At 44.0% G+C, this 142807-nt stretch overlaps 10 protein-coding genes across 10 annotated transcripts; 7 read left to right on the forward strand and 3 right to left on the reverse strand.

Moving 5' to 3' along the window:
* Window positions 1-1362: 1362 nt before the first annotated feature.
* LOC131284662 (uncharacterized) lies at window positions 1363-6372 on the forward strand. Its single transcript, XM_058313525.1, has 5 exons — window positions 1363-1665; window positions 2087-2347; window positions 2432-2629; window positions 2693-2860; window positions 4675-6372. Exons 2-5 carry the CDS (start codon window positions 2087-2089, stop codon window positions 6370-6372), a joined length of 2325 nt encoding a protein of 774 aa, XP_058169508.1. The 5' UTR covers window positions 1363-1665.
* Window positions 6373-8652: 2280 nt separating this feature from the next.
* Window positions 8653-23843, reverse strand: LOC131289688 (myosin light chain kinase, smooth muscle-like). The gene is made up of 9 exons (XM_058318986.1): window positions 23743-23843; window positions 14269-15157; window positions 13871-14198; window positions 13470-13796; window positions 10583-10857; window positions 9709-10504; window positions 9187-9627; window positions 8992-9085; window positions 8653-8907 (listed from the first exon to the last, which is right to left on the reverse strand). Coding segments are annotated over exons 2-9 (3141 nt in total). The 5' UTR covers window positions 15147-15157; window positions 23743-23843; the 3' UTR covers window positions 8653-8905.
* A 6317-nt stretch (window positions 23844-30160) lies between these two features.
* Window positions 30161-33451, forward strand: LOC131288908 (hepatocyte nuclear factor 4-gamma). The gene is made up of 7 exons (XM_058318089.1): window positions 30161-30278; window positions 30577-30790; window positions 30872-30966; window positions 31050-31592; window positions 31755-31854; window positions 31928-32064; window positions 32148-33451. Exons 1-7 carry the CDS (start codon window positions 30161-30163, stop codon window positions 32717-32719), a joined length of 1779 nt encoding a protein of 592 aa, XP_058174072.1. The 3' UTR covers window positions 32720-33451.
* A 1539-nt stretch (window positions 33452-34990) lies between these two features.
* Window positions 34991-37202, forward strand: LOC131288844 (adipokinetic hormone/corazonin-related peptide receptor variant I-like). The gene is made up of 7 exons (XM_058318022.1): window positions 34991-35142; window positions 35224-35347; window positions 35422-35570; window positions 35636-35735; window positions 35811-36018; window positions 36823-36946; window positions 37010-37202. The coding sequence occupies exons 1-7, from the start codon at window positions 34991-34993 to the stop codon at window positions 37200-37202; spliced, it is 1050 nt and encodes a 349-aa protein (XP_058174005.1).
* Window positions 37203-37788: 586 nt separating this feature from the next.
* Window positions 37789-45533, reverse strand: LOC131284663 (cartilage oligomeric matrix protein). The gene is made up of 17 exons (XM_058313526.1): window positions 45446-45533; window positions 44889-44952; window positions 44007-44110; window positions 43685-43896; window positions 43413-43569; window positions 43206-43343; window positions 42962-43138; window positions 42786-42903; window positions 42584-42705; window positions 41122-41222; window positions 40623-40984; window positions 40336-40555; window positions 39978-40265; window positions 38823-39057; window positions 38515-38743; window positions 37938-38446; window positions 37789-37865 (listed from the first exon to the last, which is right to left on the reverse strand). Exons 1-17 carry the CDS (start codon window positions 45531-45533, stop codon window positions 37789-37791), a joined length of 3201 nt encoding a protein of 1066 aa, XP_058169509.1.
* A 20116-nt stretch (window positions 45534-65649) lies between these two features.
* LOC131284665 (uncharacterized) lies at window positions 65650-76164 on the forward strand. The gene is made up of 7 exons (XM_058313527.1): window positions 65650-65888; window positions 69465-69676; window positions 69776-70071; window positions 70148-70281; window positions 70347-70487; window positions 70566-72261; window positions 76111-76164. Exons 1-7 carry the CDS (start codon window positions 65650-65652, stop codon window positions 76162-76164), a joined length of 2772 nt encoding a protein of 923 aa, XP_058169510.1.
* A 1636-nt stretch (window positions 76165-77800) lies between these two features.
* On the forward strand, window positions 77801-78562 carry LOC131287248 (uncharacterized). Its single transcript, XM_058316280.1, has 3 exons — window positions 77801-77902; window positions 78076-78276; window positions 78476-78562. The coding sequence occupies exons 1-3, from the start codon at window positions 77801-77803 to the stop codon at window positions 78560-78562; spliced, it is 390 nt and encodes a 129-aa protein (XP_058172263.1).
* A 20631-nt stretch (window positions 78563-99193) lies between these two features.
* LOC131288555 (RAC serine/threonine-protein kinase) lies at window positions 99194-105299 on the forward strand. Its single transcript, XM_058317698.1, has 5 exons — window positions 99194-99774; window positions 99855-100052; window positions 100151-100302; window positions 103549-104167; window positions 104977-105299. Exons 1-5 carry the CDS (start codon window positions 99220-99222, stop codon window positions 105121-105123), a joined length of 1671 nt encoding a protein of 556 aa, XP_058173681.1. The 5' UTR covers window positions 99194-99219; the 3' UTR covers window positions 105124-105299.
* Window positions 105300-110036: 4737 nt separating this feature from the next.
* LOC131284666 (zinc finger protein 771-like) lies at window positions 110037-110670 on the reverse strand. Its single transcript, XM_058313528.1, has 2 exons — window positions 110405-110670; window positions 110037-110325 (listed from the first exon to the last, which is right to left on the reverse strand). The coding sequence occupies exons 1-2, from the start codon at window positions 110668-110670 to the stop codon at window positions 110133-110135; spliced, it is 459 nt and encodes a 152-aa protein (XP_058169511.1). The 3' UTR covers window positions 110037-110132.
* A 1740-nt stretch (window positions 110671-112410) lies between these two features.
* Window positions 112411-114349, forward strand: LOC131287707 (dynein regulatory complex protein 9-like). Its single transcript, XM_058316784.1, has 5 exons — window positions 112411-112626; window positions 112685-113064; window positions 113136-113406; window positions 113478-113902; window positions 113982-114349. Exons 2-5 carry the CDS (start codon window positions 112986-112988, stop codon window positions 114347-114349), a joined length of 1143 nt encoding a protein of 380 aa, XP_058172767.1. The 5' UTR covers window positions 112411-112626; window positions 112685-112985.
* The last annotated feature ends 28458 nt before the right edge of the window (window positions 114350-142807 follow it).

Here is a 142807-nt window from a genome sequence, read left to right on the forward strand (position 1 = left end):
ATGTAAGCGCGCGAGTTGCTTCCTTAGAATCGTTTGGTTCGCTACCGATTTTCGAGCGTATACCTTGCTTAGGTTGCACCACATTTCTTTGGCCGTGGTCGCTTCCCTAACGATTTCCAGGCATTCGTCGGCAAGGAAATTTACAATAAGGCTTCTTGCCTTTTTGTCTGCCTTCGCGAATGCTGGTTCTTCGATTTTTATGTCTTCGGCCGACACTATACTCCACACACCTTCCGCGTCCAAAACCGTTTGCACGCGGAAACACCAATTCTCGAAATTGGTATTACCGTTGAATAGCGGTATATTATACTTCGCCTTCTCCATAGTTGGATCTGGGCCCATAACCTGTTCGGAAAAACTACACTTGTGTGGAAGAATATAAACACGACTTGCTCGATCGGTGGTTAAACTGCAACTCACTTTATTCCAGTTCTTTGCTTACTTATATACACGAGAACTAGTTCTTTCGATGAACGTTGCTATTCGTTACTTCTTAATAGATTGCGTAGCCGAATTTTCATAAACTCATGCAAGTAATGCATGAGGGAGTTCATGTTGTACATCCTTTTCAGTATAACCAAAATCTTGAATTTAACTAGACATTCAATTCAAACGGTTCACACAACGGCATTTGTTTCACCCATTGCATACCTTTTAGGTACATCCGCTCACAAATGGTGTAGCCACGACAGCGATTTCGGCAGGGGGGGCTTCATTTGGGATTTTACCGAGAAGTCTAATACCGTCACTGCACATTGCGCAAAAACTTCAAGGCACCTCGACGCGAAACTCCATACGAAAAAACTAGAGTTGTGTAAATCAGATTCAGATTCATGTTGATGATTATCTGTGTTTTAGGGATTCATGAATCTTTGGTCGAAAGATTTCCAGAGGAAATTCGTCATCATATGCGCGACATCGCGCTAGGTTTTTTTTGTATCTCGCCCGGGGTCCACACTACAGCGCGACGTCGCCTGACAGGAGCTGAACTCCATATTAAAAAAAACCTTGCGCGATGTCGCGCGAATCGCGCAAGGTTTTTTTATATGGAGTTCAGCTCCTGTCAGGCGACGTCGCGCTGTAGTGTGGACCCCGAGTATGGAGTTCAGCGCCTGTCAGGCGACGTCGCGCTGTTGTGAGGACCCCGAGTCAGAGTCCGTCAAATGGAAGCCGAATCTTTGGAATCCATCTAGGGATCGAGTCTTCGGGTCTTCCGAACCCCGATTGTGCCAACACTAATCGTCAGCTTGACATTTTGTTTTGCGCTCTTTGATTTTAATATTTTCTTTCTGCTCTCCAGCTGTCAGCTCTCAGCAGAACCATAAATACATGTAGGTAACGCCATTTTGGACTACACGAGAAGGATAGCAGGACGTACATAGGGATATTCGGATGCAGTGTAGAATAGGTGAAAAAATTGCGTTGTCCTTCGTGCTGCTGTGTCAAGCTCGGTGTTCAGAGAGAGGAAAGATGCTGCGATGATACGTACACTCCCCTCACTGCCCAGAAAACTAGATCGAAAATACTGAAAGAGAGAAGGAATTTACCCATTATCGTTTCCTGACTTTGCGAGATGCTGCTGTGCTGCTGATAATCCGTGCGAGATTGGTAAAAACAGCATCGACTGGCGAGTTCCCCAATTGAAATCGACGTAAAGTAGCCGAGGTAAGCTTAAATCATGAACACAGTAGCCATAAAATAGTTGACGCCCCGTTCAACAGTGCTAATGAAGGTTTTTGGCTTTGCAAGCTACGCAAAGAACCAAAGAAATGAGATGAGAATACTGATCGATCAAGGATTGCTACTTTTCCTTACCATTGCTGAAAATTCGTTTCATCTAGTTAACTTTGCTGTTTCAAATTGCCTTTATTTCTGCAACGTTCCTCGGAAATAACTCATTTTCCGTTCCGAAATAAAGGTCATTTTGCATGTTGATACATGCAACATAAAAGTATATCAATGCATTATTTCTTCTCCAGTGGTAGTATAAGAAGCATATTAGTTCTGTTGACATTTCTTCTCCAGCCAAGCCAAACTTCAACGTTCTTTCCGATCATTGCTTAAACTTATGTTTTTTTCCTCATAGATGCCACAACCGGACGAAACAGTGGCAAACGATGGCAGTAACAACAGGGTATCTAATATGCCGCTCCTCTTTGCGGACGGCTATCCGACAGCGCTTAATAAGATCACGGAACAGCAACTGGAAAAGTTTATTCCATTCATGGTGCAGTGTTCACTAGGTTACATCCAGATCCACTCGTTGGACGAGTTTACGGAACCGGAATGGTGGCCAAAGGATGTAGAGTTTACCAAGCCGTTCAGGAGGCCCAAATCATTCACAGGGGTGCGTTCGCTTTGTTATGAGTCGAGTCGGCAGTAAGGCTAATCTCCGAAATGTCTTCTCTTCTTTTCACTTCCTCTTACATAGAATTGGATGCACATAATGAGGAGAATTGTGGTATCCTGCTACTCGTTTCACGAATGTATTTACTTGCTACGGTACTGCAACGATCTCGCGTCCTATCAGCCAACATCTTTGCGGTTTATCAACAACTACAATTCGACCACATCCCTGTACGAGCGGAAGACAAACAAGTTACTGGTTACATTCCGCAACGAAAACATGGTACCAAAAGGGCAACGATCAAGCTGCGGCAGCGTTGACAATTTTTTTTTTCGTTATTTTTAGCTCTACGACCAGGAGCAGAAAATCAACAGTCGCAAGTGCCTTCTACCGAAGCAATCCAGTTCTCAGTATAACCAAATGGCTCAAGAGGAAATGGTAATATCGGAAGGATTTGATATTTACCTATGCGATAATTGTGACGCAGAATTGTATTCATACGGGGCACTTGTGGTAAGTGTTAAATATTTTGAAATTTGAAGATTTAGCAGTATTTTGAAACAGAACAGAAAAGTTAGAAGCATGTAAGAAAATTTTTTTGCAACTCGGAGGAAATTTAAACGAACCTTCAAGGGCCAAGTTCGTAAGATTTATAATTAAACAAAAATTCTATACAATTAATCGATTTACATTAATACGTAACTGAAAATTCAAACCACGAAATAAAGCATCCACCTCTATAATCAACTCTTTGAACAAAAGCGCTCACAAAAGGCTCGGAAAAATGACTGCCGCTAAAAGGTGCGGCGAACGGTCTAATAGGTGCGGCCAACGCTCTAAGCGTGTTTCCAACATTTTAGAAGGGTGTGGCATCTTCTCAATGGTTTGGACGGAGTTGCTAAACGACACTCGCGCTATCTTAATAGCTCCAGCGATCGTATGAGTAAGTTGGACGGAGTCACTAATTGCCTTGGCTATCGCGCTAAACTGTGGTAAAAAGTGTAATATTAACTGCTACGATTCCTATTTCAACTGACACAGTTATAATAAACATGATCGCGTATCGATAGCATGTGCTGCAGTTGGAATACATGCTGCTACTGTTATGATATCATCTGAAAATCACTGTATTACGAACTCCTACAACCTAACGAAACCATCACTGGAGAACGTTATCGGACCCAACAGCGATTGAGCCGAATGTTACAAGAAAAACGATCTCAATACGCGGAGAGGCACGACAATGCTCGGCCCCACGTTGTCAGACCAGTGAAAACTTTTTCAGTCTATTAGAATTTACGTACGAACTTCTTCTTCTTTTTCGGCGAGAAATTACTCTAGTACGGCTATTGAATCCAGCTTCCTAGGCCTTCGCAAGCTAACCTGGAGACATAGACCTCTATTGGTTAAGAACCGGCTACTAAGACCATATGTCCTGATTTTCTGTGGTTATTCTGATTTTCTGTGGGCGTCACATTTTGACTGCCACCATGCGGCTAGGAGCACTGCAAACCAACCAGATAGTTGAGAGTCAAATTGTGCCTGTTCACCCGCTGTCACGAAAGGAATATTTCCTTCCGTTTGTCAGATCGCACGAATCTCGTGATCCGCTTGGTTACTCAAACAGTACGAGATGTGCCGCGGCTAGGATTTATCTGACTTGAGCTCCAGCTCGGCGTCACCATGCGGCCGTGCCGCAAGATAATCTTACTTTCCGCTAACTATTTCAGGAACCCCGTGCACTGCTAACAATCCGCTTAAATGCGCTGCCGAACTGGAACTTTTTACGTACGAACAGCAACGCGCCTTGTGAAATTTGTTTACTTTCTATTTGATATTTGTTTACATCCAGTAGTCTGTGGTGCGTGTCAGGAGACAGCATTGGCAGCACACCAAAATGATGTGATCGGATGCAAACTGATACGTAGCCAATACATCTATGCGTGTATCCGGACGTAAGAGTGTTAACAGTCCACATTAATTTAATCGTATCTAAATGAAAAGTTGTGAAAAAGCTCAAATTTTACGGAAATTACAAATATATTTCAAAAAAAGAGTGGTACTATTCTTGCTCCTCGTAAGGATTAACAAGATTTTGTCCAACTTTCATCTTCCGAATAGTATTCAGGCCTATGGGGCACTACAAAGAATAGAAACGGATATATCTTCGTGAACATAGATAAAATTGTAATGTAATCAATAGGAATTGCACGAAAGATCACTACGAGAAAAGGCAACTGTCGTTAAAAGATCGCATTTTACACTACAGGAAAATAATGAACAATATTGGGAAAACTTAGCGACATTATATGATTGTATAATTTTAGGAGCATGAGCGAGTTTGTGTGACCGAACAAAGTAACCAGGTGACGGGGAACTTAAGCGACGACGATGATGTCATTTTCTGTGGAGAAGTTTTCGATCAACAGCTTCCCTTGAGTTCATCAGGTCGCGCACGCATCGAGCAGCAGAAAAAACATTTCCTAGCCCAGAACTTCACATTAGCCTGCGTTAACTCCTCAGAACCGGCTGATAGTATTGAGTCATCTCCAACGAAGACGAAAGGCAACAGTGCAGAACAGGAAAGTGCTGCAGCACATGAACATCCTCCCGGTAAACATAGGCGCATAGCAAGGAGCACCCGTTACGCGATGACACTAGGAAGATGCCCGCTGATTCCACTTTCCTCGCCACTGGGACAATCGCTGATAAAAAGTACAAAATCCTCCTGCACACCAGAGTACGCGACTGAGCGGCTCGAACGGATGGATCGATTTTGTCACGCACCGGCTCTTCCGCCCGGTATCGGTCAGCTTCTTCGTCAATACCGAACGGGACAAGACACCACACTGTCAGCGCAAGATCGTCGGCTTCCAAAGTGGATGTTCATCAAGCCGCGATCGGGTGGCGCGACTGTTCCTAGCACCTACAAACGTCCGGCTGACGAGCCGCTCGAACATTACCACGACTACAAATTCCCCCGGCGGCAGTATTCCACCAAGCACCGAATGGAGAATTTTCTTTTCTACAACAAACCTCTCATCGAAAGCTGCCGACCGTGTGCGGTACGTTTGAAAAGACTGACGCCGTCCGAAATGAACCTGCTCATCGAGTGGCCAGGAGTTGAAAGGCGTAAGCAGGAAGCCGAACTGGCAGAGGAACAGGAGCGACAGCGACGGGACGCGGCTGCAGCGCGGCCAATGATAATCGACAGTATCGATCTGTGTTCTTCGGATGAGGAGGATGAAGAGGAGAGGAAGGAAGAGAGAGTTCAAGATTCGCTCGTTGACGTACGAACTGATGCCAGTACAACGCATGAAATTGGTCCGGAAATACTCACAGTGCAGGAAGATACGGCAGATATCGCCGAAAGCATGGAAGTTGATTTGGAAACGGTCGTGCTCGAAGGGGATGATGCCGATTTGGTTCCGAGAAGCGACATGCTGGTAAAGAGTCGGAGGAATACGCCACTTAACGAACTTCGACGTTCCACCGGCGCACCAATAGCTACGGTTCCGCCGAGCCCGTTTCACTCCACACTGCTAAGCGAGAGAGCACTGCGACTGAATCAATCGCTGCCAACGGCGGCCACCGGGACCGGCACGTCTCTAGGAGGGCGTCCCATGTACCTGTACGCGAACTGTGCTCACACGACGGTCGGTGTTGGTGGAACACCGGGAGCAGCCACCATTGCCGATTCTAATCGACTTCTCAAGGAAAACCGCATTGCCGGGTGGATGCAGAATGGCATCGCTCACGTCGGTGGCGATGGGGCCCGACCGACACCGCTGCCAGTGATGGCCCAGTCCCACACTACTATGCTGCTGGGCACCCCGAATGGCGCTCGCTCGTTGTACCCGATTGGTGCAGTGCAGTCGCACGTCAGTGGTGCATCCGTCGTTCAAACGCTTCAAACCACCTTTGCCAATCAGACTGTACACAAGCGACAGGTGACCGTTGCAAGAACCAGTGGGCCCACGGCAACGGCCGTCAATGGCCCTGCTGCTGCTGCCAATCTCCAGTAGTGTTAACTGTAGTTTAAGTAAAACATCCTTAAGCAAACGGCGCGAGGCTGATACAAAATGTATAAATTATTAGATATTTGTATTTCGCGTCCGATCGAGTTTTGGGCTGGAAACGGGGGAAATTTCCAGTTGGTTTCCTGTATTCTTCGTTTGAATGATTTCAACGTAATTGATTGACCGGCTGGTACGTTATTGTATTCCGTTAACCTTTTCGATGAAGGTTGATTTTTGTATGCAATGATTGTATAGTCTACATTAAATCATTTTATTTGTCACAGTGCCAATAATAACGATTTACAGTGTAGACAGCGGTGACACAAAACCACACACACGTAGCTTATCTTACCACCCAACTCTTATCCTGCAGATCCCGCACAGAAGATCACGCTCTCTTCCCATGTCCCCTGATTCTCGATAGCTCTTCTAACTTGTTATTTCTTTAAGCACTTTTCCCAAGCTTTTCTTTCTTATTGGTTCGATACGCACAATGTTCCACTGAAGGCAAGAATGTTATTTGAAATAGTTCCCCCTCAAAAGAGGCAGCATGTTATTCGCATCGGGGCTTTTGACGAACGAAGGGGCATGAACGTAGGCGACATAAATAGCAAAAATCGAGCAGCGATGCTATAAATCATGCGGGTGTCAGAATTAGGTTCACTTCTCATCGTTTCTCCCCACGGCGTTCCATTCGAACAACTTTTGGTGTAAAATTACCTGTTCCAAAAAAATACAACGGCGTACAAGCGTGTACTATTATTGATTTACCGAACTGATATTTAACGAATATCCATGTCACCCCTAGTTATCGAAATGCTGCAAACGCTCGCTCTATCATTATGAGATCTAAGTAATTTCCTTCGGCTAACCTGCCCACCCCTCGCCAATCAATCCAGCGAGTGAATTTCCCAGGGAATGCCGTAGTCGTGAAATAAACATACTTTTACCTTGTACATATCTGAAATTGTAAAATGGAAAATAAATGCTCCGTCACAGGTTAGAACTAAACGAACGGTGTACGCTTATTTAAGGATACCTCCGAAAAGGATTTCAAATACGGTTGGAAAAGTATTACAGAGATAGTTGTTACGGACGGACGATAGGTCTCGTTCGATTACGCCCGCATTCGAATAAGAATAAGAAAGAATCGAAAAAACTACCATAACAGCCATACGAATGAGGGCAAAACAACCCAAAACATGCGCTCTGGAAGGATTTTAGGTCAAGTACGAGCAATGATCGTACGTAGGATGTTTGTTAGTTTAGGACAACGCGAAGGTTACGAGAATAGCAAGAACGGGTGCGCTTGTAGATCGCAGCAGGCGAGAATATATATATAAACATGAAAAAGAAAAGGATACGACGCTTCGGTACCAAGAGGTTTAGGCAATGCGAGGGAGCGATAAGCAAACTGTAGCGTAACGCCTATATGTACGCAGTTAGCTAAACAAGTTTAACGCGTTAGAAAGGGAAGTAGCAAACGCTAGAAAGGACCCACGTATCGATGCGTACGAACGACAGCGAGATCGGTTAAGATCACAAAATCAACACCATCGGGATTCCTGCAAGGATGCTAGGAAAGCTCAGGAAAATGCTACACTAAAACGAATTGTCCTAGGTGATATCCAGACGCCCATGTAGGGTCGCATTTCTCACAAGGAGAGAGTGAAACGAATAGAAAGAAGAATCGTGTAACAAAGAACAAACATTGCGTAACTCTCCCACGATGCGTATGGAAAATTCTGGATTGGAGATCCTCTATCTCGCTCGCATTCGTTAGAAGATAACATTGAAATTAGTATATAAGCAATAGAAATTTTGAATAAAGCAGACATTCTCGCCAGGACACCTAGAGAATAAGGAATACCCAGCCTTATTATTTAAGCAACGTCCATCCGAAAGTAGGATCGTTTGCTTCAGCCAACGCCTTATTATCGAGATTCCTCCATTCTCGGCCTGGGCCGAAACGGAACTGAACCGTTCTCAAGGTTTTCTTAAGAAAGACTTGTAGTTTCTCAACAAGATTTCCTCCGCCTCCGGCTTAGACCGGGTCGGAACTGAATTTCTCGAGAAAACTCATAACTCTTGGCAAACGTTCCACTTGTGTTTCCTCCGTTGTTGTTTAGTCCTTCGCGGAACTGAACACGGTGGAATCAAGCCTTAGGAAGGTTGAGTCCGAAAGACTTAGAATTCCGTCTCCGGCTTAGACCGGCACGGAACTGAATTCTTCGCGCGATTTCTCAAGCTTAGGAATTGGGAAAGCCTCGCGTGACGGACGACGACGCATGCGCTCGGTCGGATAGCCGGCTCGTTACAATGGGCGATGCGTTTTAACACTAAAATGATCGTTTTATTCGCATAATAATTTCTGTGAGGCGATAGTAGTCGATAGTTTTAACAATTAACATTTGAAATGGGGACGATTACGTATAACATTTGAAGTTTGAATTTGGTATTTAAAACAATTAACAAACTGCAGCGTTCAACGTAACTATCGCAGTGCATCTGCAAAGGTACATCATGATCGTGGGGTCAGCTCTGGAGGGAAGGAGAGAAGAAAGGCACGTGTTAATAGACCTCGGATACGCGGTGCTTGGTGCACCGGGTTTGGCGGACACTTACACTCGGGGTTGCCTTCTCGTGGCACAACCGAGACTCGCCGGGATGCGGATAAGTTTGCCATCCTACCGAGGGCCCGTATGGCATTACCTGTTTTCTGTGGGAGGAAATGTATTATAAATAGTATTAGTTAGACCATGTGTTGAGTTCGGATGGCGATGGCGTGAATTAGGCATCCACCACCGTGGCATTAATTACCTGCCACTTTCTACGGATGATAAACTTCTTCAGCTTATCCGTCCGGATCTGGTTGACGCCGACATTGTCGCCACCCTTCAGCGACAGCCACTCGGACTGCAGGCACTGCTGGGCACTGAGCCGTTCCTCCTGGCGCCCCCGTAGCAGTCCCGCGATGAACTCCTTCGCCTCGTCCGACACCAGATCGAAGGCTTCGTCATCGAAGTCGTACTCGGCCCGCGTAATGTTGCTGAACGTGTCCACGTCGTTGTCGCCCATGAACGGCGACAGCCCGGACAGCAGTACGTAGCAGATCACGCCGATGCTCCACATGTCCGACTGCACGCTGATCGGCTCGTAGTTGATGATTTCCGGTGCGATGAACTCCGGCGTGCCGAAAAGGACACGCGTCGGCGTGGAAGCGCACAGTCGCTGGGCCAAACCGAAATCGATTATTTTGATCTAGGAACGAAGGTGAGAAATGAGGTTATTATCGATGGCGTGACGTTTTGTTCTTGGCTTCCGTCCGCCCCGTATCCCCACCTCATGGCTTGTCTTGGTGGCGCACATGATGTTCTCCGGTTTCAGATCCAGATGGACGATCTGTCGGCTGTGCATATGCTCGACGCCCTGGCAGATCTGCCGCACAAAGATCACGCAGTCCTTCTCGGTGAGCGTAAAATCGTCCGCTACGACGCGCTCGAACAGCTCCCCGCCGGAGATGTACTCCACCACCATGATGATCTCCTTCGGCAGCTCGAACGTCGCGTACAATCGCAGCAGCTTCGGATGCTCCAGCCCCTCCATGATGGCCGTCTCCTGCCAGACGCGTTCCTTATCCTTCTTGCGGATGCACTTCACCTTCTTGGCCGCCATCACCGTTTCGCCCTGGCGAGCGATCACCTTGTACACGACACCGAACCGACCCTTGCCGACCTCCTTCACCACCTCGAACTGCTCGTCGAAATTGCTCCCCGAGGGGAAGTGCATCATCGTGGGCGAAGGTGACGTCAGTGATTCGTCGTACTGTTCCGCGGTCAGCTCCGGCGAACCATACTCGCCGATGCCCTCGCTACTGATGCTGCCCCCGCTCGATGTTCTGCTCGTCGACGGAAGCTCTACCCGACTACCGGAGGTGTTGCCGTTCGCTCGCCTTATCTCGATCAGTGCGATCCGATCGCTCGCCGGCGTTGGTGGACTCGAACCGTGCACATTTTCGGCCCGTATTCGAAACCGATAGTGGTCGCCCTCCTGCAGACCGTCGATAACGCACGAGAAGGAATTCGGCACACGCTTGACGCACACCCAACGCTCATCCTCTCGTTGTTCCATCTCGATCCTTAAAACGAAACAAACGAGACAACATTTATGAGCATGTCAATTGTCAACACTTTCTTCCCGACCGCGTCTTGCTTACACAAATCCAGTTATGGCACTTCCTCCGTCGTACGGTGCAGGATTCCAGGATACGGCTATGGCGGTCGGGTTTGCGACGGCAACGGTGGGCCGCCCGGCCGGTGCTTCCGGTGGAGATTCGACGCGCAAACACATTGACAGTTCCGTCTCCGGGCACGCGTTGTCGAGCTGGACGGTGTACTTGCCACCCTGGGCCGGCTCGACACTCGTCAGCAGTAGACGCGTCCGGCCGGGCAGGTTGGTTGCGGTTGCATTGCTATCGGTGATGGATCGACCCTGACGAAAGTTAGCGAACGAATTCAACGGGGTCGTTAAACAACGGTTTTGGGTTATGGTAATTAAGATAATACAGTTTTTTATCGCATCGACGATACCGACTGTTGCGATCGCCAACGATGGCAATCGAATTGATGAGGTTCATAGATAACGAGAAACGATAGTGAACCCCATTCAGTTTACACTACACACACTGAGGTCGATGAAACAATATCGCATACATAAGAGCGATTATTTCTTATGCTAAAGGCACCGAGCTACAGAGTTCTACTTAACCCACCAAAAAAGTTTTATTAACAACGATTTAAATCAATCTTTTCAAAGGGTATCAATTGTAATTACTGATCAAAAAGTAGCGAAATGGATGGAACTTTTGCGGCACAACCCCGTAGGAGATATTTTAAAAATTAATGGTTAAATGAACAAAATATCTTGTGTAACTAAATAAAGAGTTATGCATTGAATTTGAAGTTATAATCTGATAAAAGTACTCAAAGTTGGAGAACAAATCCTGTATGTGATCAAACCACACAAATTTCGATAAACAAGGTCACCATGATTTTTCGACGATACCTGTCAGTTTTAACGACGCTGTCCCATACAAAAAGTAAACAACACGTTGAAAAAAACGAAAAATGGCTGGCCGTGTCGATATCGATCCAAAACGACGTCACTTAAGCGAGCCGTAGACGTTACATATTAATCTGTACAGATGTTTGACGTCTACAGCTTTTCCTTAGCTCTTTCCAACATCCCTCGAGATATTCGGGATATCTGGAGGGATGTTTGACAGACGATGGGTACGAGAGAACAAAGGAAATCTGTAGACGTCAAAAATCTGCACAGAATAATATGTGACGTCTACGGGCTGCTTTACGCGTCGAGAATCTACGCGGAAACGAAAAGATGCAGCTAGCCATGCTTTCACTTTTTTCAATGTGCTGTTTACCCTTTTGTATGGGACCGTACCGAAAAAACTGACAGATCCTGACGGAAAATCATGATGCCTAAAAAATTAAACACTTTCTAAATTCTTATGGTCTAAAAAAAGGTGATAAATAAATAATGGATCGCAATTTAAAGTGAATTATGTGGATAACAAATCTGAATATATGAATACAATCATAGGTAAAAGAGTAAATGAGGCCCCGGGCTAGATTCTCCTCTTCCTACTGGTTCACATTTAGCGCCTGAAGCTATGCAAAGCGCGACACATGCATTCGTTTCGAATTTTTGAACGCTAACGGTTCGCTTTAAAGACCATAACGGTTTAAACTAATCACGCAGTGGAGGTTGAATGCGGGTTAATATACTTTTACATGTTAAGTTACTAGTAAAAAACTATACCACACATGATGGACAGCATGAAACAATGAGTTTAGCCGAAGAAATGATTTGGAAACGGCGGCGCGCCCGCAGCGAGCGAAGCGAGCGGACTGCGCTAGGTCTACCGAAAAAGAGAGTTTGTTATAGTTTTGAGAAATAAGGGGGGCCCGTGGGCCCCCCTCATACCGCACCCATAGGTTGATTGCGTAGCCGAAATTAACGGTACACACTACGGTTCAAATACTCGTAGGTTGAATTTAACGAATTAATGTATCACCAATTGCATACATTCAGTTTAAACGTCCACAAGAGGTGTAGCCACGATCGAAAACATGGCGGGCGGGGCCTCATTTACTCTTTTACCCAATCATATTACCACATACCAAACTACTGAACAACGAAAGCAGGGGTCGGCATACATTTCCTAAAAAGGGCCAGATGATTAAAAGGAATCCGAAAGCGCCGGTCGGATACCTTAAACCAGGGGTTTCCAAACTTCGGCCCGCAAGACCCTCTCCTCCTTGGGTAAATGTGGCCCAACGCTACGGTTATTCCACCCAATGCGGCCCGCGTTAAAAAAAGTTTGGAGATCCCTGCCTTAAACGATTGTTTCATGTTTTCAAAGTACCCTTTTCAATTGAGTATAGACTTTCTAAACTACATTAAAAAGGGGTAAAAGATAACATATTTGAAATTGTATCGTTAAACTTTTTTAAACATTGTAATACTTTTGTTCATTGAATTTTAAATTTTTTTTCAACAGAAACACGTAGTTCAACAATTTTAATCTTCAATTTTGGGAAGAAAATAAACCTGACATCCTAAACAAATCCGATAAAAATTAAGTTGGATTTTGTTAACGGAGCACTAAAATTATCTTACGGGCCGTATAAAATCAGTTCGCGGGCCGTACTTTGCCGACCCCTGAACTAAATCAATAACCACTACAGTTATGCTCAATTTCATTCATCCCAAAACTAATCAAAAATCCAATGCCGGTAAAAATTATCCAATGTGTTTTAAAATTTAAAAAATCATAATAAAAACTGCACATACACAGGATATAAGCGCAAATTTTTTAATCTAGTCAGTCAGTTGCTAAACACCTCAGTGTCGATAATCGTGTCTGTAAGTAACGCCATTTTGCCCCACTTTACGCTCCCTGTGGTACTGCGTCTTCGCTAACTCGACGGCTGGAATTACATTCCACTTTCCGATATGCAAATTATGCTTTTACCTTACGCAACTACGGAAAAAGTAAAAGTATCCGAAGTGGTGCAACTTACCGACCGCTTCCACCGTGGCTCCAGCGGTGGCTGACCCTGGTAGCAGGCCTCGATAATCACGTCGTCCCCTTGCAGAACCACCTCGTCCTGGAGGCCGTGCAGAAAGCGCAGCTTCCTCTGTCCCAGCCCGTACCGTTCGATTTCCTTCCGCTCCGTCCCACCTTGTGTGGCGTACGCTTTCGGCAGGACGCACAGGTCCGCATAAGCACCGACCTGCCGGATGGATTCGCTGGACGCACAAGGAATGCAACACTTAATCTCGCCGCTCTGCTTGTAGCCGGTGTTGAATATTCGCAGAATGTTGCCACCGTCGTCGCGGGACTCGAGCTAGGGAAATAGTTGGGGGAGGGTCGTGTGGTGAGTGAGAATACACAGGCGATTAACAATGGTCCTAAACTCACCGAGAAACCTTTGGTACCGCTGGTGATTTCCGTTCCGCGTACAAACCATCGAATGCGCGCGTCAGGTGGCTGCACGCAGGCGTAAAACTCCACGTTGTCCCCTTCGAGGGCGATCTGTGGTAGTGGAAAGCGTACGAAGCGTGCGGATATCCGGGAAGAAGCTTCCCCCGGTGGATGCTTCTGATCTTCCAGTTCCAGGACGTCCACATAGCAGCTGGAGGTAAGCTGCTGTTTCGCGGTTTCGATGACACACTCGTACAGGCCGGCATCGTCCATGAATAGATCCTTTAACCGCAGACCAAGCTTACCGTTGCCATGGTCGACGTATCTGTAAGATATAGGGACTAGCGTTAGGGAACAGACTAAAAACGGATGTCTAAAGGCTCGCAAAGGCTTACGCAAAGTCCGCCGAATCCTTCACCGGGCGTCCGTTTCGCTTCCACAGACACTTGAACAGCTCGGAACAGTACACCTCCAGGGCCAGCTCGACCTCCGTACCCTCGGTGACGGTGATCACCTTCGGTAGCTCGCGCACGATCTGCGGCATTTTCTCGATCGGAACGGACCACTTGGGATCCTGCACGTCGATCTCGGCCGACATCACCTTCATGCAGCCGTCGATCGTCTCCAGCACGCACGTGTACGTGCCCGAGTCGCTCGGCTTCGCCTTCTCCAGTATCAGCGACAGGTTGCGCTGGCTGACGCTCCGGTGGAACACCCGTCCATCATCCAGCTCTCGGCCATTGTGGAAACACCGCACGGACGGGATGGACGGTGCGTAGTACTCCGCGTTCAGGATGATGTACTCGCCGACCTGGGGCGCGTAGTCGTTGATGTGCCGGTAGATGCGTATACTACCGACCGCGGGCACACTGTTCCGCTTGATCCGGTTGATCGTACGTATCTTCTCCAGCACTAGCAGCTCGATCGTGCGCTCCACCCGCCCACTGTCGTTCTCGATCACCAGCTGGTACTGGCCCGAGTCCTTCGGCGTGACGTTGTGGATCTTCATCGTGCACAGCGAACCCTTGCTCTGGACGGAGACGGTGCGGGATGGCGTGAGGGGGGCACCGTTGCGCTGCCAGCACATGGCCGGCGCCGGGTAGCCCTCGATGATGCACTGGAAGATGGCCGTCTCGCACTCGTACACCTCGATCTTTTGCGGCACGTAGACGAACTTTAACGACGCCGCCGCCGTCGCCGCCGCACTGCTCTGATCATTACCACTTTTGGCCGGTGGCTTTGTCGCCTGACCGAGCGTCCTGCCCTGGATCATGTTTCTGGATTCTGCAGGGCAAAAGAAAAGTCATGAGAATGGTTGTTGTTTCTACTTCAAGCTGCCCAAACATGGTGTTTGCCTGTAAAGCGCCACTCTGTGTCGTGAAGACCGTACCATTTTTGGAAGGAAAGTACTACAGATACAACTTTCATGATTGTAACCGCTTTTGTACTTTAATGGTTGTAATTTAACAAGTGAGATAAATTATGTTACTTTTGATATTCCAATTGAACCGCTTTATGATTAAATTTAATAGAAGATGTATAACACCAGCGCGTTTCTTTACCCAAAGTCATAAGATAGGCATAAAAAATATCCTTCTTTGTCAACCATTTTATGGTTAGCTTAATAAACAAATCGTTCCATTCAAATTTCGATTAAAATCTTTCATAACAAAATTACGCAACTTAGAAAACGTTTAAGTATAGCCGTTGAAATAAAAATATGAGCAAATGGGTAAGAGTAAAAGGCAAAACGTATAACACTAAAAAAGAGTTTTGGATTTTACACACAGCACAAAATACATACATGCATTTTTGAATTTTGATTTCATTTCCTTAAGCAATGCCGTCATATTATAAGTTATATTATGTTACATGAAATAGAATAAGTTTTAATCAAAAACATAAAAATAGTGTTGTTGAAAATCTCATTCTAAAAAATTACATTGGAATAATTTGTCAAACTCGATTTCATCTTCAATCAAAATTGTGCTTTGAAATTCATCAAATTCTAATCACAATTTCACGGTCGAATATTTCGAATTAACCAATAATATTTTCCAATTTTGTTCCAAGAGTATTTTTTTAAATATATGTTGCTCATGTCAACAAGAAAATTATGTTCAAAATAATACTAGAATAAATAGAATCATCCCAATAGCGCATCAATACTATTGAACTTTTTGCCCTTCTTTTCGATACCGTAATTTGACTTACATTTCTACTCTACATACAAAAGTTTGATTTTTCTGGTTTAACAAGAACGGACGAATGAAAACTGGTTATTTTGCAAACATTATAAGACTAATAAGAGATTATTTAGTAAATTCCATGAAAGTAGATCACGGAGAGACGTTTCGTTTCTACGACGTTCCTACGTTCGTCTTGCATGTTTGAAAACACATTTTAACATTTCTATAAACTGTTAGCTATTACGTGGAATCTTTACACATATCTCACACCGTTAAATCTATAGATATTGCTTCAGGTAATACTTTCTTTTACGGGGACTGTGTCAGATGATAAAACATACAAACAGACTTGTGTGTTCTGCTGGTGCCTCCTCAGTAAATAGAATAATATTGATCGTGAATGCTTTTGAGCAATAGACAAACAACAACAGCGCTGATGATGAGCCGAACCTATCGTTGGATGAGTCACGTTGTTTTAATCATAAAGTGATTCATGTTCGCTAAAGAAAAATAAATGTTTTTATAGTGTTTTCCCCCGGCGGTCAAACGGAAACAGAATAAAACATGCTTCCCAGACCTGACCGCAACCCATTTACATTGTTCATGTTCATGGCGCGGTGCAAAAGAAACGTGTACGCTGTACAGCATCCCCATCGCTCGCCCGTCCGCCCCGAAGTGCCGCGTACCGGGTGCTCTCTGTCCCTGAACGGATATGGGAATGGTGCGCGTCTTGAGCCCCCCATAGACAGTTCACAACACTTTCGCGACATTCGTCGGGCCGCAGAAGAAGGCCGTACTTTATGGTTTGGCTGTCGATGTTGAAGGCGCTAGGCGGGAGAGCATGTCGCCAGGGTCAACGGAACAACAATCCGGCCGTTAATGGGGAAGCGGTACTCTGCGCGGCTTGTCGATCTTATGCCGAGGGGTTAAGACATCTTTGCGTTGTGCGTGTCACGAATGTACATTGGCATTCACTGTTTTTGGAAATAGAATTCTCCGATGTCAATGCCAACGGTGCCATAATTTATTCCGTGGAAACCGATCGGGGTTTTTGATAAAATACGAACGAATTATCTTTTGAATGAAGCTGGGGCCACCATTAAAAGGGGGCTTATCTTGTATCGTTGCCGCTGCGTATAACTTCAAAATTAAGCTCATGTTAAAATATTTTTTTTTGTTCTTTTTTTTATTACTAAACAACCAACATTTTTTTGAACTGAAGTGGCCACACGCCATAAATTCAATGAAATTTGAATAAGCAAAGGGTTTTCATCAACAAAGAAAGTAAAGCAGCAACGTTTCAATTTCTACTCATTTTGAAGAAACACGCTTGGGAACATTTTGTTAGTTGCTTCCTTATGGTGAGGGCATTGGAGTTCACACAGTACTTTGCACCAACCGAAGGTCTGTGCTCCATGACAAAAAGGTAAAGCGAATACGTTACCAATAACGATCACCAACCGTGTCATCATCACGTTGTGACGAAGAAGTTCCGACAGTGACAACGAAGCGAAAACATGACTCAGATGGGTCCAGGGCAAAGTTACCTTCCTTTGTATTGCAGGAGAAAAATTTCAACTATTTCATCACACATAGAAACCCCTACGCAAATGGAACTTCCCGTGCGAATAGAAATTAACATGGGATACAGTTCGAATGTTGTTGTCATGATAAATTGTTTACTTAACCCCTAATGGCAAGTAATGTTGAAACAACATAAACATGATAGCCATTTGATACAAATACAAAGCATTAAACATTGGTAGCTTGTATAATCAATTAGTAATTTCAAACAGTTTTAGTTTTTGTAACATCGATGTTTTTTGTTTGAATGATTTGTTTCTAAAATTGGTTTTTAATTTGCGCGACAGTGCAACATAGTTGTAGGAAAAACAAACATCAAAAACCATCTTTCTGGTTCAACGATTTGTTATACAGTAATACCGCAAGGAAATACAAATTTATATCAGACATAAATTAAAAATGTACTAATCTAAGTCTTAAGTAGTTGGGATGGGATTTCATCGACAACATCGAATCATTTTGACAAATACCAAGCATGAAGGTCTTAAGCTGCGTTTGTGTACATTTAATCGAACTATTTTATAGGAAGAAGAAAGTGAACTAAAATTTCAATGCAAAATTAACTGCTTATTACTTTTGTAATAAAATGAAGAAAAGAAATTCAGAAACGGTTAGGATTGATTATGACAAAGCAAAACATTATAGATAAAATGCCTTTATCATAAACCTTTGTTTTGCACATCATTACAAATAATATTACTAATAGATTAATTCTTTTCAACCATGTACCCAGGACATCCCCATTTTGCATTTTTTTTAACGTTTATGTGCACAAATAATAATTTATCCTAATTACTTTTCATGAATTCTTCTTTTGTGAATTTTATTTTTCAAGAAAATATACATATTTAAAATTGATTTTTCCTAAAATAATATAATCTGGTACTTACAGTGACCGGCAGGGAAAAGTGCCCACTTCGAATTTTGTTGATTTTCGCTCAATATTTTTTTCTCAACCCAACTAAATATACTGCAAGTATTTTTAATAAATTGTTTAACATATTTCATATAAGATCCACTAATGAGTAAGCGAAAACAAACATATTTTGATTTCGAGAAAAAAATAATAAAAAAAAGTATCTAAAAAAACAGTGACATGGAAAAGTGCCCACTTTGAAATTTCGAGTTTTGCATAAACTTTTCCATTGAGGGCCAACCAATTTATTGTGTTTTAATATTTTTTAGGTTTGTTAGCACCATTTCTGATGTTTATACATGAATGATCACGTGTTTAATTCATGTTTGGTTGTTGATATACAATTTGTTAATATCAGGTTTTGGTATCTAATTAATTTAAGTGTTTCAAGAAATTATATTGCATAAAATATGTTTTATGACTCTCATTTACATTAAAGTAATTCACTCAAAGCACGAAATCCACAAGGCAGCGGTAGGAAAAATCACAATGAAATTTTAAACGTAGGCGGATCGCCCTGGTAGGGGAGACATGTGCAAAACAGATGCACGCATGGTCACTAAGATCATTCGTGAGATCAAAAAAATCCAAAAGTAACTGTCAGAGAGGTCATGGAAACACTTCACTCATCAGTTTTCGAAAGAACTATCCGTCGTCGGCTTGTTGCATACGGGTTACAGAGCAGACTTGCTAGGAGGCTTCTTTATACCAATAAGGCCAAGCGTCTTAAGCTCGCTGAGGAACATGCTGCTATGCCTCTAGAGTACTGGAAAACGGTTCTGTGATGTAACCAATCAAAATTTGAACTTTTTAATCGAAGATGGCATGAACGTATACAGCGCAGATCGAAGGAGGCAATGCTGCAGGTTCGCCACATCCAGGGCACAGTATGCCATGAAGGAGGCAATATGGTGTTCTGGGGTTGTTTTTCGTCCGGTGGGGGGGGGGGGGGGGGGGAGCCTTGGGAACATTAACGGTGTTAAAACTGCAGATTACAACATAAACATAAACATCCTGCAACAAAATCTGGAGATTTCACTGATCCTGACGGGCCTTGAAGAGAAGTACGTTTTTCAGCAGGACAACGACCCAAAACATACTGCCAAGAAGACGAAGGCTTTCTTCCGGTCTTGCCGTATAAAACTTTTGGAATGGCCTCAGAGCCCGGATCTTAACCCGATTGAGAATTTGTGGGCAATTCTTGATTCCAGGGTGAACAAGACTGGTGTTTCAAACAAAAATCAATATTTTGAGGCTCTTTTGCGCGCTTGGGATGAATTAAATCCCGTACACCTTAAAAACCTAGTGCAGAGCATGCCAAAGCGCCTTGCACAAGTGCTAAAAGCTAAAGGAGCGCACATTAAATATTAAGATGTATTTATTATTATTTGTTTTTATGTATATTAATAAATAGCCTTAGTGGGCACTTTTCCATGTCACTGTTTTTTTAGATACTTTTTTTTATTATTTTTTTCTCGAAATCAAAATATGTTTGTTTTCGCTTACTCATTAGTGGATCTTATATGAAATATGTTTAACAATTTACGAAAAATACTTGCAGTATATTTAGTTGGGTTGAGAAAAAAATATTGAGCGAAAATCAACAAAATTCGAAGTGGGCACTTTTCCCTGCCGGTCACTGTAAAATCAAATAATTTTGCCTTACACCTTCAAGGGTTAGGGTCTAGATTTTGCAAGGTCATTATTCAGCTGTGACTCACGAGAAGTCAAAGAGTATTTCAACAAAATTAAAGCATTTACGCTCTTCCAAGGGCCGATGCGTTCCTCCCCGGTGTGAAACAGTTTGCGGAAATACACAAATTTCGCTCATTAGCATACAGCTGTTGGCGCGATCTCATTGGAAAAGGAGCAAGGGGTGGGAAAAGAGGGAGGGCGAAACGCGGGAAGCAGCACTCACCACTGACGAAAACGTGCACCGTCGCCGCGGCCATCCCGTGCCCGTTCTCCGCCAGGCAGCGATACGAACCCGTCTGCTCGCGACTGGCGGCCGCGACCTTCAGCGTGGCGACGGTGCCCGTGAAGAGCGCCCGGTAGCAGCCGGCCCCGCCATCGTTGGCCGCCGCTTCGCCGGGGCCCGTTACGCGCGCACCATCTTTCTCCCAGCTGACGCGGGGCGTGGGCGTCCCGCGCACGTCGCATTCCAGCCGGAATTCCTCGCCCACGGCACAGCGCACCGTTCGGTGCAGTTTCGTGACTTGTGGCGGCACTGCAGTCACCGCCGCCCCGGACACATCTCCGGCGACGCTCATGGCGACGGCGGATGACGCGTGTTGCCCCTTTCCGTGTCGTTTCGTTCCGTTCGCTCGCTCGAGCTTCCCGTCGTCGGTTCGGCCCTGGGCGGATCGTGTTTATGCCCTGGAAAGGGAATGATTGAAGGCAACAGTGAAAGCGCTACGATTCGCGATTCCAACTGCGGGCTGGGCCGTCAACTGGTGGCGGAATTTTGCGTTGTGTAAAGTACGCAGAGGGAGAAAAAAAGAACTACAGTAAAGCGGGTGTTGTCTCCCCCCGCTTCGTCTTTAACTCTATAACAACTCTGGTTACTGCGGGAAGGTTGGCGTTTGTTTTGCATGAGTTTATTGCTGCTTACACACACACACACTCTACACTGAGGCTCTTCTTAGACTGGTGGAGCCACCATTTTCCCCCCCTAGAGTATGCGTGTCACAATAACCGCGCAACACAATATACCCCGCGAGCCGAGGAGAATCGGTGAGCCAGCGAAAATTGCTTGCAAACCAACCGCACAAACCACACACCGACCGAAACCAACCAAAGGTCACACGGAGGATCGCCACTCGGATCGATCGGAGCCTTCCGGAGCGAGCCACGGCGCTTGCCACCGTCGGCACCGGAAGCCCCCTACCGGGAGGTCAACTCGATCGTGGCCAGCCGCCCGTTTACACTCTCCCCGATCGGTCGTCCTGACCCGGCCACACACTATGGCCCCGGAAATGGCCACAAACGGGACGGTTTGTAACAGATTGTACTTGTTGCCCTCCCCGAAAACGCGCCACGATGGTGGAGCCACGGCGAGCCTTACTTTTTTCTGTTTGCTTTTCTTCGCCTTACTGCCTCGTAGCCACAGCGGAATCACTAACACACAGCACAACACAGCGAGACACCCGCATCGCAGCGACGCGCAACACAAACTGGAAATCGGTGGCCACCGTCGTCGTTGGAGCCCATTTCACGGATGCTGCGTTCCAGTGCGGGTTGCGATTTTACGCTCTTTCGCCTGGAGTGCACACACACACAAACAAACACACATACACAGCTACGTACGGTGGGGGGAGGCTCTTTTCTCCTGTTGATTCACACTCGAAGATCGCAACGGACGAACGCCTTCCTTTACATATGCTCTTTCCGGTAGCAGCAACACTTTGTACTCTATGCCGTCGGACACTGGTGCTAATTGTTCAATTAATGGTGATCTTCACGTTCTCGTCCGCTTTTGGGCACACACAAGCGCACGCAAACCCCTCGACACCGTTCGCGGTTTGATGGCCCTTTCCCCGCGCGAAAAGATGTGTGGTGAAGCACACAGTCGCCTTACCTAGCACGTTTGCGCGGCAATGGCGCACATCTGGTGTGCAGTGGCGCACTGACGTTCGAGAGCCTGCCTGCTTGCTGCACCGATCGCCGACTGATCGCGATCTCGATCGCCCGTGCTGTCGGTATCTAATCGATCGAAATTGACGTAATGAGCTCAACGGGTTTCGTTCCCCAAACGTTGGCGAGGTGGAGGGGATATGTACAGGGTGAGAGACAGAGGGGAGGGAAAGGTAATGGAAAGCAGGAGAAGGGAACCAGCCCTACCAGCTCCAAAAACGCTTGCCTCATGGAGTACAAGTGCACCGAAGATCTACAGCAGAGGTCGGCACAAAGTTCAACCCGAGAAAAATAAATCTTTTCTGGACAATAGCTAATTGTTTCGCAGTAAATGGAATCGAATTAATGAAGAAATTGGGTAAAGGTTTACTTTTTTTATATATTTTTAAATTTCGTTTTACTTTTTCATCTTTTATTATCTAGTTTCTAACGTCGAGCCTTATTTTGCAGCTGATGCCATTAAAAAAACAAGTTACGTGAGTTTTCCTTCACCTATTAAAAATCGTCCGAAAAATTTCGCTTGGTCCGTATTGAAGTATGATGATGATGATGAGTCCCACCTCTTACCCCAACATAGGTTTGAGAATGACGGAGTTATCTTAAGATATTTGTAAGCAATAACCAAAGCAAATCACGAAGTGGTGGTATGGACATCTGAATTTAGCTGAATTTAACTATCTTCAATCCAGATTAACTTGTCAATTTACTTTTATGGCCTAACTGGGACTCGGTGTTCCTCATTTTCCTCAGCCTTTTGATTGCCGATCGGTGGACAGCTGTTCGCTATACCGGAGGGATGCCAGACTCAAGCTTCGAACGCAAGTAGTCCAGGTGTGTTCTTGTGCTAGCGCTGCGGCCGGGCAATTATTAAATAAAGTTTAAAATAAACAAAACAAATTTAATGAAAGCGCAGGATCAAGAACGGGAAAGCACCATAACATTTTCAGATGAAAATCCAAGTGTCTCTCTCTTTGGCTTGAAGTTTGAAAAAAATGATCCTCCCAATCGGTTATTATCAAATGCACTGTGCCGACCCCTGCATGGCGGCCGTTCAGCACTCTTCTTCGATATAATGATCGAAAACGCGATCGTACCCCCACTAACGGCTGTGAGATGCTGCGACACGATCGAGTGCTCGTTCAGTGTGTCACTTGATATCCCCAAGATTCAATTGGAGCTATCGCGGTTGCCACAATTCGCTACATCCGCTTTCGAGGGCTGGTCAGGACTGGACCACACGCGCACACACGTTCACAAAGTAGCGCACCACAATTAACAGCATCGTTTCGGCCATCGATTTTAATCATGAACTAGCCATCAGTTACCAACAGTCTGTTTGCGGTTTTCCACGCAAAAAAAAGCATACAGTAGACCCCTAAGGTCTCTCCTTTTTGCCTAAAGTTGGTAAATGACACGGACAACCGGATGGAGAATGTGTGGAGTTCGTGTGTGACGAGTGCGTTTCGCAACACTGCGTACCGCCCCGTGTGCATAGAGAATCATAAGCATTTTGTGTGACATACTCTATCATTCCAGTGAACACCTACCAATATCAGGTGGCAAATAATTTACACGCACTCGCCAGCCAGTCTAATCAGCAGTTGCACCTATAACTAACCAAGACCAGCCAAGAGTCGGACAACCCCGCGGGGGGCCAGGCGTTTGGGGTGCTCTAGAGGGACCCGCCACAGAAAACTGGTCTACAGTTTTCGACACTTTAACACTTCCACTAGAGCGCGGCTGGCCGGCTGTAGAAAAACGATAAATAGCGTACCGCAAATGGTAAACACCAGTCCCGCGATCGTCACCGCGACCTTCAATGTCGGCAGTAGGCGAAGTGCATGTTGCTCGGCGTGTTTAACTTCTCCGTTCCACGGCGCCTTAGGTTCACTTGCCCTCTTTAACGCCGCTGCTTCACGAATTTCTTTGTGTTCTTTTTCTATCACTCACTTCAGGTAAATTATATTACTGTTTAACGATGCTTAATGTTACGACAAGTAAAAAAAACGATGCAAGGCGCGTGTCGTGGCGCCTGGCCCTTAATGGTTACTACCTACAAACCAACGCGAGCCACAGACGAACAACGAATGCCACCCGATGGAGGCGCCACCTCCGCAGGGAGCACAGCATTAATGCACACACTCAACCTCACAGCTACACGAGCATTGTATGTCTCTATCCCACCGGTTCCTTCATTCTTTGTCGGTGCGCTTTTCTCTCGCTTTTTCTTGAGCAAGCAGATCGATGTTTGGGAAGGATCTCCGCGGGGGCCGACATTATAGGCTGGTGTGGGTGCACGAAGATCATCCGACGTTCAGTCATCGCTTTCATTGGGGAGTAGGTGGAAATGTGGTGTAATCCGTAACGAAGGGAGGGTAGAAAGCACTGGAAATGAACATGGAAAAACAATTTAAAAATGGCTCAGTTGTTAAACTAGTATATGGTATACAAATTTTGTGCCAGTAGAAATATTAATGCACACGTATTCAACCATCTGCTAGGATGTAAGATTTCCAACCATGATCACCTTTTCAAAACCAGTTCGCATGTTCCGTATCATGCTGCGAAACATCCGTTTTTGTTCGCGTTTGCTTGCTTATGTTAATTTCTTGCACAAACCCATTAACATGACTAAAATGATCGAATGAATTCAACCAGTTATTACACAACTCGGTTTCCGTTTTTGAATTCGTTTCTTTTGATAATCCTTGTTTTTAAACATTTATCTTACTTTACACCGGATATCAGAACGATGTGAAGGTTTTTAAATTTCATTAATCGATTCATTTCCCTTCTGAAGGATTTTCGGTTGACCGTCATGCATATCCCGGAAAGACAAAAAAAGTGAAACAAATGTGTGGGAATGGGCAAATTCAGCGTTTTTTAATGTTTCTTTTGTTTCTTGAAAATGCGAAATTTTAATCCAAAATGAATGCGTACAATCCGTTTCATCCAAAATAAATGGGTTACAAAAAAATTTTAAAACCAATTTTATTTTAAACTTTCCCATGGTCGATAAGCAAACTAAATGAAACTAAATGAAGGAACAAACAAATGAAATCAGATACACTAAACCCTAACCTATGTAAAACTAAAAAACAAGAAGGACAAATTGAATGAAATAAGTAACATTGAAGAACAAAGTTATATTATTTGAAACATTTAATTTATTTATTTATCTTTGCAATCAATGTGTCAATTGTTTGGACGTACTTTAAAAAACCTACGATATTTTTAGTTTTTCACGTTATTGTGATAGATACTGTTACCTATTTTCAATGATGTAATGAAAAATAGCATTTTGGTTCAAAAATGGACCGATTCCGATATTCACCTCATAAAGCATGTTTGAATTCACCACAAATGGAACAGCATGTTTTAACCAAGGTGGGTACTACGAGAGGTAAGCTCAAAGGCTTGATGGTGGCAGCCATATTGAAATTGATTTCTGACAATCGTTTCTAGTTTTGTTTAACAATTACAACTCACAACAACAATGCGTAAGCAAGTTACCTGAAATAGTTTAAACGATTATTCTCACTGTTAAGTTATCTTAAATGTGGTCGTGGTATCACTTACGATAATCTGATGATGCGAGGCAATCGTATGCCTCGCACGTCCAAACGACCAACGGCCTCAATTGATCTTCTGGAAATTGATATAAAGTAACATTGATCACACGTTTTTTCCATATTCTACGCACTACTAGGGGAAAAAATAGCTAAACATGGTATAAACAGCAGTATCATTATTATTAAAAATAACAACAAATTTAGAAAATAAAAACTGACGAATTAAATACTCAAAAAACACAGGGAACGATTGTCAAAAATTTCCCTTATTTCTCTTATAAAATCAAGGCGATTTGTTCGGGATGAACCTACCTGGATAGTAATGAATTTAACAACCGTGAAATTTGAACCGGTTGAATAAATTTTGCACTAGGATTGGTGAGTCTTCATATTCGCCGATCGGTGTTTCGACTTTTCACACACACTGTGGCATCACTGATAGTGTATACACCACATGAAACCTACGATGACGTCACATGAACCGGTTTAAACGGTTATAGAGCATCTGATGGGGAGCCTCGTTGGCAATTAAACGGTTTTTGACAACCTTACTTTTGACAATAGTTTTGCGCAGCTGTACGACACGCAGTTGTGTAGAATGTCAAGTTAAGCCAGTGCATCGGAGAGACGTTTGTGATGTCGGTTGTTTTATGTAATTGCTTGTAAATATTCCTAGTGCAATCCTAGTGCAGTGTTGAGTGATTGCGTTAAACTGGAAGGTAAATGTCCCCCCACGTCAGTCGCCATGGAATTAGCTGCAGCAGCAGTTCCTAGATTTGCCTCGGGTGCCGTAGGGTCCGTGGAGCAGAGATCGTCGTCGTTGTGTACTGTCGCGTTGCGTCACTGATGAGCCCAATCTTCCACTCGATCCCTTTCCGTTTGTCCGATTCCGGAACGAACCACTTGTCGTGCCCAGCAGCGCGGTGTGGTATCTTTCCGTCGTAGCAAAAGAGGTTGAGACGTAGGAGAGAGGGAGCACTGATAAGGCAAATTGTTTAAACCCCAAGAACGAAACGGTGCAGAGCAGCGTTCGGAACCGGAACGCAGTGTCCCAGTTGGTGTGTCCGTGTGTGAGGTGTCGTGCGGTCAATCCGCCTGTCGATAGTTCGAAGCACCCTTGAGAGCAGGGAATACGTTCCGGGATCAACACTCGGGGCATTAAGCGTTGTTGACGGAGGGCTCACGGCATGGGTAAAGCCTTGCGTCGCGATCTCGGGATGTTCGCGCATAGAAAGCTGTTTCTTTCGTTAGTGTTGTGGCTGTTCGTGTGTGTTTGTGTAGTGTGTTGTGCTATTTTTCTGCAGGAATCAATCGAGTACAGTTGTTGTGTGACTATTTTCGCACTGTGTTGCTTCCGGTGGCTGTTGCTTGTAAACAATTAGCTGTGATCGATGGTGGATCTGTGGTGTATAAATTGATCCCATCACCCATACGATTTAATTCTTTAATAATTCCTACCCCAGTCTTAACTTCTTACTAAACTGTTTGAAAGACCCTTGCTCTGCAAATTAATAAGAAAAATATGAAACTCGGATCACGTAGATAATCACCGCAACGAGTGGGAGTCTTATTATGATTAGTTTGTTAATCAAAACAATGATTAAATCTCGCAGATTTCTGTGCCATCCAGTCCTCCAGCGGAATGGGAACGTAATTATCCTCGAAGCGGCGGGTGCTGTCGACAAGCAAAAATCAGCAAGAAGAAGCATGACGAGCCACTCCACCAACCTCCCGGCAGCGGGAAGTATGGCGAGGAAATGATCATGAACAGAACTACGGCTCCAACTTGATGTGCTTGTTTGCACAACCTTTTTTGTATTTTCTTTTAAAGAATAAATTGCCACTAGATGGAGAGGCCTTATGTGCACATGTACGTGCGGTTTGGTACCAATGCTAGTGTTTCATACGGTCGAAGCAACAGGAGGACCACTGCGTGACTCGCGTTGTTTTCCGAGCAAATACAATTACGCCAACTCAGCAGGCGCAAAATATGTAAAGAGCAAATGCAAACGACCGGCAACGATGGTCCGATCCGCGTCGTACGAGCTCAAATTTATGCTTTTTTGGACGGTCGATCCTCAAAAACGCGGATCCGATGATCGTGTCGTTTTACACCGGGTGGATTATGGCCGTACAGATAAAACGTAGCCACACGCGGCAATTTGAGCAGGGCGGCGAAGCTGACGACGAATGTGCGCTCGTCGATAATTACCGATAGCACCGGTAACGGCACCGCACCCCACGGTCATTGCTACCCCCGGCCTGAGGGTGGGCTTAGGTTTGCTTGATTCCTCTATCTGGAGGTCGACTTGTGCGAATCCTGTGTGCTTATTATATTATTTCCCGCTTGCACACGCCTCGAGTTTCCATGTGAGACGCCGGTCTGAAACCCTGGAAACACAACAAAAAAAAAACTTCCCAATCTTCCTAGGCTTTTTATTTGCACCATATCGCAATTGCTCATCATCGGCAAAATTTGCAAACGCTGAATGAACAGTCACAGCCATACAATGGGGTGGCTTCGTGCACCAGTCGACCAGCTCATTCGCACATACTATGCGCTTCACGCCCATCAACGCCGAAGATGGACAATTTTTCAATGAAACAAATGATCCAAGTTGGCCCACGCTTGCTCCAGGCTTTGTCTACGATTCTCGCGTTGTTCGCGAATGCTAGGAAATCATCGGCGCAAAGGGCCCGGGGATGAGGAATGGCGCTGATGACAACAATCCCCACCACGATCACGTTCCTTATTGCCGTTCTCAATTGGACAGAGATAAAGGAACGGATGGGCGGGTGGAGTGAAGCACTGGGGCAATGAGTATGTAATGGAAAATTTAAAGAATTTCCAACGGATGCGCAGAGCCTGAATACATATAGGCTTAGTGTATCAAGCATTGACATTGATGTAAAGGAAATGGCGTATGCTAAATTACGATTATTGTACTAATCATTGCCGAATCAACTATTTACTAAAATGATGATTAAATTATTATCCTTATTTCAAATATTTTCCAAAAAATATGATTGAAACATAGTTACAAAAACACGTAGCTTTTGAGTCCATTTTCCTTGAATAATAAAAATAGCTTTACTAATAGTGTCGTCTTGTCGTATCATGTCTCAAGGAAACTTGTTGAAAACGCACTTGCTTATTGATCCACAAGGATTTTTTGAATTTGTGATCCAGTCGTTTGAATTACCTCTCACCATAAGTAGATGATGGGTAGCGTGTAGTTTGAGTAATGTTCCGATAAGGAACTCATTTGTCTAAACCTGGGGAAATTATTGTAAACTTCCATTTATTTTTCCAGCATTTTCCGATTTTCGCAAAATAATCCTCGGAACTAAACAGGTTGGATGGAAATTATTCTATACAAAAAATATTAAGTTTTGCTAGCTTTGGGGATTAAAATAACCTGAAGCAAGTTTCACTATTCTAACGCTATTTTTTACTAGTCTGTGAGCCGTTTATTATTAGCGATCGTTGTTATTACCATTTTCTAATATTACCATAACCGAATTGTCGAGGCGGCTTAACACATAATGCATAGGAAAGTATGGCCGGCTTATCTCTGCATCCTGGTTGATGTGATTAAGGATTGGTAGGAAAAGCAAAATGTACTCAATTCCAAAAACTAAAAAAAACAGAACGTTACATAAACGATGCAAGCACACCTACTGGTCAGGCAGCACACGACCGCCACATATGGAATGCGTGAGAAATTGACCAATGAAGAGACGGGAGGGAGCAAAAAACAAAAAAATAATCCACTTCCATCTCGCTCCCGAAAAGATAAGAGATAAGCCAGAAGAAGTATGGCGCTATGATTCTCGAAACGGCGTCGAGATGAAGCGAAAGAGTTTCACAACCAGCCAGTAGGTGGGGGCCTAGTAGGTAGCTGTGGGGAAGGGGGGTCGGGCAAATCAGTTGTCGCACTCGCCCATTAACCGTGCGACGTACTAGTTCGGGCCCGCGGCCACACTGATTAACATCCACGAGCCGGACGGACGGACAGTATTGATCCGCGCAGGCTGCGAGCCGTTCGTTTGGTTGGGTGGCTTCTCGGTTGTTTGATTGTTTGGTCGGCTGCCAATATATAGTAATCTCGAAGCCGCGCGGGCAGGTCGGGCCCCATAATAATCACCCTGGGTGTGTGACCCGTCGTCTTACCACGCTTACAAGCACAGCAGGGAGCGATCGGTCGTGTGTGCAAACACACACACACACACACATACGAAGACACACAACAACAGCAACAACGACGACGACAAGGAACCTGTTGCCTGTGCTACACCCGGCCGAAAGGGTCCGCGGGAAGTGCCGACCCGAGCTCGGCAGACGATAGATTACTCTCAATCGCGGAAGGTTGCTTGTGTTCCGTTTGTGGTGATGATGATGCAGTTTTTGCCTCTTACAGAATGTGTACCACTCCTCGCGAGCCAATATGCTACTACCAAAATGTCTAACACCGGAATAGAATACAACGAGCTGAACGACGGGACGCGAGGTAAGCGGCAACGTCTCAATGGCAAGTATCGCCGAATAAGGAGGTGTCTAGAAGTGGGGGAAAAAGTGCACAAAATGAATCGAAAACACCGTGGCCACCGATAGGAACCCGTTCCTTTCAAGGAACCACGACACACCGTGGCTGCATTGTGGCTTCGACTCATTTTGGCGGCAAGCTATTTTTCGATTTCCTCCGAGATCGAAGCAACCCGGCTTGGCAACAAACTTCCCACGCCAAGCATTATCCTTTATCTTACTGTGTCTTTTTCTCCCTCTTTCTTTCTCCCTGCTCTACACAGAAAGCCACGACAGTCCGAGCCATACGTCCGATACGGCGTATGAGTCATGCCTTAGCCCCTTGCACCCCGGTGATAGCGGGAGCTTCAGTGCAACCAACTCGTGCGCAATCTGCTGCGATCGGGCCACAGGCAAACACTATGGGGCCGCGTCTTGCGATGGATGTAAGGGTTTTTTTCGGCGTAGTGTTAGGAAAAATCATACATATTCCTGTAGGTAAGTCGTCCCGCGCCCATCGGTTGTGAGGTCACTGTGGAGCTAATGGCCAATTAAATGTCCGTTTACGTGTTCCTGTAGATTCTCACGAAATTGCGTGGTGGACAAAGACAAACGCAACCAGTGTCGGTACTGTAGACTGAAAAAATGTTTCAAGGCTGGTATGAAAAAAGAAGGTATGCATCGTCTCGTACAAGAGTCGTTGTTGCAAGGGTCAGCAATGTGTCATAATAACGACCGGTAATGTTGTGCTTTATAGCTGTCCAGAATGAGCGAGATCGGATCAGCTGCCGCAAACCGAGCACGGATGATAAGAACACCATCAACGGACTGTCGGTGAAGTTTCTGCTGCGGGCGGAAAACTTTAGCCGCCACTTCGGGGCCGCCCTGGACGATACGAATGATGCCGACGAGGGCGACCTGTCGTCAAAGCGATTCGCCAGCATCAACGACGTGTGCGATTCGATGAAGCAGCAGCTGCTGATATTAGTAGAGTGGGCCAAATCCATTCCGGTCTTCGCCGAGCTGCAGCTGGACGATCAGGTAGCGTTGCTGCGGGCGCACGCCGGTGAGCACTTGCTGCTGGGCCTATCGCGCCGCTCGATGCACCTGCAGGACATGTTGCTGCTCGGGAACAACTGCATCATCACGAAGCAGTGCCCGGACGCAAACCTGTCGCCGAATCTGGACATATCCCGCATCGGGGCGCGTATCATCGACGAGCTAGTGAGTGCCATGAAGGAAATACACATCGACGACTCGGAGCTGGCCTGCGTTAAGGCGCTAGTTTTCTTCGATCCAAGTAAGTTTTAAATCATACACAGATCAGGAGGGCTGCTTGGATGGATTAGATTGCATGAACAAACTTGAATGCTTTGTTCTGTTGAGATTGTGCAAAAGAAAGAACGCACACCACGCACCGAAACGAAAAACATTACCCATACCTGATTTATCTAACCACCAGGTGCTAAAGGACTGAACGAACCCGCCAAAATTAAATCGCTAAGGCACCAGGTACTGAACAACCTCGAGGATTACATATCGGATAAGTTATACGAGTCAAGGTAAGGAGGGGAATAATGTGCGAACCATTGTGTCCCGCGTACAAACGACATTCCCCATTCTTTTCTCTCTCAGGGGTCGCTTCGGAGAGATTTTGCTACTACTCCCAGTGTTGCAGTCGATCACGTGGCAGATGATCCAGCAAATTGAACTTGCCAAAATGTTCGGTGTGGCACACATCGATAGCTTGCTACAGGAGATGCTGTTGGGAGGTAGGCCAGCGCTACTCATTCGCGCGAATAAAGTGATCACTCAAGTTGTCCACGATGTTTCAACCCGATTCAATTGTCTTTAGGTGACGCAATAGACACCTCGTCGACGATAACGTCGCCCGTCAACATCATGAACACCAACAACAGTCCGTCGGACTCGTGCGACACAACGCAGCTGGCGTCGATGGGCACGACGGTGGCCGAGCACGAACCACAAGACCCTCTGGTAGAATTGTACAAAGATGACAACGACATCTTGCTCATGTCCTCGATGGACGCCGTATCCGGCACGGTATCAGCCAATGGCTACTGCCATCGCAAAGGTCCCGACCCGGCGACCGATTCGCTAGGTACGCAAATGCATCCCTCAACGGTCGAGACTGGAGGATCGGGAGAATACATGCAGCAGCAGCAGCAGCAGCAGCCGCAGCACCATCCGGTTCAGCGACACTTCAATGTTAGTGCGAGCGATTCCACCGTGAACGATATCTACTTCCACGCGCCGACCAGCGTCGGTGCGTCATCACTGCAGCTCGACTCGGACGTCACCATGTACAACAACAATAACCTAAGCTGCTGCCCGAGCGAGTTAACCACCGGAAAGGGCTGCGAGACGGTGAAGATTGAGGCGAAACGTGAACCAGAGAACGCATGATTCCAAATCTCTACACCATTCACACTAAGCTAGCGGACCGTGCTGTGCAACATGCATGCGCAGCCGTTGTCATAGTAACGCAAAGGGAAACACTACTGATATTTACGGTGCAAGAGGTACTATACAGGCTACTACTAGGATAGTTTTTTTCCCCCCGATTTGAGTTTGCGTTAGGTTTTCCTTTTCTTTATTTTTTTGTTGTTATGGTATTTTTTGTTTTCGTTACTTTCGGTCTCTTTGGTTATGGGGCAAATTATCGCAATATTTGACAAGATAAGTCCACGATAAGAACGCGAGAAGCGAAATGATAATTGAAGATAATACAACGGCCGTATATTTTTCTCGGCCGTTTTTGCGAGTTTGGCGGGTTTGTGGCCAAAATGTTGCTGTTGTTTTAGGGTGCGGAGTAGTAGGGAGGAGTAAAAAACCGTTAGGTAGTAATTAAACATTAGGCGTAAAACGTAAAGTCAAACTCATTCTGTGAGGCAGGATTTTTTTTATGTACATACAGGTGCATCGGGAGGTGATTGTTATACTCTTTTCTTAGGTAAGGTTTTCCCCTTCACGCTAACGTAAAGGAAGGTACCATAGACTTGTTTTTCTTCTGTGTTTTTTTTCCTGGGACGAAAAGTGCAAATAAAACGACTGTTATTTCTGTTTCTGTTTCGGCCTATGATAAATGCCAAAAAAGACAACTATGTGTGTTTTTATTGCTTTCAATAAAATGGACTGGTATAAGATGAACAGGTTGTTTTTGTAATTATAATCATTGGAATAACCAATTTTGAATGAAACATGTCTAATACATTTGCATAAATGAAAAAAAAAAATGAAACATAACAAGAAATTCAACAAAATAATCATAAATTCAACAAATACTATATGTATATGCTTTACTATAGGAACATTTAAAGCAAATTACAGTAACCACCACCACCACTGTGGTAACTTTGAACGGTGAAAATGCTTCTTCGGATGTATGTACAGTTCGGAACCGTAGTGTACATTTCATCCCGACTGCCCTTACTTATACGGATGGCTCTGTTTAGCTCTTGCTGTGCTCTCGTAGCCGTGTAAGCAACGCGGAGGAGAACGTTGATAACCGTCGATCGCGACCCGGCTGCGACAGAGACCGATCGCCTGCAGTCGGTAGATGCTAGCCTTAGGAGGTAGCCTATCTTGCTTCCATCTACTCGTCAGTGTGGACAGGCTCGTTGTAGTCACCGATTCACTAAGGCACGATAGGGATTGTTTTCCCATTTTTTATTCACAGCGGAAAGAAATATAGTTTGTCAGATTGTAATAACAATATTCCTAGTTCCAACTGTTCGGTAGTGGAGCCGTAAGTGTAGCAATTACCCCTGAACATATGGACTAGGAGCGAGCTTCTTGCCAACGGTGCTATAGCTTGTTAAGCTCAATTGCTCGAGTGATTTAACGGTTGATCAACCAAAGGACTCGGAAAGCCAAAAGTGGAAACCTGTATCAGTGATATCCTTTTGCCGAGCATACCGAATGATTCGACTTGCTTCAAAATCCCTCGGGTGAGCCTTGCCTTCCTCAGACCTTGCCGACGACCATCACGGTAAGTTTTGTCTGACACTGGACTCTGACTTCTTCGGCACGCGTTGAGTGAGTGTTCGTCCTCTATCGCACAACAACAAACTGCTTAGCGGAACGATCGTCGTGATCAGAACCGTGTCCGGGTTTTTGCTGATCACCATTCCGCCCCCTCCCTTCTGCCAGTGGTCCTTCAGTTCTATCTCTATACTTTACGCTCCACACATACGTGTGCCTGGTTTTCTGGTGTGAAACAAGCGTGTGTTCGTGCATTGTAGTGATTGAGGTTGTTTATGATCTACGGGTATACCGAGCTGGTATCAATAAGATAATCAATTATTTTGCCTTAGGATCAATGTTACTTCTTTAAAAAATACTATCATTCTGTAAAGTAACCATATTTTACTGAACTCATCATAATATAAAGAATGGAAATCGTGTGGAGTATCTGCAATCTTTTCCGTGAAGAACACGTTGTCTTCCCTCGCTGAGGTGCGTGTTGTATAAAGCAGTGGGGATAGAAATCGTACAACAAATTGGTAGTAATACTTCGGTTTAAAGACATGCGTGAGAGAACCGTAATCGTAGTCGAAGCTTCAACGAACCTAGTAAAAGAATTCTTTTACAAGTGCAGTGTAGTGGATCGTTACGAGTAAGGTATGAAATGAAACTCTGGCACCGCTCAACGCCTCAACAAAGTGCACGAAAATAATGGCCGACGCTCAAGTGAACCAGCAAATTGAGGACCATCGGAACCTTCCCGACTGGTCGGTTTATGTCGGTAACTCGTCGGACGAGTACTTCCCGCTGACAATCGATATGCGTTTCAACTCGGGCCACTTCCTATCGATTATGGTCTACAGGTGAGTGGAAAGAAATGGATCAACATCCGGCGGAGGAGTCCAGTGAAAATCGGTAAAGTGGCGCATGTTTTTCAATTCCAGCACATTGATGGTATTCTCGGCTACCGGAAACTTCACGGTACTCAGCATCCTGGCGCAACGGAAGGTTCGCGCCTCGTCCAGGATCAACATAATGCTAGCCCATCTGGCAATAGCGGATCTACTGGTATGATACTTGTGGGGCAGCCAGAACTAGTCCGAACTGACTCCTTGCCAATCCCTGTCATTCCTGCCAAACAGGTTACATTTCTTATGATGCCACTGGAGATCGGTTGGGCGTACACTGTGCGGTGGAATGCCGGGGACCTGCTGTGCCGCGTGATGGCGTTCTTTCGCACGTTCGGGCTGTACCTATCTAGCTTCATCCTGATCTGCATTTCGGTTGATAGGTGAGTGCCTTGTTTGTGACCATTGTTTCAGTGGATCATGTAACGACTGGCTCCTTCTTCGGTAGATACTTCGCCGTGCTGAAGCCACTGAAAGTGCACGACAATCGGGCCCATTTAATGATTATAGCCGCTTGGGTTGCGTCCGGCCTGTGCAGTTTACCACAGGTAAAGATACTACATAGCACGATCATGATGTCGAACCGCTGTAAACCGTTGCGTACTATTTCGCTTTGCTTAAAGGCCTACATCTTCCACTTGGAACAACATCCCAACATCACCAACTACAAGCAGTGCGTAACGTATCATGCATTCGAAACGGAAGTGTACGAAATAATCTACAACGTACTGGGTATGTGCCTCATGTACACGTTCCCGCTGATAGTGATCCTTTTCTGCTACGGGTCGATATACTATGAAATCTTTAGCCGTACCAATCCAAAGAATTTAGGTCAGTAACTTGGAATGCTTCATTGGTGGTTGGCAAATTACTCTAAGCGTATCTCCATTTGCTTATTTATTGTGATAATTGTTTGAATGTTCGATCAATGCTATGTATCAATGTTTGCTTAACTTTGTTCGGTTGAACTATTTTTGATGATAAAGGGGTTGCATATAAGATCGTCAAATTTAACGCCGGTTAGAAAATCGGCCCATGAGCGCCGAGGCTCACCCCCGCGACGCCGCGGGTTCGAATCCCAACCGAGACCGGACCCTCCCCTGTACGAGAGGACTGACTATCCATGTACAACAGGGAAACAAGTCTCGTAAGCCCTTAACGGGCAGGCATGACTGAGAGGTCGTTACGCCAAGAAGAAGAAGAAGAAGAAGGAAGACCAGCCGCAGCAATTGACGCAATTTTTAGGTCCTTTGTAACTTATTTATCTTTTTTATTTTTCAAACAGCATTTGAAAGGTAATTTTGGGCTCTTTCAAATGATGTTTTAGTTTAGCTTCTACGACGAAAGGACACATAATCAGCTTGTTAATTTAAATAGTTTTGAAACTCCCGAAGAAAAAATATTCGATCAGAAAGTAACTGAGAGCTGCAAAGCTGGTATTAAACCGGTTGTTTTAAATGATATTTATACATGTTTGAAAATACCTTGGATATATTTTAAATTTTGCACTAGCGGATAGTGCTTTAAAAAGCAAAGTAGGATGGCGCTTATGAGTATTGTTAACCTTTGTATTTTTGAGCAACCGAGTATAGCGTAATTATTCATACCAAGCAATTAAAATTCCACCCTTTGCAGAAAGTTTTCGCCGGTCAAGCATAGACGTTCTCGGCAGGGCGAAGAGAAAAACTCTACGCATGACTATCACGATCGTGATCGTATTTGTCGTTTGCTGGACACCGTACTACGTTATGTCGCTTTGGTGAATAATTTATTGTTTGAAGCATATATTTCCTAAGAAAGACTAATCGACGCTTCTTGCCAGGTACTGGTTGGACAAGGAATCGGCCAAGAACGTGGACCAGCGGATACAGAAAGGATTGTTTCTGTTCGCCTGCACGAACAGCTGCATGAACCCGGTCGTGTACGGTATCTACAACGTACGGAAGAAACGCACCGCAAGCCCCTTGAAGCAACAGGAGAAATCTTGCGGAAGTCACACAAACGTAAAAGCGTGATTTTGCAAAATAGCGTTTAGGTTATAGGAGTATCGAAAACAGGAAAACGATTACGATTACATAGTGGGGCCTGAAGAGCCAATAATTTGGGTCGCATCTTTCCTACTGCCAGAAGTTCATCAAAATTTCATGAATTACATTTCATTTCAAAATATTACATCCCTCCACAACCACATGGAATTGTACACAAGACAAACGTTTACAATGCAAATAAAAACTTATTAAGATCCTCTAAAACAAATTCTCCACATACAGTCGAATCTTTCTTCTATTTTGATGATGAAAACGACAATTTAACGTTTGCACTTCTATATCGTTTATTTTAATTTTTTTCTGTAACATAAGTTCACACTAAAAAGTATTGTGAAACGGGACAAAGAAAATCGTCACTCTACCGGATGTCAACGAGTGCGTTCCGAGAGCTTCTGGAAAGCGGAAAACGCTGAGGTAGCAGCAGATGCGGAGTGATACGATAGCCCGAAGTAGGTAGCTGTGGAAGCGGTTGTGTAAATACGCGTACTTTAGAGGCTACTTTTAGTTGTACGTTGTTTGATTAGATTGGCTGAGGTTGAACCAGGCGGGCGCTTCAGGTTCGGTGATCCACCTGGACTTCCCGCTGTAGGCGTGGTGGCAGTTCTCGATAAATCGCCTCCGGTACGTTATCTGGAAGAAGATTAAACGGTTCGAGTATGGTTAAAAGTGGCTTTCAAAGACGGGTTCATCAGCGGGTCTTACCATTGCATCGATAAACCAGATCGGACCAAATGATCATCTCCTGCGAGAAACAGAACACACCCAATCGACCGCCCTTGAGCGTGGTGTCGAAAATGTTGCCCGAATCGGCCACCATCTGATCACCGTCGAAAATTCGCAACCGGATCAGTCCGATCTTGGGACGGTGGAGCAGCAACCACCGGTAGGCGGTACGCTCCGTCCAGCCAACGTTGCGCGGATCCTTCCAGAGCAGCTTCACCTGGTCCTTGGTGTCACCGGTGTGCCAGAGGCTGTTGCGCAGCATCTCACCCGGGCCAGTGTTGCTGTTGATCAGCTTCAGTTGGATGCCGGGCTCGGCCGAAGCACGGAACGGTGTCGCCTGCCAGTACGTTTGGATGTTTTTCTTCCACATCACCGCGTAGAACTTGTGGTTGTCCTGGTAGCTGAAGATGAACCCGACGTAGTCGTCGTCTATTTCCGTGTCGACGAAGAAGGTACCCTCGAAGTCCACCCCACCGAAGGCATCGTAACTGAAATCGGTACCGGTTCCAAGTTAGGCTTAAGGGCCCGCATGCTTTCTCACGCCAATCACCCTTACCCGACGGCAAGTCCCGGATCACTGTTTTGCGTTTGTACAATTTCCGCGCCCTTGTTGTAGATCACCCAGTTGGGATCGATCTGAGAATCACCCTCCGGATCGAGCACCACCGTCTGGTACGTGCGGAAGTCAGTCGAAAAGATCTTCGAATTGTTCGGACAGTTGTCCAGGTAGTTAGGAATGAGATCCAGATCGAAGTCCTCCTCGCAGATATCACCAATACCGTCGTCTGCAACAGACCGTTAGTAAGCATTAGAATCCCCGGTTTTGGAGAAAGATACTAATGAGTATGGCTCCCATTCGCTTACTATTTGCGTCCGTCTGGTCCGGGTTGAAGACGATCGGGCAGTTGTCCTCGTGGTTTAGGATGCCGTCGTTGTCCGCATCCGTGTCACACAGATCGCCCCGACCGTCACCATCCGAGTCGAGCTGGTCCGAGTTGGCTAGCTTCGGGCAGTTGTCCCGGCTATCCTGTATGCCATCCCGGTCGCGATCGACATCACTATCGCATGCGTCGCCGATAAGATCATTATCGGAGTCCAGCTGTTGAAGGTTAAGCATGTTTGTTTATTTCGATAACTGTGGTATTTCTTGCAGCTTATCGAATATGACGGGCGAGATAATAAATCATAAATCATTAAATATATTTAAGCGAGTGCTACCATATGTGTGCACATCGAATATTTTCACTTACTATTGCAGGTTAATTGTATGAAAGGTTTTTAGGATAGTATCAGATGAAACAAATACTACTGTATCAACAATACGTTAGAAAGTGTTGCAGTAAGATTTCGGGTCCAGTGCATGAAAGCCAGATGCGGATCATAGGGTAAGCAGACTAAGCAACTGCTTGGGACTCCGAGCTATCCAGGACTCCGTGGTTTTCACATTTTTTTTAAGGAAATCCTATTCATTATTTTGCAAAAGGGGTTTTTACTTGTCTTATCAAACACTTGATTTGATTTTTGATTGACTTTCGAAATAATTTTAAAAGGTAGAGAATGCAGCAACAGATCTATGTAGAATTTGATGGATTTTTATGATGAAAATTGTCATTAATTATACCACAAGCGAAAGTTCTAAAATGAAATGAAATAATTTTACAAGAAAAATTTCAGTGTTCACCTAAAACAAAGTGCGCAAAACTAGAGATCAATTCTAGAATCTTGTTATTTGTTTTAGGAGAAGCTCAATACACTAACGTAAATTGGAGATAACACTTTTGAGAAGTCATGAAAGAAGAGGAAATTTCACAGAATGGATCAAGGATTAGCAAAATTCCTTGTACATTTTGAAACTTGGACATAAATCTCAACGATTAATTTTAAACGCTTCAGAGAAATTGTAGCACTGGCTATTCACGTACACAAAGAGAAAAAGTATTCACCAATGACGGTCGTAGGGGGTGTCCAAGAAGAAGAAGCTCTTGATAATCCGCCTCGCGGGATCATCTCATATCTTACCTGATTGGGATTCGGGATCATTGGGCAGTTATCGCACACGTCGCCAACACGATCGCCGTCCGTATCGAGCTGATTATGGTTGCTCACTTTCGGACAGTTATCGTCCTCGTTCCGAATACCATCGTTATCGATGTCTGGATCGCAGGCATCACCCAGGCCATCCTTGTCCACGTCGTTCTGATCTACGTTCGAGACGGTCGGGCAGTTGTCACAAGCATCACCCTGCTTATCTCCACCGTCGACGTCGCTATCCATCTGATCCGGATTGTGCACCAGAGGGCAGTTATCCTGTGGAGAACAGACAGTCAAAGTTCACGTTTATAACCACTGACGACAATCACTCGCGATTGAGTTGTACCGGATTGTTCAGGATTCCGTCGTTGTCCGCGTCGGGATCGCAAGCATCACCGATGCCGTCGCGATCGGCGTCCTCCTGGCCGGAGTTGGGAATGTTGACGCAGTTGTCCGCACGACACTTTTCATCGCTGCAGAGCAGGTTGGTGTCCGGCCAGCCGTCGAGATCCTTGTCCGAACCGCAAAGGAATCCATCTCCAGCCCATCCTACCTTACACTTGCACCTGAAGAAGACGCATGGTATTTGACAAGATCCCAATCGCGCGAATAGATGTGGGAGATATACCATACCTGTACTTGTTGTTACCGGCGTGCTTGCAAACCGCATTCGTGTCGCAGATCGTACCATCCAAACACATGCGGTCTGATGGTAGACACTCGTGCGACGAATTCCGGATGAATCCCGCCTTACACTGACACTCGTACGAGCCCTCCGTGTTGTGACAGATCGTGCTCACGCCACAGCGAGCCGTCCCATCGGCACACTCGTTCCGATCCGTGCACCTTTGCCGCTGCATCGAACCATCGAACCCTGCCGCCGAGAGGCCTTCATAGTGGATGCCCACGTATCCAGCCGGGCACGGATCGCAGCGGAACCCAGGCGATGTGTTGGTACAGCGGACGCGCACATCACACGGCTCCATCAGATCACACTTGTAGAGGGTACCGGAGAGCGAAAAAAGAGCCATCAGAACCATGGAACATGTGCGTCGAATCTCTGGCTCAACTGGCAACCAAGGCTTCCGATCTGTTGCGATCCCGGAGCACATACAGTCGCACCACTACCTACCTCGTCCACGTCGTGACAGGCAGTACCGTTGCCAGTGAAACCGGCCGGACAGGCACCGCAGCGGAAGAACGGATGCTGATCTAACCTACTGCAATGTACACCTTCATGGGGAACGTTCGGAAGAGTGGGCGAGGGGTGTAAACGATGGGGTCAGACATATAATTTTGCAAAATGGTTAAGGTTTTGGTTTTGTGATTCACTCTTCGAAGTAGTTGACGGTGCGATCTTTTGTGATCCAAGATCGGATATGATCTTTTTTATTCACTAGGATTTCTTATTGCATGAATTATAGAGATTTGAAAAACACTGGTTTTGGAACCAGAAGAAATTATATTTCTGATCAAAGTTAAACATCATACGCAGGAAGGATACAAATTGCAACAGATAAAAGCAGCAAATATGCATTGATGTTAACTCCTTTCAAGATTTAAGCAAAACCATAGATTATTTGTAAATGGTTTATATCGTATTTGATCATCAAATCTTGTTCGACATAATCGAGTCTGAATGTCTGAATCGTCTCTTTTATGATATGCAACTCGCGAGGCGCTTCGCTTTGAGAAATACTATTTCAACAGTCTGTTAACATATCCAGTAATGTCGACAGATCTTAACTCGTTAAGCGCTATGCGCAAATTGCACTGCTTTCCGTTCTGCCAACGATTCGTAGAAACGCTGGCCTACCTAACGGGCTCTGTCGGTCCAAGCAGAACGACGCCGGCTTACGAGAAAGAACACTGTCGGCCCCACGGGACCGACGTAGCGCTTTACGTGTTAACCAAGTATTGACTGTTTACCGTATGCTAAAGAATCCGTGAATACTGATCCATTGAGCGGCTTTATAGAAACTGCTTCAAATATCATTTGTCACAGAGGAACGATGCATGCAAGGAGTTGGATGATTAAGCAGGTTTCGGAACAAAGCTGTTAAAAGTGACTACAAAACTACGAGAAACAAAAAAAAAACAAGTATAATAGACCAACCCATTAACCAAAGTTGATGAACGACGATCGGTTTATTCTCGGGATTTCGTAAATATTGTGGGTAGTAAAGCTTAAGGTTAAGTACATTTAGCGTCGCCGGCTAAAATTAAGGTAAACAAAATAGTATTATGCGTATAAAAAGTTCATGACAATATTTGTAGTATTTGTAAGTCGCCTGCATGTTCAGGGGGAGGGAATATAAATCGACGCAACGTTTCGGACACTGTTGTCCGCCGAAGTATTGGGAAAGAACACAACACCTTTTCCACATTCACAACAGCGCAACTTGCGCAACGGATGAGTTTGCATGGGATGAATTGGGATGTACGTGAAACTGTTTCGTGAGAAGCCCACAGCTCGTGTCGCTTGCTTAGGGATCTCCTCGACGGCAGTCTCCGTACGGTTTGTTCAGGTTGGTCAACGTTGGTTAGGAGGTTCAATCAATGGCAATGACTGGGATTTGACTATTACTTCCTACCTGGCGCGCACGGCTTGTCTTCGCAGGCGTCCCGAAACCGGCAGTGCTTACCGTCACCCTCGTACCCGGCCGGGCAGGGTCCACACTGTGCACCCTCGACCGTGTCATAGCACTGGACACCACTAGAGGAAAGGAACGAGCAACCAGAATTTATAGGTCCAATACCGAGAGTCTGCTAGAGTTGATCGATCGAACCACTTACTTGAAGCATGGCTGGTCCGCACAGGTTTGACCGGGGCGACAGCTGCGACCATCACCGACGTACCCCCGTGGACAGTGGCCACAGCGCATGCCGGTGGACGTATCGTAGCACTGCACGCCTGCAAGACGATCACCACGTGAGTACTCATGGCTTAGTAGGTCCTCGTAACTGCTTACCTGGGAAGCACGGATTGCTGTACTGACAGTTTTCGCGCAGCGGCTGAGCCTGCTGACAGCCGGCACAATTCTCAATCAGGCCGCGCAGGTAGGTGATCTCATGCCGTTGACCCTTTACTTCCTCCTTCAGTTCTTTTACCAGCTTCAGAAGCTCGCCCAAAAGCTTCAGGATGTTCTCTGTCAATCACAATATTATCAATCATACCATCGCGACTTCGAGCAGCTCACGCCAAGCCAAACCTACCGTCACAGTCTCCATGAATGATGGGAATGTCCCCACGGTTCGACGAGAAGTCGGTGTGGATCTCTTGCTTGTACTTTTCCGACGTGTGATGCCAATTGCGGATGTCACGTTTCTTGTTGCGCTCCGGAGCAACTTCCCCTAGATTTACGTCCGGTATTATTAAATCATGTGCAATCTGAACGTTTGAACTGATGTTCCATTTCTTACCTTGCGCCTTATTCTTCAGCATCTTCTCCACCGTTTGCTTCTGGCGCGGGTGGATACTGTTGTTGCCATTGCGACGCAAAATCTTCTGACAGCTGGCCCGGCTCAGCGCCTTTTCCAGCTCCGAGTCCAAAAACAGGGGATACTTACGCTCGCGGAACTACGCGACGGAGCGGGAAATGCGTGAAAAGTAAAACAATCGATCAGTGGTGCCATTAGGAAGCATCGCCCGATTTGAGCCGCGATTATGATGAATTCGCGTAGCAATTAGTTACCAGCTTCACGGTCGGCTCGTCAGCGCTGGTGAACAGCTTGGACAGATTGACGTCCAACTCTTCCGTGGACGATTGTTTACAGTTCATGTAAACGGTGATCGAGCTCTGGTGGAACGCGAACGCAAGCGATTTGATCGTTGTTGACTCGTTCAGGTCGTTCAGGATGAGATTTTTTGAGTACACCTTCGCGTGGGTGTTGATGTCGATGGTCACTACGGATACGGGGCAAAAGGCGATGAAGAATGGCTGACGCGGGGTGATAAATCAATCCCGGTGGAGTTCGAGGGATCGGAGGTGGGAAATAGAGCGTGCGCCCACTTACCTCGCTTATTTTTGCGATCCAAATAGAAGGAGAATTTGTTCTTCGACTCGGGGAAATCGATCATGAAAAGTGCCTCGATCGTTATCCTAAACTTTCGGCGCGGTCTGCAAACACATTAACGTTGATGAGTTTTTGAGGTGAAATTCTATGTAAACAGTTTATGGTTCTCTTCATTATAACGACATGGCGTTATTTAAATTTTGAGTATAAAACACTGGCTTATGTGATACAAATTGTGAAGATTTCTTCCAAACGAATCTTATGGTATGTTATGTTTTATTTAACAAAATCTTAAATTATCTTAAAAACATGAAAATCATTATAGATGAATGGCTTACGGAAGAGTGTTTTGTTTATTTTTATGATAATTTATGTTATGTTAGGGTTTATTTGTAATTCAGATCCGTCGAATAATCCTCGATCATATCTTTGTGAATTGTGTGTGACAACATTTGTTAAAAGAATATGGGGTCTATTCTGATAGTCGAGTCGATCACCACTTTGCCGACTGAGTCGATTTCAAATTCAAAGGATCACCGAGGCCGAAGGCATCTGAGATAAATTTGTCAAATCTATAGAGAGTGGGTTTTTTGCGGTTTCGTGGTAATCGAAATCGAGACGTCGTCTACCGCAATAAGATTTTCGATTTTACTCGATACACCACTCAGTGTTGCCCACTGCTCGACTTAATTATCAGAATAGGTTCCTATGTATCCAAATCGGTTTAAGGATATTAACTAATTTCAAGATATGTTTCCAATAAATCTCCAGATTATTGAAGAAACTTGCGAATAAGTGATCAAAATATAAAAAGTGTTATAAATTAACGTACTATCTTAGCGTATTTTTAGACATAAATTTTCCAATGTAACAGAAACTTACCTAATATGTCTCAGAGATATAAGAAAATCATCCTTAATATACTCTTCCAATTCGGTTGAAGCGACTAATGACACGGGGACCGAGTTGAGAGAAACAGAGACATAAATGGGCGGTTAGTTGGATGTACAGTACAGATCGTATGAATGCACACGCTTTTCTGTGGTCATTAACAAATATGGAAATATGGAAATTTCATATATGGTTTTGCAGTATGAGTATTAAGATTCCGTTTCAATTCCCCAGCAAAACCCCCAGTGGCGCTCCAAATAAGAATTGAATTTTCATAAATCAATCAATACCACTTTGTGATCTCACTGGCGAACCGTACGGGTGGGAAGTATTGTTTCAAATGTGGGCGCACACGTAGGTTTGAAGTGCGTGGATTTTTGAAACATTATTCAATCGCCATTACGCGGAATGGCTGGACTGGTGACGCCGTGAGGCGCCATGGATCGGTAAATCGATCTTCCGGGTCGATCAGCACTGGAGTTCGGTTTGGACTGCGCCCCCATTGTGTTTTGTCACTTAAATTGTGTGCAGCTGAGTTGTACACTTACCGGGGTCAAGAGATAGTGGTTGCACTTGCTGGACGATTGCGCAGAGCGCCAGCAGCAGCAACAGCCCCGCTGCCAGGGATGATTTCATTTTGCTCGTTTATACTGGAAAATGGGAAAGATGGAAACCGATAGGAAAACAAATTCTCACTTTAGGTCACTCGGGGCGATTTTTAAATCGTGCTGGTATATATGTTTTATCCACACTTGTAGAAGTATCTTGTTTTACTGGCTAATAGTTTCAAAAGCAATCTCACTTAATCGCCTTGGCATCATTTTCACTGTCGAGTTATTGTAAACCCATGAAGGGCACGTTTTGAAAGCAACCGTTACATTACGAACTAATTGACACATGTTCTCGAATCGGCACACATGTTCGGCGGTGCGCCACACCACCGTCATTACCGCCACGGCATCCGAAGGTGTTCCCGTTTCATGATAAATGAATGCTGAACGTCGTTTTTATATCTCCAGGTTTTTGCTTTTTTTTTTCTTTCCTGGTGCCACAGAAAGGATCACTTTTTCGGGTTTTCGTTCGTTCTCCTTTGCGCTGTTCGATGCGTTTCGTTTTTCTGAGCCTTTTATTTCCTCCGATATCTTCGGCGTCGAGCAGCTCTTCCTTGCCGCCGTATCATTTGCATGGCCGTTCGGGCACTGTCTGGTTTTATTTTATTAATTGTTTGATGTTGTGATTCCATTTTAATTTCCAACCACGGGTAGCTTCGGCACTTGGGCCGTCGCCGTCCCACATGTCCGCGCACATGGTGGGCTGCGAACCTGAACCGATCGGGCGCCCTGTCACCGATGTCGTCGTCGTCGTCGTCGTCGGGCCGTCGGCGGGATTCCGGGGCGACAAAATAGGTGACTCTTGAGTGACATCGTAAATGGCGTCTCCCGATAGCGAGGCGGGTCGTCGTCGTCGGCTGCGCAGGTAGACACAAGCGACAGGCCTTTGGCGTGCAGGGATACACCTATAAGAAGGTGTGGAACGCCACGGCCGAGCGCGGCGAAAAAACAGGAATTTCCGACCGAACAGAAATGTGAAATAAATAAAGTGGAAGGAAAAAAGCGGGTCCGTACGCACGTCCGCCAGGCAAGGCGGGTGTTCGGGCCGGGGACGCGATCAGAAGCAATCAAAACCGAACGGCGACGATCCGAACGGAAAGGAGCGTAACCTGGACTGGAGCAGCCGGCCAGCAGCGGTTGGCGGCGGTGTGTTGTTAGCCCGGAGCTTCGGAATTGTGGCGCGTAGGCGTTTTGAAAGAGAAGAGTGGAGTAGTAGGAAAAAAAAAAAAAAAATGTGTGGGCAGCCCTCGCCGTGGAGGCTGCCTCGCGGCGCAGCACATACGGACACACACAGACACACACACAAACACACACACACATAGAGACCGCGTGGAGGAGCGGTGGAAATCGTCTCGGTTCTTCCAGCTTCGCGAGCCCCATGGAGTCTCGACATCCGCTGCAACACCGCGTTGCAGAGCTTGCATTCCGCTGTTGCCTCTCCCCGGTACCCACCCGGTCTATTTCCATTCCCGACCTGCCCACACCACCCTGTGCTGTGCCGTGCGTGTGTGTGCGGCAGCGCGCGCGCCAAACCCCCAACCACGACGGGGAGAGCCCGCGAAACAGATGGGATTTCGAGCGTCAATTTGCCAATTTCGGAAGCGGTCTGGGCGAAAATGGACATGCGGTCCGGTCGCGATGGGCCCGAAATTACCGGACGGCGTGAAAACCCGGTCCCGAACCGTTACCGCGAACGATCGAACTGGTGCACTTCGGTGCACTTTCGGCGATCGATCTGGTTCATCGCACTTCCACACATCACTCTCGACTTTGTTCTGGTCTGGGTACTGGAGCTTTTTGGAGGATCAGACTATTGTTCACCAGTTGTTGCTGAACGGGGAATTGCGATTTATCCTAAAATCCTGCCGAACGATTCTCAAGCGTGTTTTGTACAAGTGTCACTCTATGGTTCAATTTTTCCGTTACACAATTTCCACCGAGGGTAGCACAAAACAGGTCACTAACATTCGACACACCAATAAACCCCGATTCGTCCTTCGGTTCTTCGCACGAACCGGAACTTCCACGCGCAGAACCTCTGGCACGTACTCCGAAAAGGTCCTTTCGGCTACAGACGATTGCGACCACGACTCACCAACTTCTTATGCGCGCCAGCAGCAGCTCCTCAGCTCCGGATACAAACGACAATCCAGCGACGACGAAGCCCACGAAGCGGCGGGTGAACAAATATCGACCAAACGCTGTGGGATCTCACAGCAGACTAAGCCGCTGCACGTACCACCGACGTCTAGACGCGAGATCGCGAGAGATCCAAGTCGCGGTCCACGGACTGCCTTGTGCCCGCCGTTTGCCTGCTTTACGAGCTTCCTAGGTGGGCGGTGTTGCGATGAGGGCTGTGTGCGTGTTTCGTATGTGCGCATCCGTTTTGTGGGTGGGGTGGAGAAGGGCCCAGGGAGGCGGTCTCGCGCATCTCGCGAGGCGAAGGTGACGATCACGGATGCTGGCCCGCTTGTGAAACAGATTATGATTGCCGAAGAAGGGGCTTTCCCGTCCCGCCCCGGGTGTTTGGAAGTGGTTGCGAGGGGAGAAGAGGGGAAGCACGGATACCCGCAGACGGGAGTGGCCAGTGGACGTTCCGGTGGACATCTGAAAATCTCTCTAAACGCCTCTCCAAGCGTCCGGCTGCCAGGTCGGAAATAAAAATGTCACAAAACGCTGGTATGGCAAAATCAGCTGGCCTCCAAAGCCGGGAGGTTACGACGGTGCGGTTCCACAATGGTCATTACCATCTAATGGGTTGACTAATAAAATCAAAAAACGTCCACTGACGTCCGGGACGGCGGGGGAAGCAGGGGAAATCAAGTGGTGCGAGCAAAGGGACATAAGCATAACACCAGCGGACCGAATAAAAAAAACCTGTCCAACCCCCGCGCATTGAAATGGTTGAGAAGCTAAGAGGGCTGCCCTGACTTTGGCTTGAAAAAAAATAAAGAAAAGATATACACACACACAGATTACCACCTAGCCCGCCGGTAATGACGATGACTTGCTGCGTTGATCGTTGGTATGGCGATCGGGCCGTGAAAACATGCTGATCGCGTTGCGTATCATCGTTGGGATTGGTACTTTATGAACCACATTATCAAAGCATCACGCGGCGATGGGGTGAAGAGGAGGGTGGATGTGCCATCCAATGCGTGGTAGAGCATCGGCGGGACGATCTTAGTCGATCACAATGTTTTTCTCATTAATGTGAGGAGCGTTGCAGGATGCCGACAGCGACGGCGGAACGAGTGAGTTGGTATTCTCTTTTTGCAAGAAAATTAAATGGAAAAACGTGGGCCGAGTGACGGGGATACGGGTTTTGCATGCCGTTGGTCGAGGCAGACAGCAGCAGCCGAGGCAGGATTTGCATATGTCGCAGATGTCATTCAAATCCTCCGCTACGCCCAGCTCGTGGCAGATGATCTCAAAACCAAAAGTCCACCGAAAGCTGCAAGGGAAAAAGGACGAGCTGGGCTGGAAACGGGCGCCATAAGTTCGTGGTAACGTCTTTATTTGGTGCCTAAACGTTGGCTTAATTGATGTGCCGTTCCGAGTCTACGGGATACCCGATCCGGTCGGCTGCATGTTTACGATCTCTGGCCCATAGATTCGCAGCGGCCATCGAAGCTTATGGCAAAAGCGCATGAGAAAAACGGTTTTCTTTTTGAACTCTGAAAATTCCTTTGACGTATTAAAATTCATAAAATGAAGCTTTCTATCGTTTGCGATATGAGTTCATATCTTACTTGTTCGAACTATGCAGGTTCTTAATCCTTCTTTAAAAAAACAATAATTTTGTCAATCAAAGCATACAACCCATTATTCAATGAACGAATAAGCAAAATATCCAAAAAGGTGGAAATAGCCCGCACTTGCAGTAAATTGTGTTCATTAATATGTCTGAAATATGAGTCATATTTGATGATTCTTTGAACGATTCTTAGTTAAAGTATAACTGAGAAAACGAAATAAAGAAGAATTGTGTTTACAATCATATTCGATTTTATTGCCGTTTGTTTTGTTTTATTTAAGTAAATACACAGTATGTTGAAACACTGATAGAGGAGGTAATCCTGCTGCCGGTTTTTATTAAGAACATTAGTATGTTACTTAACACATACTACAAACAATTAAATCCATAATTCTTAAATTATTTTTGTGGAATCTATAGCTCGAATAACATGCTAATGAATTTTCGATATATTATATCGAAAGCGCATATTGAAATTTATGATGAAAAATTCATTACATCCAAACGAGTGTTTGTTTGGCATTGTTAATACATTTGATTAAATTATTTGTGTTATTAAATACCATTTAACACACAAAGATACTTCAAACATGCCGACACTTTTAAAATAGTTAGTTTTATGATCATCATTCTTTACCTCTCCCGCAAACCTACACAATACATTATTTCTAAGCGATCTAGCAAAAGAAATCAAAGAAACATCAAATCGTGCTTAAAAACATAATACATAAACTCTTCAACTCTCATAGTTACTTCATGAATTGGTTTATCATTGTTTACAGCTGGACCTCGATTATCTGTTGTTCTGGTCCAACTGTGCACAGTTTTTCTCTACTTTCAATTTATTAATTTTAAGTAGTTACACTAAGGTGTAAACATAGTTAGAAACGCCAAAATTATATTAACATAGTTTCGTCGACTAAAGGTCAAACTAAAAAATAGCATTTTTAGCAAATAGAAAAATTTAAGATTGTAAAACTCAATATTCCGAATGAAAACACTCTTTCGTTTGAAAATTCTTTCTACCCAGATGAAATCAGCGTAATCAGCTAGTGCACCATAAAATTGAGGCATAATGCTCCATTACATTGAGGCAATGCCACAAAATGGAAGAACAATCCACAAATAGCCAATTTTGCATGAACCAAAAAGTTAAAGAATTTCCTGTTTCTGGAAATAAATGAAATTCAAGAAATCAATGCTTTCATTCATCATATTTATAACTAGGGTAAGTGCACCCATAGTGGCGCTAGTACCAATAGTGGTTGTAGTGGAATAAAATCCTAGCTCTACGCCGATATATGTACAATGGAGTTATTTGTTCTTCTATGAAATGTTCTTTGATCTTCTGCGGAGTGTTAAAACGATGAACCATCTCATTCCGTAATATATAAGCTCCAAAATTCATATTTTCTAAACAGGTTGTCCCAACATGCTGCATTCCTTAAAAATCTATAACGGATATCATGATTTCCTTAAGGCCATAAATCACTGCAAAATCATTAAAACTATATGATTTCGCTACTGACATACCCCAATATAATTGGTTTATACGAATTTAGTGCATTTTAGCATAATTTTATTATATTTTCATAGCTTTAACTATAGTGCCACTATAGGCACAAAAACCCAAGTTGTTCCTATAGTAGCCATAGATTTTTTCACAAGTATATTTTAGTTTTATTCCGGTTTTGGCCAATATAATCAGGTAAATTTAGTGATTTTATTCTGTTTCTACAAAATAAACAAAGCGGAACTGGAGAGAAGGCTCAGCAGAAGAAGCAGAGGAAAGAAAAAAGAAAGCGGACGAAGGATACGCTATAAAGCATATACTATAGTTTTATCTGTAATATTCAGAGCATTTTTTATTAATTGAAATTGGACATATTTCGGTAAAACAATACAGTTTTTTCAATGACAACGCATTGGTCAAGGAGTATTTTACCGTTTTGTTTGAAATATGCTTCAAAAATAAGTCATAGTCTAAATATATTCAAGTTTTTCGTACTACCACCACTATAGGAACACAATACCACAACTATAGGAACCATACCACCATAATAGGAGCAACCGACTAGGAAGAAAAATACGCTTTTTTTCGTGTATTTTGTATGGTTTACGGTGAAAATAGATGTTTGTCAGAAGAAAAGCCATGTTTCGATCATAATTGATTCAAATATGTAGAATATTGTGTTCTTAACACTCCTAAATTACACCTATTTGGTATTTACAGTACTAAGTGCACCACTATTGGTACAGTTACCCTATATATTCTTATCAATCATATTGATAAGAGTTCTTTTCAGTTTGTTTACAAACTGATGCATTTTGCCCCGACCTTCAAGAGAAGGTGCATTAAACCCCAACTATAAGTTGAACACATTTTTAATTAAAATACGAGTAAATCTGCATACTTACAAAAATTTTCATAAAAAGTTTGAAGCTCTTATTATTAAGAATATATAAAAATAGTCTCATATATAAAAACAACAATTTTTGTACTATTTATTCCTTAGCGGAGTGTTCAGCAAAATTACATCAGAACCTGTCCGAAGCAGTGATGTGTTTGTTTTATATCGCGTTTCCGTTGATTTAGAGCTACCAAACTCGCAGGGTGACCTTATTCACTCTTGCAGGGCGACTACAGTTTTCGCGACCAAACAAGCGTTTTCCATAAGAAATTGGAAAGGGTACGTTTTGCCTCAGGAATGTATATCGCTCAAGTCACCCCTATCTATTGCGATTTACAAAGTTGTTTAGATAATTTTTAGTACCTAAAAAAAGATAAAAAGATAAACAATGTTGCACTGACTGTGAGAAATCAATTTTTTTCACTTAAGTGACGCGTATTGCCCCACCTTACTTTAATGGCAACTAAATTGAATTACTATAATGTCAACTAAATTAAACTAAAAAATCACAATCCAGTTTCCCAAAGTCATGTGACAGAGAAAAACCACTGATGGAAAGAGATGTAAAGTTCTGGCCCCAGATGGTCACCGATAGCAAAATAACCACCACCAGCACAGCCTCGATGCTGCGGGCGAAAATGGAAATCGCTTTACGACAACCTCCAAAAACCTGTACCGATAGCCCTTGCTCCCCACAGACTCTCGATCCGGCCTTCAGATGGCGGACCGTCGCAGGGGTTAAGTCGCGGTCTTTGTCTTCTTCATTTCGCTCGAAGGCTTTCGCGGTCCTACCGAGTCTGATGATATGCAGCCGTCCATCAATCCCGTTTTCCAGTAGATGCCGTTGCAACGATTAATTGCAAAGGCTTCGAACGGCGATAACTCGAGTGGCACGGCAAGTCTTTTTAAAGGCGAAAGTCAAGCCAGTGACCTTGGGCGATTGAACCATGAACCGAAGGTGTAGCAAGCATGAGACTGAGTGAGTTCAAATAATAATTAGTTTAAAATACTCGTATGTAAGTTTTCTATGCATCTTGCTTTTAGATGTTGATTGAAAAGTTGGTTTACTATTTTAGTATTTAAGGTTCAGGTATGTATCAATACCATATGGCTTTAAGTACTCACCAGATTCTGAAGACCAGATGTTTATGTAAAGGCACCAGGAAGCGATAACATCTTCCTGGCTTTTCTAAGAGGTCTGCGACAGCTGAGTGGTAACGCTGCCTACAAAATCGCTGAGGTTGTATACTGATATACAAGTAAGCTACAGTCATTATAAACATATATCCTTTGGGTAGCTTAGTCTGGGCTTGGTTTCCAAAAAATGTTGGTTTAATAAATTGGTAAGCTGACCGTCCCCTGGCTGTATCTTCTTCTTCTTCCTCTGGACGTAATGACTATCTTGGTCATGCCTGCCCCCATTAAGGGCTTACAAGACTTTATCCCTTTATGTACGTGGATAGTCAGTCCTCTCGTACAGGGAAGATTCCGGTCTCGGTTGGGATTAGAACCCACGCCGCCGAGGTGGTGAGCCTGGCTGTATATTTTGTACTAAATAAAAAAAATAGAATGTCCGAAACAGTTTAACTTTGTATAATCAGATAAAATTTGATTATAAAACAAATGGTAAGATTTGCTTTTTATTAAATTATAAATAGAATAAATTTCGCTCAATTTACAATTTCAATTCACAAAATCTACTACTCATGAGTTTCGTGGCAAGTCCCGAATTGTCTGTCATCCACTATGCGGGTCATTGACGACGTGTTAATGTATTTCATGAACTGTGATAAGTTTTAATACATTTTATCCACGAGATCGTTTCAATACCTTTGAAGTCGTTGTCAGTCTGTAACCTTTTATAATGAATTAAAAACATTTTTGTTATTCTGGAAATGGGAAGCAAATATACCAATCATAATATCATTTCAATCGATTTTTTTCTTTAATTACAGTCGAGTTTAGTAAACTTTAAAAACTTTGTCGTGTTCCCTTAGCATCAGCAATATAAAATGGACATTTTTATGGTTCACAAGGTGCCCCAACCGGGTTGTAAGTTTACCAGTCAGAAGACAAAGTTCTAGTATGCCTCCATAAACCGTATGTGGCCACTTATTTGCAAGGCACTGTGTGATGTCATCCCCCCAACATTTGTGGAGCGGGGGCATCAAAATACGTTGGTGTTGGCGACCGTGGGTCGGTGTGTTTACATTCCGAGAGCGGTTCTTATGTTGCAACTGTCAGAGTACGTTCTCTCGTTTTCCCTCCGAAGCGCCAGCAAGCGCATCATAGAGCAGTGCTATTTAGCCACCTGTGTCGCAATGTTGGATCTTCGCGATGTTGACGCCCCTTGCCGTCGAAGCTCCACGGATCTGGCCGCAAAGTGGATAGCTAGATAGTCAGCCCCCGGCGAACACACTCCATTGCGGTACAGTGTGCTGGGACTGTAACCCTCGGAAGCGGGGGAGGGCTGAGATGCTGGTGGAATGGTACGGCAGAAGATGTTCAGCTAAGTGACCGAACGAGAGACCTGGAGCATATGAACGGGGGGCCGACGCCTGCGCGAATACGTGCGTTGAAGCGTGTGTTTGACATTTGTCATATGATGTGTGTAAACAAAATGTAACTCACGCACGGGCACGATGGCCGCAGGATGGCGTGACGTTTCGCTGCCAGGTGTGCGCGCGAGTTTGTAATAGTAGCGGAACGCTATACCCGTCCCGTCCTTAGTGGCGACCGAACAGCTGGTCCCATTTACATACTCCATGCTGTTCGATACTCGCACACCAAAACCGTTGATGTGATCTCCATCCATTTCAACGCGATCCCGTTGACTCACAGTCTTTCGGCTGCGTCGTTCCATTGCACATTTTACTTTCGAATATAAGTGGTCGCCAAAAAAACATGTTTCCAACTGTCAAACGAGTGCATTGTTCGACAGACTCGGACCGAAAAAAAGAATACCGACAATACAGAAACAACGGCCAGCAGCACAAAATGTCATTCGGCAGCGAAACGGCGGCCCATTCTCAAGGAAAATGGTCTAATTTTACTAACTCACGACGCGCCCTGTACGCTGCCCGAGCGGTGTATCTGATTTCCTGCCCGGCTGCGTAATATTGTACGATCAGAATCCGTGCTCTTTGCGTGGCGAGCCGAAAGATCATAGTACTATTTCGGCAAAAGGGTAGTAGGTCTGGGTCTTGCGGGGGCCCATAATGGCGGCGTTCCTGGTGCCGTTTAGTTTACGACCTGCTCGGTACAGTTTAGGTTTGTCACTTTGTCCTTTTTGGTTTCATACAGGAGTTGTTTCTCATTTTTATTTGACGAGCAAGTATTTTTCCTTTTCATTGTAGCCATTACTCACCGCGGCTCGATGACCAATGGCAGTATTTTTACGCCATGCGCCACCGGGAACGCGTTGCGGGGGCGTTTCTGTGTAGCCGGAAACGATGAAACATCCCATTTTAAGTAAACGCCCGACGGCGGCGGCGGTGAGTAAACACCACCTCTAGGCTCATTTCTTATTCATCGATCGATTCGAGCAGTTGCTTCCGCCGATGACGATCGAGTGGGGGTGATCGTTTTGAATGGCCCGTTTCAATCGGAAGCGACGATTTAAATAACAGGTTGCGGCGTGGTTTATGAAACTTTTTCCCGACAAGGGGGTCACGTTAGACGCCCATCTGTTCATATTTCTACGCTACGGTTCAACAGTTCTTGGGGAACCCCATACCACGAGCGGACGGAACGATTTCGTCTAGCATATGTCATCATAGTTCACCGGGGGATCAATTTCCCTGAAGTGTGTTTTCTAATCCGTGGACTAAAGCGAAAAGAACGGTGAAAGAAGGAGGAACACCGAAAGAGAGCAATTGGAAACGGGGTGGAATCCCTTTTCCCCTCATTCGTTTCTTTCCCTCTGCTATCCCTTATTGAAAGGTGAGCAAAGGAATTCCCACCGTCGGAATGTGGCATATGGTGAAATATGATTTCAGTATCGTACTTTTCTTCCTCGTTAATGCTATTCCACCCAACGCATACTGCGGCCCTCAATGGGATTCTTCTTCTTTCTCACACGTGAGGCAAACTGCTTTCACCGCCCCTTCTACCCCCCACCAAAAAAGGGGGCTCGATTCGATCGTAGCCGTCCTGCGGATATCTCTAGGGGGTTATTCCGTCCCTATGATGAATTTACCCCCTTTTCCGAGCCACGATGTGCTAGCGAAGAGCAGTAAAGTGAGTAACCATTTCCCTCGGAATTTTTCTCCGAATTTCTCGTGGCATTTTCCACCATCGCCTCTCTGTCGGGACTCTGTTTGCTATCTTTATTTTTCCCGCTGTACATTCGACCCCCTCATGGTTTGCTTTCCTGCTCGATGGGATTTTCTTTCGCACACTCTGTCGTCAGGTTTACTCTCTTCTTTACGAATTTTCTCACTTCCATCGCGGATTATTGGGAGCACAATAATGCTCTCGTGGCAGGATTATCTTCGTCTCACTCTGCCCACCGTCTATGCTATCCCATTTTAGCACCCGTACGCGCACACATTCACACATACACGTGTCCTTTCTCTCCGGTACTTTCGCTCGCGCTGCTCTCGCCGTTTTTCCGGCCGCTCGCAACGGGTTTTCCCGTGCCGCGCGAGCGGTTTTCACACGTACCGCCGACCGGACGAGCATGGGCGATTTTTCTCGGCGGGCGATTCTTTCTTTTTTGACAGCGGCCCATCGACGAAACGGTCCCTCATTGTGTCTCCGTGTGCGCGGACAGGACAGACAGTCGCTCCCGTTTGATGGTTTTTATATATTTCCGATTTCACAATACAGTTTGTGTGTGTCCTCCACCATCCAGCGAGCCGTCTTTGCTTGCGAGGATTTTTCCCTGGTAGCGAAGGCAATGTGGCTGGCGCTGGTGGGGAGTGAGTCCTGACCGAAACCTCTCTCCAGATTGGCCCACGGAGGGCAACCGAAAGGTGGGTGGACTAAGGAGCAACGGGCAGAAACGAAAACGGCAAAGGTTGGAAAATATCCCAAATAAGATCAAAGTGACGAACATCAGTGGCACTCTCCTCTCCGCCATCATACGTGTGTACTTCGACGTTGTCCGTGTGACCCTGTGCGAGCGTGTGCATGTGTGTGAGTCTGTGGACAGGTGGAATGTGTGTGTGTGGCTGTGTGTCCGTGTCCCGTATGTTTGCGAAGTGAATGAAGTGGACGAATCTCGGCAGTGTCGAGCAACGTTTCGTTCCGCAGTCACGGGAAAAATCGTTCGATTGAGCCAAAGAGAAAAGGAAAAAAGGGGAAAAGGTTGCCCGCACCAAGACGAAACGAAACGACGAGCAAACTAATAGTAACGAAACGACGAAACTATTTTAACGAATCCAGTGCAAGTTCGAGCGGATGGGATTTTGGCTTTTCCGAAACCGACCAGCTCCGCAAACCGAGAAAGCAATCATCAGCGGCCGCGCAGCAGGCTGTCCCCAACGACGACGAAGAAAAGTGGTAGATCGAAGTGCAGAGCAAAGGAAAGCGTTGGGAAAATTGTGAAGCAAGCAGCACCCTCCCCGCAACTTGGGTCCGGCAAGGTCGTAACCGAGTGGAAGGTAGATGAATCTACGCAACGTATGTACAGTGTCATTGTAGTGCGAGGCAGTGGAAACTCGGTTCTGCTCCTCCATCGATCCCGTGTGCGCGATTGTGGTGGTGGTCAAGAGAAGCGAAAAGTCGGTGCGGTGGATGAGGGACAGGCCCACCAGAAGCCAGCTGCAATACGTACGCGTACCTCATCTTTGCGTGCATGTGCGGATAGATAGAAACGGTAGATATAGCTACAACGGTTTAGAAAGATAACGAAAAGCTTCAACTTCATCCGTCACCATCCCCCAAAACGACACCGCAAAACCTTCCTGCATAGCAAAAGTGTGCGGAGATCCGTGGCTGGCGTGCACCTGGCACCTTTTGTTGGCTCCATCCGTCCATCTATTCGTCCCAATCCGTTCACGAAACACGGTACGGAAAACCCTAATCCCGGTAGTAGTGTTTAGTAGCGACAACGACGACGACGACGACGACGACGACGTTTGACAGCGTTGACAGTATTGCTGTTTCCACTGTGTTGCCGTGGGAGAAAGTAGGCCAAGCGAAGCCATCCATCCCCGTCATCTGCATCGCACGCACTACTGCGATTGTGTTTTGGGACGGAAGTGTTCGAACGACGGCGGATGAGGTGCTGCCGCACGGTTCGCCGCAGTCCTTCCGTCACATGCATTTCCCCACCAGCATGGGAACCTTCTTTTTTTCTTGTATTAATTGAAAACAAACGAGCAACATAAACACACAACCCTTTAGTACACAGCCGTTCGTCTAGCTTCCGGAAGCCATTGTTCGATTGCGTGCAGCGCATGGTCCTGTCCGTTTTTTAGTGTGTTCCTTTGTTCGTGTGTTTGTGAGTTTGATAGTGTGTGTGTTTATGTTATTGTTCCTCTTCAACTCATTCGCCGCTATCCGTCCCGCTGTCGGTGCTCCAAACGACAACCGCATCTGTAGCAGATTATCCTTAAAATATGCTCTTTGTTAGTATACTAACCGTGGCCCATCTTATCATCATCCATCAGCGTCCTAAAAGGTGGCACATTGTTGTAATGTGGTCCGTCGGATATTGGGCAATTTATTAACCTTGAGCAGTATCACACGCATACCACAGGAAGGTATCATCATCGATACGTTTTTTTTTCTAACCGTAGTGGTGCTTGTGCATGTGAACAGTGGAGTGGACAACGTACGTGTTTCAAGTGGTTTGAAAAGTCTTAGTCTGCTTAGTAGAAACATTGGCCTCACCGTGGTCCGAGCATCCGGAAATACCTCCAGCGGGGGGTGATGCTTCTGTTCACGCTGCTCGAAACTGCTCGAAACAAAAACATCGTCGATCGAGCAGCGCTCGGATGGCAGGTGGTGCTAATGGGTGCTGCAATATTTCGATTATAGTAAACAGAATGTGCTTAGGCGTATAGAATTGCACGCCTGTCCAAATTGTGGACCTGAGGCCAATAATCAATGTCTGACTGATCGATTTTCTTACGAAATGTTGAAAGTATCCTAGTGGTATGTCCTTGTGTGGTTCGGTAGTGGTTCGATGGTATGCGGGTCTAGGTCCCATGCTGGTGGTGTATAAGGCGACAAAGTTGATCGGTCAGCTCGCTGCCAACATCTCCCATGTACTCTGGGTCGACCGAGACGTTCATGACCAATTCGATTGTATTACTTTGTATAGCGCGCGCGGTGTGGCGACCGTTGGTGGTGAAGTCCGCAAACGTCAATCGCAGGCCGTATTTTCGACGGCGGCTACGATGACGACCATCGACAACCTGTCATGCATATGCAGCTCCCAATACCATCGGACGCGTAAAAGCATTCCACACCACGAAAGCGCACCCAGAGCCAACCAAACGTACCCATCACACATCCATTTAATGTTCGGTGTGCTTTTGCGGAAAACAATGAATATCCCTGCTCTCAACGGACGTCACGAGCCATACTAAATTGGTGCCGAATCCCGAGCGGGTGCGTGACCGTTGTGTAGTGTATTCCTTTTTTTCGTTTTTGTCCGTAATTCTCGCTGGCAACCAAGTGTCCCAACGTGCACTGTTCGTATGTACACTGTTAGCAGTCCCTGGAGCACCGTTAATCTCGTACCATGCGTCTCCACTACCATCTTTCTTTTCGTTCCCCCTTTGTTGGGGCCAGGTGTTTTAGTAGGTCGTTCGCACACCAGGGGGCAGTTTGTGAGATGCACTTCAAGTGTTACCGTGTGCCGGTGCCCCATATTGACCTTCCTCGACGCGTGCCACTAAAACGCATTATCCTCGTCTCATCCTGGTATATGGAAGCCGTTCATCATTCCATTCATCGGTTTATGCGACTAAGAATGGCTCGAAAACCGTTGGGTTGGCCGCGATAGCGGATGTACTAAACATGTCACGTTGTGGTACGCAAAACAAGGATTATGCATGAGACGCATTTTGTGGCTCTTGAGCGCAGTCAGCGAAAAAGGTCGTGAACTTGGGCGACCACTAAGTACGACATTTGCACCGGGCAAACATGGTGTGCAAGGCGCTTGAATGGGACCGAAAAAGGATCTCGGCAAGACAAAGAAAGGTTGATGAAAAGCAAATGAGAAAGTGCAGGATTTTTTTTTTTTTTTGGTACAGGAAAACTTGTGCTGGTGCGGGCAGTAGAATTGACAGCATTTGTCGCTGCTGTTGGGAATGTGACAGATAGAGTAGCAGCATAGTTAAAAGTGATCGTCATTCTTTGTGGTCGGTGACGTTAGAGTACGAATTTGGGCCTCGAAGAGAGAAGAAGCGGCGAACTGAGGAGGTAAAAGAAGCGGATTGTATTAGTAGCATCCTTCCGTCTACTGTTGTTCCAACTGGTCCGACGGCCGTAAGCGGTCGTAGCGGTTGCCGCGGGGCTAGCTGTTTCCTAAAATACTGCCACTCTGGGACCGCGTGAGAGCATATATCGAGGAAATTTTTAAAACGTATAGTACGCTCCGTTTTTCTGTCTCTTCTCACCTATACCAATGCCCCGTGCAAGTTCTCCCGTACGCACACCTCGTGAATTGTTCACGTATTTCCACCATTCGATCGCTTTTTGATCGTGAACAGGTCCGCAATGGCTGGGCATGGCCAAACAACGGTCGTGCAGACGTTCCAAGTTGTCTATAGGACAGGGACGGGACGTGTTGATTTTCCAGCCAATAGTCTGCGTTGTACCATTAACACGTTTAACACGTTGAATGCCAGGTCGCCCACTAATATAGATGTAAGCTACAGTAATTACAAACATATACTAAGCGATACTTAGTCTGCCAATGACTCACTTAGTTATCATTTTTGATAGCCAGCTTTCGTTCATCCTAAAAAGTTTTTTTTCCCCCATAAAAAATCAAAATCCAACTATATTTATACTGAAAATTAATTCTGGGAAGCTCATTCTTAGCTAGGTCTTTAAAAACCGTCGGTTTAATAAATTGTATAAACAACTTTCATAAAAAAAATATTCTACCAAAATGTTTTAAAACCGCCTGGCAGTCAATATTTTAACACAATCAAAATACAACATAATCAGCCTTAGCACGGCTTTCGATCGAATGGATGTACTCATCATTAGGTCTAGTAAATTATGTTGTTTTAGGAACTCATACGAAGAGGATGATGTTCTCATCAATCCATGTGAAAGTAGACAAATTTTAATGAGAATCATTTCTATCTAAATTCCACTAGTTACTTCTTCTTCTTCTTGGCGCAACAACGACCTCTTGGTCATGGCTGCCCGTTAAGGGCTTACGAGACTTGTTTCCCTGTCGTACGTGGATATTCAGTCCTCTCGTACAGGGGAGATTCCGGTCTCGGTTGGGATTCGAACCCACGCCGTCGAGGTGGTGAGCCCCGGTGCTCATGGGCCGATTTTCTAACCGGCGCTACCGCTCGGCTATCGCGGGCCCCCAGTTCATACTAGTCATGCCAATATTTTTATAACAAACGTTATGCATAATTGAACAAAAGAAAAATACTTGTCATTTTCTTTTGTTTTTTTTTTTAACGGGTCCCAGGCCTATTGAATATGCTCAATTACCTTGGTGTTCCAGTTATTTGTGCGGATTAATTTTTGGCTGTTCAATTTCCATTGTACGGCATTTCGCGAAAAAACATAGTACAGATCTGAAACATTCACAACTTGATTGTTACTATTTACTAATACTACTAAAAATTTTAGTTTCCGGATGACGCCACTAGAGCCGCCACAGTAGCGCGCTTTCCTTGGTTCAATTTAATTACGGTCATGCTTTAGGTCATCCCTGCCTGATTAGAGGTTTTCTAGACTTTTTTCCTTTGCGAACGTGGATACTTAGTCCTCTTGTACAGGGTAGGGTACTCACTCTGTTGGGGTTCGAACCCACGCCGCTCACACAGAGTCCTTTAGCTCATTTGGGCGTTTCGGGGGTTTCCCAACATGAGGTGATTTTAGTACAACTATTGTTTTCGTAAAATTGTTTTTACACGTTGTCTGCCAATGACCCACATAGTGAGTGACAGGCGATGCGGCACTTGCTACGAAACTCATGAAGTATTGAACTAATATAGTAGTAGGGTGTAGAAGCTATAAATAATTTGTCTATTTGTAATGGAATAAAAAACAAGTCTTAGCATTAACAAAATTTCATCAAAAATTATTGTGCTAAAAAATGTTCTAAACCATTTTTTATCACGTAAAAATGTATTAACACGTCGACTGGCACGCTGTTTTAGTACAGCAGACGATGTACCTAAAGACAAACCTTTTGGCAATGGGTGATACAAATACCATTGTGTGAACCATTTAAATTAGATGTCTTTTTGGCAGTTCCAGTTCGGCATTGCATCAGAGCGGATCGTTAGCAGTGCACGGGGTTCCTGAAATTGGTAGCGAAAAGTAAGGTTATCTTACGGTACGGCCGCATGATGACGCCGAGCTGGAGCTCAAGTCAGATAAATCCTAGCTGCCCCACATCTCGTGCTGTTTGAGTCACTCAAGCGGACCACCAGTTTTTGTGTCCTGACAAATGGAAGGAATTATCCCTCCCGTGGACGGCGGGTGGACATATGGCTATTATAGCCGGTCCCAAAGGACGAGCCCCTTCATAAGAGTTCAGACAGAGACTGAAATTTGTTTGACTTATCGTAGGAGGATATACCCCGACTCATATAACGAAAGAAGAAGAAGAAGATGTCTTGTTATACAAAATATTATGGTTAGACTGGATGGACAACTTGAACTCCATCATGCATTCCTTGCATATGTTTATATAAATTTGGTTGCGCAATCCATCTAAGAGTGCGATATGATGAAGGGAGCCCCCAGACCTACCAGGCAAAGGCTTAGATGACCAATAGTGAATTCATTGTAGTCATTTTTTATTTTTGGTGTAAATCCATTGCAGAGCTCATGCCAGTCCAACGCGTTAGTGGCTTGGACAGTGATCCGTTGAGGGAAAACTTCAAGAAATCATTCCAATCAATGATAGTAACCCCGATCTAGTGCGTCACCTGCATGAACCACGTTGTTTTCTTGGTACCATACCACTCTCCTAAAAAGGACCAAGGGAAAGTATTCGAAACTGTCGTGTGGCGCTTTTCACCACGCTGCTGTCAACACCCCCGTCGAACACCGTTTCCGACCTTGACGCTATTGTTTTTCATTCCATTTGTTTGTACCAGGGCTTCCTTGGTGGTGCTGTTTTCCTTCACGCACTGTAGTCGCCTATCAGGCAGTACACTACCATCTGGCTGTAACGCACTAAGGTTGCTCTCTCTCTCTCTTTCTCCCTCTCATTCGTGTTTGTCCTCTCTCCAACTCTCAAGCTTTCTCTCTCCTGCTCTCGCAAACTCCCGCGGTGCGTGAGTCCTCGCCGTGAGGTAATCGACGAAGGGAACAAACGCAGCTCCTGTCAAAGTCGCTTGGGTACAATTTATACACACAGTTTAGTAGTCCGTGAATAGGCTAGCCTACAACTCACCCCAAAGTCGTAGTCGATTCCGTTAGTGTCCCCGTGTACCGACGGTGTCCCTTCGTGTGTCGGTTCCCTCCGGTATCCCTTTGCGGTTTGCGTAGCCCTTGGGCACCCCGCCACCACCGCTGCCACCACCTTCCTCCACCAGGTGGCTCATCTTCGTCCACTAGGAACCCGGTGTGGTGGCCACTAGCGGTCCACCCTGTCGGACAGTGGGGCGGCAATGCATGTGTATACGTAAACGCTACCAGTTGGGTTTCTGCGTGTGTGTTTGTTGCTTGTGGTTATTATTTTATTTCCTATCCCGCACATATCAGTATTGAACGAATCCGCATGCATGCATGTGTTGACGAGCATTTTGTGCGTGTGTGTGTTTGTCCGTCCGTGTGAGTTGGTTTGTCGAATTTTTGGTTCAACGGTGGTGCTATTTTTAAGACTAAGCTTACTGAGACTCGGGCCTATCTTCTACGCTGGTCTTTACTCTTTACTTCACTCGTAAAAATAAGACGTGCATGTGGTTGCCTGGCTACCGGACCCCGTCCCTTGGGCTGCTCGTCCCAACTGGGTGATGGACGGTACCCCCCGACCATATGGAAATGCTAATTGTGTTCGCATACACAATGGCCACCGTCCGCTAGCTCGGTGCTAGTGTACCGAGCCATTTCGCCTAGCCCGACGTCCTTAGGACTAGCGGGGATCGCTAACCACCTTCACCCGCCCGGTGCGATTTGAGTGAAAACGCAACACGCGCGGAGTGGAACGCAAAGGACTCCGTGCGTCCGTCCGTTTCGCACAGAAAGGAAACCGCACACCGAGTGATCGATAAATGGAAAAACCCACGGTTTGTCGTGCCCCAAAGGGAACATAATTTGATGGTCACGAAATGGCAATATTTAAGGAGTTACTCCCTGGAAACCCTACTCTCATCATGCAGCCTGAAGCATATCGGGCGGACGAATTGATGGGATCTATTCGGTTCTGGTCCGCCACCTGGTCCGCGAAGATGGACGGAAGCAAAACAGGGAACGGCCCGAAAAGCCCCGTAATAAAACTGGGAGCGGTGAAACGCACGGGGAAAACCTGCAAACCCCTATCGAAATTAGTGTAAACGGCGAGAATAGCCCGCACGACGCAGTAATGCTCGAATGCTTTAATTGCTCGAATTTTCACTTTCTTTACTCCCGAGATATCGTCTCCATTTCCACCCGTGTTCTGTGCGCGTCCCCTGCTTGCACGTTCCTTCCCTGCGCTCCACCCTGTGCGAGGAAAGTGGTGAATTTTCCTTCCGCGCAACATGATACGATACGATCGTCAGCATCATTATTAATACCATCGATCATCATGCAAACTATTGTACTACCACCACCACTGAGACGGGTGAAAATTAAAGACCACAGGAAAAAAAAACCACGCAGAACAAGGAACGCTTACGTAGTGCTGCCGTACTGCCAACCATTACGCATCGCCGAAGCGCCTGGTCCGAACTCGATCTCGAGAAACACCTCTCTCATGCATGCCTTGCGCGAGTTTTCCTTGCCTCTGTCCCATAAACGCGCATCCGATTTCCCACAGTTTTCCCAACCCAAGCTGCTATTATGCTCCCGAACACACGGGCCAGGCTAGGAGTTTTCACAGTTTTTCTCTTTCTCTTTCTCTCCTTTCTCTCTTTCTCTCTCGTTCTCTCTCGTGGGGTCTCTCGGTCTCTCTTTGGCTTTCTCTTACCAATTTTCGCTCCATCGCTGATCGTGTTCTGTGTACATCCGCGGGATCGTCTGTGCCGCGCACATAGATACGCACACCGAGCACCGCGAGGCCTCGTGATCTAGGTTAGGTTTTCGGCAGCAAGCGCAGCGAATCGGATCGGGAACCACCCAGCAAAACCAGCGACACCGACCGGACACCGTTGTGCAAGTTGGGAAAGTTGGGATTGTGTGTATCGGGCGTACGAGAACGCCACCAACGGTGTTGTGTTTGATGTGTGCATAGTGTGTACAGTGCGTGTGTGCCGATATTCCCTCCGTGTGCGCTTAGTGTTTCCGTCCGGCTGTTCGCTATGATCCTGGGCGATCGGCTCCGCGTCATCCGCCGTCGCGTCCCGGTCCAGCTAATGCGATGAGTCGGCCAGATCTGGTCCTACTGCACCATTTCGACGACGACGCCGACGACGACGACGACGAGGAAGAAGAAGACGACGACGGGGACCAAGGGGGCGAAGGACGACGCGAGGGTCGCGACGCGGGGCACGAGCAGGAAGCGGAAGCTCACGGTTCCAGTCCAGTGCCGATCGACGGCGACCTGCCGACACGGGCACCATCTATTGCTTATTCCCGCTACGACGACTATTGCGCCGATTATCAGTGCCAGTGGCGGCCGGGAGCGAGCCGCGTGGTGGACTACTGCTAGTGACGAGAAATGAAAGATGGCGCACACGGCGGCAATGCAGGCGGGCGGCAGTTCGGCCGCGGCGGCCGCTCGTGCCGATAGTACGCACATCAGCGGCGGTCGGTACGACTTCGAAGATGGCGGAACGTTCTGTGGCGGCTGGGAGGACAACAAGGCCCACGGCCACGGAGTTTGTACGGGTCCAAAGAACAAGGGTGCTTATTCCGGAGCATGGCATTACGGTTTCGAAGTATCGGGGATATATTGTTGGCCAAGGTAAGTAAAGCGCGGGGCTTTTACTTGTACCGCTTGCATCAAAGAGTGTGCACAAATCCAAACAAATCTTACTAAAAATAAAACCAGAAAAATCTTTAGGATCTACTAATCTTTAGTACAGCTTGTAGTCTCCATCAATCAATGAGTCATATCTTACAAAATTATCACATTGAATATATGAAATACAATATAGTATTGATATGTGACACTTTCTACTATCACTATCAGTTGGACAATCAATAGTTTTCATAGTTGAAACAGATTAGTTTATTTTGTTATATTGCTCATATTTATCCGGCTTCAATTTGATCAATACATCGATCGATTGAAACTAAAATTATTGTTGATCTTTAGAATTAATACTCTGATCGCGTTTAGATAAGGATTTAGATTTTGTATACTTTAAACTATTCAAATAGTTATCTGAGTCCTCAACAGCCGAACGGTTACGCCAGTTAGACATTCGACCCACGAAGCACGTAGGTTCAAATTCCAGCTGATTCTGGACCACGTTCTAAAGGGAAAAGTATGGTAGGGGTATGCATACGTTACGCCTAGGAAGAAGAGAAATCCTAATAGAATATCCCAATAGAACCAATAAGAGCACTATCTGTACAACGTCTTCCCAACAACATTAATTGTTTGAATAAGGCGATATTATTGGAAAATAACATATGATATAATAAGATTGAATATTACCAGAGGCCCCCGATCATTAGAAAACACTTGGATTTGGCATTTGGCAAGCAATTGTTTTGAACATTTAATGTCATGCAATACTCCCTTTTATCTGACTTAATTTTGAACTTAATCTGACTGCTGGCTTATGTAGTACGCAGATAAGGCATTTCTTGTGTTAAGCAGCTAGCAGACTTCACTGCAATGAAATAAAATCTGGCACTTATGCTGAAAATGACACTCATTGCAATTCGTCAAATTTTATGTTATTGCAGTGAAACATTGGATTCGTCCTTCTAGCAGCTTTCAATTTAGTTTTTCCAATATTAGACGTACAGCTAACGAACGATCAAGATCATTAGGCCAAACATTTAGGCTCCCAAATTCTTAGCTCAGGTGGTAGAAGCTGTTTTTCTGTCGATTTCTGGAAATAAAAATGTGTGGAATAAATATAGCAGAAATTCTTTGCACCCGTTCTTGACCCTTTGCGAAGTTTAAAAAAAATCTTTTAAAGAGTATAGATAAAGTTTCTTATATTCTTAAAAAAAACATTCAGAAATAATATGTTCGTCGATTTCCGCCCTTCCATTGGTTTCTACAACACTCAAAATTAACTTTCACTGTTTACCCCCTCCGTTGGATGTTGGGCGCACAACGTGTGTTTGGGGTAAAAATTAGAAGCTATGGCTGTCGATTCTTTTTCTAGCGCTTATTGCTCGAATTACAAATCGCGCCGTACGCCGGCCCAAACCGAAACCGAATTTCCCAACAGGGTCGGCCGTGCACGGACCGAGTGCGCCGATTAAAGACCAACGTGCAGTGGTAGTGAATGCGCTGCCAGAATAAAACACTTTCACGACCGATGACGCCACCGTGCTGGCGCCACGGGCAACCCGAAGGCGGCCCCACCGTGTTTATTGCGCGAACAATTCGGTCCTCGAACCGTCCGTTACTCACCGCACTTTTCGAACGCACACGCAACAGGCATACGCGAACCACCGGCATCTTTTTCCACCGGTCTGACCGCCCCATTTATTGAAACAATCGTGCAAATATTTGACTCCGGCCATCCAGGGCAGAGAGGGTTCCGGTGGTGGCGGAATACGACCGTTTTTCCGCTAGTTTACTCCAGCCACACTCGAGTCCTTGCTTGCCATCCGTAATGATCATATTTTGAGTGCAGGGCAATATTTCATCGCGCTTCGTTTTGTTCGTTTCCGGTTGGGGTTTTTTTACCCCTACTTCCCAATTGGGGCGGGGGCCTGGTTTTTGGCCATCGGAAGTGTGACTTTTTTTCAGGCTAAACGAAACGAGCGGCAAGATCAGTGCCGAACTGCTTTTGCGTGCCCCGATGACTAATGGAGGATTATTAGGATATATCAACAAAGATCGATGATGAACTTGACTTTATTAACTTGACCGGCAAAATCAAACAAACATTTTTACACGCAGTAATTTATCACGCTTGTGAGCGCCGTGTTCTGTGAATTTTTAATTACATCGGCTTCTTTATGAATCCAACTCAGTATATTATAAAATTTAATTGTGAATTAGGAGGGAAACCATAAAAATGGAAACTGCTAAGATCACAATTTCCGCTTCGAATGGTTGTTTTACAACTTAAAAATCAGGGAGTGTATTATTTATCTAACATAGGGATATTTGAAAAATTATTTGTTCCACTTTTTAAATATACATCCAATGCATCGTTCCAAAAGAAAATATCCCTAGAGGGATAAATATTTAAACTTAACATTTTGAATATTAAACTCATGATCGACATATCAAAAGCAGGAAATTTATTTTAAGCTTTGAGCAATGTTGACTGAAAAATCTCCTTTCTTAGCGAAACGACCGTCTTCGGTCATGCCTACCTTTAGCGGGTTTACTAGACTCTTTTATATTTCTATTCTTGGAGATTTATTTATTGAATTGTATAACTTTTCTAACACGTGGCTTGAGGTCAGTTCATTTGCGCTTTGAATATGGCCCTTGTTGTTCCCAATCATTTAAAGATGTATAAATTGAATACTTAATTCCATCTAATAGTTATTTGTATTGATTGTATTTATTTATATTACGTGAAAACTATGCACCCATGAAATTGTTTCTTGTTAACTGTTCTTCACAGTTATAGACAAAATACAAGAGTTGTACAGTTTAACTTATTTTTATTTCTAAAATTTTCTTCCTTCTAAAGTACATTATTTGATAAGAAATTGTGCTGGAGAATAACATGTTACATAAAAATCAATGTTTCTTTATCTATTCTTTGTTCAACTCTTTGATGAATGAAGTAAAGCTACACAACAGATTCTAAATGTTCTAAACCTTATCGAAAGACAATAGAGATGGCAATTAGATGATGATTTCCACATCCAAATGTTCATCTTATCAGAATTTATATACTCGTGGCTGTTTTTATTTAATACCCAAACATTCACATGAAAGTGTGGATCGTGGAAAGGCATGAGAAAGGAACGACATGGATAATCATAATTTTCATTTAATCTGACTTCATTCGAATACATTGAAATATTGCATAACTACAACGTGCAATATGATTAAAGGTGTTAGAACGTTATTTAAAAAAAAACCAGCGTTAGAATTGGATGTTTTATTTAGCATAATTTTATTTCAACAAAATTAAAACCATCATAATATGAGCAATCTTTCGGAACTCCTTTCAAAATGGTTTAATTCAACATTCGCATGAATAATGAGCTAACCAAGGGCAATGAGATAGCGCAATGTAGTTTCATCGTTATTAGTTAAAGTTTGGAAAATATAATATAATCTTTATTATATTTTGCTTCCTTTATTTATGCACTAATTGAATATTGTTATTGTAAATATATAGATAGTAAAACGGTTGTATCTTTATCTCTTCCATTGCAGTGGATCCACGTACGAGGGACATTGGCAAAATGGTAAAAGACATGGGCTGGGTATTGAAGTTAGAGGCAGATGGGTGTACAGGGGCGAATGGACGCAAGGTTTCAAGGGCCGCTACGGTGTGCGACAAAGTGCATCGTCGACGGCCCGATACGAGGGCACATGGGCCAACGGTCTACAGGATGGCTACGGCTCGGAGACATACGCCGACGGAGGTACGAGTTTATACTCCGGCTCCGAGTTGACAAGCGGATCGGGGAAAATCCTTGCTGCGAACTAACCGTTGCCTTTCTTCTCCGGTTTTCCGGGAACAGGAAGCTACCAGGGACAGTGGCAGCGTGGCATGCGGCACGGATACGGCGTCCGCACGTCGGCACCGTTCGGGATGGCGGCCCGGTTTCGGCCAAAGTCGGTCCGCGTGTCGATGACGTCGCTGCGCAGCACCGACGGTGCCGGTGGCAACAATCAGGCTCCGACGCCGGATCCGGGCGAAAAGCGCAGCCACCGGATCGACGATGCCCGCGGTGGCTTCGTGCTGAAGGCCAAATCCGACGAGACCCCGGTCCGGCGGAACAGTTTAGTAGAGAAGACGAAAAAAGGACTTTTATCGGTGAGGACTCGTTGCAACGGGAGACCGGGTGAACTACTTTCTCGCTAACCGTTCGCTTCCTTTCTTTCCTTTTCAGGGACTCAAAATTAGGAAACAAAAAAGTACAGGTGACTTGGAGAAACGAGGCACGGGCACGGGTAGTATTCGGTCCACGGCATCGACAGCATCCTGGTTGAGTACGGAATCATCACAATCGGGAATGACAAATAAGTGAGTAGCACCCACTAAACCCTTCGACCTGTCCCTCCTCAACTCTTGTCACCTCTCGTTCCCAGGACAATGCACACGGATTCCAACGCAAGCTTTATAGTAGAGGACGAGCAGCTGGACGCGAGCGTCGTAGAAACGTACATGGGCGAGTGGAAGAATGACAAACGGTGTGGATACGGTATTTCGGAGCGTAGCGATGGATTAAAGTGAGTAAAGCTTGAACGAAGGAGAATGGTTCCGGCGGCCGTGGCTAACGGGTTTCGCTTCCGGTTATTCGTTTACAGGTACGAAGGCGAGTGGTATGCGAATAAGAAGTACGGTTACGGTGTGACTACGTTTAAGGATGGCACCAAGGAGGAGGGCAAATACAAGAACAACGTGCTGATCACGAGCCAGAAGAAGAAGCACCTGTTCCTGATCCGCTCGGCCAAGTTCCGGGAGCGGATAGACGCGGCGGTCGACTCAGCCCAGCGCTCCTCGAAGTACGCGCTCCAGAAGGCCGACATTGCGATATCCCGCACGGCGACCGCCCGCGGAAAGGCGGAGCTGGCGGACGCGGCCGCGGACGAGGCGCGAGCCGAGTCGGACCTGGCGATCCGGATCGCGCGCGATTTCGCGCCCGACTTCAATCCGTCCCTGCTGGAGCGGTTCGATCGCTTGCGGCGTACCAACCGGGCTTACCCACTGCCGGACAGTGCGAAGCTGACCATGGGCCCGATGGGCGCCGGCCAGGACGAGTACGGTGCGCACCACCAGCTGAACCACAGTGGCGCCAAGAAGGACGTCGAGCTGGCGAACATGAAGAACGCGCTCAACAGCCCGTTCTCGATGGGGCACATGAACGCGACGAACCAGCGCATGTCGGGCTACTACGACCAGAAGGGACCAAACGGACCGGGGGCCAACAACATGCAGCAGTCCCAGATGGGACCGTACGGGTCGTCGATGGGAGCGCAGGGTCCGCACGATATGCACTCGGCGGGCTCGCGGCTAATAGACGATGGCATGCAGTCGATGTACAGCAAGCCGGGCCAGGGTGGCCCCGGTCAGTACGGTAGCTCGGCCGCGGCCTACTATGGCTCGAGCGCGCCAGCGAAGGGCCCCGCCAATCTGCCCGGTGGGATGATGTCGAACGCGAAACTTTCCTACGAACAGAGCTTACAGGCACGGGACGAGATGGCGGGTGGCATGGGTGGCATGGGTGGCATGGGCACGAGTCCCAGGAGAAACTCGACGCTACAGTCGGCGCAGTCCTCGGGCATGTACGGTGAGCCACCGAAGATGGCGAACGCATCCCGCACGGCTCCGTCGCTCGGAGCCATCGGCAGCCAGTCGTCGATAGACTATTTTGACCACTACAAGCGACCCCCTAGCAGAGACGGCTCGGTCGATCGATACACGCGGGCGGCCAGTAAGCTTGGCGGTGCCGGTTCGTCGCGCCAACCCTCGGTGGAAAAGACGACGGGCATTGGCAGCTACGGCATGGGAAACTCGACCGGTCTCGACCGTGGCGTCGATGGAGCGGAAGTGGCCGAGCGGGTTAGCACACTGCGCCGTGGTTCGCAGCTGATGTCGGGTGGTGGTGCGAACGGATCCGTCCCGTCGGCGTCCGGTATGGGTAATGGTAGTGTCCGGCCCGGCTCCCGAGCGACCACTCCGCTGCACCAACTCCACAGTGCGGACATGGGACAGCAACAGCAGCAGCAGCAGCCGTTTGAAGATGTGCTGCTGCGGCAGCGCACTCTTGGACAGGACATCATCCCATCGATGACGCAGCCGAAACGCACCGAAAGCCTTTACCTGTCGAAACCGGCCATCAACAGTGTGCCATTGGGTGGTGCAGGTGGTGGTGGCTTTGGTGGAGGAGGTGGTGGTGGTGGTGGTGGTGGCGGCGGCGGAGGCGGAGGCGGTGGCATGCGGTCCAGAGGTGGTGGCGGTGGCGGAGGTGGAAACGGAATGGCGTTTAGTAGGGAGCCTAAGGTATGTAGTGAAGATTTTACATGTTGTGTATTTTGTAGAGCTGTGTAATTCTGATTCAGATTCTTGAATGTGAATTGCATCGTTTTAAATTCATAAAACTTTTAATTAGTGATTCAAGAATCCCAAAGAATCATTCCAGTTAACAAAACAGAAAACTAAACACCAAACAAATGGGTAGATAGACCCCCATTGTGTTTTGGTCGCATGATCGATGCCGAAGAAAGAATCATGAAGATTCGTGGAAGTTCCATGAAAGATTCATGATGATTCATTATGTTTTCGAAATGTTAATCAACATTTGAAGATTCGAATCCCAAAAGATTCATGAATCAATCTGAAAGAATCAAAGGGGAAAGATTCATATGAATGAATCTCGCCTAAAGATTCATAAGGCAATTTGTATTCTTCGTGAAGAAGGTCTATTTCGTAAGTTACATATTATTCATCAATGCATGCGTTGATTAACACTAGAATCCAAATTGGAGTCATTTTGACCCCAACGCAGTTTTCGATTTTAATATCTCGAAAACGGTTGAATATTTTTACAAAAAAAAACCCCTACTGACCCCTAAAAAAAAAAACCCCCCCCTTGACCCCTACTTGTAAAACGCTATAATTTCAGTATTTTTGAAAATTTTTCAAATCCGTAAACTGTTACTTTTTAGTATATTTTGTTGACTATCTTTTGCTGTTTTTGGATTTTCGATGCATTTCTTCATCATTCCGCTAGCTCAGTGTATAGCAAAAACGGTCGAAATTGCGTTTTTTTAGCAATTATTTATTCAAAATCTGTAATGTAAATCTAGAAAAAAAATGTGTGCTAGAAAGTTAGTATGTTGAGCAACATTTCAAAAATAAAATCATATTTTATCCATTATAAATGACTCCATAAATTGGCCTCAAAGATTAAAAATAACGCTAATTTCCATAGTAACGCATCGCGCATAACGCTTCGAAACGCTCGCGTACGGAATAACGGAACAAAGCGCAGAACGGAAACAACCTATGGAAAATGTTAAAATCAACATCTTCAAGATCAATTTGTGGCGTTATTTGTTAATTTAAAAATATGAAATTATTTTTCAAAGGTGGCCTAATTTATAAACATCATAGCGCCCACTTTTTTTTCTGAATTTTCATGATAAATTTTGAAAGAATAAAAGTTGAAAAGGATTAAAATTCAACTCATGTCGATCTTTTTTGCTATACACCGAGCTAGCGGAATGGTGAAGTGGTACATCAAAAAATTAAAAACGCCAAAAGATAGTCAATAAATATACTAAAACGTAACAGTTTACGGATTTGAAAAATCTTCAAAAATAGTGAAGTTATAGCGTTTTCAAAATAGGGGTCAAAAAGACCCCTAAAAAGCATTCGGGCAAGTTTCCAAAGCAATGTATTCTAGTGTTAAACACAGGTTCACTTCATTCTGCATTGACTAACAGAATTGGGCTTGTCTTTACAGTGCCAGACATTTTGAATCGGATGTCGGGCTAGTCTTAACTTTGTGAACTGCTTAATATCCTTTTTTTATTAAAGAACCCATGTACTCGAGAATATTTAGTAGTATCTAACGCGTGGTTACCGTTCCATCCACGCAAAAAAGTTGTTTGTTCTTCCATTAACGTTTCTTCAACGTTTTAAAATTAAAATGTCAATCAGCTACCGAAAGGGATGGTCCTTCTGGACAGCCTACAAGGACTTTACGGGCTGAGTCCTCTTCGCATATTAGGCCAAAACCCTCACCTGAGCATTTTTCAGCACGGTTAAAAGGGCTTCGTCAGATTTGGACAGAGTCCATATCTCGGAGACGTATGTGAGCACTGGAACTATAGATGGCTGATATAGTCCCAGCTTCAGCTGCCTCGACAGGTATCGTGAGTGAAAGAGGTGTCTCAGAGTACCTTAGAGTAAGGTACTCTTACTACCTTATAGCACCTTAGCGCGAATTCTCCAACATTGTTGTCGTCACTGGCTTTTGACCCAAGATAGGTGAAATTTTAGCCGGCTTCAAACATGTGTTCATCCACTTGTAAGTAACCCCCGTTTCACCTCAGCCATATGAGACACAAATAAATTTAATAATTCAGAAATTCGAGTTGGTGATAGAACCACGGATAATCTGCAACATGTTCAAAAGATCAACAAAACCATACAAATCAGCTTTTGGTAAACAACGATAGAAGATCCGTAGAACCGTTATATTCTTTTGTTTTAATAAGACTGCTTTAAGAACTAAACTAGTGCTATGACAACGTACGGGTTTAGAAAATTAGTTTAGGTTCTAGGTTCAAGGAGACATTTCAATGTCCGGCACATATTGTCCGTTGACTTCTGGGTAGAACGTCTATAAAATTTGTTTTCGTTTTGCTTAATTCAAAATGGATTTGAATAGAAGCTTACCAGCGGATTTTCATTTCGATTCACTAGAACTTGTCAATGTACAGAGAAATGTACTCCAAATATATCTGTTTATGTAATGATATTTAAGAATACATATTAAATGTGTTTAGATAATAGATATCAAATTTCAATTCAATCGAATTCTTATAACCCACTCCTATGCCGGACGATGGAGTGATGAATCCATATTTTCTCGAGCAAGTGGTACTTAGTAACATTGTAATAGCGATCGCGATCGCCCCTCGGAATGTGCTGCGTAACCATACAGCACGTAAGGAGTTGCGAATGGTGGTCCCCATATCTGCTTGCCCGTTCGGAAAAGGGGCTCAACAAGGGAAGGTTCCCAAATTTTCTATTTTCATTTAATAGCCATACAAACAATTACGCAGTCGAATGAGGGTGTGCGACTCTTCTAGCCCGTTCGGCAATGGTGCAAGGGGAGAACCACGGGGAAAACAAACATGGCTGCCGCTGGGAAATCGATAGACCACCGTAGGATTTGTTCGCTCTTACTGTTTCTCATGTGCTCTCTGCCGCACTCTCCGGGGTTTGCTTGCACAGGAGAAGCAATCTCTGCCGTGCTCCGGCAACGAAAAACAGAACACCATTCGACCTGCGTTGTTCTCGGTCGACGGAAAATTTGTTCGCTTACACGGCTGACACTGATCGTGAAACTCGGCACGCCACGGTCCGAGGGTGAGCTATGCACAGCTCGCTTGGCAGACCCGAATTGACCACCCGCCTGCCCGGTGCGATACCAGTTGTGCCAGTGCACTCGATGCCCTCGGCGCACTGTCGGTGTGTCATTTGCCAGATGCCGCTTTCGGGCCACACTGCGCTCTTCTCATCTCCTCCCTCCTGACTGCCCTTGCCGGACGACCGGGCATCTCAGTCCCAGGGCAAACCACCAACACACTCGCTGGTGCACCTCGTCGGTGTCCGTGGAACGCAGGCGCAAGTTGAGTCATGCGCTGAAGTTTTCCGACGGGGGTGAATTTTCTTACTACATCCACCATTCGCACATCCCGATCGAGGGGTGTATTGGTGTTTGCCATTACGATCACCTACACTGACACCGATCGCTAGTGTGCGCGAGGAGGCGGACCTGTTGACGCCTTCGCGGAAAAAAAATCCGCAGCTTAAGCCCCGGGAAAATCGATAGAAGACCAACCAACGCAATGGGGGGGGGGGGGAAGGTTTGCAGCACATGTTTTGCTTGCACGAGTGTTGGTTTGAAAAATACCACGATGGTCTTTGGTGGTCACGCTTTGGGGTGAAGAATTTTCCTTTTCCCCGCCCGCAGGATGTTTCGAATTTTCTTGGCCGAAATCCTAGGCGAGAAACAGGAGAGAGGCAATATCCGAGACTGAGACATATAGAGGAGAAGAGAGATAAATCGTGTAGAAAAAATAGAACTCTAATGATGTCTCTGTTATTGTCCTATAGGACAATGGGAAGGCACCACCGCGATCTTTCGAGAATCGAACTGGTTTCGGGTGACGCGGAACCACAAGGCAACGACAAAACAATCGGAGCATTAAGAGTCTCTGAACTCGGTTTTGGCAAACGTATGGTGTCCTTGGCGGGAACTCGACACAATCTTACCCTTTCTCTTCTTCCGGGGAGGAGGGGGGCACTAAGGATGAAGGATTCTTTCGGGTTCGCTTTCCTCTCGTCCGTAGCCGTTGCTTCTTCGAATGTGACACTCTCCGCGAGGAGAATCCCACCCGGGAACCTCAACCACAACCATCGAGGTGATGGTCGTGTCTTTTGGTGGCGGCTCTCTCCCGCCGCACCGAACGATCCACAAATAGCATTTTCTACTCAGCTGCGGACGGTGGCTTCCTTTGACTTAGTACATTTTTAGAACTCAAGACAACACGGTGGTTAACACGGGTACCGTCAAAAACCGTGGGATCCGTCTGCTCTTGTTCGCTCGTTTCAGCTCGTCGGATCGCGGGATAGGTTAGGATCTTGCGGTGCACTGAGCCGGCGGACGGATGCGGACACGTCTGTGGGGATACGCAGGGATAGCCACGGTTCGCACCAGCGCCCCAGCGAGTAGTGTTTTAGACATTGTTCGATGGAAACATTGTTATTCTATGCTACCCCCTCGGTAGCGGACACCCCAAAAACTGTGGGGAATGTTTCTTTGATGTGATGTGTGACCGTAGCCACTGTCAACCGATGCTCGCTCGTCCGTCCGCCGATGTCTATCGGCTCGCCCAAAACCCTTCCCCTTTCGCCGTCGATTCCGCCCCCCTTTTGGCGAACCGTTTGACTCTCGGCGTCGGCCACGGTCGGAACCTAACGCGATTTTAATTCTCCTCTCTTCGGTTAGGGGCTACACATTTTTTCCTCTTGCTGTCGGAGTACGGCGACACATTAGGGCGACCCGTTTTTGGGGACGGCCCCATCGTACGGGCGTGTGTGAACCCCGTGTCGTCGCCGTCCGGCAGCCAGTGGTAGTTCATTCATCGACCGTGGGAGATCCCGCAGGGCCATCGCGAAGAAGTGCGTCGCTAGTACGACGGCGAGTCATCTGAGTCGTGAGAGTGACGATCGATCAGCAGGGCGCCGTTCGGGGTTGATAAAGTTGGGCTCCCCCGGAGACAAACAGTATTAGCGGTAGTGGAGTTGGTGGTGTTGGTGGTGGTGGTGGTGGTTGTGGTGGAGGTGGTGGTACCGGGACCGCAGCATCAAAAGGGGAGCATATGATTTTATCCCTCCCTGGACCGAGTTTCCACCACTCGGTGCCGTCGTGTACTCAGTGCCAGTTCCTGCGCCGCTATAAATAGGTTTGCGCCCTGGACCTTGCGCGCAGCTTATGCGATCGAACACTGCACACCGACATACGGGGGGTACAGCACCGTACGCACACGGACACAGGACACGCGCCGATCGTGCTCGATCGTGGCCTTTTAGCGAATTAGTCCATCTTGCGATCGTCGAACATAACAGACCGGTAGTATTGTTTATGTGAAGCGAACAAGTGGAGATCGTGTGGGTGTGTTTGCGTGTGTGAAAGAGAAGGAGGAAGAGTAGAGAAGGTTTCCGGTCAAGAGAGAGAGAGAGAGTTTATTGAGAATCGAGTGAAGCGGGGTTAAGTAAACACACACACAGTTAAGGCGGAAGGATGCAGTGGCAACAGGAAGTGGACGATGAGGACCTCATGTACTCTCCGGCTCTGCTGGCCCGGCGAGCGTCCGAGAGCTGGATAGAGTTCCCTCCAGTAGAGGTGCTGTATGATAATCTGCCTTTTTATTATTATTCTCGTTCGCTCGATCTGATTGATCTACATTCTATGTTTTCCCGCTTGTCGGATGTGTTTTTTTCCGACCCGAGCACCGCATCGCAACCACCTGTTTTTCGAGAGTGTCTCTAACCACCGGCTGCTTCCGTCCTCCACAGAGTATTCCAGTCAATGCAACTCTACAGAGGAAGAAATCATTACCAGATGTACAACAGCTACCGCGCACGACCGGGGCCATGAGCCGGGAGGAGGTCTCGCTCCTTGGTTCGGCCCGCCGCGAGGAAGTCCGGCGACTGAAGGACGAGCAGGAGCGCTTACGAGTTAATCCATTGTTGTATCTGGTCAGTCCACAAGTGAAGGTAAGTGCGGGACGCATTTTGCGGGTTTCCAAAGTAAAAGTTTTCCTAGTTCCTCCGCACCACGGCGAACGATCCTTTTTGATCGGTATTATTTTTAAGTTCGTCTATAGGAAGTGGCTTACTATTTAATTACTTCTTTTGAAGAAACCGTCCACTTCCGCTCACTTACAAAACCGTTTCTGTTTCCGTCTATTCGCAGGATTGGTTCTCGCGCCAGCAACTGGTCATGCTAGTGCTGATCGTTAATATTGCCTTGGCTATTTTATTCTTTAAAATACTCACATAGCGTTGGCTCAGTCCGTGTTTGCATTTCAGCATGTTTCTAAGAAAGGTGACACTTTAGAATAGCCGACAGCAGAAATGAAGATAACATTTAAACGAACATTATGGGATAACTCTTGTCGCAGCGGCGGTATCCACAAGCGCACCCGCAGCCCGCTTTTCCGCCTCGGTGCGCCTCCCTCCGGGCACCGTGTGACCACTTTTGATGGCGGAAAATGGCAACAGAAAAAAAACAACAACAACAACAACAAACAAACCAAACCAAACCAAACCAGACGCCAGAGGCAGAACCAACACGTTAACTACTAGCAGGAGCAGAGGATGACAAATATTTCGAGATAAGCAACAACCCAAGTGAACAGTGAGGCAATCAATTAGTGTGCATGTTTGTGTGCGCGTGTGTGAGTGTGCGTGTGTGCGTGTGCGTGCGTGCGGTGTGTGCGTGTGTAGGTGTGCGTGTGGAGGGGGTGCGTGCGCCTAGCTGGCCACAGCAACCAGCCACCATCACCCACGACGCCCCACACAACACCACAGCGGCATGAGAATGGAGAGAAATCAATAAAATTGTTTAACTTTGTGCATTCAATCATCAATCTTCGCAATTACGATCCATCCTTTACCTACGTAAAAAAATATGAAACAAGTTATAAATAAACGTGTAACACCGATAGTTGTGGGGAAGCAAGGGGAGCAGCAAATTCGTAACACAAACACAAATGAGATGGAGGGTAAAAAGAGGTAAACGCTAGAAAAAATAAAAACTTTGAATGCAAATCAATGAACCAAAACATTTCAAGTTCTTAACAAAAAGTAAAAAAAAAACACAAATAAAACAAGCATGAAATGCTAGTAAGGGATTAGGAAAATTTCGAAAAATCGAACGATACACGTGGAAGAGATAGCAACAAGATGAAACATATAGAACGAGAGCAAATTATAGGAAAGTTATACAACCGAAGCAAAGAAGCAAAAAAAAATAGATAAAAAGAGATACATTAAATTATAATGCGGAAGAACCATGTGCAGATAATGCGAAAGCCAAATCTTACGAAAAAAAAACTTTGTTAACATAATTTTTAGCAGATCGTCTAAAAACGTAAGGAAGAAGGAAGGGAGAGGAGAAGAAAACCAAATCCAGTTTAATTATTTCTTTCTTTTTTCCAGACCACAGGACTATTCACATTTGCTTAAGGTCAAACTCTTAAGATTCTAATAAACAAAAAGTATGTTGAATTTTTTCCACCACGTGTGTTACTTTCTCCGAAATACCGCCAAACGTATGTTCACAATGGCAATGGGAAAGAAATGAAATGTGACAAGTGTTAATGCTATAGAAGGTGTCGTCTGCGGGTAAGTGTTATAGAATAACTAACCGATTTCGTGTTATCATCTAGGAAGATTAAATTCTACAGACGAACAAGTCCTACCATTCAACTTGTTATGGAATGAAAGGATATCCACATAGTAAACACATCTTTCTGAGAAAGTTCAATTTGCACATTGGAAGCACGGTGATTCTTTTTACCATTAGTGATCCTCCTTATGGGGATGAAATTTTGTTCCATGATGTGTACCTATTTAAATAGCGTGTGTACATATGATTGTGAAATTTCTCCTATGATCGTTCGTCATTTGTCATTTGCATTGACCTACCATTTTCGGTAGACCTAGCACAGTTGTTGGATTATGCTGTCCATCTTGTCTAATTTAACCGATTAGTTCAAACCAATGCAGCTTCTACTGGAAATACAACTTTTGAAAGATACAAACTGATTTGATGTTCCACCTATTGCATAACCCTCAGGCGCCAATGTAGAAAAATATGGCGATGGCGCGACAAGCAGGGAGCCTCATTTGGTATTTTACCACTCTTTTGCCGTTGATTGTCTTTAAAAATTTTTTAGATTCAATCGCTGCAATCTGTTCAGGGATTACAAAATTTTAAACAATTTGCTAATTCAACCATTATTTCAAATTGTTACCAAGGTACTTAAGGTTTGTTCAACTAACCTTGACCACGGGGAAAAGTTTTTATTTTGCAGGCAACGCTGCTGTCAGTGTTTCATTCCGTCTAGTGATGAAAAATCCAAATCTAGTGGTGTAAAATATAAAATCCTTTTCAGGAATCAATTCTATTGGGACCTAAATGCTCAAAACTAAGTCCCAATTCATCACCACGTGACTACACTAAACCAATGTTAGTCCTACTTACCTCAATGCTATGTTCCGTTCTGCTCGGCTGCTAAGTTCAGATGGAGTCAAGCAATTTTCGGTTACAATAGATATGATACAAACTTTATCTCCTAACCCTGCTTCTATGATATATGCAGTGTAGTCTTATAATCGATTTAAGTTAGAGTTAAATCGAGTTCAAAACGAAGAGAATCAAAATCAATTGAGCTCGAAACGGGTAGAATCCGTCAAATACGATCCAATCCGATTGATTCTGCAAAGGGATCGAGTCTTCGAATCTTCAGTCAACACTAGTTCATTCCTTCCCCGACATGTTTGACAACTTTGCTCAGACATAAATTGGACAGTCGTGCGTGAAGAGCGTCTTTAGCGTTGGGAAGAAAATATTTTGCCTTGCCGTGCTTAAACAGTGTGTTTGCCAGTGAAAATTTTAACGAAAATACTATAATTTCAACACCTAAAGAAGGTATTTATCAATGGTCTGCGATACATGATAGGAAGTTTGCAAACGACGGTCGAAAGCACGTACAAGAATGGCGGCAGCATAAAGTTACATAGTGCGTGAAGTTGGGAAGAAAAATGAAATAAGATTGTCTGGCATCCGGTTCTGCGTGCCCCGTGGCGTTTGCCTTGCACGATTCATTTGCGTTGCTGACAAAAGTTCGACCCATCTTTTAGGTTTGTGGAGTGGTTTTGCTCGGTGAAAAGTGTGGCTGGCGTTGCTTCTCTTTTGCGTCTTTCTTTTTTTATGCGTTTTACCCACGAGGGTCGTTGGTCCAGCAGCAGCCCCGGAGCAGGAGCAAAAGTAGAAGCAGAAGCAGACGTCGGGGAACAGTGCGACGACGGAAAACGAAACCCGTCCGCGGCGCTTCAGACAGTGCGTGAAACGTTCGTCTGGCTGTAAATGGCGCTCGAGCGAAACGAAAAATAAGACGAACCTGCGAAGAACGGCGATGGCCTACACGGCCAGGTAATAACAATCGACAGAAGGGGCGAAGAAACGAATCTCGCAAGAGCAATACGATCGCGTGTGGCGCAACGTGTGCAATGGGAAAAGGAAGGCAGCGAAGAGAAGGAAAAAGTCGTCGAAGGAACGTTCCAAGAAAAGAACGTCGGAGAAAAGACGAAAACAACCACCAGCTCGCGACGGTAGAATGAAGAATATCCGGCAGTAACGGAGGATAACTCGCCAGCGCAATGGCTTCGCCGATGGCGTGTGTTGATTTTCTGTTTTCGTTACGTTTTTACCTGCGATGATTTAGTACTGACATCCGAAGGACAAACACACAGTGGCTACCCGTTTCCCGTAGTCGTTTGTATTGTGACTGCGGTTTGTAAATTTGTGCAACTTGACATGCTACATCTCAGTATATTCATTTCGCTACGCGGATTTGCATCATTATGGGCTGTAACTGGAATTGAAATAGTACTTGTTAGTTTTTACAACACTGAGTTGTCAACTAGTAAAACACGTACCGGGGTCAACACAAACTCTTGAAGCTAAATTTTATCGTATATCTTTTTGCATATAACTTTTTAAATTGTTTCTCAATCCTGTACACTAATTCACTGCGTTATATAACTTCATTTCAGTGTGGTATAGAGATTTGTTGATAAGAAGTCCGTAATAAGATAAGAGTATTGTTGATAACAAGTCCTACATGTTTCAAATCCGCTAAACTTGTTCCATTTGTTTTTTTTGGTTAACCTTTCACAACATAGTAGTCTACAAAAACATGAAAGCAAGTGGTGTAGTGTATGTGTTCCAAAATTAAAAGTGTCAAGTGTATGTGTAGATGGGTGTTCGATGTGTGTGTGTGTGCTACGGTGATCGAATGGTCTCCGTAATATCATAAAATACCAGATTGTTGGTAGCTAAAAATTCAACTACGCAATCAAAACTAGGTAGCAGAAATTATTCCGTGCAGTGTTGGAATCTCGTCGAGCGAGAATAGTTAAATCAACGTATAGCTGGATCCCTGGCCTACGGTGGACCTGCGTTGGTGTTACCAGTTTGTGTGTTTGTCTAGCCGCTCTGGCGAAGAGAGTGTACTATTGCGGTTGCTGCCGCAAGACGGAGTCCTAGGCGGTGCGAAACGGCGGAAGTGACTGGGCAGTATTTCGTTGGAGGTAAGATGTCGGAAGGGGAACGCGCGGTTGGGCTAGGCAGGTTTGAACGTTATTTGGTCAGCTTTCCAGGGTGTTTCCGGGTGAAAGAGTTTGGACTGGAAGGATTAAACATTATTTCCCGAATATGGATTTAAATGATGCTATTCTCGGTTCTGCTTAATCCTGTGAATATTGTATAAAACTCTTGGAATTATTTTACGCAATATCTATTGTTTACGATAGTTTTGAAGTGGCAGAGAAAGAAACAAGCTAAGTTTAATCTTGAGTTTAGTTCACCATACCTTTTTTACGGTCTTCAACGTTGTTTTGTTATTTCTAATGACCTTCTTTGTGTAGCAATGTAAGAACTATAAAAAACAAACAAAGCTATTAGACCATGATTTTAGTCGAAATGTGCATAAATCAATGTTATTTCATTGGCAACTGATATTCCCAATAATAAAAGAAATACTTTAAATATGCATTTCTCGTACACCAACCTAATTATTGGTACCCAAATATCAAAAGAACATGATTCTGCTCCACAAAAATGCTTACAAGCTGTTCTAAAACTGTTAAAAATACTAAATTAAAAGCGGATAAGCTATAAGATCACGAGCATACTAGCAGAAAATATGTTTGATTGCTCTTTCAGTGTGAATATCCTGTCTAAAGAGCGACTTGGTTGCACTCAGTTTTCACCCAATACTTTCCGGCGATCAGTTAGATATTGATAAAAAAATATGTTCAGCATTGTTTTTCTTAGATTTTCCACCTTAGTGTATTCTTTTTTCTTAATTTCGTTACTGTTTTTAAAGTGATTTGATGTAAATAGACCGAAATTACCAATAGATTGTACCAGAATGTTTTCGAAAGATACACATATCCCCCGGCCCCATCGGCGCAGGTGGGTGGTGAAGAAAAAGGCCCACCCACCCACCCGCACGTGGGTGAGCGTGTGTGCGCAGGATCGCGGTTGTTTTGGGTCGATTTTACCCTCTGCTGCTAGCTGCTCCGGTTTGTAACTGTTTCATTTTTTTTTTGTTCGGTTCACAAATTTCTCCACGTGACGACGTTTGACAGCCTATTGGTGGTCGTCTGGCTGTCAAATTGGGGGAAAATAGGTCAAGGGTGTCTCGTCTTTTCGGAAACACATTGTTCGTGTGTGCGCGCGTGTCTGCTGATGGCCCCGCAATTGGATCGAAAGTCCATGTTCGCAATGAAATTAAATAAACAAAACCGGAAAAAATGTTTCGAACCGAACAAAACCGGGCAAACGCCAACCGTGTACAAGTCCACCGGCCCAGAATTGCGCAACAGTTGTGAAAATAATTACACCACGTCGCTGGGGTCCACTTGGTAACAGAATCAAAATCGGTCCGGTTGTCACACGCCGAACGAACGGTGCACGCGAGGTCGTCTATCTGAGTATCGTCGTGGCGAGGCACGGTAAGAAGAAATTAAACGCACCGGATCGCCGAAGACACTGTGTGCCGATGGTGCCGCAGTCTGCGAAGCCAGTCTTCTTTGCAACAAAAGTGTCCCATGTCTGCCTCCGTTTTGCTAGGAGTGTTTGTTTTTGTGTGCTGCTGTTGTTGTTGTTGTTGTCTGTGCCAGACGCGGTCGAAGATCATGTCGCACTTCTTCCTCCCGTCGAGGTCGATTCCCCACCAGAAGTTCCCTTTGGGTTCGGTGCGTCGAAGATGTCTATGCCCTCGATTCGATGGTAGTTGTTCGTTTTCTTCTGTTTCTGCCCCGTGCGAAGCGCGTAAACAAATGTCACAACAGGGTTAAGTCGGGCGGTAAGGGATACCACTACGTTCCCACACACCCCACACCACCATTCGTGGCGAGCATGATCGTGGCGCGTGTTACCCGGTGCCCGAGGTTGTTCTTCGTATTTCCCTGATAAAGCAAAACAAACGCCCTGTTTTTTTATGTTTGTTCGGTGTTAGCTTGAGAAGAAAGCGCTCCTTTCGACGTGGTTAAAAAAATGGTAAAACACCGAAGAGTCACAACACTCTTGGGTTTCCATTCTACCCGTCGCACAACGCAGGAAAAACACAACAATATCCGAATAAAATCTAGTTGAATCCGATTGTGACCGCTAACGGTCGGGATCGCACCGCCACCCTCGAGGATTTCACTGGCGCATTCTCTCTTGCCACGATCGTTGACGGGCGCCAATGCCCCTAATGAAGGGGAAAGCGCAAAAAGATTTGCAAATTAAAAAATAGAAACAAAAACCCCCCGATGGGAGGGTGAAGTGGTCCGGGGAGAGAACATGCAGTGCTACAGAAATAACAACCGCCCAGAGGCTGTGACCATCGTGGCCACGACGGTGATTATCGTATGGGGCCAAAAAACAACAACACCGATCGGCCATCGAAAGGAGCAGCAGAAGAGTAGAGGGCTGGTAGGGTGGGGTCTAGCTTTGCATAGGATGAACGGAGGGGGATGTGCGGAGGAAGTGATGATGGGGACGCCGCCATGCTATGAATACATCGTCTGCGAATGTTTTGGCGTCGCGCCGCCATTGGGGCAGAGTTCTAATTTTGAACCCACAGGTATCCCGCACACCTCCGGCAAGGTGAAGTGGTGGTGTGTATGTGTGTGTGTGTGTATATATGTGACGGTAGAAGGGAGGTATTACATTCAGCACCCCGTTGGGAGACCGGCAAGCTCCCGGCTCGCGACTAAACATTAGTATCCCATTCTGAATCACTTGAACCGGGGCGGGCAGTCGTTAGGATTCCTTTGCGATCAGTTTTTTGCTAGAGAAATTGTTTGGTCGAATAAAAATAAAACTACCCAGACACAGCATTTCGAAGAGAAGTAAAGATTTTTTTATTGCAAAGTGTTTACTTTTGATTTTAATAATTTATTCGTCATGAAAATATCTTTATGATGTGTGATACTTTTCTACAGGCATATGTATTGTTATTGGAATTAATTTAGAATGAAGATGAGTTATTATTCAGGAATTGAAGTGTCAAATAATAACTCAGGTTAATATTAGAGCTGTGTACTGGAGATTTAGCTTTGATTGATTTTGAACGAAAGATTTATGAATCACAAAGATTTGTTGATTGATGTTTGAAGAACAGATGGGAAAGAATCACCTAGATTCATTAGATTCATGAAAGTTTCAAATGATTCATCAATGTTTTGGTGGATCTTCGGTGAAAAGTTCATATGAATGAATCTCGTCAAAAGATTAATAAGTCACAAGTCTAGTTGATCCCCCTGGTCTACTTTCAAAAAGATTGGTACAAATATTTCGTAGACCATAAGTTTATTTTTCTTGATCTTCACATTTTTGTTTCTTCAATAATACTTGTTTTCAATATTAATTCGTGGTCTAGTAATACTGTAATACTTGTTTTTTTGCATTCAGTGCCGCTTCAACATTGCATAGGCTGTAATATTCGTACAGCCTGTAAAATTCATCGTATTTGTAGTTAAGACTAAATTAAAAATCATAAGAAAAACCAAACGCCGCTTGGGAAAAAAGAGATACTCTACTATTACATGAACGGTTTTGATCGATATTCTACGCATGATGAATTGCTGTCTGGAGCATCGTTGATGTTGATTTCGAAAATGGATTTTTCACGTACGCCTTCGTTTGGGAAATGAATTGCTCTAAGCGCGCCATGGTTCGTGCTAAAAATAGTGGAAAACGGGTGCGCACAAACACAACCGTACGGCGCCCGTATTTATCGTACCCGGTCTTGTTTATTCTGGCCAGTTGAATGAACCTTTCGGGAGCGATAATCCCCCGGCTGAAACAATACAACATCTCCGTTATGAAATAAAAAATGGTGACCTAGCACGAGGCGGAAACATTATGTTTGTTATTAAAGACATGCCGAAATCACTTTTTGCCGATTGATAAAGTTGTGAAGCAAACGGATGTTGGATTTCGTGGAACTTCACCAGATAATGGGCGAACAAGTTCAGTGGTGCTTCAATGGGGTCCGGTTCTTAGAACCATGGACCATGTTGTGTCGAAATTTAGCGGCAACAAAACAAGACATTTTGCAATTGTCTGCGTGGACCGAAAGTATAGCAGTGGACACACGATTCGATTGAGAAAATGAAGAAACCCCCGATTCGTTGTGAAATGCGCATCAATTTTTTGTACCGCTCATGAATCGTCACGGCGCTTCCGTGGGCTTCCTAGCGCTGCCATCGTTTTGATATGACCTTTGACCGCTACGTAGTATGTCTATATTGTTTCGGTTTTTAAGGTGCGAGCTTTGAAAGTGTTGTTTTTGTCGCCTACTTTGACCATCTACACTTTACACGTCCGTCCGATCGTCAATATCGCGTACTGTTCCCATGTAGTGTTGATGATCGCGGCGCGGTTTCCGTTCTGTGCCCGGCATTCGCTGTGGCGCCACGAATACACACCCATCTCGCCTCGACCTTAGTGTACATACACCAACAACGGCAACGATGACGCGGCCAGTTTCTGCTCTTCACACGTTGCAATCTACGACTTGGCGCCACCTGTCGCGGCCGCCGCCGCTGCCGTCGCTTTCGACATTAATACGTTTTGACGCACGCGAATGCAAGCGAGAGATGGACCCCGGGGTGGTGGGCAGTGAAAAGGATGGGTTTGCACGTTACCTCACACTCTCTCTTCCTCTTCCCTCCCGGGACGGGAGATAAGCAGTTTTTTCACCACAAAAAAAAATTCGCTAGCAGCACCTACCGTCGTGTTCTGTCCGTGTTGTGGCCGGATCGAAAGCAAAACAAACCCCTCCACGAACCGAGCACTCGGGATGTAGCACTTTGTTGCAATTGCGCTTCAGATATGTTTGCCGTAAGGTGTCCGAACAAAATGTAGCGTTCGGATGCGTACGTTACGGGAAAGCGGGGTACTATGAGAGACAGAGTGTAACTGTGTCAGGAGTTTCTTAGTTTTATGAATGGAATTTATAAAGTTGAAATTTATGGGAGTCCGGGAATCCGAGCCGGTTAAAAAATAACTCACGAGTGTCGAACCCAGCCGAAACCATACCCTCTCCTGTACGAAAAGACTGACAATTCACACTGAGTTTTTCTGACAGGGAAAAACTCTAGTAAGCCCATTGCCACTGTTCTCGGATCCTCGTCAAGAACTCTCTGTTGCTTCGAGTCAGCCGCGAACTCAATACAAACTTTAGTGGCATAATGCACATTTCCAATCTACTTCAACACAGGTTTACATGTTGATTATTTTACTTTATATTTTCATTTAGTTAGAGCTTAGTTTAATTTGGATCCTATCCGACCATACAATCTTCTGAGCAAAATTTCGATTGATGAGCAAACTTAATTTATTATTATGTTTAACTCGACAGCCATTTTTAATCAAATCTGTCTGGCTAGCCTCGGTGCCGTCCACACGCAGAAGCTAAGTTATATTTATATTACACCTTTGTTTTAAATCTCCTTGAATATGCAAGCAAAATGAATTAAACAAACACTTTGCTAAAATTAGACAAAGAAAGCTTAACGATCCAGCTGAATCTTTTTTCTCTAGACAAAATTATATTATGATATTTTGGTATCGATAGTTCTCTGTTTTGGCATATATCATTTCGAATAACTTAGCAGAACAAAGTTAGTTATGATGTTAAAAACTTCATCCGAAACCGGATAAATTTGGTACATTCACTTAAAACGTCATAAGCTGGACCAGGAACTTTTTTATATCCTAAAAATTGCCAGCTCTTTGTAAAACGTGCGTTTTGCGAGTGTGTTTCGTTTCATATTGTACCCTGGTTCCCTTTGTGTTTCGAATATTAGATTAGACCATAACAGTACAACATTTTAAACGTTTCGGCAAAACGAACTACACGGGCGCTCAGCAAACGTTATTTATGACCGTATTTACATAGCTTTGATTCGAACACGTTACCAACGAATAATCATTATGCCACAAACATCTTCTTAATGTTTCCCGTTTTGTTTTCGCCCGGTTTGGAAAGAAATTTGGCGATAGCCTATCACCTTGTTTTTGGCATATGCCAAGCGGTGCGGTCAGATCGGAGCTCTAATCTTTCTGCTTGCAGAAATGTAGCGTTAGATCATAGATTAATATTTTCGAGCGCGATCCGCTAATCAATTGTGTAGAGTTTGTTGTATTTTTTGTCGAACGCGTTCTTTCGATTATGTTAAAGCCTGGTTTTGGCAGCAGTCGTTAGGTTGATATTTGCACAACTAATTTCTATGAGTGATTTTGTTTTGTATGTTTCATGTAGTTGTCCTGTATATTTTGGTATTACTGTAATTTTGGCCTTTTTCTCTAGATTATTTCTTATTATTACCGATACCGGAACCGATACCGATTTATTGATGCTCTCATTCACCTCGTGCACCATGTGTTGTTTATTCACATAATTAGTGCGCCATAAGGAACGCAAGGTTATCGACGTGAGAACGCATGGCCGCGGTGTGCAGTTGATGCCCTTCAGCATCGCTAACGGACTCACAAAACGTGCCACATTCCCGACGAATGTTGTCAACATGTTCACAGCCTGCAGCCGCGACACGTGTCTTGTCACTGCTTGTTTATCAATTGCGCTGCGTCAAACGTACAATCCGTTCCGGTTTATGGCGCATCGAGTGTGTGTGTGTGAGAAAACCTGATGGCGCAAAGTGAACAGTTATCAGCAGGCTGATAGCGGCGCCTAGATGAGCCTCTCCATTTTTACAGATAGCGTTTCTGGTATGAACCAACGCAATATGTTTGTACTTTTTTTTTGTTTGGCTATCATTGCCTTCAAAACGGATAATCGAACAGCTGGATCTCGTCGAGTGTAAATCAATTGGTGTTAATTTCGTATCCTTGGGATAATATTTGACGTAGCAGTGTACGTTGGTCATAAGTTATCGCTACGGGGTACTTATTTTCTAAATGTTCTCGTCGCCGGAGTATCGTCATAGGGCTTAACTGGATATTAATAGAATAAGCAAAGACCAAGCTACACTAATTATTGGCTGGACATCTTGTTTGCGTCGAATCTGTTGTTAATAAAATTCAATTGGGCTGTAATCAATCAATTGAGTTGCGATCAAATGAACCAATCGCCAATCAAAACTAACCTATCTTTTTGGTTTCTATGTAGCTCAGATTGGAGAACTCGTATTTTTACAACGTATTTTATAACTGAAGTGTAAAAGTACTAGTCTAATCCTCCGCCCCAATGATTGTTTTTGTTGAATGCACAATCTATCACACAGTTGAAACACCATGACTGTGGCTCTTACCAGGGGTCGGCAAAGTCGGGCCCACGGGCCAAATCCGGCCAACCAACTGATTTTATCCGGCCCGTAAGAAAATGTTAGTGCCTCATGCCTTAATTTTTGTCGCATTTGTTTCTTGTCACGAAATCATTTTTGTTTTTTCCTAAAAATTTAAATTACAATTGTTCACCGAGGTGTTCAATACCAAGTGAATTCCTCCTACACTTTTTAATAGACTTTGATTTGATGATGATGAGTATTTGCATTATTGATCGTGCTAAAATTTCCTACTCTCGTGAATTTTATCCAAAATCCGAAGGCAAAAATTCATTTACTTTGTATACAAAATAGCTTCAAATCATACATCAACAAATACAGTTTGTATTCTCATTACGATGTAAAATAAGACTCGCAACATTGAAAAAATGCTCGTAGCTGAGTTATTTTCACTACTAAGAGTAAGCCAGCAAAACAAAAAGAAAAATAATTTGTTTTCGTTGAATTTTGATCGTTTTTTAACAAATACATTTTGTTTAAAAAAGTTTAATGGAGATTTTTTTAAATGTTTTTCTTACGTCACTTTTTAATGTAGCTTTACTATTTAAAAAGTTGATACTCTATTCAAAAGGGTTAAGTATTACTTTGAAAATATGAAATCATCATTTAAGGTATCAGGCCCGTGATATCAGTTTCTTTTTAATCATCAGGCCCTTTTTAGGAAATGTATGCCGACCGCTGCTCTTAAGGTTCGTTTTTTGTATCGTCGCATATTGTTCTGCGCACATGTTTCATAAGTTTTTATTGGGATAATTTTTTTTAACTTCCCGCCAATCTATATTTACTCTAGCACTAACTGTGCTTTAATTCGAAACTAGCAAACATTATGCCTCCACCTCTCGGAGCACTTTTGCCCTAAAACAAGCCCAACCATCGGATTTTCCTGTTGTTGCGTCATAGTTTTCGGCGCGTTCCGTCCTAGTCTGGTTTTTTTTCTTATTTGCTAGGCTACTTTATCGAAAGGTTCGCTTCAAGCTGCAGCATCGATTTTTTGTTATATTCTTTGAGGAATTCCCCATGCGCTAGAATGTCTCTCTAAAGCAGGGATCGGCACACGTTTTTCAAAAAGGGCCAGATGATTAAAGAGAAACCGAAGGCGCGGGCCGGATACTTTAAACGATGCTTCAATATTTTAAAAGTAATACCCTTTGTAATGGAAAGTGGAACTTTCTAAATAGCAAAGTTGCATAAAAGGTGGTAAAAGATAAAATATTTAAAATGTTATCGATAAACATGTAACAGAAACACCTCGTTAAACAATTATCATCTTCATTTTTGGGAAGAAAATAAACCTGACATCGTGAACAAATTCGATAAAAATTGGGATGGGTTTTTAGTATGAAGCACTTAAATATTCTTACGGGCCGGATAAAATCATTTGGCGGGCCGGATTTGGCCCGCGGTCCGCACTTTGCCGACCCCTGCTCTAAAGCGACGATGGGGTTTTCCTTTTATTTATTTTTTTGTTATTTTTTAAATGTTCGAATCCATCGCCCCGCGCATGGCAGATGATGGTTTGTGATGGTGGGATGGTGGGAAAAAAAGGTTATGCTCGCGTTACACCCACATTTGGTCATAAGAGTATGGAGGCGGAAAACACGCCAGCGAGTGGATGCTGGAAGTATCGGAGACCGAAGAGTCGAGAACGTAGGAGCGGTATTTATTTCATCCTGACCTGACCCAAATCGTTTCGTTGTGGCTCGTAATGTTCAATCGACAAGCTTTTAAAATATTCCTCTTACCGGTTGAAGGTATGAAATGTTTTTAAATAATGAATATTGGAATATATTTTTACGAAATCACACTGCGGTACTGACAGCATTTTAATGTGTCATTAAAGTTCTATCATGTTAAACAATTACTTATCCATTACTTGTTTCAAGATAAAATATTACTTTTTTTTTAAATAAAGAAACCAACCCATTTATTAACATAATTATTTATGTGTACGGTAGAGGAAACACAGTAAAACATACTATTATTTATAACCGCAACCGCTTATCCTTAATGCGTTGCGTCATACGTCGTTCGATGAATCAAGCGCTGTTTTAAGTCGACCATAATAATAAAGTCTTGCTCAGCATAAGAAACGTCGTGAAACAATCCAACCGTGGGAGTACCACCAGTGCGTGGTGGTGGCTTCGTCATCGTCTCGACAGCATTTTATCATCGTATTGGACATTTTCTGTACTCCGCGCCCGTACGGACTAAAGACCAAAGACACAAACTGCACATGCATTTATGATCGCACAAGCTGTGGTGCATAAGGCAACCGAATTCACCCCACTCACCCCAAGGCCGAGTGAGGAAAAGAGTAGGAAAGGAAGGAAGCAAGAGGTCCGCGTTTCGTCCGGGCGGTCGCGTGTTCCGTCGAAACGAGATTCGCCTTCGGGACTCCCGGCCGGGGCCGTTCCTCTTCCTGTACGCAACGAGAATGACGTTCGGTTAGGTCAGGGTTTTGCTACTCGGTAAACCGCCGTCAGACGTATTTCTCCAGCTCCTCTCATTCTCTTTCTCTCTCTCTCTCTCACACACACTTTCTCGAATTGTTGGGTGTGGTTCGGGCTCCATTCTGCACCATGGCGTGGCTTTTTCTTCCCATTTGGTTTCCCTGTTCTTCGCGGTTCTACAATTTTCCTCCCGTGCGCTTCCCGTAGAAAAACCACGCTTGGTTTGGCGCTTTGCGGTTCTGATTGGCCTCGGAAAAACCTCAAATATCCGCTGGCGGGCGACCAGCAGTACCGCGAGTCAGCCGGACCGATGTGCGAGTGGAAGATTGATGAATGAAGTTTGCTGTGGACGAGAGGAAACCACCACCGTTCGGGTTGGTTCGCTGCGAAAAAGACCGTCTGGTTCGAAGTCAATTTGCCACGCCACATGCCGTGACATGAACCTGGTTGGGGGTGGGGGTGGGATGCCTGTGTGACGGGGGGATAGTTGGCGTAGTGCGGACCGTCATCGTATCGTATCGCTGCTGCACACCGAGAGCATGGCATGGCACATTTTACGCTCACTTCTAATGAATGAATGAACGTACCTTTTCCGTTTGGGGGGTTGCAAGTTGAGGGCTTTTTTTTTTAACTGCCATTTTTCTACAACGACCAAGGGAAGGGCTCGCAAACACACCGCAAAAGCCCCGACCGTGGAAGCAACAATGTAGCATTTTGTATACTTTGCAATAGCCCGGAGTGTTTCAAGTACTGTTTGTTTCGTTTGGGAAGTTATTTATAAGCTGTGCTTTTTTATCCTCAATGCATTCTGGTTGCAGGCAATATTTTGCTTCAGCAGTTATGCCACTTCTCATATTCTTTTTATGAGTGTGTTCATACCGAATTCATCTTTCTATACATGTTGCATTCGTGAGAGAAAACCTAATAGTCTCAATTTGTCAATGCAGCTTTTATATATTAATGTGTTTGTTCAGCTTTTATATATTAATTTACGTAATATAGATACGCAGTCGCCAATTTTTTAAGTGGAATAGCAGATTTCTGCAAACATTAAAAGATTCTTATGCCAAAAACTGACTATTAGTACCAATTGGTCTACATTGGAATTATCATGATTTTCTGTTCTAAATATTCTACATCGGTACAATTTTATCCAGGCAAGCAATATTATACACTATTATAATGTTTGCAAAAGCTTTTAAAGGGGTAAATCGAAATCGTCATCTACTCATTACTTTCATTTTTAATTAATCTAAACTGAACCCACCAATGGTTTAACGCAGCGGTCGGCAAAGTCCCGCTCGCCAACTAATTTAATCCGGTTTGGAAGTAAATTTTGGTGCTTTATACAAAAAACCCATCTCAATTTTTATCGGATTTGTTCACCATGTCAGGTTTGTTTTTTAGCCAAACATGAAGATTTTAATTGCTGAACGAAGTATTCAATACCAGGTGACCTCCTCGTATACTTTTTGTTAGGCTTTTTCTAATGTATTTGCGTTATCGATGGTTCTTAAGTTTAATAATCTCTTAAATTTAATAGACTCATGCGTCTAAATTCCGGCGGCAATCACTCGTTTACTTTGTAGCAGAGGTTATTTTCACTACCGAGAGGAAGCCAGCAAAACCAAAATACTTTAAGATGATTTGAGAAGAGAAAAAATTAAAGAAAATAATCAGCAGCACATAGAACCAAATGTTTTACAAAATTTAATAATTAATTTTTTTATGTGTTATCTTACACCACTTGTTAATGTAACTTAACTATTTTAAAAGTTGATACACTGTTCATAAGGGTTAAGTATTGCTTTGAAAACAATAAATCATCATTTAAGGTATCCGGCCCGCGCTTTCGGCTTTAAGCCGTTGACGATGCCGTCACCTTAACGATTTGAATTACGATATTACCATTGACAATATTATAAATTTAAGTTACTAAACTAACATGACTTTTACACTAATTCTGCAAATATATTGTAGAACCTAAAGTGCGCACAGAAAAGGAACCACGGATTCTTCCCCGGGAAATTGATATAAAAACCATACAGTTACCATTTACAATGTTTCCTGTAATTGCGTACAGTTTTTTTTCTTCCTTCCGTCAACTTCTTGCTTGCAGCGTTGGTAAACAAAAGGCTTCTCAGGTCAAGTTTTGTTTACACCCTCACACATTACACTACGGGGGTGTAAGCCACCACCCATCTGGGCCCACGATGTTGAGGTGCTGTGCTAGCCGTGTGTAGGTAGTTCCAATGGCCTAGTTTCTAGTTTTTCACGCCGAACAGAGAATGCCGACCCGAGCGCACCAGAGGGAAGCATGGAAAAGCGGCGTAATGGCTGGCACAAGATGTAAACAAATAACAACCACATCACGGAGCACGGGGGTAGTGAAGGAGGGTGGGTTCGGTTTGGTTTTGTTGGTGGGAACTGGTGCCAGGGACACATGAGGCGAAAGCGCTTAGATTTTGCAGTTTTCTTTCGCCCTTTTTCCGATACATTAGCTAAACGTAATATCCTGGAAATTATTTAAAAATAAGCCAATTTTTCACAACCCACAATGTTGAAATGCACCCATAATAAGTTCCTTTTTTGCAAGTAAGCTCGGCCAAGGTTTAAAGAAAATATCGCCATTTTCTTAGTATTTCGTCATTTGCTGCAGATTCAAAAATCTTCTCATTTGGTAGGGATTCGAAGGGGGAACTCGGAGGAAGCCCGACGGTCAACTTGAACAGGCATTAATATGGGGTATGCCAGCAACGTGTGCATGCGTAATAAAATCAGGTGGGAGTCTCGTGAGGAGGCGCGCAGATTAGATACGCCCGGTGGTCCGTGGGTTCAGCGAACGACCACGACTACGCCGACGAATGATTTTTATTGCGCAGTAATTTGTCCCATGTTGCCCCTCACTTCCAGCGAAAACAACAACCCACCCTCGACTTCGATCCGGGAGCGATGGAACCAGGCTTTTCCGAGTGTTTGCTCTCGCTCTTTTCATCACCCACGCGCGAGATATCGCGAAAATCACTGCCTCAAGTGTTGATCGGCAATGGTTGTGAACTGGATTTTCCCGGGATCGATCATCATCGTAAGCGAGCGGCAGAGGTGATGCACCGAGTCGCCGACAACAACATCTCGCAGCGCATTGTTTATGTATGCTAATGGACATACGGTTTGTTTGGTGGCGGAGGCGTCTACCGTCCGGGCTGCCGCTAATCGCAGTTTGCTGGAACCCATTACGTTTCAAAACACCCCCTTCCCGTTGGCATTTGTTTTCCTTGAAACTTAGCGGGACCATAAAATGGTGTCTGGAATGACCGCACGTGCAACCCATTGGCTACTACAATGTAACGGAATGAGTTGCAGCGTGGACAGATGGGTATGACGGTATCACAAGCCTTTTTAGTTTTTACTTTTATTTTATATTATTACCAACCCGATATCTACGATGTTATACCGGTGTGAATTCACTTCAAATATTTGTTTTGATATTCACTGAAATGGTAAAGAGCATGAGCCGAAGCCTCAAACATGCCTTACTCTTCCATCTCAAAATAGAAGCAAACTATGTATAGAGGAACAATTTTATCTTTGGAGGTATTTTAATGCTATTTCGGTTTAAATCTTGGTTATTCAATAAATGTTAATACTCAAAACGTTGTTGTAATCCTTCAGCATAATTTATTCGTAATTAGATCGATAAAACGATCATCAAACGTTTGAAAACAACGTAATGAGTTTATCTTTTCTTATGCAATCTTATTTTTTTTTTATTCAACCTTAAAAACTTATTTTATTTCTGCTTATGATATTTAATAGCAAAAATTATTGAGTAGATATACATTTGTTATTGCACCTCTCCCATTGTGATGCTATGAACCAGGGGTCGTCATACATTTCCTAAAAAGGGCCAGATGATTAAAAACAAAACCGAAAGCGAGGGTCGGATACCTTAAATGATGATTTGATGTTTTCAAAGTAATACTTAACCCTCTTAAATAGAGTATAAACTTTTTCAATAGTAAAGTTACATTAAAAAGTGGTGATAGATAAAATAAAAAACATTTCTTCATTAAACTGTTTTGAATAAAATATATTTGTTAAAAAACGATCAAAATTCAACGAAAACAAATGATCTTTCTTTTTGTTTTGGTTTTGCTGGCTTCCTCTCAGTAGTGAAAATAACTCAGCTACGATAGTTTTTCTATGTTGTGGTTCTTATTTTACATCGTAATGAGTATTAAAACTGTATATGTTTTGTATACAAAGTAAACGAGTTTTTGCCTTCGGATTTTTGATTAGATTCCTGAGACTAGGAAATTTTAATACGTTCAATAATCTTCTTCTTCTTCTTCTTGGCGTAACGACCTCTTGGTCATGGTCATGCCTGCCCGTTAAGGGCTTACGAGACTTGTTTCCCTGTTGTACGTGGATAGTCAGTCCTCTCGTACAGGGGAGGGTCCGGTCTCGGTTGGGATTCGAACCCACGCCGTCGAGGTGGTGAGCCCCGGCGCTCATGGGCCGATTTTCTAACCGGCGCTACCGCTCGGCTGTCGCGGATCCCGGAATGCAAATACGATAGAATTATTAAAAAGTATAGAAGGAACTCACTTGGTGTTGAACAATTGATCCTCGTTTAACAATTGTAATTTTCATTTTTGGAAAAAAAACAAAAGTGATATCGTGACATGAAACAAATCCGATAAAAATTGAGATGGGTTTTTGTATGAAGGACTAACATTTTCTTACGCTATAAACGATCGAGAGTGGTTCAAGTGTTGAAAGTCCCATCATTTTGATTAATTATTCAAGTTTTATAACTTTTTTTTCTTTGAATATTTCGGATGAGATTTATATTTTGAAATTCTGCGTTAGACACTACAAGGCATCGTTTGACGTACGTAAACACCCATTTAACGTTTTCGCTCAACTGCGAAGAGAGAAAACTGCGGCTTGCTAGCCGTTGCTGACAGTCACATCGGTTTGAGCGAAAACGTTAAATGGGTGTTCGCGTACGTCAGACGATGCCTTTTAGTGTACTTTACACTTTTGCTGTCTGAATACTACTAATGCATGTTACTTGAATGTTTCTTGTAAGATTAATTTCAGTATTCTTTCAGTATTTGGAAGCTCATGGTAAAAATATTGAATACATCTTTCTATAGTTGTAGTAGCAAAGATATGTATTAAGTTAAGTTTTTTTTTAGTAATTTTGCTAACTTAAATATTTTTCACATAACAACTTGATAGATAACGTTCTATGTGGCTAGACAATGAGGTATATTTTTCTTCAGAAATTGTAGTTGAGAGATAGTAAAGATCATATTTAACTAAAAGTTAAAAGTCGAAAATGATTGATGATTAGCACCGTCGCTGATAACGGCTTTTGCGAAATGTGTTCATTATAATTTCCCGATAACATATTCCTGTGATAACCTTTACAATTTCATTTTTTTGTTAGATCATTTTCATTACACGAACATTCTTAGTAAATTTTCTTTAGGATGGTTAACATAAGCTAGCGGCATATAAATTATTGAACGATGCATTTTGTTTGAACTAACCATCAATATTTTTCAATGCAAGCAATCAAAGCTATGACATGTTTGTGGCCCAATGATGAGCATTCCAAACGATTGACTTTCCTATCCTACGGCGCCGTTATGTTTAGTGGATCTTCCCATTTTCAACGCGTCTGAAAACGTGTTCCATTTGTTACTTCCGAGGTGTAAATGTTGCCAAACACTTAGCATACTGGCCCGGATCAAACCAGTCACTGAGCTGGGACGCACGCAAAATGTCCTACGGGCTTATATGAACTCGGGGCACGCGCGTATTGCGTACGCATCTTCGTTCCGCAAGTTCGTCGGTGACGTAGCGCATGTCGCGTGCCAGTATCAATCGTTTATTTGCTTGTCTAGTGATTCGGGTAGTTGATTGCGAGGGAGTTATCTCAACGTCGGATGTACTGTTTGCTGTCCTCATTTACATGCATCCGTTGCCGGTCTCTTACCGTAGTTTGTCGCACAAATTAACGAAAATGTCGTGTCTCTGTTTCGCTGTGAACTTTGGGCTTCCTGTGTAATAAAAAATTGGAAAATTTTACTCAACGCAAAATCTTCCACTGGCAACTTGTATTATTCTCCGCTTTCTTCTATCATTAGGATTGTCATGAAAAATTTGTTTTGTTTGATTTCTGTGACCTATCACTGACAGAACGGAAGTGCAATTGTGGTTTTGATAAGGGCTCGTTGCTTCTTGTTTATCATTCTATTACTCTTTTCATGTCCGGGGTGCTTAAGTCCGTCCAGTGTCATAACAACCATTCACTAATCAGTGTGCCATTTGTTGCACCTTTCTTGCAGGTTTCGATAAGGGACGTGAAAAATTACACCGAAGAAAGAGAACAGAAAGTTGTGAACGCATCGGTGCTTTGTTGGATCACTCAAGACGTTATACGATAGTGTTCAATCATCAGCCGAAATTGTGAGGACAAACGTTGTACACCAACGATAAACGTTGCATCTCCTCGCTACACAGCCGGTAGGCCACTTGACAGAGCTTCCGTGGAGTGGACTTTAAACAAAAATTTACCCAAAACACACAACACAACATCATGTCCAAAACGGTACCAAATTTGCACGCGATCGCAATCCAAACGCCATCGTCGCTGAAGGCCGAGATCATGCCGGCCCCGGCCACGACCGCCACGGTGGTGAAGGAGGGCTGGCTTTACAAACGGGGCGAACATATCAAGACATGGCGCTCGCGGTACTTCATCCTGAAGAGCGACGGCACGCTCGATGGCTACAAGACCCGGCCGGACCTGAAAACGTTGGCCGAGAAGTCGAACGAGTTCACCGTGCGTGGCTGCCAGATTATGTCGATCGACCGACCGCGACCGTTCACGTTCATCATACGCGGGCTCCAGTGGACGACAGTGATCGAGCGGATGTTCCACGTGGACGACGAGGAGGAGCGCAAGGGATGGGTCGATGCGATCCGTAGCGTCGCGAACAAGCTGAACGAGGAGGAAATGTACCAGACGGACCCGCCCATGCCACCGGACGACGACTGCGAGATGGGCTCAATCGCTGAGGACGAGCTGCTGAGCGAACGGACCACGGTGTTCGGAACGTCCACGGATCGCGTCAGCGGCAGAATGAAGGTGGTAAGTATTTGGCGAAAACATTCCGTCACATGCGAGACATTTTCTAACGTGTGTTTCTCCGAACTGTTGATGCTTGATAGACATTGGAGAATTTCGAGTTCCTCAAAGTGCTCGGTAAGGGTACGTTCGGAAAGGTGATTCTGTGCCGCGAAAAAAGCACCGCCAAGCTGTACGCTATCAAAATCCTGAAGAAGGACGTCATCATCCAAAAGGACGAGGTCGCCCACACGATGGCCGAAAATCGTGTACTGAAAACCACAAACCATCCGTTCCTGATTGTAAGTACTTGACGGCCACGCGTGGTGTCAAACACCCGAGAATAGGAGGAGGAGCGCACAGTGTATTTAATTACCTTTCATTACTGTTTCTTTTACAGTCGTTGAAATATTCGTTTCAAACCGTCGATCGTCTGTGCTTCGTGATGCAGTACGTCAATGGGGGTGAACTATTCTTCCATCTAAGCCGCGAGCGAATTTTCCCCGAAGATCGTACCCGGTTCTACGCGGCAGAAATCATCTCTGCGCTTGGGTAGGTGGCTTTTTGAAACAAACATTTCACTAACCGAACGAAAGCTGCAGTATTTCTCTCGAACATAAATTGTAGGTTTATGCAGATGGTTTTGTGTACCGACGAATTAACACTTTTCGAAATATTATGTCCTTATTGAAGTCCGCGTTTTGTTTGTGAAAGTTTTTGTTTATCGCGGGAAGGCACGCCTTAGCCTGGATATTTCATTACGCAAGGGCGACAACCTTATTTTCCACACCCGGTTCTGTACACTTCAACAACGGACTTGTTGTTTTTCTGTAAGCCTTTATTATGCAACGCGCTCACAAATTTCAATAACAACATTTGCCAAATGGAGCGAATTACCAGCAAAACAGAAGGAAAGGAACAAATAAGCCGCAACACAGAAGTACTGACTCAGTACTGTTTTGCTAACTTTTAGCTGTGTGATCCATTAAACATGGAAAAAAAAATGAAAAACAGGTTAGGTTACCCCATTTCGTGGCAAATCGGTTATCAGGGTTGCTGTTATCAGCAGTATCAACAAAATGCATTAAAACACTGGAACACCAGGAGGGAGCGGGACGTAATAGATTGTTTTTGCAATAATTGCAACACCCAATATGCAATAATTTTCGCGTAGGCTTGCACAATGTGTGCAGGTGATCCCCTACACACTGCTCCCACACCTTCATGCTACCACCACCACCCTGTGCGATAGGATCTATCCTCGGGGCTTTCCAGGAGTTTAAAGAACTGCATACAAATGATGCGGCAAGGCTTTGGAGGCATGTATGGAACAAACAGAGCATCCGAGGCGCCACTCTTGTAACCACTTTGGCATGGAATGAAAATAATAACTTTTACTGAGAAAAAAAAAGAAAACATCCAACGTGATACGCCTCTACCGCGTGAAACCCATTTGTGTTGGCAATCGTTGCAAATGTGATCCGGTTACGTTCCCACATTTCTGGACTGGTTGAGCAATAATTGCCTTAAAGGCGGAACAAGTTTGTTGCAACCGAGCGGTGTTGTTGTTTTCCAATCGCATATAAAGTCGTTGTGAAACATTTCAAGAAGAGATTTGTTCAATCGTTTCTTCAACAGTACAATAATGACTCAAACTCCAACAGTACAACATGCGAAGATAACATTTCGCTTAAAATTATATGGAGTGTTCTAATACATCCTGTTCGAGTCGTACAGGAGATGCTGCACCGTATACACTTTCTATAATGTTTATAACATTGCACTATCTTTATGGATTTCAGCTATCTGTTTCGTTTGATTATTGTCATTGAGTTTTTTTTCTAATTTAAGGGATTATTTTTTTTATGTGGCACGACATCCCCAAGTGGGACAAGGTCTCTCTCCGAAGAGAGTTTTCGGTGACCAAAAGACGGTATATTATAGATCGGTGGTCAGCCGTTCGTAATACCGGGAGGTGCCAGACTCGAGATTCAATTCCACAGGGTGGATTATAATCAAGTAATAATACATCTTTGGGAACCACAGCGCTCAAGTGTTTTTTCCAATTGTTTCAAGAACCACCTAGTAAAACGTGGAACTTTTCTCATGCCTCGGAAGAGATCCGGTCCAAGGACTGTCGAGAGTAAATAACCAAAATGTGTCCTCCTTGTCTGATTTTTGTAATTTGCTCGATTGTCTGATTTTTTCTAATTTGTAATAATTGAATAACATTTGCAGGTGGTAAACAAATCTCTTATTCACATTTTGCGTTCTTTTATCTAAAAATATTTATATGCTGTCATTTATCAATGTAAAATTGCTAATTGTTGAACTTTTGTGATTATATTGGACACTGTTTGGACTTTCTGAAATACTTTCTATGTATCCATGTAATAAGAAAAAATAAGGCAAAACTAAATAATAAATGTAACAGGGTTTATTTTTATCATTTGCCTTATACTTCTCAGATTGAATCAACTTTCAATCGATCTGCATAGGTGACTTATTTATTGATAATTTACATATTTTACTTCAACATCGATGATGATTGTGGGATTTTTACGCATATTAGAATAGGGTAAACTTGTCTGGATTGGCAGGGTGACCAGGTACTATGCAGCATCACGTGGCTGCAATGGGAACCTGTGTGCCATTGCGTTAAGTGGTAGGGACGGGAAAGTGTATGACCTAAAGAAAGAGTTGGTGAGTTGTTGTTGCGATGATACAAACAACATCGTCAAAACAAATGAATCAGCCAAAGGGGGAGGGGTTTTGGAAAGCTAGAAATAAAAAAATGTGTGAAAATGTGTGAAAAATGTGTGAGTTTGTAACAAACAAACAAAGTGCTGAATGCTTAAAAACAAAGTAAATGTCTCACAAAAGGCATAATAAGTTAGATGAATAAGACAATAGCAATAAAAAAATTATGCGCAATTTTAACATGCTTTTTTCTTGTTTGAAGGAAAAAAATGTAGTACAAATATTTTAACGAAATGCACGTTAAACCCTTTGGTATCATTCATTTTTCATCCGACCATCTATGAATCCACATGTTTGCCAGTTTGCCTGCGCTAGAAGCATTCTCGTTCAAATTATTTGTTGTATTTCACGAGTATGACTCAATGCGCCAACTATTTCCATCTTTGGATTCGTGTTACCATCCACCCCCGGGCGTGGGGGACAATGGCAACTAATATTGTATTCAACCAGCTCTCTCTCTCTATCTGTCCCTCGAGAAAAGAGGAAGGCCATCGGTGGGGCATTGTTGTTCAGTGTCAAGTACACCCAGCCACCAGGTCCCTGCGAACTGCGTCAGAGACCCGTTTGTTTGCCCCGTATTTCCGGTACGGATAGTGGAATGGAAAGCCAACCGATTCATTCATGAAAACTTGGCAGTCCCGCTCGTGGGAGTATGCGGTAGACTAAGGGAAAGAACGAACCGGGCGGTATCGCTTGAGGTTGTTTATTTGCTGCGCTGAAGTCTGCAAGCGTGCTGGCAGTGAATCCGTACCGTACGGACAAGCAGAGGCGTCCTCTCCGAGCGAAAAGGGTATTGACAAACAGTATTGACGTCAATGGTGGGACCAAGTATGTGTCGTTATTTGTGGTCGCCGGCACGCGTGACGATTAAAACTTGTGCTTGTTTTGATGCACACAAATATGGGAGGCAGAAGAAATGACATCATCTGATTAATTGGCTTACGCTCTGGATTGTCCGTTGTTTAAATGTGTAAAAGTAACATTCATATTTGCTTCATTTTTTAAAGAATGTTGTCGTTTTGCTTTTTTTTACTTCAGGTATCTACACTCGCACGGCATAATCTATCGAGATTTGAAGCTAGAAAACCTACTGCTGGACAAGGATGGCCACATCAAGATCGCCGATTTCGGCCTGTGCAAAGAGGACATCACGTACGGCCGGACGACGAAAACGTTCTGCGGTACGCCGGAGTACCTCGCGCCGGAGGTGCTGGAAGACAACGACTATGGGCACGCGGTCGACTGGTGGGGTACCGGTGTAGTCATGTACGAGATGATTTGCGGCCGGCTACCGTTCTACAATCGCGATCACGACATCCTGTTCACGCTGATCCTGATGGAAGAGGTTAAGTTCCCGCGAAACATCAGCCCGAACGCGCGCAGTCTGCTGAGTGGGCTGTTGGTGAAGAATCCGAAACAGCGGCTCGGTGGTGGTCCGGATGACGCGAAGGAGATTATGGCCCATCCGTTCTTCGCCAGCATCAACTGGATGGATCTGGTGCACAAGCGCATCACGCCGCCGTTCAAGCCGCAGGTCACGAGCGACACCGACACGCGCTATTTCGACAAGGAGTTTACGGGCGAAAGCGTTGAGCTGACCCCGTCGGACAATAATGGACCGCTGGGTGCAATTCAGGAGGAGCCGCATTTTTCAGAGGTATGAGTCGTTGCAATGGCAACATTTTAAATTTATTTCAGAACGCTTTATTTGCTCTACGTGAGATTGGAAGCAACATTTGCGTATAACGTTTGTATCAAAAAAAAGGTCAATGATTTTCAACGGGGGGTCCGCGACAGCCGAGCGGTAGCGCCAGTTAGAAAATCGCCCCATGAGCGCTTTGGATCACCACCACGACCGCGATGGTTCGAATCCCAACCGAGACCGGACCCTCTCATGTACGAGAGGACTGACTATCCACGTACAACAGGGAAACAAGTCTCGTAAGCCCTTAACGGGCAGGCATGACCAAGAAATAGGTCGTTACGCCAAGAAGAAGAAGAAGAAGAAGTTTTTCAACGATTTTAATACAACAACGAAAAACGCTAGCAACTTGCTACTGAAAGCATTATCGAAATTTGCATTTCTTTTATGTGCAGAAAAAGTTTGACGGCGTTATAACTTATAACTGCCAAACAAGAACTGAAAAACATACCTTCATAAACAGTACTGTCGGCTATGGGTTATCCGACCAACTACCGTTATGATTATTTTTTTAAATTACCCTACTGATATAAAATTACGTTCACTCCATTCAATTATCTCACATAATTTTTTTCCTACCGTTGATGAAAGTTTGACCATGTTTTTTTAATGCTAACGTTACAACCACTGCAGTACACATGAGCAAGTGGATTTTTTTATCTTTATTTTAACGTTAAATGATTAAAGTTGAATGATTAATAAGCAGAGAAAGTATCTTCGTTACTAACTTTTTCCCCAATGATTCATTCCCTTCTACATTACAGTTCAGCTACCAGGACATGGCGTCCACGATGAACACGCCTAGCTTTATCAACTCGAACTATTCGCACCATTCGAGCAACTCGAACCATTCGAACCACTCGAACCATTCGCACCACTCCGGTACCGACCGATATCCTCCGATGCAGTGAGAGACTACGATGGCAGAGCGACCCACATCCAGTGGATGGGTGTAACGTGAACTATTTGTCGCAGAGTAAAACCAGCAGGACATCACGGAGGATGAAGTCCGCATTCCGGCCCGCTCCTCCGTCCTTGCTTTCCCGGACCTAAGAGATACTGTGGGGGAGAAATCGATCCTAATGAGAAAAAAAGAGCGAGACGAAAGAGGAAGAAAGAGAGGGAGAGAGAGAGAGAGAAACAAAGAAAAAGAGAGACAGAAAGAAAGAGAGAGAAAGAAGGAGAAGAGCAACGGACGGAGCAACCGCAAGCAGATGACCGTTAAGTTATAATTGCGTTCCATAGTGTCCAGTTTTGTGTCGCGTACCGTTACGCTTACTGTTCCATCACCTACTGTCGGCCGACGTCCGGTACGCCGGGAACTGAGCAAAGCGGGGCAAGCTCCGGTTTTCCAGGATGAGGAATTGATTTCCGTCAGCCAAATGACGATGGTGACAAAATATCGTCATGGCAAACCGGGTGGTGCGAAGCTTCCCGCAGGAAGGTGCAACACAACACTCTACCATGATCCCCTTGGAGTGTGGATCTGCGTCTCCTTTCGCAGGAGGAAAGCCGAAATGGCTTGCAACGGCTTAGCGATGCGAAGCATCTGCAGCAGGTATGGGCAGGGGAGGCGCGCTGGCAGAAGTCACGTCCCCCTCTCCATCACCACTCATTCACAATCTCCCCAAACCCCCCCATCATCAGCAAACATACCATGCATCCTAGCATCCACAGACTCGACAAGTTTTACATCGACCACAAAATATCTACCTATAACCACCGTGCCAATTTTTGCCATAGCCGCCAACCAGCGTGTATTGATCTCAGAACGAATAATATGTAGCTACAATGCAAAACAGAACAGGAAACACCGAACAAGACAAACGAACTCACACATTTAACAAAAACAAAAAAAAGCATTGCAATAGGTCATCAATGACGAAGAAAAAAAAGACATAGAATAGCAGAAACTAGGAACACGAAAGAATAGTCCTGTCCCCCGTATAACCTATTCCGTAGAACAAACAGCAAACCGAGCAACTCTCGTTGTCATCAATCCCGCATGCATCCGGTTTAACTGCTGCGTTTCGTTGAAGAACAGTTGGGGAGGAGGAGAATGTAGGGAAGGTTGCAAAGGATCAGTACGCGACATGTATAAGAAAAAAAAGTACAGAAAACTGGGTATAGGGACAAAATTTCTACAAAAGGAAATGCGTTGATTTTGGATTATTTTAGTGTTACAATTAAGCTTAGACTTATGGGTATTGGCATATACTGTAGTAGTGCGTGTTGCAGGGGAAGCGGAGGGACCGAGCGCGAAAGAAGGAGGAACAACAGTGCAGGAGAATGAGAAGAACACGAAAACGGAGATTGACGACGAAACGGCGCACTATCGTTTTTATCATGTGTTTCTAGGCAGACTCGTTAGAGTAATTTAATATTTTGTTCTACGTGGGGTTGTACGAAAGTATATTCAACCGACTTTACCCTTCTTGTGGCGTACCATGCTTTTATAGACACACTGTTATTGTGAGCTCTCGATATTCTGCATAAAGTTGTCCACTTTTCACTGCCACTTGCAAACTTTTCAATTAAAATTGACAATTCTTTGTCTATCGTTTTCCAGTGGTCAGTATAGTTTCATGTGAAAGTACGATAGTTGAAATCCGACTACGCATTCTTCTGGCGAACCATAAGTTACTTCTTCCTAACGGTTTTTGGTAATAACAAAATATTGTCAATTTAAGAAATCTTGTTGTCATTTACCGATATCTGGTGGGGGAATCGACTCAGTATCGTATTGTTTTAACTGTGTTAACTCCCGTCTTTCTGGCTTGCAAAAGTAGAAAAAATGTTAAGTCACTTAAAAATTTGATAAAAGCAAAAGAGGTTTGCCACAGATACAGTAAGAAATTTCTTTTCCAATACCACAGAGGGGGATAAGGCGTGGTAGGCATAAACTATGGTTGGAAAATGGCGTTCAATTAAATTGCCAGTAAAGAATATTACGTTAATCGAGAGTTTGGCAAGCGACCATAGGTGATGTCCGAGGATGCTTCTGACCAGGCTAATGTCGCTATTGTAGCTGGCTAAGCAACGTAAAGGGTGGTCGTTTTTTGTTAGTTTGGACGAGATAAAATTAAACCGAACGATAAGAATATGTACGACGCCTGCTGCGAGCGAGCCTTACGTTAAGTACTTACGCACTCTCTGAGAAGGTGCCGGACATATTTTTATCGTTGTGGATTTCAAATATTTTTTCAAGTCTGTTTTTTTCCTTTTTCGTAGATATTTTCGTATCCGTTTCGATACGATTTAGAAGTTTCTTCCGAAGGTTTACAGAGCATACAAGTAAACAATATAAAACGTAAAATGAGATAAGTGAAGATGACGAATGGATGAAATAAAAGATGCAAAGAAGAAAAATCACGAGGATAAAAAAACCCTCTTTATACATATATATTGAGCCGATTTTCGTGAAAGTTCCCGGAAGGAATCTTTAACATAAACAGTTAAACGCAAAGTGCATAAGCATGGGAGAAAGCAACGGGCTGTGATAGAAAGAAGTTTATAATACTTGTAAGTAGTACATAGCTGTACCAATACAATTAGCAGTAACATTAAAGCATGTATCAAGAAATAGTTCCATAAGAGCAAGAGGTAAAGAAAAAAAAACAACACGTTACTGCATCCATCGCATCTATCCATAATGTTACGAAACGACGCACTAGGGTCGATAGAAGGATGGTGCGTGCAGTAGTCCCGGGAATTACACTGCAAAGCGAATGTGGGGGAAAAACTTGCAGAACAAATGTTGCAGAGCGAATGTAAGAAATTGACCATAAATTCATTAATATTTGCGACGATTTAAATGAACGGAATTACATCGTTGCCTCGTAAAAGCCGAATTGAAACGATAGTAACTGTCACTAAATGCCGCCTAAAACGAAACCAGCACTTATAAACTCAAGTAACCATGGCAACGTGAAACGTTTCATTCGTTACCAAGGCAATTAGGATTTACAATTGCTAGTTTTGTGATGGAGAAAGCGTCATCTTTAAGTGCAAGTTGCTATCGTTTTCCATGTGTTTGGTGGTCCTTCGGTGAGCACAAAACGAATACGATTGTATTTTTCTTTTGTTTACAACTTCTTTCGAATTGCGCTGAAAAACAAATAACCGTTGCTTTAAAACATACGCGTGTTCCTTTGTAGTGTAGTTAAGTTAAGTTACTTTATGTTTGGATTGTTATTGTCAGAGTGTAGAGAATGTAGTGGCAAAACTGGATAGAAAATACAACATTTCCTAGGTTTGTTACGAGGCCTACCGCTACCGGAGAGAGTGCTAACGGAAGAAAAAAAAAAAGGGTCACATAAAACAGATGCAACCACTGTCACGGATACATACTTGTACATCCCGTCTCTTATGTGAGGGTCTGAGCGCTTCCACGTTCCTGTTTTTTTTTTATGCCGCATCATTACTAACTAACCATAAGCACGACAGGGCCCGTTATTGCCTCTGTTTTCACAAATGTTCATTAAACAAGATGAAGAGTAACGGCAGCACACATCCCCCCCTGCCAGTTACTTTTTAGTATACTACATAAAACTATTCTACCAAGTAGCAGATAAATAGCGTAGCTAAACAGAGGAGATGTAAAACGAACTTGCAGGAGCAGCTGCTGCCGTTGCGGCGCATTGTGGAGGACTATTTGACCCTACTAAACGAGAAAATATCACTGCCTTAGCTAATGAGATATATCGGTAAAAAAGTGCAACACTAGATATAGAGAGGCGTAACACAATACTGTGAAAAAAGAACGATGCATAGAAGAGGTTTAAACATTACAATATAATCTAACAGCTGCGATTCTCATAATTCAAGAGGGGCATGTCGATTCGCTGATCGATACGTGCTGAAACTAAGTAGGCGAGGAGCGACGTACACGGCATTACCCGATGTTGACTCGTTCCGGACTCGGAATCGATGTTCCTTCGGTGGACCTGTATCTTTGGAAGTAATGAAATAGAACCGTACGACAACACCGTACGATAACAAATCCCTACAGCTAATGAATGTAACTTTGGCTTGCATATGATAATGGTGCTACGGAATCAAGTTGATGGCGTAAAATTTTCCCGCGCATGTCACGCTACAGTTTTACATGGAAAGCTTATCGTAGCGCTCAGCGGTCCTCCCGCGTGGGCCGTTACATGGAAATTTAATAAACATACAAACGCTACCGGAAGGGAAACATTCAGCAAATGAGAAGAGGACGATAATAATGCGAAAGCCTGCAGTCCTTCGGTAGTGTGTAACATAAAAGGGAAATTCAAACGAACCCTTCTGCGTATCACAGTTCAACTATATATGGATGACGACGGCCACAATAGCGTTTAATGTAATCACTAAAACATATTAGATAAATTTAATAAAAAAAGAATATTCAGAACGAAGTAAAATGTAATGCATTTGTTATTGTATTGATAAGTTACGGAAGAAAATAAAATGCAACGGGTAAGGACTATATTACAGGAAATTTAAACTACAACTTTGGACAAATTCCTCCTGCTTGAGTGCCATATGGTCGCATAACAACAATTGTTTGGTATGCGATTATTTCTTTGAATTCTTGCGTTGGTGATAACCACGGAAATTCATTCATGGACTGTTTTTCACACATTCACACATTCACATTTCAATTTTACTACAAAGGACTGTAGTAGTTGAATAGACTAGTTGCATTTAAATAATATAATATAAAACATATTTGTATTTTACTACATCGAAAAGAAGAATGGTAAACGATAGTTCGTATTATTAACAACAACAGAATGTAGAAAGTGTTTTAGTTCTTATGTGTATATTTATCCCTATTCCATGTGAGAAAAGGATAATCTACAACTGGCATGAACTGCTAAACATTCCATGTCTGAAGATGGTTTGCTAAGCATAATGCTTGTTACACTTTATTTGATCAACTTTCGCCGCTCCCACATCGCCGTATTCGGTGGTTTCGAAGCGTTCCCGCCGACCGGAAACTGTCCCCACACACGGGACAGAGATATGGTTTTTCGTTTGTATGCGTCCGAAGGTGCGTCTTGAGGGTGCCCTTTTGCGTGAAACGTCGCTGGCAGTGGTCGCATTGGTACGGTTTGATGCCCTCGTGCCTGTTGATGGGAGAGATTGAAGGTATGTTATACAAGAGCTCATTTACCGCATGAAGACACGTCGGTGTACCGCTATTACCTTAGCTTGTGTCGTCTAAGTGTGATACCCTGGGAAAATCTCCTACCGCACACATCACACTCGTGGTGTACCGATTTCCTACCATCAATTAATATCTGTTGCTCTTCGGTAGTGTGTTCCGCTTCGAGGTGGGTTTCCAGCTGGGTACGCGTCCCGAATTGCCGCTTGCATATCGCACAACGGATGAAGAAAGTACCAGCTTCCGTAGATTGTTTGTTACATTTGTAATTAGCATGGTATGTTGCGGCCGTCTGTGAGTATAGCATTTTGCCACAGTGCTCGCAAGCGTAGGGCTCGAAAAATTTTGCCACCTGATCGTGTTGCTTGAGTTTATGAATTTTAAGACTTTTTAATGTTTTAAAACGCACCGAACACACATCACACCTATTATTGGCCATTTCGTTGTGCTGTGCAATGTGGTTCCTTAAATCGTGTTTTGTGGGAAACGTTTTTGGGCACAACTTACAACCGTAGGGCTTCTCCTTTGAATGGGTAAGTTCGTGCCTTTTCTGGTGGTGTTGGTACCGGAACGATTGCGAGCAAAACCTGCATACGTACAGGCTGTACGATTGGTGTATAGGGAGGTGTTGTATGTACGTTTTTCTGGATTTAAAATTACGCTGGCAGATGGTACAGTGGAGTTGATTATCGGCTTTTCTCATGCAGTGGCTCTCAAGAAAATGGTGCCGTAATGTTGGCATGTGGTGCCTACTCTGCACACAGCTGGCACATGGCTCTGCTTGGACGGTAGCAATGTTTCTTTGTTCTTTGTCGGCCTCAGTTTTATCATCCGGCCAATCCTCATGTGGTTCGATATTGTCGATATGGGAATCTGTACCTCCCGTTTCGGAGTATGTAGATGAACATTTCTCCGGATTCCATTGCTGATTGTTGATGTTATGCTCTAATTCATCCGATTCAACTAGATATTCCTCCTCGAATGTTTCTTCGTTACACGTCCCATGTACCAATGGGTCGGATTCGGTTTCTTCGAGTACCTCAAGGCAATTAGTTCCATATGCATCTTGAATTTGGTGGCCAATGTTTCCGTCTTCTGGTGCTCCTTCAACACAAGCTAGATGAACGATTTCGCTATTGAACTCCACGATTGTTCCATCAATATTTGGTTCGTTTTCTGATGTCGAGGAAACGATAGTATTTTTGCACATAAATGAGATGTCTAGCAAATGTTTAGCCGACTTTATGGCTTGTTGTTGAAATACGTAGCACGTATTGAGCTTAGTGAAGCAAATAAGACACAGTTTGAGATCATTGCGACTGATGTTTCCGATTGCATCGTCCTGTGAAGAAGGAGAATTTTTGTGATGAATAAAAAATAGGGAGCTCTCTCGGTGCGAACAAAATCACCGTACTTCCAATCCGATAAATCTTTTGTACATAACGCCACAATAAATTTGAGTTCCCTCCACGTCGATCGGTGTGGTAAATGACAACGTTGTCGATGGAGAACACAAACAAATTACACATTTTATCTTTTCTCGAGATTTCTCTACAGGTTCGTTCATGTTATAAGCACTAATGTTAAATTTATTTATCAGTAAATTACTAGAAACTCGTTTCACTGTGCAACTGTTTGGTTTTCGATAGAGGAATGAAATGTAAACATAAACAAACGACCAGCTGTTTCATTTTTGGAATACACTGCGTTCACACCTGACGCTTCGTTAAAATTTGATTCAAGAAGATTAATTGCTGCACATTTTCGAATATTTTTGAGAAACGAAATAGTATTATGGTAAGTACGAGAATATAGTATTTCTTTTGCAACGGTTACGGAAAGTATTTTTCTGGTAGCTATAGCTACCTACTATAGTAGGATTTTAGATTTAACTTTTTTGAAATATTTCACTTGCTATCGGACATGTGTGGACCGTCATTATAACGACTTCCAAACGTCAAAACTGCATCTACCTTGCCTTGGGTCTCTTTGGTAATCTACGTCAAAAATCGACGCGCCGGTTTGTTAAGTCGGAAGCAATCCGCTATGGATTTTGAGCCAAAAGAAATGGCGAATGGTGAAACTTTGCTGGCGGAAGTAAGCAAAAATGGGTCCACTCAATCGTTCGACCTGGTTTTACGTGGCAATAAAATAAGTGACCTTATAGAGGACCTGAAAGCTGTGAAAGAGCAAACCAACGAGTTGTTGACAAAGTTCGTAGATGAACACTCGAAGCAAAGTGTTGTACGAAAAGCCGTGAATGGTAAGATGAGGATAAATTGTGGGTCGAATTATGGTTGATTTTGTACGATTTTTTTAAGACCCTGCCGATGACGATGATGAAAGTGATGAACCGGAGGAAAAAGATTCTACCGAAGCGAAACGTCTCAAATCGTAATCGGAATCGTTTCGAGGAACTGAACAACTGGCAAACGTGATTGGTGCGCATATTCGAACGGCAAAATAAGGTTATAAGGCGTTGCTAGGATAGCATACAATTGCTAAACGATAACAAAAGAACTTCACTGTCGGAGTACGGCGTCTTTGCAATTGTCTATTGTCTAATTGTCTGGTCTATGGAAATAAATCATACTGCAAGCTCGTTGCAGTTTTGTTTCTGAAATGTGTGATCTTTCGATGCCGAATTTTCACTCAACGGAATCGTCCGAAAGTGAAGATGTTAGCGAGACAACTACACGAGGTACGCATGCCAGCATTATCAGGAGTTTTCTTTTGTCGAAACTAAACTACGCTTTCCGTTGCTATTTCTAGCTTCTACGGCGGAGTCGCACAGCCACTTCGAGGGACCGAAGGCGATGTTCAACGAGATGGAAAGTGCTATGATCAATATCATAATTGAGGAGGCCACGTACAAACTGATTGTCATCAATCGCGATGGCGACAAAACGAGTGCCCCGATCGTCCGGAAACCGCCAATGCACGTACGCTTCGATCCCTCGTACAAAAATCAGCTGCTGAGCGAAAACATGGTCGTCGATTTGGCGATGGGGAAAATGATTCTAGTTAAGTTGCAGAACGATATGTAAGTACCTAGGGGCGCAAAGCATTGTTCTGCCGATGAAAGCATGTCTGATCAATCGTTTCTACTTGCAGCTCAAATTTAAGGAAGCTGCTCTCGGATACCCATTCGGAAATGGCGGAATTCGGTACCTTCGAGACGTTGCAAACGTTCATGGATAACGATATCCAAAGCGAGCAGGAGGAGCTAATTCTCATTCGCGATAGTATACTGAACGATAAGAAGCTGAAACACCTGCAGACCCAACTGGAAGGCGTCAATCGGGAGTGTAAGAACGTGCTGAAGCACCTTGATGATGAGATATTCGATCTCGAAACGAAGGTTAAGGATGCCCGCATCGAGAACGACGTCAAAAGCAAGCTCGTCCATCAGTGGGAACGTACCCGGCATGAGCAGGCCCGTATCATCATACAGGGCAAGGAAAATGAACTGCTCCAAACGTCGGAGCAAACGAAGGCTAACATCGAGCGCGAGTTGCGGTTGAAGAGTGAAATCGACGGTAAGGCATGCTCGGATATTTTATGGTTTCTCGGAAAAATTCAACACCGGGTGCTTTTTGTTACAATTTTATTTTTCAGTGTACATTAACTACTGCATCGATCAGATCAGCGAAAAGATCGCATTCTGGGCCGACAAGTATCAGCGCGAAATCAAAGCGCTGGACGCGCAGATCGCCGAGCACAAGGACAAGATCGTCAATCTGAAGGTACAGTTCGAGGAGATGACAATTCTGTTTAAACATCGGGAGAAGGATTTGAAAATCTGTGCGGAATTCATGAAGGAACGGGAGCAGCAGCTCGCGATCGCCAACAAGCAGATGCGCTCAGCGATTAAAATTCAGGCTTGGTGGCGAGGCACGATGGTCCGCAAAGGGTTGGGTCAGTTCAAGCGGAAGAAAAAGCAAAAACCACAGAAAGCCCCGAAAAAGGGTAAGAAAGCAAAATAATTTGCCTGCCTTTCTTTTGGTTGCTCGTGTAAGGCACTTGGATCACATCCTTGAGTCTTATTTTGTTGCATATGGCATTCTGGCTCGTAGTGTCTAGTTTTGCTAAGTGATCGGCCTTTTCATTGCCAGGAATACCGATATGACTTGGGATCGATTGAATTTTCGCGTAGAATTCCAAGCAAGTGTGAGTGATGTTGCTTATGATCATAAGCTCGAGTTCGTCCATGAAGAGATCTTCACTAGCTTCCAGAAGTATATGACAAGAAGACAGACTATCAGTGCAAATGATACGCCCCTTAAGGCTTCTTAGCTTGGAATCTCGGAAGCAATTGCCATCAAGGTATTTATCGGTGTGGTTTTGGAGCAACCTGTGACCTTTCTTAGGGATTGGTTAATTACGGTGTTGACAGATGCGATTTTATTCTTGTTTGCTCTACTGGTGCAGGCGATGCCATATTCTAGGGTGCCTCCAATAAGTGCTCTGTGAAGTCGCAAGGCTTTTTCCGGATGGATCGAATGATTTTTATTGCTTAGGCACTTTATGATGTTCAGTCGCTTACTTGCTTTTTGCTTAAGAGCTTCAATGTGTTCGTGGAACTTCAATTTTTGATCGAACACCATGTCGTGATCTCCACGAAACATTTCTATATTTTTATTTTAAACTCCAAATTCGACAATATTATTCTTGCTTCTTTTCTTTCTAAACCTCATCCGCTCAATTCAACTTCTATCACAAGAGTAGTAGTAGTAAATATATTTTATAGAGGCTTTGAGCCGGGTGGCCTCTTTCACCTCTTTGGAAACGGGACTCGAACACGGGTTTAACAAGAGCGAAGCCGTAGTCTTGCCGAGGAACCATAGCACAAGTTTTCTATCACAAGACTGCTCTTCGTTTGTTCTCGTTTCAGTATATATATACTTTTTCTTCCTTTGATCCAAACGCAGATCTATCTCCGTTCAAGTAGGCTATAGTTCCAAATTATCATTGCCATCTAGCTTGCGAATAATTTCACTCATTCATTTGTATGTTTCGATCAATTATTTAATTTCTCTCTTATGTCGGCTCAATCCCTACACACCACACCCAGAATCTTGTGCTGGGTGTTAATTTGCACCGCTGCATTGTTTATTTTAATTCTCAGGCCAGGATCGTACTTTTGGGAAAACCATAGCACAGCATTTGTCTATGTTGACCTGTTGTCAATGTTTATGTTTAGCTCGTCTAGGTGGTCCTTGAGCCTGTCGACCGATGCCTGTAGTTTCGTTGTTACCGCTTGTATCGATTGGCCTGAGTGGATAATAGCAAAATCGTCAGCGAATTGGATTACTTCTTCATTTGGAGAGTAGCATTGGCTTGTGTTGATATTAAAAAGCGTTGGGGACATGATGTCTCCCTGGGGAAGACCGACGGACACAGTTCTTCTCAGGGTTTATTCCATTGACGCACATTTCAATTGTCCGGTTCAGAAGGAAGGCTCTAATCCATCGCACTGCCTCTGGAGGGATCAAGTAGGCTTGGAGGATTCGGAGTAGCTTGCTTATTGCGACACTGTTGTATGCATTTTTAAGGTCAATAAAAATGATACCAGTGATTTTTCTTTTGGCGTTGTTAAAGCATTAAGATTTGGTTTACTAGGATGTTGGTAGCCAAAGTAGTCGCGCAGTTTCTCCGGAATCCCACGGAAGTGTTCGGGAAAAAACGGTATTTCGCCATTGTCTCCAAGATGATTTTGTGCACTTTCGTGTTTGCCTCCTTAATTATTGTGGGGAGTAGCGAAATGGGTCTTAGATTTCGGACGTCTTTGGGGTCTTTCCCAGGCTTGGGGATGGCCACGATCTTGATTGTCCTTAATACCTTGGGAATCCTGCCCTGTGCCCACATTCTGTTGAGGTCCTTTATGAGCATCAGGGTGGTGTCGTCGTTTAATTGCCTCAGAATCTCATAGCTTATTTTATCGTAGCCAGGCGCGGTGTTTTTCTTTTTTGTCACAATGAGGCGCCATTTCTTCAGGTTTAGGAATTCTCCCGCTCCCGTAGAGTTCGAGTTGACCTACCTCGCTCAGGATTTTGCTCTTTTAATAGGGGTTTCAATCGTAATTGCCCTGTGATCGCTCATGCCGATGTGTAAATCCTCCACCCTTCTGGTGGTATAGGGCAGGATGTTGCACGAACACGCCATCACGTAGATTGCCGTATTCCGTTGGCTGGTGTTGGTAGGGATGTATGTGGCCTCCTTGTTGGTCACTATGGCAAGGTCTGTTGTTAGTGGAACTTTTAGAGAAGCACGTGGGTTGCGCTTGAAGAAAATACTATACACGTCAGCTTTGTTCGGAAGGCACTACCCGACTGCCGACTCTTTATTCAATTCAATCCATGTCAAAAAGGCAGTGTTGCCCGAAAGACAAAATGGTATGGAACGTTATTATTATTCCAACACCCCAACTCGGACCATACCATGTAAATCTTTTATTGGGAAGCGCACATCCTGAAGCTCTCTGTACAAAATTTCATTTTTGTTCCGTTTACTCCCTTGGTTAATCCGTCTGCAATATTATTCGCGGATGGAATGTATTCGAGATGTACTAAGCCGTTACTAACATATTCACGAATAAAATGGTAGCTGACATCGATATTCTTTTCTCTAGGACTGTAAGCTTCTCTACTAGCCATTATCATAGCGCTTTGATTACCGCAATACAGTTTAATCATCTTTTGCTCCTCGAACTGATTCACAAAACGAAGTAACCATATCGCTTCTTTCGTTGCGTGGGCCATTGCTACGTATTCTGCTTCAGTGGTGGAAACTGCGACGGATGTCTGCCGTTTACACAACCACGACACAGCTCCTTCTGGGTAGCCATTACAATCAATAGGCGTAGCGAGCCATAACGAACTACTGGGGAAAATGTTTCAACATAATCAACGCCGTACTGTTGACTGCATCCTTTGGCAACTAGGCGTGCTTTATGTCTGACTACACTGCCATCTTCTGCGCGCTTTCTTTTAAATACCCATTTCGTTTTAATGGCCTTGCGCCCTTGAGGAAGGACCACTAATGTCCTGGTCTGATTGTTCTGGAACGAAGATAACTCTTCAGTCATTGCCCTTTCCCAGAGTTTCGCCTCATGCGTACTCAACGCGTCATTTCGATCTTTCGGGTCCTCTGGATTACAATCTCTGGTGAAATATGAAACATAATCATTCAATCGTTTGGGTAGTATTCCTCTTGTCTTTCGTTTTGCCGAGTGATTTTTAGTTGCATCGCTTTCCTTGGAGAAACTAGTGTCTTCGTTGCCATTGACAACATTACAAATTGTTTTGTAGCTATCGTCACTTTCTGTTCTTCACAGTTCTCCAACTGTGCATCTTCCAGCATGTACATCCCCATCTCTTTTAGGTATCTGTTTTTTCGTTCCGCGATACCGTGTTGTTGCGGGGAGTACGGTGACGTGAATTGACTCATTATGCCTTTTTGCGTTAAGAATGTTTGTAGTACATTGCTTATGTATTCGCCTCCTCCAGCAGAGCGCAAGATTTTTTGTGTCTTTCTTAGTTGGGTGGCATAGAACGAAACAAATTCTCTTACTTTAACAGCGGCTTCCGATTTGTTTTGTAATAAGTAGACAAACGCCATTCTGGTGTAGTCATCAATGAACGTCATGTAATATTTGTTACCACTAGGGGTACGTTCAAAAGGGCCACTTAAATCGGTATTTACCAGGTGTCTAGTTTGGAGGTTGAATTCACTCTGAATTTTATTCTGCTTCCTCTCCACAAAACGTCAACCTGACATTAAACGACAGTGCTGCCAGGAACACAGAAAGTGCAATGTATTGGAATACTAACACTCCTCCTCAATACATTGCTGGATAACGCTCTAGTTCGTCAAATTCATGGCTTCAACAAATCTTTTTTGTTTAACGTGCCCTAACGGTTTCGTAAGGATGTCCGCAATCATGTGTTCTGACGCACAGTGACGTAAAACTGCTTCACCTTTCTCACACATATCTTTCGTAAAACACAAACGTATGTCGATGTGTTTCGATCGTCGTGACAGCCGCTCTATCGCCACGAAGTTTATGCATCCTACGTTGTCTTCATATACAACCGTAGCATCATCCTGTTTTTCGTTAGCCACTTCCAGTAGAAGTCTTATCCAGAAAAGCTCTCGGCACGCTTCCGATAGCGCCACGTATTCCGCTTCCATACTTGACAAAGAAACGCACGATTGCTTCCTACTTGCCCAGCAAACTGTAGCTTTGCCAAGCTGGAACAAGAAACCAGAATTAGATTTTCTGTCTGACGTGTCACCACCCCAGTCTGCATCACTTAGACCACAAAGCTTCAATGGTTCACTACGATTTGATGCCAACGTCAGCTTGTAGTTACTGGTCTTCAACAGATATCTGACCACACGCTTCAATTCCACCATGTCTGCTTCGGTTGGGTTGCTGACCTGTCTGCTCAGTATGGATAAACTCACAGCTATGTCGGGTCGAGTGTTCACGGCTATGTACAGTAGCGCTCCTACCATACTATGATACTGCTCATTATCTGCCAACTTTCTGCTTCCTTCGCGAACGCGATAGTAGCCGGTATCCATTGGAATGCTTGAGCCCTTAGCCTTCTCAAGTCCAAATCTGCTGGCAACCTTCTTGATAAACGTTTCCTGGTCCAAAGAAAAGAATTCTTCTTTGTCTTTGGTCACTCGGATTCCCAGGAAATGGTTCACTTCTCCAAGTGATGATAGCTCGATGTGTTTCTGTAGCTCTTTCTCTACTTTCGTAATTTCACTATCACTAATGCTGGCTACCAACATGTTGTCAACGTAGATCAATAAATAAACACGTACTCCTCCTGGCAACGTCTTTACATACAAACAAGGATCGGATCTGGATCTTCTGAAACTCATTCCGGTTAGAATTGCGCCAAGAGTGTTATGCCATACTCTGGCTGCGGGGTTTCAAGCCATACAAGCTACGTTCCAGTTTGCACACAAGCTTTTCCGTACCAGGCTTAATGAAAGGCTTAATGAATTGTTTCATGTAGATGTCTTCTTCTAGTCGACCATGCAAATACGCTGATTTAACATCAATATGCCGCACTGACATTCGTTTATGTCCTGCAATTGTCAACAGGATTCTCAGCGTTGTTTGTGTAGCCACTGGCGCAAACACGGCATCATAATCTTCACCATAACGTTGTGAAAAACCTTGCGCTACAAGGCGAGCTTTGAAACGAATCACATTTCCATCGCTATCTTCCTTTTTCTTGAATACCCATTTGCTACCAATAGGTATCCGTCCTGATGGTAATTCTACTAGAGACCAAGTTCTGTTCTTTTCTAGCGATTGATATTCTTCAGCCATCGCTGCTTTCCATAATTCTTCTTCTGCACCACTAATAGCTTCTTCATAGCTGGCGGGTTCATCATTCATAGCAACTGCTAAATTCACCTCATAATCCTTCAGATATCGAGGACGAACTCCTCTGGTGCTTCGCTTAGAACCTTGTTCAATTGTCTCATTAGTCTGTTCATCATTTCGTGGAGATTCATCTTCTGCACTCTCCCATTCACCATCATCAGTGCTATCTACTTCGTTAAGCCTTCTTCTTTGTGTATTAGCTGCCCCGTTGGGCTCCGATTCAACTGCATCGTTCGACTCCTCCTATCAATGTCATCTTGTTGGCTGGTGTTGAGGTTAATACAATCATTGACCTCTGGGGTAGGCGTCGTATCATGTTCTGTCGACATATCCCTCATCTCCAAAAAACGAGCGTCTCTACTGATAGTTATTCGATCGGTTTCAGTATCTAGAAATCGATATGCTTTTCGGTCGCTACAATATCCCACAAATATCAGCTTACGAGCCTTTTTGTCAAAACTGCGTCTATTTATATCTGGGATGTGTACGTATGCTATGCTCCCAAAAACACGCAAATAATCTAGAGCTGGCTTACTTCCAAACCACAATTCAAATGGTGTTCGATTTACTGAACGCGTCGGCAGTCTGTTCTGCAGGTAACTCGCGTTCATTATTGCCTCACCCCAATACTTTTTATCAAGCCCTGCATCGAGTAACATGCACGTGGTCATTTCTTTCAATGAACGGTTTTTGCGCTCTGCCACGCCATTCTGTTGAGGAGAGTAAGACGCGGTGTACTGAGGCTGTATGCCCTCTGCTTCATAAAATGCCTGAAGCTCACGGTTTACATATTCACCGCCTCCATCTGAGCGGATCGCAACCGGTTTTCTCCCAAATCGGGTCTTTACATGAGCTACATAATGTTTGATACAACTCACCACATCGGACTTTTGTCTCAAAAGGAATATTACAGTGTATCGGCTGTAGTCATCAACCATCGTCATAAAGTACTTGTAACCACTGGGAGTTATATTGGGCATCGGCCCACATACATCGGTATGGATTACGTCGAGGATGCGTCTGGAACGGTTTTGAGCTGTTTTGGGAAAACTTGATGTGGTCATTTTTCCACTCAAACAATACTCACATACTTCCGTTATTCCGCAGTCTTCAATGGTGAATCCTTTACCAAGTCCTTCCGTCTTGATGCGTTGCAGCACATCCGGATGTCGGTGCTCCATGCGTCGATGCCAGGTATGCTCGCAGTTGACCAAATGACGTGACTCCACGATCATTTTAACGCTTTCTGCAGTTTTCAGTGCATACAGATTTCCGCATAACTCGGCAATAGCTGCTACTCGCCCGTTAAAAGTCGTGATGTTACACTGCGTCTCATGGAATACGACTTTCAAGCCCTTTTGTGTTAGCTTGCGCACTGACAGCAAACCGCCATCCAAATCTGGAACATACAAAACTTCTTTCACGGGAATGTTGTTCAGGTTACCACCATCATCGTAGCATTCTAAAATGCCCTCTCCGATGCCCGCTGATGTCGTAGAAGCTCCGTTCGCCAACCACACCTTTACGCGCACACTATCGTCAAACTTTCGGAAGAACCCACGATCGTTTGTCATGTGGCTTGAAGAACCGCTGGCGACGCATCACACATTCTTGGAACCGATCCTAGCCTTAAAGCACACTGCACCGCATTGTTCTTCGTTTGCTTGGCGCGCTTCAGCAGGCTTTCGATTTTCTTCCTTCACTTTGTCATTCTTGAACTTAAAACAGTTTCGCTTGACATGACCACTTTTCCGACAATAGTTACACGTGAAGTCTTTCTTGTGCTGTTTTTGGTTTCGGCTAAACATCGCCTTTTCACTAATTGCCTTCCCTCCGTCTCGCTCAGTTAACCTGTTGCTTTCGTCAACGATGCGCAGTTTGGCTGCTTCTATTGTTAACTCACCGGGTGCATTGTCTAATGCCGTCACCAAACCATCGTATTGAACCGGCAAACTTCTGAGAAGCATACATACTTTTGTTTCTTGGTCCAGTTGCGTACCCGCGGCATCAAGTTTGTCGAATAATCCTCGGAACACATCCAAATGATTTTGGGCGTCACCGCTTGATGTTAGATTTGTTGAGCACAATTTTTTCAATAATGAAACTCGCACGGACCTAGTTGCTTTCTCGTGATGGTTTGTTAATGTTAGAAACACGTCTCGCGCATGCACACAGTCCTTAACGAGAGAAAGCTGGCTGTCCTCTATCATCAGGACTATCGTTGCTTTTGCCCTGTTATCCGCCTTTCTCCAGGTCACTTTTTCCCTTTCCTCGACGGACGGCAACTCACTCGACACTACTTCCCATAAGTCATCACGAATGAGAAGCATTTCGATTCTAACCTTCCACTGCGCCCAATTGGCGTTATTCAGTTTCGTAATGGCGAATCGGTCAGTCATTTTCTTTCACGCATACGCTTTGCGGATTACTGCTATCACACACGCTTCGCGCTTCTTTTAACGCTTGACACAAGTACGGCGAATTATTGTTCGTTCTGCAATGGCACTGGGAGCTGGGCCCATAACCTGTTGGAGTGATATCTCTTCGGAGTAGTGAACGAACACACGCGTCTAGTTTGAAGGTTGAATTCACTCTGAATTGTATTCTGCTTCCTCTCTACAAAACAAAACCTGACATTAAACGACAGTGCTGCCAGGAACACAGAAAGTGCAATGTATTGGAATACTAACAGTACCCGTTTAGCTTCTGACCATTCGCAATTGGTTGGGTTCTCGACTTTTCTGCACAATAGCGATGTGCTGACGCAGATATCCGGGCGAGTGTTCACCGCGACATACAACAAACTTCCGACCAATGAACGGTATGATGCATTCGTGTCGAGAACTTTCTCCTCCTTTTGTTTGATGTAGCCGGGGTCAATCGGGATTTTTGAGGGTTTGGCATCCTCATGCCCGAACTTGCGTGTTACCTTCTCAATGTACGTCTCCTGATCCAAAGTGTAATGACCATTTACTTTTTCGATGTGGATCCCAAGAAATTGGCGCAAGTTTCCCAGGTCAGACAATTTGAATTGGTTCTTCAGCGCGTCTCTGCTGTTTTCGAACTCTCTTTCCGAGTTGCAGAAGACTACCATATCGTCGACATATATGAAGCACTGCTTGCCTCCCTCATCTTTGATATAGAGGCACGAATCAGCTTTGTCGGGCTGGAACCGCATGTTCTTAAAAACACCGTCGATCTTCTTGTTCCAGACCCGCGCGGACTGCTTCAATCCGTAGAGACTTCGTTTAAGTCGGCATACCAAGTTATAACCCTGGAGGCTGCTTCATATATATTTCCTCATCCAGGTCTGCGTACAAGTATGCGCTTTTTATGTATGTATTTTTTTTCTGGATGCTACTGTCAATAAAGTCCGAAGAGTGGTCTGCTTGGCAACTGGGGCGAACACTTCGTCATAGTCGGTGCCGTACCGTTGGTTGAATCCTTGTGCGACTAATCTCGCCTTGTAGCGCACGACTTCACCTTTCTCATTTTCCTTCTTTTTGTACGTCCATTTGCACCCTACAACTTTTCTTCCAGGGGGAAGCGGTACCAGCTCCCATGTGTTGTTCTCCTTTAGCGAACTGATCTCCTCCTCCATGGCTGCCTGCCAATTGGTCTTATCTGCGGACTGCTTTGCCTCCGAGTAGCACCGAGGCTCGCTTACGTCTTGCTTTACCATCCCGGTCATTTCAGAATAGCGTTTTGGAGCGATTTCTTTCGTGGGACGTTCTGATCTTCTTGACACCTTCTCAATACCTGGTTTTATAGACGGAGTTCTTTGACTGGAAACTACATCTTCGTCTTTCGATTCGTTTGATTCATCGTCCTCGCTGTTAGCCGAATCAAAACAATCATCTCCGCTTTCACAGGGGGTTGTTTCCGAACGCGTTACAGACTTCTTCGGCATGAATTCGATTTCAATCTCTTTTCCAACAGCTTCTTTCGTGGCTTCAGTTCCTTTTCTTCCTATTGAGCAGCCTGGATCTTCTATGAAACGAGCGTCTCGGCTGATGGTTATCTGTCGTGTCTCTTGATCTAGGAACCTGTAGGCTTTGTGTTCCGACGAATACCCGACGAACGTGAGTTGTTTCGCTGTGTCGGATAGTTTCTTGCGTTTTTCCTTCGGCACGTGAACAAACGCATGGCATCCAAAGACCCTCAGATGCTTCACATCTGGCTTTACTTTATGCCATATTTCGAATGGCGAGAGTTTCACTGCTTTTGTTGGTAAAATGTTTTGCAGATAAACAGCGGTATTTAATGCTTCTGCCCAATAGCATTGGTGCAAGTTGGCGTCGGAGAGCAGGCATCTCGTCATCTCTACGAGGTAGCGGTTCTTCCGCTCCGCTACTCCATTCTGCTGAGGACTGTATCCCGCCGTGAATTGCGCCTGGATACCTTCTCGTTTGTAAAAGTCCCTCAACTTTTGCCCTCGGAACTCTCCTCCTTGGTCCTAGCGGATTACTTTCGACTTGCGATCGAACATGTTCTGCACCATGCGTACATATTCTTCGATTTTGTTGGCAACTTCCGAATTTTGCTTAAGGAGGTACGTTACGCAATATCGAGAGTGATCGTCGATCATGGTCATGAAATATCGGTATTCTGAGACCGTGCGACCGAGGATACCGGTCAGAGCTTGTTGTGACCCGCCTTGTTGCACTGATAGCATAGGAGAAGCTTCCTCTGCTACTGGCGCTTGTACCCGGCGCCAACCTTGAGCACTGAGTAGTTGCTCGTTTCCTGATGCTTGTCGACCTCATCCAGCAACTTCCGTTTCACCAACTCCATCGTGAGATCCACTTCGGCGCGAGTCTCCAGTGCGGTGGTGAGCGTGTCGAACGAGCTCGGTAGGCTTCGCAGAATCATCGCGACTCTGAGATTTTCTGCCAACTCTTGTCTGGCGTTCAGCAGGTGGTCGAACAGTTCTTCCATCGCGAACAGATGCTCGGCCATGTCGTCTCCTTCGGTGTATCGTTTGTCGCATATTCTTTTCAACAGAGACACCTTTGAGGTTAGGGTCGTCTTCCGGTGATGGCTTTGTAGCGACAACCACGCCTCTCGTGCTGTCTTCGAAGATCGTATTAATGCGTGTTGGTTGTCCTCGATCAGCAGGCCGATTGTCGCTCGAGCCTTCGCAACACCGGCGTCCCAAGCAGCTTCCGTTTCTGCTACCGGCTTAACACCCGGATCTACGTAGCGCCAGAGCTCCTTCCGGACGAGTAGCAGTTCCACCTTGAAGCGCCAACTATTGTAGTTGCTGTTGTTCAGCTTTGTCATGCTGAATCGGCCTTCCATTATGGATATGGGATGACACGGTCGACGCGAACACAAATTAACACCAGGAAATCTTTTTCGCACTCCGTCCTGGGCCCATAACCTGTTGGCGGGACTTAATTAGTGGAAAAAGATAGAAATGGGGACGTTGGAGAAACACGTGCTTTCTTGTGAACGAGGTGACAGTTACTTTATTTAGTTCTGACAGATTTACATGACATTTGAAGGGTGGTCGAGAAAGAAGGTTGGATCGCATGACGTTAGCTGTCATTAGTCTTCGTTGCGCACAGGGTGATGGGCAACACGAATGACGTTAACTGTCTTCGTTGCGCACAGGGTGATACCCAACAGCTCTGTCTCGACGAACGAAAAATCTCGCGGATGTTTGGGAAGCACAAAATTCGCATAACATTCATGTTCCGAAGTGCCTAGCTTTCGCAGTAGCACCCTAACTTTGGCGGAATCCTCTACGTGTGAAGCATCTTTCTCAAAAAGCTCCTCGTACCTTGAACACCACGCGGCAAACGTCTTGCACTCTTCTTTATCGTAATGGTACTCACTCAATGTTCTTGCAATGAAATCCAGGCTCGGTGATTTGGCACTCGGGTTTGGTGCAAAACGCTGCATTAACTGCATTAAAACTTCCTTCCGCTGTGCCAATTGTGTCTGCATAAGCTGCATCATTTGCAAAATGGTGGCGTTGTCGCTCGGGTTGGGCGCGGTAGTGGTTGGTTGAAAAATATTACCAGCGTTGAAAATATTTGAAGCGCTAGGTACGGCTTACTCCCTTTTGGTGGCGACTTCCGCTAGGAAGCGGCGTCGGTTTCGTCGGATGATCGGCGATGACGGCTTCCGCTAGGACGCGGCGTCGGTTTCGTCGGATGATCGGCGATGGCGGCTTCTGCTGGGACGCGGCGTCGATTTTCTTCTTTTTTAAATCCTCGTCGCCAGTTGTTACGTTCGGGGCTCCGGGTAAGGTGGCCAGTTTCTCAAGGTTTTGTTCTATCCCTGAACACGGTGGTAGCCCGTTAGCGTATGGTTAAAATACACTTAACTTTATTTAACACTTTAAAACGAAAAGGACGAGACGTGAACACTTTAAAACAAAGAGGACGTGACGTACGGCATGCGTTGCCGGCACGTCTGTCCCTGGCCGATGCTGAACCCGAAGTCCCCCTGATAAGCTTGGGACTATCGTTGCGCACGATAAGCGCTGCGGCCGACCCCGAACCGGTAACCGATTGAACCCCGGTCCCAAGGCCGTCTTCCTTACACGCACACGTCTGCATGTTCCTCGCAATGCTGTGAGGAACCCAGAGTGCCTGGTCGTGCGACGCAGCCCGCGTACGCAACAGGTGGCATAACGAAACAAATTCTGGTAAAAACAAAGTATGATGTCCCCCCCCTCTCACGAGAGCGGCGCTGAGTGACTTCGAGCAGAATTCGAGCTGGAAGCGAGCGACATTATTAAATAGCCGCATTGTATGCAAAGCTGTGTCTTTGATGAATCGGTTATTGCTAAATTAGCCGCGCATTCACTTGCGCACGCCACTAGATGGCAGTGACAAGGATTTTCAAATTGACCGTGTTGGTAATGACGTATTCTAACCTAGCTTGGCTAATATATTTTATTTGTTTTAAGTTGGGTAAATGTGGTATAAGTTTAAGTAAAATAAATTTTGATGTTCTTTTTTTAACTCTCAGTCCTTTCCATAAATGCCTTAGAATGGTTACATGCGTATATTATTAATGTGCAAATTAATAATGGATTGGTCGTATTCATTATACGATCAATCCATGAATGTTTCAATTTTCGTCTTAAATTATTGACGAGATTGTATCCATATATGTTTTTGTATTATTTATGTTACTCAAAGCCAACATGAATATATTTAAATTCTTTTTATTATACAACGAAACTCATTACCCAAACTCAAAAGTATTTATAATCTGATTTACAAGGATTTGTTGGTATAGCTACTATCAGCTTAGCATTTCCTTTCAGTCAGCATATATGAATCTGACTACGAAAATTTCACATAGTTTAATATATTAACCGCCATGTATAGGACGACTAACAGTTTACAGTAAATATTCCGTTCAAGTCGAACCATTCCCTGGTAATACTTGAACGAAAAATTTAATTTATGTCATTTCAAAATGTCGCAATAAAACTTAATGTCATTTAAGATTTAAAATATTTTACGTTGATATTATACTGATCACATTATTTTCAATAAGTTTGTTATGGCTTAGGTCTTGACTGATGTGAATACTTTTAGAAACTGGTAAACAAGAAGCTTCCATACAATATGCATTTAAAAGAATATTATATTCATTTTTTTTAAGCAAACACGTTGTTGATGGTAAAGTTAAAACCGGCTTTATTATCGGTATTCTACTATAAGAATTAGTTTGTTGAACAGTCTCGTTCTATAAAGGATTCAAATGTCTGCCTAAATTGTACTATGGCTGGCTGGCACAAAACGGCACAAAACGGCACAAAACGGCACCACTTACGCGTCGAGACTCTGCGCGAAAACAAAACGACGAGGCTAGTCATGTTTTCCCTATTTTCAAAGTGTTGTTTTCCTATTGTACGGGACACCGTCGAGAAAACTGACAGTTCCCGACGGAATAATCATGCTGATGCCAACTATCTGGAAAATGTTTGCACTTGGAGGCTCAAAATCTGCATATCGTGAACTTTGTGAAACTTGTGCAGGACCAATGTATTAAATCGAAAAAAAAAACAAAAACGTAAAAATGTTTCGATTGTCATCCCAGTTATTGTTCAGGTTTCTTGTACATGAACTATTTGCAGATATGAAGTTCATTAGCCATTTTACACAAATAAAATATTTTGTTTCGTCAAATGTTTTCGGCAATGGTATCTGTTGGTTGTGATATTTGAAATATGTTTTGTCGGAGCTTTCTGGTGAAAGAACCACAAAATTAGTGCTTTTATTCCGACCTAATTATCACGCCAACTTATCGCGAAGAGCCCTTATGATGGCTTGCGCAGCCCTTTTATCCCCTTCGTGGTCTAAGCCCCATCGCTGCTGCATGAGTCGCGGCTACTGTCACATTGACTGCTGGTGCAGCTGACAGCGACGGTGTTGTGATAAATCTTATCGCAACAGTATCAATAATTCATTTGCGTCTATCTCAAAGTATTCAGTTGGATCATTCCAAACGTTTTGATGAACATAGATCAGAAAAGTGTGGCATGGTGTTTGCATAACTCCTAATTTACACCTAAGATTCATTGAATATCAATATGTAGATCTCACAAATTCTTGCCATGACTGATCAGCAGGTCAAATACAGTTGAACTTGAATAATTGTTACCCGTGAAAAGCCATCATCTATTTTGGCATGGCTTCACACAGCTTTTCACTATTTGTTTGATGATGTTTTATCTTCACCAATTTACTGTTGGGATCATAATATTATACCATTCCAAGAATAGAAGAACACGGAACTGATGTAACGTATGCATTAAAAAAAAATAGACATATTTTCATTGTCGATAAGAAAAAAGTTAACCAAGCTAATTAAATGAAGTAAACTTTGTTGTAAAGTTTGATCTTTTAGCTACTTTCAAAAAATATTTTGACGCCCACTAAGCCAGCCTTACGGTCCTTGGCTGAAACTTTAGCCATAGCCAACAAAATCATTCATGTAGAAGTTTTTTCAGCTGTTGTGTGGCATTCACGATCAAATGCTACTCCGTTTGGACTTCAGAATGTTGGAATAGGTCCCACATTTGAATGCTGTACATGTTTTTTCGATTGGTTGTAGTTGAGAGGCATGCGGAGGGTTAGCAGTGTTGGGTATTTCGATTATTTTTGACCCGTTTAATACTTCCGATGCTCTTTGCGCAGGTTTACTGTGGCCAGGTATGTCCAAACCACTGAATCATACTCTTTATTTCTGATAAAGTTGCTTAATTCCGGAAGGAACTACACACTATACACTTCTCCAAACGCTGCAAGTCTTGCCAGGAAAAACAACGACTTTGTGCATAGTCTTCTCGCTGGTATTCAGCCACGATATAGCGTTCTATGGGACTTAAGTGACCCCAAAACATTTAAAATATACTGTAACAAGCTTCAAAAGGAACATAAAGTACCAGGGATTTTTCCCACTTGTCGTCGTCTGGCTTTAAATAATATTTGGTCACGTGGCCCACGATAAAGCTGGATGTTTTAACATATAATCAAATGTAGTTGGTTTACTGTTTTGTCCACGACGGATTCAATTTAAATGACACATGTTGTCATACTTGTACTGAATTTAAAAGAAATGCTACGCTTTATTTTTGTTTAGTTTTATTGTACGCCCTCACCTTTTTTCTGCACTTTATTTTGCTTTCAACAGAAAGTTGCTAGCGTATTCCGGTTTTACATGAATAGTCGTTGAAATTTGTCTATTTTGGTTAATGCAAACTTTATTCCTCGGATCTACCGAGTATTGAATGCAAACGTCATAAGAAAATTTTAAGCTGTGATCCAATGAAAATATGAAAATGGAATGCTAAATGAAGTTATAAAAAATATGTTTACCGCATGATGAAACCGTGTCATACGTACAAAATTAAGAAACGTGTTTTTGAAACATAGAATGACATATGCTTCAATGGGAAGCAAGGTTTGAAATGAGTTGAATCGTATTATATTGGTGTGTCTTCAGCATAATATCATTTTGTTTTTAAAATAAAAATTTAATATAACATCTAGAAATCTCATGATGGAATGCAATTCTAAAATCAAAAGAAAATGTTTCAAATGCTTACTTTATGCGTTGATCATAAAACATGATCCCTGTCGGTGGTAGCAAATCGTAAACATATGGCATGTGTGACGTCATTTTGCAGCCGCCGTAGCAAAACGCAGCCGCTGCTCGAGAAAGGTAAGCGGCCAAGTTAACACCGCGATGTATGCAACAGTCCTAAGTTAACTCCGCAAAGTATGCAACCAGACGAACCTTCCGCACTAGCCCGTACGCTAGAGCAGGACAGAAAATTGTGTACAACACAAGCAGCTTTTATGAAAGTTAAACCAAGGCGGCCAGTTTTCACATTCCGCAAGAAAACTGCTTCAACCGGTCAGATCGGTTCAGTTTAAAAAAACTCATTGGTTTGAACATAACGGTCATACTAAACCATGCGCCTCCTACTTTGTGTTGATAAAACGTTGATGATGTTTTGAATGGGAAACTAATGAAAAACATAATGTAAAAGAACAAAAGAAGAATAGATTAAATAAGAAAATAATTACGTAAAAGTCTTTGTAAATAATAGTTCGGCATGCAAAAGTGCCGGACGTTTTACGAATTTTCTGCTAGCAAGGGCGTTCTTACTGCTATGTCAAATAAGGTTCGTAAATGTGTCCATCATTCTTATTGCTGCATATATGAGCTATTGTTTCAGGAATATTTTAGTCATGTTAGAAACACTTTTCGTTTCTAACACCTCCTTCCTCAATTTGGCTCAGAAAATACCGATCGGCATGGCCGATAACGCAAACACCAAAAACTGGATCTTTAGTGATCACCTGGCTGCTTACTGGGATCGTAAAGATTAATTATTTGTGAGGTCGTCCATCGACACCGAACTGAATTTGTAAATGGTCGTGAAGTTTGGAAAAAAAACAAATAAAAGAACTAGAATTTTTGTTCGCTCTAGCTATCGTTCCTAACTATTTTCTGTTGATTACATTTTTTCACGCTCGTTACGGCGAGTCGTAGAAATGGTAATGATCAATTCGTCGACCGAACACAAAAATCGAGTAAACTACTTTAGCAATGTTTTTATCAAAACGAAGAAGAATTCAATTTTTAGTGTGCATGCATTAAATTAGTTTCCTCTCCTTGATTCGTTTATATTCCGTTATTCATATATGGATGCGGGGCTTCTCTCGTTGCTAACTTGGCGCATCTCTTATCGCGCATTCGCGAAGAATATGTTGAAATCGGCCAGGGTTGTATAATTGAAACGAAGGAATGCCTTTCATCATTCGTTGATTATTGAGGCAGCTTCCTCCTTTGTGCCACCTCCAAATCAATTCTCCACTCCTCCATCCTCCAGTACATTCGCTCGTACATTTCTCCGACCCAACATGGTTTTATGATTCAACCAATGACGGATCATAGGGTACGCAAACTAAGCAGCTGTTTCCGAATGTGTTTGTGAATTTACTTTTGGATAAAATAAAATGAAAAATATGAAAATGCGTGAATGATTCAAATTATCCTAATTATGCTTTGATGCATAAAAGTGGTTTTTGGATAAAAATATATGATTGGCGCCTTAACGTAAATTAAGAGATCATTGTAAAGATATGTTTGTTTGTTGTTTGTTAAACAAGAGGAAAATTCTCAAAACAGTTTGAGGATGTTGGAAATGAATTAACAAAAGAAATGTCCAGCACATTTAAAAAAATAATAACTTTTCTTAGCATATTTTTGTACCCTTCGTTCAAGTAACATTTTTTGGTGTGCCATACTGTGGTACCACACACAGTTCGTTGTGCTGTGCATTCGTGGTAGCACAGTAAAGTATCATACAACATCTTTATTTATTCAGCAACACCTTTTCAATTAAATAGTGTGTGCAATGTGTTTGATTCAACAAGCACACCCTTGTTTTTGACCCACCCCACATTTCACATCCATGTTACTCTGCGCGCAAAAAAAAATGTACGCGCATCACAAAAGTGTGTAAAAATATCCAAGAATTGAACTGCAGAAACTTACCATGATAAGAATGTACAATTTGGGTTACCAGAAGAAACAAAAGAATAACACAGTGTTAACACAGTTTTAGTTTGAATTACGTTTGTGACTTTTCTTCTTGGATTAGAACCGTTCCTTTCGAACTTCAATCAGTGCCTTTTATTCCATGCTTTTCGTATGGTGCCAGTTTTTTTTATACTAATGATAATGACAAAATTATCGTTTTGAAGTTAGACATTCATTGGAAAAGGTGACACCTCATTGGTCTTTTAATATGAGCAAAGAAATCAAATATCTATTTCTTTTTTCAATTGTTAGATCAAATAATTTAATCACCAGTTTTAGATCAAGTATGAACAAAGACAGTTAGCTCTAAAACGAGATTAAAATAGAGATACATGTAGCAACATCAAAGAATGTTAATCATAAATGTAAACCTAGTAAACGGTAGCTAGTGGGCAAGGTTGGGCGAGGCAGCATATCCGCTCACCAGACATGACGGTACTTATATCTACCGTTGCTATCGTAAGGAGACCAAGAGATGATCGATCGGTAGATTTTCGGTCGGCATAGGTTGACCCGACTGACTTTATTACTACTTTAAAATATATAGAAAGAGAAAATGATACAAGTGAATTCTTCCTCGATTCTGCGCGGAGAAAGTCTTTCAGCCTCAGCATGGACTTCAATCGAATTAATCCGAGCTATCAATTTTAATTCATCTAACGTCAATGGAAACGAATTGTAACAAGTGATTCGTTGAAACGCCGGCCTACTAAACCGGCTCTGTCGGTCCGAGCGAACCGGCACCGACATGCGGGAAAGAACGCTGTCGGTCCCACGGGATTTTACCTCATGCATTTTTTTCCAATATATGCATTAAAAGACATATTGCAGTAGAATAGCGACAAGCTTGGGTAGTGGAGTGAAATGAAAACTAAATTATTGACGAATTGAAACTCATACTGCCTGCTTATTCAAACCAGCTTAACATAGCAAATGAAAACATTTATTTCAATGTCGATTGTACTTGTATCTACTTTATTATCTCCGGTTATTTGGAGTAAAAAACAAAATTTCTCTTCATTGGCAATCAATCATAATTGGTCGTGGGAACAAAATGGCAGTGGTACCAAGCGATAAGCCAATTACAGCGCTAGAAACATAACAAAAAGGAAGTGCGATAAGCTTAATTTTAAAAATAAACTTTCAACGTTAAAAGTTCAACCGGTTGGTATTAGCGCCATCTATAGGTAGCCTTTTGTGTATCGGCTAGATGATAAGTTGGCCGCTTGATGTGTCGAAGCGCTCACGCACGCGCCCCTTTTTCCACGGGTGTGAGGGAGAAATGAAGAGCATCTCCGTTTATATAGCCGCCGCACTGGAGGCTAAAAATCATTGTTTACTTTTGTACGGCGGCTAGATGCGCTACATGTTTATGCACAAATTCCATTTCTTTTTTAATTATTTACGCATTAGTTGTTTTTATGCCGAATAAAGGTAACTAAAATATATCAACGTTTAGTGTACGACAGGCAGGTCAGCATTTGTTACCTCCTTTCTTTTAAAAATCGGGAGTTCTGAGCAAAAATGTTCTAATGTTCTGCTAAAGAAAACCAGAAGCTGCACCGAAAAATGAAATGAAATATAGAAGATTGTACGGTTGCGAATCATCAATCTCGATCCGATGTCGTCGCTATACACTGAATTTACGTGTGGTAAAAAATATGCTGCTTTGGTATTTGTATCAACAACTGTTGTGGGAAATCGTTCCTTTATGAATGAAAATTGTAAATTTTGCATTCAGCACTGCTTTCATGTATTGTGACAAATTAAGATCATATAAAAAAACATGTTTTATGTGTGCTCTGGATCTTAAGTGCTTCAATATGGGGTTGGAACAGGATTTGTTGGACAAAACTCTTTATGTTTAAACTGTTCATTTTGCATTTTTTTTTTGTCTCAGTATTACTATTTAGATTGAAGCAAACTTAACCGCAATCTATGATCCTTGCAAGTAAGAGGGTGAAAAGAATCCAATGGGCAGTACTCATCCAAACACAGTATGGCACGGCATAAATGTTGTTTCAAGTTTGGATCACCTACATTTGAAACCCAACTGGAATAGCCTATTATAATTTTGAAGTATTCAAACATTCTGCTTTTAATCGTATTCTTCTAAGCTACCGACAATGTAGATACATAAACATAAATGTATATTATTTATGTTCGATTTTTAAACAAAATAAGTTTACTTGCAAAAGATCTTCACACTGTTTAACAGCATTAAAAACTACTTCCTGTACGAACTTATAAGCAAACCTAAACTAAGCAGATTTAGTCTGCTTGAATGTTTTATGATTGATCCAAATCAAATCAGAATTGAAACACTACATCAATCGATGTTTGTCGAATAAATGTCACAACAAGTCTGCACATCTTTTAATATTCAATTCGTATTCGTTAATACATTCACTTATTGTTGGAAAAGCGATTGGAAACGCTCAGTATGGAAATATGTTTGCTCAGCTATCGACAATTTTTATTAGGTCTAACCAAATCTCGAGTCTGGCACCCTCCGGTATTACGAACGGATGACCAGCAATCTGTAATATACCTTCTTTCGATCACAGTAACTCTCTTCACCCCCACTAAAGTAGGAGTCTGCATAGTACGGTCAAATCCGGACAACCAACTGATCTGGCAAGTAAGAAAATTTTCGGAGAAAAATTCGAAAAGAACATGTAAAAGAACAAATCGATCGAGTTGGCGTTGAAACTATTGTATGAGGTGTTCAATACCAGGCGACATATTCATAGATTGTTATTAGACTTTCTCGATCACATTTTACTCTTGATCGTTTTAAAAATTCACAGCTGCGTGAAACTCGTAAACAATCCTGCGGTAAAAGAATATGTTTACTTTGCATCCACAATAAGGACCTTCAAATTATACAATTCATATTTTCCTAAGATCCGTTTTTTGTACGACTTTGTGTTTACTCGGTTGTCATTATTTGTAGCTGATGATTATTGTATGTGATAGTTTACTTTTAAGGATATCAGTCAGCTTAACAATACGGTAACGTCCGTAATATCATGATAAATATAAAATAAATCAGTCAGCCTCAAGTGCCGGTGTCGGGATTAGAAAGGTGTAAGTGTCGAAACAGTTAGAAACTCAATTTGGAAGTATAGGTTAATCGTTAAATCTGAACGTAGACCAGACCCTGTGAACCCTAAACGTGACTAAAATATTGTGATAGTTATCGCACGTAAAAAAGGGGTTAAAGTACAAACCGTGGAAGGTGGACAGGTGACAAAAAGGGTGTTTCCGTACCATATGGAACAACAAAGCTGGTAACCTCCAGGAGTACAATCGATCACGCAAAGGCATAATGGCACAACATAGTCAAATTTGATAATAAGACCCTTCCGGGTGATCTGTACTACACGATTTGTTCTTGACAAATTGTTTATGTTACCAATACATAATTATTCTTTATTCTGAGTCAGTCTGACAACTGTCTATTGAATCGGAAGCCTAATTCAGCAGCTATAATTGATCGCGTAATTTTGACCGAAAAAACGGTAGAAAAAGAAATTGTTTGACAAGCGATTTGTGACTGTGGTATACTTTGATATCCGTTTGTGAATACCGTTACAATCTTTAGATAAGGGAATACTTGCAACGACATCTTCTTCCTATAATTAGAAAGCAAGATCATCGAGTACTGTTCTTCGAATTTGACATCATAACATTAAGCGAATCAAACAATAGCGTGTTACCAAGCTGAAGGACTGAAATTCAAACCCAAAGAGCTGAATCCGCTAAACAATTCCAGGACCCGACTCATAGTAACTATTTGAGCCTTGAGTTATTTGTGAAAACATGTCAAAGCAGCACATTCCATGAATAAATATCAAAGGTTGGAGAAAAGTTTCCAAAAACCTCGGAATTAAATGGAAATAAAATCACCTCAAAATGTAGAAGAAGATATAGGAGGATCGAACAATTAAAAGGAAACTAGGTTTGCTCTCAAAACAGGGAGACACCTTGTTTAACTATATATTAACAATACTTGGTTTAAATTTTTTGAAATTACTTACTTACTAAATACTGCTTATTACATTTAGTTAAACAAAATCGTTAAACAAATGAACCAAGCTCGAACAAATTTAGCCGATCGTGCTGTCTATTTCAAACAACCAATTATTTTCTATTTGAAAACTATTATACTATCATAAAGAAAATTCGTGACAAAATTTGTACACTTCACTATGATTTGATACACTACAAGTGCTTATTTTGCAATTCACAAAAGTAATGAATAAATTAATTTCAATTAGTTGTAACTGCGAAACTATTTCAGCTACATACAATAATTGATATTGACCGATGAACATTCATAGAACGATAATATTATTCAATACCAAATGCGCTGGCTAAACTTATGCATCATATTTATGATGTGTTAATGTCAAACAAATTAGATATTTACTGTCTGCTGGCTGATTATGATGATCAAATAAATCCGGCAAATTGTTCGGGCCTCCAAAACCTTTAATTCATTACAGCTTGAAAAAGAATTGAAACAAAATAACTAGCTTGAGAACCAAACATTCACATATTTTGATTGTAAAAAATATATCAGTAAAATAGTTAGGACATATTCATTCAACATGGTAACTATATATCAAGCAATCGTTTCAAATTTTATAAGCGAATTGTAGGATTTATCAGTGTCACTTAACATGCTGTACATCAATAATCATGTAATCCCAAACAAATATGACACACAATCATCACTCCAAATTTGTTGCGCATGTATCCATCAGAGATTTGGAATTAATTATGCTGTATTTAAACATTAACAAAAGAAAATGAAAGTAAACAAGTAACTACAAACAATAAATATACATTGCCCCGCCCAACGAATAAGGCTTTTCCGTAAGTTTCTTCGTCACGCGCTTGCGCAAAGTGCCATCTGTTGGGCCAACCGATTGATACTGGGGGCTTAAAATATATAACCGATTCGTGTTGCACGCAATATGACGGCTATATTAGCCCCGAGAGCCTTTGCGTACAACATCGAGCAGAATCGAGCAGAATTTATCAGTGCTCGACTTTCGTGAGAGGGGGGGACATCATACTTTGTTTTTACCCAAATTCTCTTACTTTAACGGCGGCTTCCAATTTGTTTTGTAATAAGTAGACAAACGTCATTCTGGTGTAGTCATCAATGAACGTTATGTAAAACTTGTTACCACTAGGGGTACGTTCAAAAGGGCCACTTAAATCGGTATGTACCAGGTCTAGCGAACTCGAAGATTTTCTTTTTGCAATCTTTGGGAATGGTGTTCTGCTCATTTTCGCTTTGAAACAACATCTCCATGGCAGCTCCTTTTTGCATTCGCACATTATTGATTTCATGTCACCTTTTTTGAAAACCTTTTTAGCTGTTTCTATATCGCGATGATGCCCCATTCTCCTATGCCATATATGCTGACAATCTTTAGTTTGAAACGCAGATGCGTATGTACAAAGCTTGTACAAATTTCCTACAGCCTTCGCCATTGCCACACATTGCCCGCTGGCATCATTTACTATTGTTGGGATTTTTAGTAAGAAAACACACGTGCTATTCGTTTCGTAGTCCAGCAGCAAGAGGGCGAGGGACTTTTATTTCCTGTCATATTGACAGCCAAAGAAACAGTGCTGCCAATCTTAATTTAATTCTACAATTCACGATGGCAGTCACCAAGATGATTAGAACAATGGACTATAGGACGCAATAGTTTCAACACCCCAACTCGGTCCATAGTCAGAATAACAAATAGCTCTAGGCTTTCTTCATACCAAATCCAATGGTAGAGCTCAACATCTTGGGGTCACATACTCCCTTGGTCAAACAATCCGCAAGATTGCTAGTAGTCGGCACGTACTTCAACGTAAGCGATCCGCTCTTCACTAATTCCCGTACAAAATGGAAGCTTACGTCGATGTGCTTTGTTCTCGGACTGAAAGCTTCTCTTTTAGTCATAATCAGTGCTCTCTGGTTATCGCAATGCAGCAAAACAGTTGTTAGCTCGTTGAACTGTCTGATAAAGCGATACAGCCACACTGCTTCCTTCGCTGCATGCGCAATAGCCACATATTCAGCTTCAGTACTGGAGACGGCTACACAATGTTGTTTTTTAAATGACCAGGCGACAGCACCTTCAGCTAGTTTGAACACGTATCCGGAGAATGATTGACGCTCGTCTTGATCGTTTGCCCAATCTGCATCAACAAAACCAGTCACTGGCTCACCTGAGCCTCGTCGATAAACAATACCGAGATTGGTCGTTCCCCTCAAGTAGCGAAAAATCCTTTTTACAGCTGTACAATGTGTTTCGTTATGTTTGTCGTTGAAGCGACTGACATTGCTGACAGCAAATGCCAAGTCCGGCCTGGTACCTTGTACCAGAAACAGCAATGCCCCAACTGCCTCTCGATAGGGTACATCTATCTTTCGTTCATCATCCGAACGAGCCGTGAGCTTTTGGGAGATGTCGCATGGTGAAGCGACAGCTTTACAGTCTCGCATCCCGAAACGCTCTAGTACTTCTTCGGCATATCTGGTTTGGTTAATGCTTATAAACTCCTTGTCATAAGCAATAGTCATCCCGACACACGTTCGGGCTTTCCCCATATCTTTCATCTGGAAGACACTGGCTAACTTCAGCTTCTCGTTCGTATCACGAACATTAGCATCCTTCCAAAAAACCAAGATGTCGTCTACATATATGGCAATGAAAAGACTGCTCTCATTGTTGTGATAAACACATGGGTCTTCTGCTGATTTTTAAAGTCCAAAAGACTTTAGCGCGTTGTCAAGACAATTATTCCAGCATCGATCGCTTTGCTTAAGCCCATACATAGCTTTGTTAAGACGATATACTCTACCTGAGCCATCGGCGAAACCTTCCGGTTGCTGAACGTATATCTCTTCGTCTATTGGGCCTTGCAAATATGCAGAAACAGCAGATTTCTTATTTTGGTCGAAAGAACATATCTCTTCTTTCATGGCATTTTCCCATGCCGTAGCATCATGTGCTTTGGACGCTTGCTCAATGTCCTCCGGATCTTCTGCATTACAGTCTCTTGTGAAATATGACACAAAGTCTTCCCGTAATACAGGACGCTTCGTTCGAAGAGATCTTCTCGGGACGTGGGTTGGTGACGTAACCGCATCTGCGAATTCTGACTCTCCGTCATCTGATGATTCGCTTTTCGCTTTCTGCGTTTCTATCATAGGCTTACCGATCTCTCTTGAAGGAATTGATTCATCAGAAACGTCTTCAGTATTTACAACAAACTGATTATTTCTATTGTTATTGATGAACCTTGCATCTCTGGTTACGTATATCTTTTCCTTCTCCGAGTGGTAAAATCGAAGATTTTTATCGGTGTTCATATAGCCTACGAAAATCATCTTCACAGCTTTCGGATCCCATTTAGAACGCTTCACATTTGGAACACTAACCATGGCCTGCTCTCCAAACGTCCTTAACGAAGACAAATCTGACTTACTGCCTGTCCATATTTCTTCAGGGATGCGGTTGCCCAGAGACCGGTTCACAGATCGATTTACAAGATGGGCGGCATGGTTGACGGCCTCTGCCCAAAGCCTCTTGTCCGCCTCTGAGTCTTGCCGCAACACCTTATATCTTTGGCTGTCATCTGACAAGATACTCCGCTATCCTGGTACCAATCATTTATGTACTGGTACTTTTTTGGTGAAACTAGAAACGCTGACGCACATCTTGCATCAGCCGAATCTGCTGCTTCTCGATTTCCCGAATTTGACGCGAGTTTCGGGCATTTGTTTCGATAATGTCCCACTTTGCCGCACCCGAAGCACTTTACCTTCTTTGGGCCACTCGTTCCAAAGGGTTTCTTTGCTGCTTCTCTACCGGATGTTCCAGAGTAAAACGCCGTACTCGGGTTCTGCCGATCTATGGGAGTCAACTCCAGCAAACCGGATTTCTCTCTCTTTACCGTGATTTTCTGTCCACTCCCGATCAAGCTTTGGCGAAACGCTTCATAGCCGGGACCCAAGTTTCCCACCATAAATAGCGCCACAATGTTGTCCTCGAAAACAATGCCTACTTCGGTGCAACGGCGCCACGCCTCCATCATCCGTCCGATGTACTCATCGTTTGTATCGCACTCCGTGCGATACGTGTGCGACAGCGTCATTACCGCCTGTAGATGAAGACCCTGGCCCGATTCAGCGTACGTCTTACGCAGCAGCTCCCATATTTGAAGAGGAGAATCGTCCTTCCCGAAGTGATGCGTGACATGATCTTCGCATGCTAGGAAAATCCATCCTACTGCCCGCGATAGTGTATCTTCATCCTTCTCGGTGTTCGGCGCTGGTTGTGTACAACTTGTACAGATCTCGCGTACGAAGAAACGATAGCATCTTCTTCTCGCAGGTCGAAAAGTTCGATCGACCGTTCAATTTGTCGAAATTGATGTTATCTTGACCCATTGTCACACACAATTTTACTAACAAAAAGAGAAGGTTCACGATCAATTGTGTAACCCACACAACGCGCCAATACTATTAGTTTTCTATAACTTCACGGCCTAAGCCCATAACCTGTTGAGATTTTTAGTAAGAAAACACACGTGCTATTCGTTTCGTAGTTCAGCAGCAAGAGCGAGGGACTTTTTTATTTCCTTTCATATTGACAGCCAAAGAAAACAGTGCTGCCAATCTTAATTTAATTCTACAATTGGTGATGGCAGTCACCAAGATGAATAGAACAATGGACTATGAGACGCAATAGTTTCAAAAAATATGTCACTATGACAGCCAACTCCTACTCTACTTGTCCCATATAGCAAACTGCTAGTGTCAACACCTCTGATAGAGGTGGTAACATTGTTGTTACCGCAACACTCCTCCTCAACGATTGTTGCCACCTCTCGACGAAAGTCCCATCATCTTGCAGAATTTCAGTTGATTGACTGCACCCAGCGGCTTAGTCAGAATGTCGGCGGCTATCTCCTCAGTTGCACAATATTCCAGATTATGTACGCCACGATCACATAGCTCCCTGACAAAATGTCCACGAGTTTCTATGTGCTTTGAGCGACGACTCGACCGTTCGGAACCGACGAACTTGATGCAACTTTGGTTATCTTCAAGCATCCGGGTTGGCTCCTCCTGGCGATCGCCCATTTCATTCAGCAATCCTCGGATCCAAACTAACTCCTTGCTCGCCTCACTGAGAGCGACGTATTCTGCCTCCATTGAAGACAGTGATACGCAGGTTTGCTTCCTACTCGCCCACGAAACCGCACCGACTCCGTAGCAGAAAACGTACCCCGAAGTTGATTTTCGTGTACATACGTCACCCGCCGAATCAGCGTCGGTATAACCGACCATACCTGGAGCTTCGTTGTACATCAGCTTCCACTCTCTTGTCGCCATTAGATAGCGGACTACTCGTTTCGCCGTTATGTAGTTTGCCTGGGTCGGGGCTTCTGCCTTCCGTCCTAATATTGCTGTACATGCGGCGATATCCGGTCGCGCACATACCGCAATGTACAGAATAGCACCGATAAGGCTTCTGTACTTCGACCCGTCCGCAAATGCTGCACTTTTGTCATCCACTTTGACAAAACCGGTATTCATGGGTGTCTTTGCCCCCGTTGCGTCGTGAAGGCCAAATTTCTTCGCTACTCGTTCAATGTAACCGCTCAGACAAATGCTGTAGCGTCCATTCTCATGTCCGATCTCCATACCCAAGAACAAATTCGGTTCACCCAGGTTTGTTATTTCGAAGTTTTGTTTTAGTGATTGGTACACCGCATTCATGAGCTGCTCATTTTCAGAACCAACCAATGTGTCGTCGACATATATTAAGAGGAAAATTCTCTTTCCATACTTGTCTTTCATATAAAGGCAATGATCTGCTTCACTCTGCTTGAAGCCCATATCTCGAAGGACACCATCTAACTTCTGGTTCCAGCAACGTGCTGATTGCTTCAACCCGTAAATTCCCTTGTTCAGACGACAAACGTAGTGGTTCTTGCCAGATGTCACGAAACCAGGGGGCTGCTTCATAAAAAGTACTTGATCGAGATCTCCGTTCAAATAAGCGGTCTTGACATCGAGGTGTGTCAGCTTCATTTTCTTCTGTGAAGCCATAGCAAGCAACACTCTAAGCGTTGTGTAGCTCGTCACTGGTGCGAACACCTCTTCATAGTCTTGACCGAATTTTTGCTTATATCCCTGAGCGACCAGTCGTGCTTTATATTTTATGATCTCTCCGGCCGAGTTCCGCTTCAATTTGTACACCCAGCGACAACCCACTATCTTCCGATCCTCACGCAACTCAACTAAGTCCCATGTTTTGTTGTCTAAATGCGACTTTAGTTAGTCCTGCATGGCAGCTATTCATTGCTCCTTCATCGGACATCTGATTGCTTCCTCCAAATCGGTGACTGACAAACTTGCCGCAATCCCGCTTTACGTCCAACCATACAAAACGTTCCGTAACCAGCCGGGTAGTTGTCTTTACTCCTGGGTGGCACATGTTGTGGATTGCCTGGAGTAAAGGTTGGCGAAACTTTTGTGTGACGTACGGGCGGATGACACCAGTTGGGCAATCACAGATCAGTTTACGGCTGCTGCCCGGGACTAATACACTCTGCAGGACAAGATTAGTTGGAGTTTTCCCACTAAGGATGTTTGCTAGTTCCAAATCGTGGGACTGATCCTCAGCTAGAGCGTCAAAATCAGTCAGTAGATCAGCGGTGACGTTGGACTCCCCTTCTACATGGCGAATATCCGTAGTGAATTGGCCAATGAAGTCGAGGTGTCGCGCTTGTCGAGGCGTGGCTTTGTCCAAGGGTCGTTTAAAGGCGAACACCAGCGTTTTGTGATCCGTGTAAACGTGGAAGCTTCTACCTTCCAATTGATGGCGGAAATGTCGAACAGCCAGGTAGATCGCTG

Source organism: Anopheles ziemanni, chromosome 3 (assembly GCF_943734765.1).
Source record: "Anopheles ziemanni chromosome 3, idAnoZiCoDA_A2_x.2, whole genome shotgun sequence".
In the NCBI taxonomy this organism is placed as follows: Eukaryota; Metazoa; Arthropoda; class Insecta; order Diptera; family Culicidae; genus Anopheles; species Anopheles ziemanni.

Excerpts from the sequence above, each read along its gene's own strand:
- LOC131284663 (XM_058313526.1), bottom strand. The coding sequence starts at position 45,533 with ATGAAATCATCCCTGGCAGCGGGGCTGTTGCTGCTGCTGGCGCTCTGC. Across the intron at positions 40,985-41,121 it reads CCTGTCACGACGTGGACGAG|TGTGATCTGATGGAGCCGTG; the intron begins GTAGGTAGTGGT and ends ACCCTCTACAAG. Across the intron at positions 40,266-40,335 it reads ACGGAATCCTGAACAATCCG|GATAACTGCCCTCTGGTGCA; the intron begins GTACAACTCAAT and ends TGTTCTCCACAG.
- LOC131288908 (XM_058318089.1), top strand. The coding sequence starts at position 30,161 with ATGATGATGCAGTTTTTGCCTCTTACAGAATGTGTACCACTCCTCGCG. Across the intron at positions 30,791-30,871 it reads AATCATACATATTCCTGTAG|ATTCTCACGAAATTGCGTGG; the intron begins GTAAGTCGTCCC and ends GTGTTCCTGTAG. Across the intron at positions 31,855-31,927 it reads GATAAGTTATACGAGTCAAG|GGGTCGCTTCGGAGAGATTT; the intron begins GTAAGGAGGGGA and ends TTTCTCTCTCAG.
- LOC131287707 (XM_058316784.1), top strand. The coding sequence starts at position 112,986 with ATGTGTGATCTTTCGATGCCGAATTTTCACTCAACGGAATCGTCCGAA. Across the intron at positions 113,065-113,135 it reads TAGCGAGACAACTACACGAG|CTTCTACGGCGGAGTCGCAC; the intron begins GTACGCATGCCA and ends TGCTATTTCTAG. Across the intron at positions 113,903-113,981 it reads GTTGAAGAGTGAAATCGACG|TGTACATTAACTACTGCATC; the intron begins GTAAGGCATGCT and ends TTTATTTTTCAG.
- LOC131288844 (XM_058318022.1), top strand. The coding sequence starts at position 34,991 with ATGGCCGACGCTCAAGTGAACCAGCAAATTGAGGACCATCGGAACCTT. Across the intron at positions 35,348-35,421 it reads TGGCAATAGCGGATCTACTG|GTTACATTTCTTATGATGCC; the intron begins GTATGATACTTG and ends CCTGCCAAACAG. Across the intron at positions 35,571-35,635 it reads ATCTGCATTTCGGTTGATAG|ATACTTCGCCGTGCTGAAGC; the intron begins GTGAGTGCCTTG and ends CTTCTTCGGTAG.
- LOC131288555 (XM_058317698.1), top strand. The coding sequence starts at position 99,220 with ATGTCCAAAACGGTACCAAATTTGCACGCGATCGCAATCCAAACGCCA. Across the intron at positions 100,053-100,150 it reads CAAACCATCCGTTCCTGATT|TCGTTGAAATATTCGTTTCA; the intron begins GTAAGTACTTGA and ends TTTCTTTTACAG. Across the intron at positions 104,168-104,976 it reads AGGAGCCGCATTTTTCAGAG|TTCAGCTACCAGGACATGGC; the intron begins GTATGAGTCGTT and ends TCTACATTACAG.
- LOC131284662 (XM_058313525.1), top strand. The coding sequence starts at position 2,087 with ATGCCACAACCGGACGAAACAGTGGCAAACGATGGCAGTAACAACAGG. Across the intron at positions 2,630-2,692 it reads CATTCCGCAACGAAAACATG|CTCTACGACCAGGAGCAGAA; the intron begins GTACCAAAAGGG and ends CGTTATTTTTAG. Across the intron at positions 2,861-4,674 it reads ATTCATACGGGGCACTTGTG|GAGCATGAGCGAGTTTGTGT; the intron begins GTAAGTGTTAAA and ends GTATAATTTTAG.
- LOC131284665 (XM_058313527.1), top strand. The coding sequence starts at position 65,650 with ATGGCGCACACGGCGGCAATGCAGGCGGGCGGCAGTTCGGCCGCGGCG. Across the intron at positions 69,677-69,775 it reads GGAGACATACGCCGACGGAG|GAAGCTACCAGGGACAGTGG; the intron begins GTACGAGTTTAT and ends TTCCGGGAACAG. Across the intron at positions 72,262-76,110 it reads CGTTTAGTAGGGAGCCTAAG|GACAATGGGAAGGCACCACC; the intron begins GTATGTAGTGAA and ends ATTGTCCTATAG.
- LOC131287248 (XM_058316280.1), top strand. The coding sequence starts at position 77,801 with ATGCAGTGGCAACAGGAAGTGGACGATGAGGACCTCATGTACTCTCCG. Across the intron at positions 77,903-78,075 it reads TAGAGTTCCCTCCAGTAGAG|AGTATTCCAGTCAATGCAAC; the intron begins GTGCTGTATGAT and ends CGTCCTCCACAG. Across the intron at positions 78,277-78,475 it reads TGGTCAGTCCACAAGTGAAG|GATTGGTTCTCGCGCCAGCA; the intron begins GTAAGTGCGGGA and ends GTCTATTCGCAG.
- LOC131289688 (XM_058318986.1), bottom strand. The coding sequence starts at position 15,146 with ATGATCCAGGGCAGGACGCTCGGTCAGGCGACAAAGCCACCGGCCAAA. Across the intron at positions 13,797-13,870 it reads GCGGTACCAAAGGTTTCTCG|CTCGAGTCCCGCGACGACGG; the intron begins GTGAGTTTAGGA and ends CTATTTCCCTAG. Across the intron at positions 10,505-10,582 it reads AGTGCCATAACTGGATTTGT|GATCGAGATGGAACAACGAG; the intron begins GTAAGCAAGACG and ends TTTCGTTTTAAG.
- LOC131284666 (XM_058313528.1), bottom strand. The coding sequence starts at position 110,670 with ATGCTATACTCACAGACGGCCGCAACATACCATGCTAATTACAAATGT. Across the intron at positions 110,326-110,404 it reads CTTAGACGACACAAGCTAAG|GCACGAGGGCATCAAACCGT; the intron begins GTAATAGCGGTA and ends TCCCATCAACAG.